Source organism: Cajanus cajan, chromosome 6, assembly GCF_000230855.2.
Source record: "Cajanus cajan strain Asha chromosome 6, NIPB_CcT2T_4, whole genome shotgun sequence".
Taxonomy (NCBI): domain Eukaryota; kingdom Viridiplantae; phylum Streptophyta; class Magnoliopsida; order Fabales; family Fabaceae; genus Cajanus; species Cajanus cajan.
Window position 1 is genome coordinate 58,173,506 of NC_138522.1, and position 144,179 is coordinate 58,317,684.

Below are 144,179 nucleotides of genomic sequence, written 5' to 3' on the forward strand. Positions count from 1 at the left end.
CATTTTTTTTTATGAAATATAACAATATATCTAAATACTTTAAAATTATGTAAACACTTGTCAACATGTATATCCAAACATAAATAGCTTATTTAATTTTAAACATGTATAAAACAAGTTTATATATAATAACAAATTATTGAATTATTTAATTTTTTTTCCAAACAAACTTTAATATTACTACTTACTATCAAAATAATAATAAAAATAATAATTAAATATAAACAAATTGTATATAAATGGCATTAATGTTAACAATTTAATTTCTTATTAAATATAATTAGGGCTACTAAATTTGGTTAGGTACAGTCAACGAAAGATATATTTCTTAATTTATAACGTTAATTATCAATTAAAATTAAATATTTTAAATTATTTTTAAATTTAATATCATATATAAAATAATTACATTTAATTATTATTTTATTATAATATATTTTCATAACTAAAAAAATAAAATAAAATACAATAATAATCATGTACATGACATTTTATCAAAAATGGTAAGCATAAGTACATATCACTTATACTTTTTAATTAAGGATCGAAATTTGATCTATGATTTAAATATGAAATTACAATTGAAAATACTACTTTATTTATTTAGAGTCAATCATGTGAAAATGAAATATAATTATAATTTTAAAGTTTAACTATAATTTAAAAAATATCATGTTTTAAAAATATTAAAAAAATATTATAAATTATTTGTGATTTGACTACATATATATCAATTCATCACTTTTAATTGTTATAATTCACAAAATATATTCTAAAATTATTTAAAGATATTTTAATTAAGTGTAAAAGTCTTTATCTATTTTTTTTAATATTCAACAGATAATATATCACCTTTAATATATTCTTTAATCTCAATCATATTTTTTCATTTACAAAACTCAAATATAGACATTTTTTTAATGGTAATAGTCTTACTTAATATCTGAATTATTCTTTAATTATAACAAATGTTTATAATTAATAGTATTAATGTAAGAAATTTAATTTGCAATTAAATATAACTAGGTCCACTAAATTTGATCTGATTTGAAGGCTATTTTAAAATTCATGTTTCAAATGTTTGTTCACTTATATATATATATATATATATATATATATATATATATATATATATATATATATATATATATATATATATATATATATATATATAAATAAATTATATTAATATTTATCTGAAAATAATTTTTTAATACATTTTTATGCTCATAACATATTATAAATCATTTTAAATTTAAATCCATATTTATAAAATAATTTTATTTAATTATTATTATTCTTAAAATATATGTTAATAGCTAAATTAAAAAAATGAAGTATAATAATATTCATAAACATAATAATTTATTTACTAAATTTATCTTTAATTTTTAATTAAAATAAAATATTTGTTAGTTATTTTAAATTGAACTTCATTCATATTTATCAAATTATATTTCAATGTAACTATTTTTAAAAAAAAATGAGCATTTTTTTTCGTAAAGAGTATTTGTTCTACCAATTTTTTGGAGAAGCAAAAAAGGAGTATTTTTTTTTATTAAATAACAACACAACATTTTCGAGTATTTGACAAATATTAAATAAGTAAAACAAAAATATGACTACTTGAATTTTTTTATATTCACAAAAATTTGAATTTTTTCTTTTTTAATTTGAATTTTCTGTATTTATAAGAATTCAGATTTGATCTCTAACTTTAAAAGATGTGAATTTCCATCAATTCAAGTTGATTAAAAAAACAAGCATAGTTACTAATATTTTTTTTAATATTACTACTCATTTTTAAAATTATTGAAATTAATATGTGATCATAAAAAAATATATAAATAATAGCATCCATTTGTTATTAAATATAATTAGGCACATTGTCATTGAAGTCGATTAGATTCAGCGGGCATCGTAAAAATTATGTTTCAAATTTTAAATGTTTGTTCGAGTTTATATATATATATAAAGAAAAAAGCTAAATCGATATTTATGTGTAAGATAATTTAACTTTTAATTTTTATCGTTGATTATTAATAAAAAAATATTATGAATTATTTTCAATTTAACATATTTATAAAATCATTACTATTCATTTTCATTGTTAGCAAATTATATTTTAAAGTAAGTAATTTTAAATAAATACATTTGAGAATAAGTTAATTATAGCAAAGTTATTACAACTAATATTTATTTATAGCAAAATTGTATACTAAATGATATTAAAGTGAGTAATTTATTTTGTTATTTAATATAATGAGCTCATTAAATTTGATTAGATTTCACGTCTATGGTAAAATTTATATTTTGATTAAGAAGTATACTTCAGTTTTACAAAATTGAATGACAAAACTAGTTAAACTTATTAAAAAATTGGTACATTAAATTTTACAAAGTGTGCATGCGTGTGTGACTCTTGATAAATTTTTTCACTTACAAACTATCGGTATGTTAAATTTTAATTATCTAGTTATTAAATTAAAAGTTTTTAACGTATATGTTAAATTTTAATGAACTAGTTATTAAGTTAAAAGTTTTTAATGTATAGATCAAAATCTACAAATTTTTAAAAAATTTAAAAATTATATAATATTTTATTATATATATATATATATATAATATTTTTATATTATTTGTTAATTTGAATTAATGAAATAAATAATTAAATAATTTTTATTTTTAAAATTTGTGAACTTTATTTATTCATTAAGAACTTTTAATTTAACTAATGGATCATGGAAATTCAACTTACATTATGATTTATTGAGTAGAATAATTTTACCAATAGTTACTTTTGAAATAATTCGATCTCTCCTTATATATATATGAGAAGGTATCCACTTACTCCAAGAATAAGTCTACCTAAAGGTACTCTACTCAATAACTTATATTTAACATTAAATTTCAATGATCCAACTATTAAATAAAAATTTAATGTATAAATTAAGTTTACAAAGTTTTAAAAATTTTGAAAACTATTTGATATTATGTTTCATTAATTCAAATTGATAAATAATCATAAAAATATTTTATACGTTAATTTGAATTAATGAAACAAAATATCAAATAATTTTCAAATTTTTAAAACTTTGTTAACTTAATCTACTTATTAAAAACTTTTAATTCAACGGTTAGATCCTTGAAATTTGATGTAAAACATAAGTTATTGATGTAAAACGAAGTGAATCCCTCCCCTATATATATAGAGAGGAGAGATTCACTTACTCTAGGACTAAATTTGCTTAGACTTACTTCGCTTAGTAAATCACATTTTACATCAATTTTTAACAATCCAACTGTTGAATTAAAGGTTCTTAATGTATAGATCAAGTTTGTAAATTTTTTAAAATTTTGAAAACTATTTGATATTCCGTTTCATTAATTTTTTTTTTTTAAAATTATAGACTTGATCTATCTGTGAGATCTTAACTTAAGAGGGGTCTCTTTCTTTTTCTCAGATTCTTAAGGAAGATCTTTGATACTTGGAGCTTGGAGCTCATTTTCTCCTCTTCCTCTTCTTCCACCTTGGAGCAGCCTGAAGTCCTTCATCGTCATCTTCTTCTTCTTCTTCTTCTTCTTCTTCGGGGAACTCATAATCGAGGTAAGGGAAGCTGGAGACTTTAGGTTTTGTTGAATTTGTTGGGTGTTGAACGAATTTAGGACTTAAAGTCAGTAGGATTTTTTGAAAATTGCAATTTTGGAGGATGGATTGGAATTGCTTGCATGTGTGTACTGAGTTTTGAAGTTCTTAATACATGTGAGGTGAATTGATGATCTTGGGGAAAATTCATGGTTGCATGTTGTTTCTGTGACTTGAGTTGAGCTATTTTTGGTGCATGGGTGTTATTTCTTTCATTGCATGTTCGAATTTTCTGAGTTTCAAGTGTGAAGAACCAAAAATACTGAAGAACAAGGATGCCCTCTATCACCAAAGGGCTAGGCTGTTTGGAAACGGTTGAGCACTTTGGGGGTCGCGTGACAAGGGGGATATCTGGAGGCAAAGGGCTGAGCCATTTGGAAATGGCTGAGTGCTTTGGGGTCGTGTGACAAAAGGGATCTTTTGAGATAAAAGGTTGAGCCGTTTGGAAACAACTGAGTGTTTTTGAAAGGGAAAATGGCTAAGCGCTTTTGGGGCCAAATGAGAGGGGATCCTTGGAGGCAAAGCATTGAGCGGTTTTGGAACAACTAAGCAGTTTGGTGCTTTCCGAATTAGAGTTTTTTGTCTTCATAAAAGTTATAGCCATAGATGTTAGCTTTCCAATTGCATTGGAACCACCTAAAAAAGAGGTCTAGAACTCCAATTACGGTCTTTTTAGTAAACAAAGGTCAAGTTGTTAACATTTAGGAAAACTGCTGCAATTTTTACAAATTTTAACATGGTAGGTGAGGGAATTAGAACCTGAGTTGTTAATGAAATTTTTAGAAAATCTTCATGTTTTTCAGATGAGATAAGGATGATCATGATAGGAGTAGTAGAACTCCCTATGCACTATTTTATGTGATGGTCATCATTTCACAATAAGTGATTTGGTTAAGTTGTATTAGTTGTTGAAAGATGATTAAGTTGCAAGTTGCCCTAGTTGCTTAAGTTGATTTATGTTGTTGATTTCTTAGGATGTAAGTGTTATAAATAACATAGCATGCTCATTCTAATTTTCAACACAACAACTCAATCAACACACAACTTTTCAACTCATATCACCATCATCAAAATCCATTTACAACACTATGATCAACATGCATCTCAACAGCATATTACTCAACCCAATTTTCAACTTCACGTCATGTTAACTTACACAACATAAACAATATGTATCTTTAAAACACTCACATCCTAAGAAATCAACAACATAAATCATGTTGTTGATTCTATATGAGCAATGTTGATATGCTGTTGAGATGCATGTTGATCATAGTGTTGTAAATGGGTTTTGATGATGGTGATGAGTTGAAAAGTTGTGTGTTGATTGAGTTGTTGTGTTGAAAATTAGAATGAGCATGCTATGTTATTTATAATACTTTTTTTTTAAAATTCACAAGTATCCATGGATATCCATGGACACCCACGAATATTTCTAAAATTCACAGGTACCCGCTTAATGAATACTCGCACAAGCATGAGACTAATACAAAGCGAATTTTTAACTAACAAGATAAGTACAAAGTACCTTATTACCCACTTTCATGGTCCCATTGTCATCTCTAATTAACAATCTTTAATTCAATTGTTGAATGAACTTACTCTAACAGCCTGATTTTTTTAAAATTATACTAATAATACGTAGTATTTATTTTAATATTTTAATATGTTTATTATAAGGATTTTTAATATTATTTAGTTATTTGATATGAGCTTTATTTTTATATAAAACATATATTATTTTTATTAAAAGGGAGAAGTATATTTTATATTATTTATCTATTTTATGTGAGCTTTATTTTAGAATAAAGCGTGATTTTTAATTAATATTTGGATTATTTTCTATTAGACTATTTTTTTTATGAAAATATGTTTTTATCAAGAATTATATTTATGTTATTTATTAAAAATGAGAAAATATGTTTAATTATTTTAATTATTTTATGAGAAGGGAAGGAAGGATGTTGTGGTCATTTGTTAATTTATTTTATTTTATTTATTTTAAGTAAAAAGGGATGGTCTTCTACGTTTTTCATTCTTGACTCTATTCATTCCCTTTGCACGCTCTTTGAAGACCAAGAAGAATCAGGAGAAAGAGACCAATTGAAGATTGCTATCGCTTTATCTTCTGCTCATCAAGGTAAGGAGGAGTTAGAAATTTCACTTGTGGTCATGAGAATATTTGTTTGGTAGCAAGATTGACCCCAAATTCCTTGCCTGATTAGCCCTGAATTCCTTGCCTGATGTATGCTTTTAAGGACAGACAAATTTTGAATGTTTTTTTGTTTTGCCTTCTAAGTTTTTTGTTGTGTTTCTTAATTATTGAGCATGAATGTATGTTTAATTTTGAGTTTAGATATGTTTTGATATGAGAAACAGAGAATTTTTAAATATTTTATGTTTTAGCTTTTGAGTTTTCTGTTGTGTTCCCTGATGATTACTGAACATAAATGTATGTTTAATTTTGAGTTTGTATATGTTTTTATATGGATTAGAGTGCTTTATGGGTTCCTACATAAACCCTATGAGAAATAGATAAATCTTGAATGTTTTCTGTTTTGGCTTTTGAGTTTTCTGTTTTGTTTCCTGATGATTACTAAGCACGAATGTATGATTAAATTTGAGTTTGGATATGTTTTGATATGAATTAGAGTGAAACCCTATGAGAAACAAAATTTTTTTGAATGTTTTCTATTTTAACTTCTGAGTTTTTTATTGTGTTCCTTGATGATTACTGAGCATGAATATATGTTTAATTTTGAGTTTAGATATGTTTTGATATGGATTATAGTGCTCTATGAGTTTCTACAAGGAACCTGGCAAATTTTGAATGTTTTCCATTTTGACTTTTGAGTTTTTTATTGTGTTTCCTCATGATTAATGAGCATGAATGTATGTTTAATTTTGAGTTTGAATATGTTTTGATATGGATTAAAGTGTTTTATGGGTTCATATGGGAAACCCTATGAGAAACAGACAAATTTTGAATGATTTCTATTTTGCCTTCTGAGTTTTCTAGTGTTTGCCCTGATGATTACTGAGCATGAATGTATGTTTAATTTTGAGTTCCTACGGGAACCCTATGAGAAAGAGATAAAATATGAATGTTTTCTATTATGATGTTTGGGTTTTCTATTATGTTCCTTGATGTTTGCCGTCTTCATGAATTTTTTCACTTTTTACAACCACTATGATGCTTTGCATGTTTTAAATTATGTTTGAAATTGCTAATAGTGTGAGAATTGTCTTATTATAGTGTTGATGCAAGTGGTGTATTTTTATGAGCATGATGAGGATGAGAATCTCTTGTAAGTGACCTTGTGACTGTAAGTGTGATAATGTGATATGAGAACAAGTGGCATGATGAAATATGACAAGTGAATTGTTGAGTCCATGAATATGTGAATATGTAACATGCATCATATGCATCTATGTGACGGGATACAATATGAAATACATCATTAGGGAAGACCCTTTGGGTGAAACATCTTGAAGGAGTCCTAGGGGATATCATGGTTTAGAAGGCCCAATTTTGCCTGTTTGTGTACATCCTTCTAGTTGAGAGTGCATGGTTGAGTTGACATGTACTCCTATACTACTTCGATATGTTGCTTCGACAGCATACCATGTGATACATGATGAGATATGTGACTAGTGCCACATGCATACATTTATGAGTCGAGTCTATGACATCATTACATGATAAGTGATTGTGCATGTGTTACTATTTTATGAACGACTTGTATGTGCGCTTTGTTTGTGTGTTATTTTATAGTTGTTTTTGCACCTAAGCCCGAGTGAGATATTTCTCACTCCCATGTTTATTTGTGTATGTTTAAAATAATGTTGCAGGTGATCATCAACAAAAGGATGTTGGTGATGAAGTTTAGACTTCGGTATTAGACGTGCTTTGATTAGAACGTGTGACGGCAGGGGGATAAAATATGATGTCTTTTATTACTTTGTAATTTGGACTACTTATGTTATTTCATTCATTAATTATTATTAAGTTGATTATTTAGTGTTTAAAATGTGAATGTGAGTCTTTTTACCCTTATCTTATTTGAGATGTCATTTTAATTACAAAGATTTCTATTTACTCTTATTATCTTATATATAACTGTATATTTATGTGTGGGGTAGAGGGTGTTACACTTCTAGAATAAGTTATTTCTCGAACACACATGCACACAAGAAGAAAAACCATGTAAATGAAAATGTCATGCACACAAAGAAGAAAAACCATGAAAATGAAAATGTGAATGATGATGATTATTAGTTTATTTTAATTTTAATTTTAAAAATCTTATTTTTTTAATTTGTTTATGAAAAAAATAATGTTGCTTATATTTTCTTATCTAGAAAGCAAGTATATGATTGAATGTTTTAAGTTAAATTACACTTTTATACTCTTATAATATTACATTTAATTTTTGTTTCCAATTTAAACTCCATAATTTTAATCTTTCAATTTTATAAAATTCACAATTCTTGTCTATTCATTGAATGTTTATTTGTTAATTATTAAAATTATAACATCAGTCACAATTTAATATTAAGTAAATAAATAATAATTAATATTTAATAATATTTATACTAAATTATTTCTTAAATATATATTTTTTATTTTATAAAAGTAACAAAATGAGATTAAAGTATATATAAATAAGAATTAAAAGTATAATTTAATTTAGTTATTATAATATTAAATATTTGATCATTCATCTGATGTGAAATTATGACAAATATTTTAATTTTAATAATTAATGAATGAAAATATAACAAAATTGTTTATAACATTGAGAAACTAAAATAATAGAATTAAAAATTAGTATTCTAAAATTATAGACGTCATATTATTTGAGAATAAAAAATTAATTTAGCTTATATTTTATAAAATACCGTATTATCATTAATGTAAATTTGAATTACTAAAGCTGGCTGCAGCAGCCAGGTGGGAGTAAGATGAGCAGTATTTTTCTAGTTTTCTTGTTTGTTTTTTCTATTTATATAATTTTATTTTATTTGTTGTAATTTTTTAATTGTAAAACTAATTTGGAAGCTCAAATTTAAGTTTAAGCTTGCTTATGATTTAAGTCATCTGTGGGAGGTGGGAGGTGGGGGACAGTACTAGTTGAAATTTATTGTTGTGTTCTGATTGACACGCTTTTAAATTAATGGCATAATAAAGAGAGAGTAGGAGACAGATAGTTTCAGAAATATGTAGTTGGGAAGCTGCCAACCTCCATCATCTTTATTCCCTCTTCATAAGGATACTTTTATATATTCAATTTTATCACGTATTTAATTATAAAATTTATTTGGATATATTAAAAAAATTTGAATTAATAAAAGTGATTAAATACAAGTCACTTGTGCTTTTTAACTGATTTGAGTGTTGAGTAGTAATATGAAATATCACTTTATCGATGACCCGATAAAAATAAATTGTATCTTATTAAAATAAAAACAAAAATAAAGAGTTAAAGAATTATAAAATTAAAATAAAAAATATTATAAAAATTATTAATTATTTTTATGGATTTTATTTTTCATAAATTATTTCAATCATTTTTAAGTTTATAAACAAAGTTTAGGTATAATTCTTTAGATATGATTAACATTTTTTTTAATTAGAATTAAAAATTTTACTTCAATAATATGTAAAAATATGTATTTTGAGATAAACATTAAATATAAATACATATTTTCATTTCTGATAAAAAAACACCATTGCACATAAGTTTTTCTTAAGTTTATTTACTTCAGTTTGGTATATTATGTAGATTTAATTTTCATTTATCTGAGCATAATTTTTTAATTTATTTAAATAAATAAAATATGATTTTATTAATTTTAAGAAATTAATAGATTTATATTTTTATTTATACTATTAATAAATGTAATATATGTTTTTTAATGCATACATTTTGTTAATGGTTTTATCAATTAAAACACTTTTTTCTCTCTTAAACTCTTTTATTATTATTTTTCCTTACTTATGGGGAAATTTAATTTTTTATATTTCTCACATCCTCTAAATAACTACTAAAAATCATTCACATCCTCTAAATACATATTTAATTTTAATTATTTTTATCATCTACGCTAATTAAAAATAACGATAACCATCGAAGTTTTGAAACAATAACTACCAAATCATATTTGTACCTGTCTAGAGGGTACACCAAGTCTTCTCGTATTCTGAAGGCCGAACGAGTACTCCGATCCAACGCGAGTGAGGGGTTGGTACCTGCAAAAGGCACTCCAACGCTCAAGTCAGGACAAGCACCAATATCGAGAGTAATTAATGAACAGTGACGTTACCTTTTGACCTGAGCTATTTATACTGACATTTATGGGCCTTAGACCTTATGGGCCGTATGATGTATTTACCATATTAGGTAATACACCTTAATTAAGTAATTATCCCTTAAGCATAGATTAACTATCGAGTGATGGACTTATTCAGGTGACCGATTGGCGATCGGCCACCTGACTCTGCCATTCGTTGGCCGATAGAGAGGTGGCCGAATGCCCCTACCTGTACACTGCCCCCCAGCCTTAATGGAAGGTGAGGCTTCCTTTGAGGGTAACAAAAGACAAGTGTTGGAGGAATGTGAACGGGTGCACCACTGTAACCGTTGGATCTGAAGGATCTAACGGTTACATATAATTTAAAACTTCGAATTTTCCCGCCTTTTTGAGCTTATAAATAGGTGGTGTGGTAGGGCCAGTCACACGCGTTGCTCTCTGCCGAATTGTGATAGCTAACGATTTCCTAAGCCGATCCAACGAACGATTGTGTTATTCCGAGCAAATTGGTAAGTTTTTTGTAGCCATGGTTACTACTTCTTTATCCTCTTCGGCAAGCAGCTCTCGGTCGTCGTCATCCGGGGGGTCCTCGTCCAGTGATTCGAGTTCTAAAGCATCGTCGTCTCCTGTGAATGCCAAAAGGCCAAATCGGAGTGGTTCTGCTTCGGGAGAGGCATCTACCAGTGGGAGTGAAGAGATTGAGAAAAAGCCAAAGCGAGTATCGAATCGCCAGCGATACGGTCCCTCCGAAATACCTGGATACGAATGGGTAAACGGGGAGGTTACTTCCTACTACTCCCGATACCGAGATACAGATATGATTACGAGACTATTGGACTACACCAACTGTCTGAACTTTGATGCTACTGAGAACCCATACCCAATTGGCGTTCGATCATGTCGGAACAATGCGTCCCCGAATCCCGACCTGGTTTGCCTTGATCAAAGCGGTGCTAGAATGGAGTCATTTTACATGTATGACTGCCTTCTTCGGGATCTTAAAGTGAAACTGCCGTTTGATGAGTTTACCATGGGAGTATTAAGGATATTGAATGTTGCACCGACGCAGTTGCATCCGAACAGTTGGGCACAGTTACAAGGTTTCAAACACTTGTGTAAGTGTGTCGGTATTAAGCTTTCTCCAATTCTTTTTCTGTATTTCTATTCGTCTCGGCCTACCATATTAGCGAAGTGGCACTCTCTGAGCCGAGTGAGTGATCGCTTATTATTGGATAGCTTCACTTCTTCATACAAAAATTTCAAGGCCGGATTTTTTCGAGTAACCATCAGGCCGAATGGGAGACGGTTTTTCTTTGATAAGGACGAAAAGCCTTTATTTCCGTTGTACTGGACGCGTACCCCTCGGCCTTATGACGTCGTTCCGAAGAAAATGCTGACAACCGAAGAGCGAACAGCTCTTAAGTTATTGCTTCGTCTACCCCGGCGTTTGCCAACTAGGTCTTTGATCAACGTGGTTGAATCCCCTCGTTGGTGGAATGACTTGATAGGTATGTTATTTGTCCGAATTAACCTGTAAACTTAATTCCTATTGATATTTTACATAATCCTTTTTGCAGGAATCATGGTTACCAGTGGTGCTAACGAGCTGGATATTCGTAGTTTGCTTGCCGCTCGGGTGAAGCAAGTTCGGCAATCCGGAGGGGTGGGGACTTCTACCGTCGCAGGCTCCCCTCGACCGGCCAATGATGACCGATTGCCTCCTCACCCTGAACGCAAAAAAAAGAAAGAAAAGAAAGGGAAAGATTCGGGTCGGGAGAATACAAAGAGGAAGAACGTCGAGGAACGTCAAGAGCAGGCTAAAAAGGCCAAATCTACGCCTATAGCTTCGCCGAACCGAACCGTGATTGTGGTGCCGCCACCTTTGATGTCTCGAGCCTTTCTGAGTGATGACACTCCGGCCGAGATGGTGATTCGGCCTGATATGGTGTCTCCATTCGGGCAGGAGTTTTTGGCCACTCTGGACACGAAGACCAAGTGGAGGCTTTTCTGCGAGGTACAATCTCGCTCGTTGGCTTTAGCGCACCATCTTGCCATGGAGCCTGTCGGCGAGATGGAGCATTTGAAGCGAAGTGTGGAGGAGGCCGAGAAGATCGCGGCCGAGGCGTTGGCGGCTAATGAACAAGTATTAGCTAAAAACCGGGAACTGGCAGCTGAACTGGATGCTTCTCGGCGAGAGATCGATACTCTGCGTCTGGACCTCCAGAAAGCAGCTAACGAGGAGCGTCGCCGTATGGAGGAAGCTCAAGCTGCCTATGACAATCTTAAAGAGCAAGCAAAAGAGAAGATTGTTGCTCAACATGAGGCTGGGTTTAAGCACGCCATTCGGCAGGCCAAACACTTCGGCCAATTTCCGGAGGATTTTGAGTTCGACATGACTCAAGATTTTTATCAAGGGTCTCTCATGTCGTTTGCTGATATGCCCGAAGGGGTGAATCCGAATGACGAGGAGCCGTTGGATGCCCCCCAAGCCACAGATGTTCATACTTCATCTGATGAGGAGGATGAAGAGGTTGCCAATCCCCGTCCCGAGGGGAAAACGGAGGCCCCGGCTCAGGATGATCCAATGAGCAACCCCGATGAGTAGTATTAGGACTATAACTTTGTAGCAAGGGGGCCGATAGAGCCTCCACTTGTGTTTCTTTTTAAATGAAGGTTTATTTTCAGATTTGAAAATGTGTCATCTTGGAATGAACTGCCTGGATGTTTAATCTTACCGAGTCGATAGATATTTTTAGGATACCGATAGGCTGTACCATTAGTAAAACTTAACTTGCGCAAATTACGATAACACTTGTGAACTTAGCTGCTTGTCGTTCGAGTAAAACAGGTTGAATTAATGCAAGAGTAAAACTTGTGCAAATTGAAAGAACATTTGTGATGTCGAGTGGTTTCGTTCGAGAATGCTTGTTTTGATAAATGCCGAACGGCATCGTTCGGGATTGCCAGCTTGTTTGAGCAATGCCGATAGAGTGCCTTCGGAATTGCTGGCTTTCTGAGTAATACCGAAAGGGTTTCTTTCGGAATTGCCTGCTTTTTGAGCAATGCCGAAAAGGTGTCTTTCGGAATTGCCTGCTTTTTGAGCCATACCGAAAGGGTCATTCGAGAATGCTTGTGTTTTGATTAATGCCGAATGGCTTTGTTCGGGATTGCCAGCTTGTTTGAGCAATGCCGATAGAGTGCCTTCGGAATTACTGGCTTTCTGAGTAATACCGAAAGGGTTTCTTTCGGAATTGCTTGCTTTTTGAGCAATGCCGAAAGGGTCGTTCGGAATTGCTCGCTTTTAGCGTAATACCGAAAGGGTCGTTCGGAATTGCTTGCGTTTTGAGCAATGCCGAAAGGGTCGTTCGGAATTGCTCGCTTTTTGAGTAATGCCGAAAGGGTCGTCAGGAATGCTTGCTGTTCAAGGCGCATCCTTAGTCGAGTTGAACAGCTCGGGAGGGAATCCTGTTGCGAAAATTTTGTAAGTCACATCCTTAGCCGAGTTGAACAACTCGGGAGGGAAGCCTGTTGCGAAATTTTGTAAGGCACATCATTAGCCGAGTTGAACAACTCGGGAGGGAAGCCTGTTGCGAAATTTTGTAAGGCACATCCTTAGCCGAGTTGAACAACTCGGGAGGGAAGCCTGTTGCGAAATTTTGTAAGGCACATCCTTGGCCGAGTTGAACAACTCGGGAGGGAAGCCTGTTGCGAAATTTTGTAAGGCACATCCTTGGCCGGGTTGAACAACTCGGGAGGGAAGCCTGTTGCGAAATTTTGTAAGGCACATCCTTGGCCGAGTTGAACAACTCGGGAGGGAAGCCTGTTGCGAAATTTTGTAAGGCACATCCTTGGCCGAGTTGAACAACTCGGGAGGGAAGCCTGTTGCGAGATCGTAGTTGTGAAGAATTGATAAATTGACACAATAGATTGTAAGAACTGAAGTAATTTCATTATTGGGTGCCTCGTTAAAAACCTTGTCGGCCAAAACCCCTTTTCACTTTTTTATAAGGGGAGAAAAGACCGATCAAGGAAAAGAGTACACCTTTTGCTCATACAAGTCTTTTACAATGTATACTAGCTATAGTATGTCTTCAAATGAGAAGCGTTCCACGTTCGGGGAATGACCTTGCCTGAGAGTTCTTCTAGTTTGTATGCCCCGTTTTCCAAATTATGTCGGATCCGAAAGGGGCCATCCCAATTGGCAGCCAACTTGCCTTCCTTGGAATTGCGTCTTGCCGGTCCTTGCACTCTCCACACCAAGTCGCCCTCTTTGAAACTTCTCTTGATAAGGTTGGAATTGAACCTACGAGCCATCCTCTGTTTGCAAGCCTCTGCTATGATTGCGGCGCGGACACGTACTTCATCGACCATATCAACTTCAGCTCGAAGAGCAATATCATTGGTGTTTTCCTGAAAATGTTGCCTCCGAAAAGATGGTTCGCCTACCTCAACCGGTATCATGGCATCCGTGCCATACGTTAGCCGAAAGGGTGTTTCTTTAGTCGTGGACTGAGGTGTACACCGGTAAGCCCATAAGACTTCTAATAACTCTTCTGCCCAAGCTCCTTTAGCATCTCCCAACCTTTTCTTTAATTCTCCAAGGATGACTTTGTTTGCAGCTTTGGCTTGTCCATTGGCTTGCGGGTGTTCGACCGAGGTAAACCTGTGCTTGATACCGAGATCCTGAATGAACCGATTAAGTTTTTGATTGGTGAACTGTAAACCATTGTCGGTAACAAGTGCATATGGAATGCCAAAGCGAGTGATGATGTTTTTCCACAAAAACTTTTGAACATTGGCTGCTGTGATACTGGCAAGTGGCTCGGCCTCGACCCATTTCGTGAAATAATCTACATCAACCAGCAAAAATTTACACTGTCCCTTGGCGATTGGGAAGGGTCCAAGAATATCCATACCCCACATGGCGAATGGCCAAGGTGAACTGATGCCATGAAGTTCTTCGGCCGAAGCGTGGATGAGGTTACCATGTCGCTGACACGATACACAATGTTGTACAAACTTTACACAATCTTCCTTGAGAGTAGGCCAATAGTATCCGGCCCGAAGCACTTTAGTTGCTAAAGTCCGTCCTCCCGAATGGAAGCCACATATCCCTTCATGCATCTCTTTCAATATATAATTGGCTTGTTCTTCATCAACGCATTTCAGCAACGGAGCCGAGAATCCTCTTCTATACAAGTCTCCTCCAACCACGACATATCTAGCGGCCTGCGTTCGGAATTTTTTAGCTGCCGTTGGGTCAGATGGTAGGGTGCCATGCTCGAGATAATCCATTATCTCAGTGATCCATGTACGAACGGACCCCTCTGCTGCAAAACATTCGGTGGCTACCACACTTGACGATTCAAGATCCAAGTGAAGTGTGGTTCGTAGCTGTCCAGGCTTTCTGGTGCTGCTTGCCAACCGAGCCAACTGGTCCGCCCTCGCATTGTGTTCTCTTGGCGTGTATTTTACCTGAACCTCTTCAAACGTATCGCGCATTTTTTGGAATAAATGATAATATTTCAACAAGTTTGCATCTTTTACCTGAAAATTATCATTCACCTGTTCGGCTACAACTTTTGAATCGGTCCAGCACTCCAGTCGGTTGACACCAATTTCTTGTGCAAGCCTTAAGCCAGCCAATAACGCTTCATACTCGGCCTGATTATTTGAAGCTTTGAACGCAAACCGTAAGGATTGTTCTAGGATTAATCCTGTTGGTCCCTCCAGAATTATACCTGCCCCACTTCCTTGATTGTTTGAGGAACCATCCACATGTATCGTCCATACATTGTTAACAAAACGACCTCTCGGCTGCAATTCATTAACAAAGTCCACCAAGCATTGGGACCGGATTGGTCCCCTAGGTTGGAAACAAATATCAAACTTTGATAGCTCAATCGACCAAGCCATCATCCTTCCTGCCAACTCGGGTTTGCGTAACACTTTGGCTATCGGGCAATCAGTCCGAACAATAATTTGGTGACTCTGAAAATATTGTCGGAGGCGCCGAGCGGTGTGAACAAGTCCTAATGCTGCTTTTTCCAAGAGCTGGTACCTTGTTTCGGCTTCTTGTAACATGCGACTGATGAAGTAAATAGGCTGCTGTCCCTCCTTTTCTTGAATTAAAACTGTGCTTATTGTATCATTTGAAACACACAAGTAGACCACAATTGGTTCTGCTGGATCGGGTTTAGAAAGGACAGGTGGGGAACCGAGACGTTCTTTCAAAGTCTGAAAAGCCTTCTCACATTCAACGGACCATTCAAACTTGTTTGCTTTTCTCAGCAACTTTACCATAGTTTTCGTTGTTTCGGCCAAACATGGGAGAAACCGGGACAACGCTGTAAGCCGTCCTGCTAGCTGTTGAACTTGTTTAAGGTTCTGAGGACTTATCATGTTGACGATTGCCATACATTTGTCAGGATTTGCTTCAATCCCCCTGGCCGAGAGCATGAAGCCAAGGAATTTTCCTCCGGACACCCCAAACACGCATTTCTCCGGGTTGAGCCTCATGTCGTACTTGCGCAACTGTTGGAAAATTTCCGAAAGATCCATTACATGCCGATCAACGTTTCTGGATTTTACAACCATGTCGTCCACATATACCTCCATGTTCTTGCCTATTTGATGTTGAAACACTTTGTTCATCAACCTTTGGTATGTTGCCCCTGCATTCTTCAATCCAAATGGCATTACCCGATAACAGTAATTGGCCGAATCGGTTATGAAGGCTGTCTTTTCCTCGTCGCGGGTATGCATGGAAATTTGGTTGTATCCCGAGTAAGCATCAAGAAAAGTCAACATCTCATGTCCTGAGGCTCCATCAACTAATCGATCTATGTTTGGAAGTGGATAGGCATCCTTGGGGCATGCCTTGTTGAGACTTGTGTAATCGGTGCACATTCTCCACTTTCCATTCGACTTCTTCACCATCACCACATTTGCCAGCCAAGTGGTGTAATGGACCTCCCGGATGAATCCAGCTTCAAGCAACTTGGCAACCTCCGTTTCAACTGCGAGTTTTCTTTCAGTCCCCATTTTCCTTTTACGCTGTGCGATTGGTTTTGCTTCGGCGCAGACCGATAACTTGTGACACATGATCTTTGGATCTACACCCGGCATGTCAGAAGGTGTCCATGCAAATAGATCTTTATTCTCCTTTATAACCTGACATAGGGCCGAGCGATCATCTTCGGAGATTTCTGCGCCGATGTACGTAACCTGTTCAGGGTATGAACCTATCTGGAACTGCACTTTTGACTCAATCGGCTCCACCCTTTCTTCATTACTCATTCTAGGATCCAGATCCCATACGGCCTCCTCTACAGTTGCCGAAGCATTCACAGCATGGATTCTGTTCGACTTGGTTTTTCTTTCTTCCAATGGCACAACTCGCAAACTAGCATAATAACATTCTCTCGCCGCCTTCTGATCAGCATGAATTGTGATTACTTTTCCTTGGTCGGATGGAAACTTCATCGCCAAATGTGGTGTTGAAACGATAGCTCCCAATGTGTTCAAAGACGGTCTACCGAGGAGGATGTTATATGAGGTGCTTGCATCCACCACAATGTATTTTACCTGGATTTCCCTGCTCTCCTTTTCGTCGAAACAAAAGCGTGTGAAGAGTTTAATGTAACCCTTGGTATTGACCCTCTCTCCTGCAAAACCAACCAACGGATCGTCATAGGGAAGCAATTCTTTTTCAGAAATTCCTAACTGTTTGAATGTGTTCCAATATATGATGTCTGCCGAGCTGCCTTGATCAATCAGTGTTTTCTTGACAATGCAGTTGTGAATTTCTACACTGATGACCATCGGATCGTCTTGCTCTGGGTCAATACCTTTGAAGTCGGCATCTGTGAAGGTTATTGCTGGCAATCGCCGAGACGACTGTCTATGAACAGCATTGACCGATCGGATAGCTCGGAGATGTCTCTTTTGGGCCGAAGAAGTTGTGCCCCCACCTGCAAAGCCACCAGCAATAGTATTGATAACCCTCCTATGCGAAGGTGCCGAATCATCTTTTCTTTCACGTGACCTGCTTCTCTCACGCCGACCTCTATCAGAGGTTTTATCAGAACGGTCTTGCCTGTGCCGATCCTGATACCTGGGTTGATATGAACGATTCTGAGACGAACCGGACCGGTCCACAAAGTTATGCAGTTTTCCTTGCTTAATCAAGTCTTCAATCTTATCTTTAAGGGCTGCACATTCATCTGTTGAGTGTCCACGATTTCGATGATACCGACAAGATTTGCTAGTATCTGCCCGTGGCGGAGTGGAAGCCCTCTTCGGGATTGTCAACACTTCAGATGCCAAAGCCTGTTCAAGGACTGCCGCGCGATTGGCATTAAGGGGAGTATACTGAGTATACTTCGGACCACGAATAGGCCGCTCCCGAAGGGATATCTCTTTGCCTCGCCCCCTGTATGATGGTTCAACCGGTTTCTCGGATTTAGTGGACTGCTCGGCTCGGGCCTGATTTCTAAATTCTGCCAACTCCTCCATCTGCATGTACTTATCCGCTCTCTTACGTAAGTCGTTCATGTCCGAAGGAGGCTTTTTACAGATGTTGTTGACGAATGGGCCCGGTTTTAAAGCTGTTGTAAGATGATGTAGCGCCACGGCTGGGTTGAGATCTCTGATTTCCAAAGTAGCCTTGTTGAACCGATCCATAAACGCCCGAAGAGACTCTTTTTTGTCCTGTCTAAGACTAACCAAGGATAAAGATGTTAGACTATGAGGGCGACTCGTCGCAAATTGGATAGTGAACTGTGATGATAATGTGTTAAAGGAATCGATTGAATTGGGTGGAAGACGAGTGAACCAGCTGAGAGCTCTGCCTTTGAGGGACGTAGGAAAAATCCGACACAACGCAGCGTCATCGGTCGTGCTCAGAGTTACCTGTGTCAGAAAAACATCTAAATGTTCATCAGGATCAGTGGTACCATCATACTTGTCGATAGGCAAAGCCTTCCAATTATCCATTAAGGGGAGTTGCATAATGGAGGGGGTAAACGGATGTCGGTGTGATCCGACAGTGGTTACATCTGCAGGGCGACCCACAGTAGGTAAGGCCGAAGGGAATCTCTCAGGGGCTACTGCTGAAGCATGAGGGACTGATGTATGGATCGCGTGAGATTGATATGACCCTTGAGTTTGTGTGTTGGTGATATGAGTAGGCTTCCAGGAAGTGTCCTGACTCTTCAGCGCTTCATTCTCAGCCCTCAAGGCCGAAAGCTCCCTCGCATCTTTTTCTCTTTGTTGTTTCATCAGCTCCATTTCTTGTTTGAGTAGTCGTACTGTTTCAGTGAGATCTGTTTCATCCACAACCTCCACATGTTCTTCAGTAGGACGGTCTTGCGTGTTCGTTCTCCTAGTTATCGGCATTGTTTTTCTCAGCAAACTTTCAACCACTTTCGTTCGGCCCCACGGTGGGCGCCAAAATGTACCTGTCTAGAGGGTACACCAAGTCTTCTCGTATTCTGAAGGCCGAACGAGTACTCCGATCCAACGCGAGTGAGGGGTTGGTACCTGCAAAAGGCACTCCAACGCTCAAGTCAGGACAAGCACCAATATCGAGAGTAATTAATGAACAGTGACGTTACCTTTTGACCTGAGCTATTTATACTGACATTTATGGGCCTTGGACCTTATGGGCCGTATGATGTATTTACCATATTAGGTAATACACCTTAATTAAGTAATTATCCCTTAAGCATAGATTAACTATCGAGTGATGGACTTATTCAGGTGACCGATTGGCGATCGGCCACCTGACTCTGCCATTCGTTGGCCGATAGAGAGGTGGCCGAATGCCCCTACCTGTACAATATTAAATAACCTTCTTTATGTACAAGAAATAAGAAAAAAATCACAAAAACAGACAGTTGAATTAGTCTCTTGTTCCATTTTTTATTTAATTAGTTTTGATCATTTTAATATTAAAATATTTAATTTATTCTTTTAATTTTTAAAAGTAATAAAATGTTATCATTTCTTTCCGATTTTGATCAATTTTACTTACATGTGATATAAAACATGTTATTCTTTTATTGTGTCGTGTATACAAGAAAGTAACATCTTTAGTTTAAATTGAATTAAAATGATAACATTGTAATATTTTTAAATTAATTGATTTTTTATAATATAAACAAACTAAAACAATTAAATAAAAATTGAGCACAAAAATAAGTTAGCTAAAACAAAACCAAGGAAAGATAAGATGAAGGTCTCTCAATAGTTTCACCTAACCTAAGTTATTATCATTAATGATATGAGGGAGGTAAAAAGAGTCTCCATTCCTCCAGAGCCATTTTCTTCCCTGATTGTTACCATTATACAAAAATAGTTATACCAGTTTATAGACTCCATTTCAAAATACTACTATCATTCTAGATAATCAGTTTTTCTTCTTCTTCTTTCTATTATTTTAAAAAATTGAAAATATATCATATTTCTTAAAAGATTTTTTTTTTTCCTTCTTGTTTCTTTCTTATCTTTCCATCTAATAAAACAATAGAATATTGAATAGTTTAATACATTATAATTAATATAATAAATGATTATATTTAATTTCATACTTAAAGTCATTTAATGCTTTTAAATTTCCATAAAACTTTATACAACACATACTTTGATGTCGATTTTAATTACCAACCGGTGTCTTGAAGTTTATTGCTTGAATATATAATAGTGAATAAAAAAATAAGATAGATTAAAAGAAATATTATGAAATATAATGAAATAAACCTAAAAGCTGGTTTCGTCCCATTAAAATTTAAAAGCTGGTTTCGTCCCATTAAAATTTAAAAGCTGGGTTAAATTAATGTATTTTACTATTTCATAGGCTTATACGAAATATATTATTTTTCATGTTAAGAAAATTAAAGTGTTTTCATTATATTTTTATTTATCGCTTGTAGTTATAATATTATGCATATTAAAAATATAATAAATTTTTTTATTAATCTTTTATATAATTTCTTATTATACTCTATCTATTCATTTGTCTTTCTTTATTCCTTTAGCATTTCCGTACAAGGATAGTTTTGTATTTGTTCACAAAACCCAAGGGAAAAACTTAGTTGACTGTCATCTTCCTCACATTCCCTTTATCATTTGTCTTTTTCTTTCTTTGTTAATGCAATGCAGTTCACTCTTCTTCGTCTCCTCCGAGAATTTGTCACCAAATTCTCAGCCACTTCGCATAATCAAAACTAGAGGTAAGTGAGTTCTCACTCTTATTGTTTTTCCTTGCATCAAATCCACTGATATAGAAAGTGTTGTTATGTCTGAAATGCTGTATAAGTGTATTTTAGGAATTAGAGTGTAAAAATAAAAAACCATGAGTAATGTGTATTAGTAATGGGAGTGTATGTAAATTAAATGTTTTATAATTTTCTTATAAATTCCTGTAAATCTCATATCTTCTATTTAAGATTTTTGTTCAACCTTTGTATTTATTCAAAGTTAATTACTTGTGGAAGTTGCACGCGATTCTTCCTCCTAATTAAGGTTCACAAATATAATCAATGAGTAAATTGAAAAATATAACATAAGATAAACAATAAGAAAGAGTTCAAAAAATTCTTACTTTTGATATGAATAAGTTGTAGTTGACAATTAACTTTGACACTAACATATGAAAGTCACAAGTCAATGTAAAATTTTATATTTTATATCGACCAGTTTGACTCCTAAACTCTATATTATGGAAAAAAAATTTTAGGTTAAATCTTTTTCTCGAGTCATCTAACTAATGAAAATAACATATCTTAACTTAATCTTGTAGGATCGACTTTACCAAACTGAATTTGATCTAACAACATATAAATCCTAAACCCTAAACATGCGACAAATCTATTGCAACATACTTTATAATAACTTGTTCATGTAAGATAACTTTTTTTTCTTTCTTATATTGCCCTTTGCTCACTATAAGTATAACTTAATGTTACTTCGCTGAAATTCTGAGTGACTTGGTGTTGAAATGTTTGTAGGTAGCTTTTACAGTCGTCCGTCATTGCTCACATGTTTGATTGCTAGAATCAACATTAGACTCATTTCAGGGCCTTTCATTCTCCTCGCTCACTACCTGACTAGATTTCCTCCTCCACTTATAGACTTCTATATTGGATTTCATTTTGTCACTTAAGTTCAACTATTGTTGTGGCAAGTTATTTTAGGAGAGAGTTATGTTGCCATTTTGTTCAATTGCTCGGATCGCAACCATGACAATCAAGATTACAAGGGTGTCGAAAAAAGTTTCAACAGAAAAACACCTAATATTTAGGCATTGGGAATAAGTCTATATATAAGATAATACCAACAAAAGGGTGACATTTATTAAGAATTTTTGACATATTCAAGAGTTAATTGGTAAGTATATAGGCTTGATTAGTCCTAATCATGTCAATTAATTGATATTTGTGAACTTAGTGTCTAGTAAGAATGAGAATAAATCAGGTTAGGACAGACTTTGAATATAAAAGTTAGACCTATTCTATAAAATTAAAGTCTAACTTATTATCTATCATGAACTTTTTTTCATAGGTCTGATCTTTTTGAAAGTCTGGCCTGACCTATTCCTATTAGTCTTTTAAAAAAAATTATTTAAATTATTAATGTTAATTAAGCTAATAAACTTAATTTTTAAAAATCAACAAAATTATTTTTAAAATATAGTTTACTCAATTATTAAAATTAAAATTTTTAAAAAAAATATAGGAGAAAAATTGAATCATTCTCTATTGAAAGAACAATTCATGACTTATGCACAAGTCATAAACTTATAAACCTATAATGAAAAAAATATTGTATAAAAAAATATTTTAAATATTAATAATCTATTTTTATTTTATAATTTTTTTTGTTTATTTATAATTTTAATATATATATATATGGTATACCAAAACAAAATTTTTTAAATTAGTTTATTTTCTTCCAATCGAAATTTAGATGACATGGTATACCAAAAATGGAGTTTTTAACTTAGTTTATTTTCTTCCAATCGAAATTTAGATGACATGGTATACCAAAAACAAAATTTTTTAACTTAGTTTATTTTCTTCCAATCGGAATTTGGATGACATGGTATACCAAAAATGGAGTTTTTAACTTAGTTTATTTTCTCCAAATCGGAATTTGGATGACATGGTATACCAAAACGAAATTTGTTAACTTAGTTTATTTTCTTCCAATCGGAATTTAGATGACATGGTATACCAAAACAAAATTTTTTAACTTAGTTTATTTTCTTCCAATCGGAATTTGGATCACATGGTATACCAAAAACAAATTTTTTTTAACTTAGTTTATTTTCTTCCAATCGGAATTTGGATGACATGGTATACCAAAATGAAATTTGTTAACTTAGTTTATTTTCTCCATTATTCATGATATCGACGAATGTCTCGGTTATTCTCTCCCACATAATGCATAATGATGATCAGTGAATCGAAATCTAGTAATACGCTTAATAAAATAATAATAATTTTGCGTCAATACAACGTAAAGTCAGGGCTTGAAGGGAGGTGTACCGTCTCGGTCAGAATTTGATATAACCTTCCCACGTAGGCATTGATCTAATATCATGGCTAGCTAAGCCCCTACGCCTTATAAGGCTCAGGACTGGAAGGCAAGTGTACCATCTCGGTATAATTCTGATACAGTCCTGGGGAGTAATTCCTTAAAGCCCTTTCACTTATAAGGCTCAGGGCTGGAAGGCAAGTGTACCATATCGGCACACCAAGGGGGGAGTCGGAAAAAGGCTGACCTGATTTTGGCCCAGGCATGGAAACAATCGGAATCTGACCTGATCCCCTCCCACGAGGGTGATCTTGGGGGAGTTCGGTCAGAATCCGATCTGGACTCGATCTCAGGAACAGTTAAGCCCTTGCACCTTATAGGCTTAGGGCTGGAAGGCAAGTGTACCGTCCTAGTCAGATCCCGATCTGATACCCTTTACAGGTTTTGATCCGATGAATCTTGAATATGGGTCTTCTCGGTCGGCAGGCGAGATCAATCAGACCGCGATCTCACCCACCCCTTGGACTAACTCGGCCTGGGTATGGTCGGCCAGGGTGCACTCGGCCATGGTGAGATCGGCCAGGCTGTGCTCGGCCATGGTGAGATCGGTCAGGGTGTGCTTGGCCATGATGAGCTCGACCAGGGTATGGTCGGCCAAAGTCCGAGTGGGTCTCACCCTTTGGACTGGTCTGAGAATCAAGGATGAAAAGCCTATCTTTGATAATCAAATATTCCCAAGGAAAATCGTTATGGAAATCCTCGCACTCACAAAGCTCAGGTGGCCCATGAACAGAAAAGTATAAAACCTAAAACCCTAGAGTTAAGACGGCAGATTACATTCTTGAATGTTCTGCCTTTGGAGGCCTGACCTAGGAGAAGAACCCTAGACGCTCCCTTGGCCAAAACAATATATATATATATATATATATATATATATATATATATATATATATATAATTTTATTATTATTATTATATAAATAAATAGATTGATCTATCAAGCTTAATAGACTTTTTTCTAAGTCTAAGTCTGACCTTTTTATATAAATATATTTTTTAAAAGTCTAAACATAACCTCTTTATTAAACAAACTAGACCATTAAAGAGAATAGATCATAGATCCCTATTTAAGACCCGACCTACTTCCATATTGATTTTATCTTTTATGTGAAATCGTTTTTTCTAGAATATTTTTTATAATTAAATATATCATTATTTTACTCATATTTATTATATTTTAAATTTTATCTTTACGTCTCATGTTTATTATTTTTAAAACTTTAATTTTGAATTCTCGTCTTCACCCCTAAAATCATTATTCTTTAAACATCAATCGTATAATACTATAATTTCTATGAAAGTCGTGAATATGTGGTTTTATTGAACTTAAATGATACTTTAGGTTTTCCTTTGCATTACATGGTACATCCAATATCCACTTATTTTACATTTAGTTTTAAGACACTAGATATTACTATTTTTATACACATTAAAAAAAAATACTAACAAGTTATAATTATTACGGTGCAAATTTTAAATGTGACCCTCAACTTAAATTTCACTTAAAAAACATCGTGCTTTGGTATATTTTTATGAATACTAAAATTACTTTCCAACATAATATATATCAATTCCATAAAATGGTTTCTAAAACTATATTTTAACAAATTACATAGTTCTATAAATTAATTTTTGTAATTGGTATATGTTGTTCTGAAAAGTAATTTTTTAAATTAAAATAATTTTAAAGAATATTTTTCAGAATATCATATACCGATTCCAAAAAAATAATTTCTTGAAAAACAGATGAAATAACTTTTAGAAGAAAGGGGAAAATTATTTGAAGAAAAAGGATAAATAAAAAATATATTATGAGAAATGTGTTAACAAATAGAGAGAAATGAAGGTGTACTTGATAAATTAGAGGTGTAAATAGTAAAAGCCCTTCCCCTTTATAGCTTAAGCCCACCATTAAGGTCTCTACTCTTACAACTCGAAGTTGGGTTTGAGAGCCTACTTTGAAAACTTTACTTCATTGTGTTGTTACTTGGTGCATTGTGTTTGTGAGTTCATTTTTCCTATTTTGCATACTCTTTTTTTCTACCTCACCGTACGAAGCACAGACTCTCTCTCTAATGGTGTATATATTTCTAAGAATACCTAATTGACATTTTCTATTTTTTTTTATTTCTTTTATTTTTGTTACATTTCATCATTAACCATATCAATTATTTATCTATAATTTCTCGTCTCTCCCTCTCAATTTCTATGGATCTTTTTCCATATTTCTAAGTGTGGCATAGTTAAATGGTTTGAAAAAATAAATATAAAAAAAAAACTAGTACAGACATCAGACTCTATATAATGGTTAGTAAAAAAGGAAAAAGAAATGTATAAACATAATAAGTAAACTGTAAAAACGATCGACAAAATAAAACGATTCAATAATGGTCAAACTGAATCTCTCAAAAATCTTTTTTTTTTTTTTTTTTGAAAAGTAATAGACCAATTTAGCTTATACCAAATGAGTTATACGGATCAATTATTTAGAGATTTAGGATTTAGAGTTTAGGATCAGTTATTTAACCTAGTATTTTATTTTTTTACAAATTAAATAAAATATTAAAAAATGAATAAATTAGGCCAACCTCGATTTATTGAAATTTTGTCTTTTATATTGGGTAGAAGGTGGGGGAAATGATGCAAGTGAGAAAGGAAGGAGTATCCCCTCTTCCACATGGCTGGCCCTTCACTACAGTGGCCTATCAGCTCGTTGTCGTTTTCCATCCTATGAAGAGGCCACCTGTGGTAATTCACTCTCTTGGCCCAGTCTACTTTTATTTTTAGTCCTTTTAAAAAATATTATTTTCTTCCTTGTTTAATTTGTTTCTTTCGTTTTTGTTTTTGTTGCCAGCATGACCATTAAATCTTATTTTCAAAGGTAGAAAAAAATATAACAACTTATCAAAATGAAAATTAAACTGAGAGGATCAAAACAAAAATAAATAAAATCAAGAGGAATAAAAAACAAATAAATAAGATTAAGAGAATTAAAATTTAAATAGTTTTATTTTAAAGAGAGTAAATTTTTATTTAGGTCAAATTTATAAACTTTAAACTTTAATTTGTAAATATATAAAGTAAAGATCTTAATATTTATTGTTTGTCTAAAAGAAATTCAACCATAAACATAAATTTTTTTAGAAGTTTGATTAAACATGAAATTAAACATTTAAAAATTATTTTTCAGCAAATTTATCCAAATAAAATTATTTTGATTATAATTGGTTATAACAATAATTAATTATACACATAATTGATTATTGAAATAATAAAATTTTTACAACTTTTTCAAACACACACTTAGCAAGTGTTTAATACACGGTAATTCTCAGAAATTATAAAATTTTGTTTGGTTGATCATTAATATTTTCTTTAATGTTTATTTAGGTAACGTGACGTTTTACTAAAATTTTATTTTTACATCGAAAAAGTTAATATCTCACCTGTGAAAATATATTTGTGGAAAACCTATGAAAAAAAAATTGTCAAAAAAACAATGAGTTTTAGGAACATTATTTTTTAAATAACAAACTAAATATGAGATTTTAACATCATGGAATCTAAGATTTTCGATGTCAGATTCTTAAGAAAATAATTTTTTTTTTGGTGCACCAAACGCTCCTTTAATGTGCTTATTTGTATTGTAGACATGTCTTGAAATACATACCAAGAACTCGCTCTGACCTATATATATATATATATATATATATATATATATATATATATATATATATATATATATATATATATATATATATATATAATCATACTAAGAAAGTTAATTAAATGCATTTAAATTTTACAATTTCACATAAAATATGCATTACATTTCTTAATCACACTAATAATAAATATTATTCTCATTTATTATCTTATAGATAGTTTTGAATTAAAAATATTAAATAAAATTAACATGACTAAAATTTACTTATATTTTAATTTAAAAATTTTAAACATTTTTTATTTATATATAGATCCAACGAAATACATGTTTGTATTATTGTTTACGTATATCTAAATCTAAAGTATTTTCTACTTGTTACTTTTATCTTAAAGTTGTGTTCGGTAAAAGAAATATGTAAAAATTAAATTATAGTGAATAAAAATAGAAAAGAGAGAAATTATAGCAATAAAAATAGATGAAAAAAAATGATTTAAGAGAAATAAAATAATAATAATAATTGCAAAAAGATAAAATCGTCTAAATCTCCTTTTTTTGGTATGCACCACAATGTTAAAACTTAAAATTTCATACAAACTATTCAAACTCCATTACTAAGCCAACTAAACTTAAAGTTTTTCTTTTGTGATCTCAAAACATACAAATAACCTGTTTGGGTATAAGACTTTTGAACCTCTCTACCATATTTTTTATATAAAAAAAAATCAGTAAAAATCTTCATAATTTTTTTTTTGTAAACTTATATCGAAATAGAATAAAAATTCCTTTCAAAATCTTTCCCTCGCAAATCAATGAAAACAGTTTTAGCGTCCCTTGGTTAGGTTTCGAAAAGTGGACCCAATATTTTCAACTTCTTTACTTTTTAATTTTCTTCTCAAATATTTAATAAAAAAATAATTTTCATTTTATCTCCTCGTCTATTTCTTTTTCCTCTTTTTTATTTATTTATATAATTTCAAACAAATTATAAGAATACAAGTGTTTGATGCTGCCACTGCAACACCAAATCGCACGTTTGCAAGCTTAAAATTGGATTTGAGACATTTTCTTAAAAGTTCGGATAACTTGGTTAGCCAATGTTATAATTTTAAACGAGAGTATTTCGTTATTCAAACAAAATATTGTAATCTTTGTAGAAAATTGTATATACAGTTTTACTATAAATCCATTTGTGAGAAAATATTTCATTCACAAATCACTTTAAATTCAGTATCGATAAAATAAAGCAGTTTCTTTTAAATACTCATTTAAGCACAAAATTATAATCCTGATTGCAAATTTAGCTAAAACAAATAACAATATGTTAATACAAGATTACTTGAACTAAGTTACCGCATAATAGACGTGCACCAGACTATCTTTAAGCCAATAGTCAGAGTTGTAGAATTCATAGAAGCGAATTTTACATCTTAACGAAGTTCTTTTCATACAAATGACAAAATATTCTAAATTGATGATAAAAACACCGATACATTTGTTTATTTGATTAAAAATGTTAAAATAAAATAAATTAATGAGATTTGAAAAGAACGATAGTGCAAGTAGACTTCCAATTCGACAATAAACTTCGTAGAAATTAATCTTATACAAATTTTTTAATAAATATTGTTTATATCAAGTATTTACCTATTTATTTCCATTGAAACCTAGAAAATGGATGTTCAAACATCCTTCAAAACAAGTAAATAGATATGAAACGTGTAAAATTTAATCCAAGTGTGGAACAAATTATTGTTGTAAAAATTGGTGAATACAACCATCTATCATTAAGAATCTCATCTTTAGACTAAAAAAGAGCAAAAAGTGAAATATCGGAAAAAGAAAGTGCACCAACTAAAAATGTAGTTTTTGTAATGCTTGTGATATGAAGTAACATGCATTAAAAGAATACCGTCATGTACATCCTACATATTTAATATTTATTGTTAAGATGGATTTTCTATAATAATCTAAATGCCCAAACTATTATCCGACAAGTATCCTCTCAAGATTTCCCTGTGTGAAATGCTTGTTTGATAAACTTTTCCATAAATATTTCCAAGAATTAAGAGAGCAAAATAAAAAATAAAAAAAAATAAACTTGTCTATAAACTAAAGTTAGTTTATAGATAAACTAATATGCAAAAACTCTCTTTTATTACTTTTTTAAAAAATTTTGTTTTTAACTCATACATAAACTAATTTTATCTTGTGAAAAAACTAATTTAATTTTCTTTCCTAGGGCTAAAAAAAAAAACTTACCCAATGGAGCCTATAGGTGATAATCAAGACTTTGGAATAAACTCAGTGACATCGTGTTGTGCACTGTTGGGTTCATGGCTATTGTTTAACCATATTTTTTTATATTTAAAAATAGAAATAAATTTTTTTTCAGATATTTGATAGACAGCAGCTGTTTAATTTGGAATTTGGTGAAACTAGGATTATTGATTATCGGTTAAATTTAATTTTTTTATCCTTTATCATATCGAATTTATAATTTTGATCCCTCTATTTTTAAATTTACAATTTATTCCTTAATTTTGTAAACTTTACAATTTTAATCACCTTTTTTAATGTTTATCGGTTAATCGTTAAAATTGTAATGTTTATTGTGCCTTAACATTATATAGATAATACAATAATTAATATTTAATAACATTTAAATTAAAATGCATTTTTAATTCTTATTTTTATCTCATTTTTGCATCGTTTTATCACTTTTATGAGATAAAAATAAGAATTAAAAGTAAGAGTTAGTCTAAATATTATTAAATATTAAATTTTATATCATCTACTAAATGTCAAATTATAACTAATATTACAATTTTAATGATTGATGGATAAACATTCAACAAGAAAACTAAAATTGTAGATCTAATAAAATTGATGTACTAAAATAGAAAATTTAAAAAATAGAGACAAATTATAAATTCCATAATATATAAAACCAAAACCAAAACCAAAAGAACAATTTAGGTTAATATGATATAACCAAGTTCTACCAACTAAGGCTAACCTTTGCAGTTTACACTATTAAATTGCTTTGCTACCTATGTATGGGCCTGACATACTTCATTGAATCAACGAAGTGTTGATAAATAAATAAATAAATGCCGTCATTTGCCAAGTTTTTAAAGAGCAAAACAGGTTGGAGGGAAAAAAGGACCCGAAAAAAAAATAATTCACCAAACGATTTTTTTACTTTCCTTTTCGCAAGTCTTTTTTTGAAAAATATGTTAACCATCCAGTATTTATTTAATAAAAATATAAGTATGTTCAATTATTGACCACCAAACCATCATAATATGGATAACCGCGCACGAGTGTCCGACCAGGTAGACAATCCATCCTTGCTTATCCGCAAGACAACCGTTATAATAATGTGAGTATATATATAATAAAAATAAATGATTACACAATGATGACAACATCTTTAAAGTAGCCAGAAAGGGCAGACAAAAACCTTGATTTTTGTTAGTTACGATGGATTGTATTCAGAAAAAATATGACTCTCGGGCATTTGAATATTATTATGTACAGAAAAATAGGCAAAAGATGAGCAAGAGAATGAAGAGCTAGAAGAACCTGGTTTAAGGTGTCACGGACTCACGGGGCAACTGGCTGCAGTATGTTGCTGGTTGAAGTTTTGGGTTTCACAATATGTGCAAGAGTGACATCAGCTTTGGCAGGGTTAGAAACTCCCTCTCGGAAGGGGACCTCAAACAGCAAAGACTGGTACAAACAAACTTCATCTTCCTTGCAATAGTAAACCTGTAGAGAGTGAATAAAATTTTATTTACATCTTCATCTTCACTTTAGAATTAAGCTTCCCAACATTAAGAGTAAGAAAGTCCCCAAGTTTCTATCGATATTTCTAATATTAATTAACATTTTATTCCTCCATTTATCACTTGATGCCGTTCAAATAAAAGACAAAAGACCTGACACTAAAAAAAAGGTTTGAAGGCTTGAAGCAAACTAGTACTTTCCAATCCAACCAACTTCTGAGTTCTATAATGAGGCATACCTTGCAATTAATTCTTCCCATTGAAGCAGAGTTAGAAGATCTCTTAAAGTGAAGAGTTGCAGATCCTTCTGGACTAAGGGATCCATCAAGGGGGTCAATATTCACAGCATCTTCAGGTTCAATATCAACACTGAATCTACTGCGTGCTTCCTGCAATGAAATTTTAGGACAACAGTCAATGAAATATACATTCCCACGTGTAAGCAAAGAATAGAATTAGTGTTTGAAAGAAAGGAGGATGACGAGGACCTTTGAAAAGTGATACTCATTTGGTAATAATATTTTAATAAACAAGTTCCCCTCATTCGATGAAATAGCATCTATGCTAATTGGCATTGTGTCGGCTGATGTTCGTCGTCTAAGACGTTTAAAAGATCTTGATTTTGGTTTAGGAGGTTGAATTCCTTTAAGCTCCAACGTACGGAGTTCAGATTCACCAGTGTATAAATCAAGATATCGAATTAAGCTGTTGTTTGTGTCGGCTATAAATAATCTCCCTGAAAACAGAAAGGGAATAAAATATTTCAAAGATTGAGCATAATTTAAAATTAATCCATTTTAGACCAAATAATTGGATCTAGTGATCAGCAACCCCAAAATGAACAAGATGTGTACTTGCACAACAAAAAGCTTGCTTAAAAATTCGACAATCATGCATAATGAGATGACATTTATGTGCATTGTAGTTCTGTATATAACGATATGGAATTGTATTGGGGATTAGAATTTTATTACAAGTAATTTGATTTGTTATCTGCTTTTCAGGTCTTAGAATTCCTAGCTAGATTAGTTTATGTTTACTTCAGTATGATTTTTGTTTTTCAATATTTTTTAGGTTGAAAAATAGGGCTGCTTGAGTTGCCTATATAAAAAGAGAAATGCTAACAATACATTCTAACATATTCTTTTGAATACACTCTAATTTTTTGAAATTTATTGAAAATCATAAAAGTTTGTAAGTTTCATGTTATTTAAAGAGACTCTCATTATTTGATAGTTTTCAATAAATTTTAACCAATAATAAAGAATGTACTAAAGCAGCACTCCTCTTATAAGAATATTAAGATTTAGCCAAAGGTAGAATTTAGCCAAACTTATTTAGAGTTTCTCTTCTACTAAAAGGAGAATTTGGATCAAATTGAGCTTTACGAAAAGTAAATGAAAAGAAACTTTTTTTTTTCAATGGAGATTTTTTATTTATTTATTAAAAAGTTAGCCTTACTGCAATTTCTGTTTAGAGTTTGGTAGAGTTGATTTTGATGGAGTTGATTTTGAACAGTCAAATGTGATTTGAGATGTGTGTCTAATTTAATCTGAATCAAACTTTTATTAGGAAGCGAGTTTAACTTTTAAACTCTATAAAATTCCAGCCAAAAACTACCCAAGTCTTGCTATGAATTTGATTTAAAACATTTATTTCGATCTAGTTCCCTAGTTCTAGTACCTGTTCTACATCACAGAGTAGCTCAAAAGGGGTAGCGCACAAGCTTAAAAATCCATAATTTTCTTGACCCATCCCAACTAATCAACTACTGTCCCCCATCAAGAAGTTTAAAAGAGCAATAACCTGGCAACAACAAAGCTAGTAGAATAAACAGCATGGTGTTTGTAGAAAAATTTATGGCCACCGAGTTACCAAAATACTTGGCTTAATCAAATGAAATTGGTGACAAGCATTGGAATTCGATAGAGGTAAAGGCAAGGCCAAATAATATAATGTATAGGTAGGAATATTTGTATGGTAGGCAAAATTAGTATTTTGGTTCTCTAACTTGTATTTCTGTCATGTTTGACCTCTTGTCAACTTCCATTGAAATGATTTTAATCTCATCACCAGTTCGTTGCAATCTCACCGAAAATCATTTCACTAGACACTATACTACTTCACCCTCCATCCTCCTCCTCCTCCATATAACCGCCTCCCTTCATCCACTGTCCACCCCCATTTTCCGGCAATACAACTCACTTTTGTAAAAGATACATATTCCTCTCATTTGATATACACCCTGACAATATACATATATGCAAAAGAAGTTTCTATTCTGTCTTAAGATTCATTAAAAGTAATATGTATGTGCAAACATTAAAAACAATGAATTAGATAGCAGTAAAAAGAGCAGAGTACCCTGGTTGCCTTCTACAATTCCTGATGGTTCAGAGAGCTGCGAGAAAAATGATAAATATGTTACACATATCTGTGGCTACTATGTAAGCAAGACTTTATATTTGTTTTACTTGGTTCTGCATGTTTGCATAGTCATTTATATCAAGAACATAAGAAACATCTTGTTTCATCTTCAAATGGACTTGTGACTTGTGAGAAGGATATTGAGAAAAAAACAAGCATTCGAATATGTGAATTATTTATACCAAATAATAGATGACAAAGCTTATGCTCAAGTTAAAATTAAGATTTTGGAGAAGTTAACATGACAAAGCTTCTCCAAATTATTTTGTGTATAAGCTAATTTTAACTCATGGATAAACTTATTTCATTTTTCCTTCCTATTTTTCTTTCCTAAAAGTGTTTCTACAGGAAGTTTATCCTAATAGGCCATAGGTCATATTAACAACATCAAGTTATCAGCTATTATAAATTTCTCCAAATTTCCCCCCATTTTTAAGGTACAAAAGAGAGAGAAATCCTTTTAGAATAAAATAATAGGCCAAATAACTAACAAAATGAGAGTAAACCACGTCAATAGAATAAATCCCAGAAAACCTGTTGTATATTTGAAGATAATATTACTATCCTTAAGCAACATCAATATATTTGTGGTGCTTCTCTTTGACATTCTTGTGGTCAATAAACAACTTGCAGAAGAATAACAGGAAGAGAGCATCTGATATTTCAAGTCCTAGAATAATTGAGAGCCATTTTTCACAAAAGTTGCCATTTATAGTGCTTCGTCAACTTGAGCTCACACAAACCTATTGTTGGAAAGCTTCCTTAATTGCGGTCACCTGCACCCCTAAGCTGGAAAGGGCTACCCACAGAGGAGCTAACTAGAAAGGCTGAGTTAAGAATTGTAAGTACAGCCACTAGATGTGGCTCTAAATCGGTTGAGATTCCATACTGATTAAAGATATGACCTATGTAGTGCTTACAAGGCTTGGGCAGTCCCTCACAAACTTATTTTTGGGGATTGAATTAGGTCCTAAGTCCAAATTCTAAGACCAATGCACTACAAGTCACCAAAATTATTTCATTAAAATCATTTTACCTTGAAACAATTGATACTTCCACACTTGTATAAACTAATGTGAAATAAAAAAGGAACTAACAGCAGAAAGTCTTGCACAGACGGGTCAACATTTTAAAACGAGGGTATAAACTGGAATTTGTATCTCAAATTGGAGATGATTTTGGAAAATAGCACATATGTTACCAACCTGAGCTTTTACAGCTGTTCCATCTTTGAAACCAGCTTTCCCAGTCCCTGCAATGGTGCTAACTCTTTTACTAGTTGGATCCAGCTTCTTGATCTGATAAGTTGAAACATAATAGACGGAAGAAAAATAGGAAATTCAGCCAATGAGGATAATGGAGCTAAAGTCTGGCCATCCAATTATGTATGTTGTCTTTCTAAGTGAGTTGTATCATGTATGATTCCAAACCTCCATGACATAAGTTTGATTACATAAATCTGACTTGCACAAGAATGTTAAGAATTAAATCAAGTATAAGACCTAAACAGGTTTGTCGAAAAAGAAAGAGCTACCTTCGCAAATTTATACATAAAATGTTTACCGTAGATATCTGATGTTTAAAGGAGTTTAAACCTGCATGACACCAAATACTTATTCCTAATAGAAACCAGCAGGATGACCAGTCAATCCTTGCCTTAATGAGGAAAGAATTGTTGGAAAATTCAGTATTGACAGAAAATTAGAAAATGCATTTAAAGACAAAAGGAACATGTAAAATATTCTAAAAATTCATTATTTTCTTAGTGTGTGCATGTACATAAAATTCAGATGGTGTTCTCTACGAGATATACTGCATCCCAGAGCCAAAACAATTCAAAAGTAAATGGGTCTGAGTTGTCTACCTTGTGATTGTAGCTATCTGCAATATAAATTTCACCATCATTTCCACACATAACCCCCAATGGATGTTGAAGAAGTACCTCAGAGCCTATTCCATCCTGATCACCAAACTGCAGAAGTTTGAGAGCATAAAGGTAGGTTACAAGGAGAAAAATTCTAAAGAGGAAGGTTATAAATATATGGTGTATCACTAACTGTAAAGATTTTTGTTGCTGTGTGTTTGAAGATTGAAGAACATTTGTATCATGAAACACCTCAGTTCATCTACTGTTATATTTTTTCCTTCTTATAAGGAAACTTAATTATTGAACAAAATATAGTGGAGCAAAATGAAGCAGGAAATATATGTAATTGGCTTCTGAAATCATATTAAAACTACCTTAAACAAATTGTCAGGGAAGAGTGGGTCACCACCAGCTAACAACCGAGATCCTCCTGTTTTCAGATCAATAGCTCGAACTGAACTACTCTCACTATCAGCGATGTAGATCTCCCTTAGATCTTATCATGCAAAATCAGGTGAAACGTTAATTATTATGAATGACAGTTGATACAAAACCAAGTTCAATCGAATTGTTGCTGCAGCTTACCTTGAGACAGTGAAAGACCAGAAGGTTGTGCAAATGATGTGCTTGTAGAACTATCTCAGTCAAAACATAATTAAATACGTATTAATCAGAAGGTTTTCAGGATTTCTAGCCAAAAATCACTCGAACAATTGGAATAAACCATAACCAATAATTTCAAAACCATGGTCCAACAAAGCACAAATACATACCTGCCCTAGAAAAAAGCTAATAATAAAGTCATCATTGGCATTAATATCAACTTCATTGTCCCTTTAAAAGATGCAAAAAAATTCAGGGATTATTTTTCATCCAATTTTTTGCAAGTTTCTGTATGACCTTAAATTGGCCAAATTGGGGAGGGGGGAGGGTGTGAACATTTCAGGAATGAGCTCTTCATACAATTCTTCACATAAAGTTTTTCCCAAAATTTCCACCTCAACTTTTAAGGGCATGCCAAATTGGCTCTTCAGACTTAAATTCAAATTGAAAAAAAATAATAATAAATAAGAACAATCAAAGGCCCATTTGTTTAAGTTTGAAAAAAAAACTTTTAAAACAAATTATTTTGTAGAGTTTTTTTTTTCCAGAAGTTACTATTTTTAGCTTATGAGAAAAGCACTACAACAACTTTTTATTTAGTTTTTGCTCTTTTTTTATAAATATTTTAATTCTTATATTTTTAAACATGTTTTCTTTTAATCAATTTTTTTTTTCTTTAAAAAACACAGAAACAGGTCCTTAGTTCACATCACTCCATGACATATTTAAAATGGTCACCACCAATTCTTAGAATGACAATGTCAACTCCCAAGTTACTGAAAGTGCATCAAGGAAAGGACACCAACATTCCCAACGGATTAAACAACAAAATCAAATGAAAATTCAGAGTAAATAACAATGACAAGCTCTCAGTTGATTCATGTTGAACATAACACAATGATAGGAAAGATCAAATAATCAGAGTGAAAATGTTGAATCAATATTTATAGCCAAGAGAAGAGGCGAATATAGAAATATTAAAAAGCAATCTAAGACAACACAAGAGGGATGCAAAAAGATTGTTTTAGAATACCATAAATTTTTATGAAATCATAATAGTATTAATATAGTGTGCAGATATGCATAATAACTGTAAAATAGTAACATATTCTGCGCATCATAGTATTCAAAGGTTATTATAATAGAATCCACAGAATAACAACTGAAATATAAAAGTTTGATGTCAGGAAAGGGTATCTGTATTTGATGTGATACCTTGATCCATTTAAATTTCTCTCATATCCATCACCACTGAATGATTTTGTAGTTGCATCCAATAAATTGTGCTCCCAAATCTGATGTTGGCCAGCCATGGCAATATAAATTTTTTCTTCAAATGGATGAAAGCAGACATCCCAAGGGGAATTGAGGAGCTGGAATAAGGGGGAAATTTAGGAGTCTAACTTTATGGTCCATTAAGGAGCCTATAAGAATCATATTTAATGAAAAGATGATAATTAAAAAAATTTATGAGCCTAACTTTGTGGCTCATCTTAGATTCACAAATGCTACTCATCCTCAATATTTACTGATCAATTTTATTACCTGAGTATCTCCTTTTCCACCTCCAACATAATCAGAGCCCTTGGTCCCATTTCCAGCAAGAGTCCACACTTTCTCATTAACAAAATCAATTTCCCTTTTAAAACAGAAATAAATGTTAGATCCAATGACAAGAAACCATTACATTGAAGATATTGAATAGAGATTATTACTGTATTTAAAATTAATAAATTGATCCATTGAACTTGCAACAGCTTGGATCATTCAATATGAATACAGAACCAAGGTTCTTTTATCAAATAAAACAAGAATATTTTCTTAAAGACTTAAACTTTCTAAGAATGAAATTATGTGCAGATCAGTTTTGATATTATGAAGCAGGCATGGCATATAGTACACAAAGAAAGAGTCTCTCAACTGTTTTCTATGATTGAGTTTACCATTAAAATATTTATAAAGCACAGATGATGTCACATATATCATAATAATGAAAATCATACTATTGATTTTCTGAATCTGACATGTACCTCAAGGCATGGTTTTCGGTGTCTGCAACATAAAGGATATTTTTCTTTGCATTATAAGCAAGGCCCTAGAGAAGAAAAAAATAGTACCTCAAACGTTGTCTAAATAAATAAGAAAGAACTAAATAAATACACTAGAATCTCAAACGTTAGCTACATTATTTTCTACCTGAGGTCGGTTAAAAGTAGCATCATCAAAGGAACCATCCTGCAAACCTTCCTCCCCACTGCTCCCAATTTGTACAATAAAATTCCCATCAAAGTCAGTAACCACCTGAATACCAAACATGACCAGATGATTTTGAATAGCTTTTCAAAATAATCAGATATTATAAAGAATCTAAAATCTGATTAAAATTGGAAGCTATTTTAAATAACTCATAAAACCAGCTTCTTCTTTTTTTTTTTTGAAAAAAGAGAGTGATTTTTATGATTGTAAACAAACATAAATTAGCTTTTTATTTTCTTTTTTTTTTGAAAAATCTCTAAAAAAAATAATCACTAAATTATTTTACATCAGAATCACTGTTTTTTAAAATCCATAACAAACAGACCCATAAAGTTTAAATTGTATTATTTGGGAGCACATGGTTTCATTATTAATATTTTGAGAATTTTAGGTTTAGTAGCTTGGTTCTTGGAATATATCTATCCATAGTTTGATTAGGAAATCTCAAGTCATTTAATTTATCTTAGGGCCTTCATCTTTATGATTGAATTTTGCCAACAATATTTCTGCGAATTGAATAGTGGTTCCAGGGCTCCAGTTCCATTATAATTAGGAGGAACGGACTTCTTTATTAATTAATTCTAAAGCAATTTATGTGTTGCCTTCAAAATATTCCTGATTCATCTTATATATTAGTAAAGGTTTTCAGAGGTAGCTGCTCAAAAGATAGTTTAACTTCTCAATAAAACTTGAGGAATTAACAACAGCAAGGAAATTCTAGAAACCAGGAAACTACCATACATTCTAGGTGGTGTTAAGATATTTCTCTGAATAGTTTGTATGAGAAGTAAGCCTAGTGACTCATCATTCTCGTACCAGGTAAACCTATACCTATACAGTTATCATGTGGTAATGGAGAGAGAGAGAGAGAGAGAAGGGGGGGGCGGGGGGGAGTGGTGGGAGGGAGAAATGTACAGCACTCACTATGCGGTTATGGTTGCTGTCAGAAATAAAAAGTCTGTTATTAAGGACATCAATTGCTAGTTTTCCAGGAAACTTGAGTGGAGATGTTGATAGGCGTGGATCATTATCTTTTTCCAAACTCAATGAAATCGGCGTATTGTCTAACATGTTCTGTTTTCCATAAAACAGAAGTGCAGCCTCCACAAAATCATCTAGATCCTTCCAAAACATAATAGCTATATTAGACAAACCAAAAATTGTATCACTGCAAATATAGTTTGAACTTTTATCTTTGTGAATAAAAATGAAAATAAGAGAACACAGTCAGCAAAAGATGTATGCACTGCTTCATCATACTTTATTTAAAACATGATATTTAAATATTTATTTAGAGCATTAGTTCTACATTCCAACCCATTAAACATTAAGCTACTTGGTAAGGCAAATGTGTTAAAATAGAAATTCCTGACACCCAAAGGTAATAGCTACACTGAATACGAATGGCTTTTATACCCTTTGAAATAATTACTACAATGAAGTGGGTTTCGAAGCCATGTAGAAAGCATTGCCACTAATTTTTTTCTGTATTGAATATTGACTGTAAGCCTCAACTAAAAATAGGATATAGCAAGAATTTTCTAGCTAAAACTTATTAGAATGAGTTGACATTGTTATTGACTTCCAGTTGAATCAGTTGTTCTGATTACACTATCAAAGTGTTGGCATAAAATAGATGTGGAAAAGTAAAAATGACCAAAGACTTTATTTATTTGATGGAGAAAACAAATTCTTCAAAAGCTTAACACTGGAAGGTTCTAAACAAGCTGAAAATAGAAAATTTCAGACTGACCGTGCACTCCACTCGTATTGATCCATGAAGGCTTTTTAAGATAAAAAAAACAAAGTGTTCATGTCTTCAGAAGATTGTTTTAACTCGTCCAAAGACAATAGCCAATTCAAAAGGATCAAAAAGTTAAAAAGGCTGCTATGTGAATGTAAACCTGCCACAAAAGGGCAGAAATACAACTTCTATATCAAAAAAAAAAAAAATCCTCCGGAATCATTTGAAAACACCTTCAATAGTCCAAAATAGTGACTAGGTAAAAAAAATGCTAAAAATAGCATTTTAGTCAAGCTAAACAGAGAACTTAGGAGAAAACATAATATTCTGCACAAAAGTGGTCCATGTTTTTATTCAAGCTTCTGAAAGTAATTCTCTCTTCTCCTACTCCCATCTTGTTCAGTTATATTGATGTAACCTTTGGGGAGTGTTGTTTAGCTTAGCTTTTCATTGGCTATACACTCCAAGACTGATTTAAGCAATTATTTCACCTACCCACCTTCCATTTTCTTGATACTTGTTTTCTCCCAGACTAGCTAGTGAGTAGTGAGAGTTAGTGTTGGTTGAGAATTTCTCAAGACTGTAGAGACTGATAAAATAATACTGGTTGTTCAATAACAAGGTTGTGTGAATCATTGAAAAATACTTGGTGTAAGCCAAACGAGGCTGTGGAAAAGAATACTTCACTTGTAAAGCTACCTTAATTGTTGTCACTCCTAGCCAGCCTTAGATATGGCCTATTTGAGGGTGCCTTAATTGCACAAGAGTGGTAGTTTAGTCTCATATTGACTAGAGATATGGCTTAAAACCTTATAAAGTTTGGACAATCCTCACTTACAGTCTTCACTTTATAAGCCAGTTTTGTGGGGTTAACTTAAGCCTTGATTCCAAATTACAAGAAGACATCAGAGCCTATCCTAGATCTATTGTTGGGTCACTTGCATTTGCCTTGTTTTAGGCTAGTATCCCTGAGCGCAAGGGGAAGCATTGGAAAGACACCTAAATTGTGGTTACCATTAGCCCACCTTAGTTGCAGCCTCTTTAGAGACTGTTTTAAGGATGTTGGTGGAAAGGAACCAAAGCACAGAAAGATACTAGTTTTTATTGATTTTGAAAAGGCTTATGACTGAGTTTCAATAGAAATGTTGTGGAAGACTTTGGAAAAGTTCTCTTACAAGACACATATGATGGGATGATTAGTAGTGTGAGAACTTTTCTATAGAGATATAGTTACATCAAAGCAAAAAAAAACTGTTTGTGGCTGTGCAATAGATAGTTACAGGCTCCTAAAGAAGTACATTTTGTTCAACCGACTGTACTACCATCTGTTGATGAAATGGTTGCGTGTGCCCAAAATCACCAGACCCAAATAACGGTTAGGTACATGCACAGCTCATTCGTAGGACAAATATAAATAATTTTCATACAGCTATCTAGCATAGTAGCATTTTCCTTTTCATCTTTACTATATCTCAAATAATCAGTCAGTTCTGGCACTACACAAACTAGTAACAGCAATGAAAAAGCAATACTACGCATGACATTAGATGCATATAATCCTAGAATTATCTTGCATTGGCATTACACAAACTAGTAACAGCAATGAAAAAGCAATACTATGCATGACATGAGATGGTTGCGTATAATCTTAGAATTATATTGCATTATTTAAAAAATGTCACAACAAAATTGAAAATGAAATACAGAGAGAGGATACTAAATGTCATCATCATCACCTTCTTGTGACCTTCTCCTGCAAGTTGTGCAAGAAGCTTACCATTGGGGCCAACAATAGCAAATGTTGGCCATGAATTTATACCCAACTCCCGCCAAAGATACATGTCTCCATCATTGACAACCTAAAAGAGGAAACAGAAAAGATATGATGGAGCATGATTTATTAAGGCAGAGTTCAAGAGCTTTAAACCATTAACAAAATTAAACATCAAAGCAAAGAACACAAAAAAATCCAGCACAATAAACCATCTGACCGAAAAAGTATTGAATTTTCATCAACTGAACATCTGGCCAATGTTCAATTTTTTAGAAAAAGAAAAACAAATACTTTGAAATATTAATTGAATTCCAAATTCAGGCTTTACCGGGTGAGAAATTCCATAGCGTAGTACTGCATTGCGAATGGCTTCAGAATCTTTCTCATTATCAAACTTTGCAGAATGAACACCCACAACAATGAACTGAGCAGACAACACAGACATCAAATAATTGATATTAACCCCTTTTGGAGGAAACAGACCCATTTTTTCAAATCAAACATTAACTGGACAACTAAACGACTTTTTATAGAGAGCAGTGTAGAATAATCAAGAACAATCTGGAAAAATTTAAGCTCATACCACAAAGTACCTTTTAATTGTATGACAAAATTGTCTTAAGCAGAGCTATACATCATGCTACATTTGATAACCAAAATATTTAGATGTGTGAAATTGATGATAAGTAATTACCGGCATATCTTTGTATTTTTTCTCCAAAACATCTAGGTCTGGCAACACGTGCATACAGTTTATACAACAATAAGTCCAGAAATCTAGCAGTACAATTTTCCCTTTCAGATCCTGCCAAGAGATATAATCGAAATCTAATGAATTATCGCAGATCTTTTCATCAGATTATAATTCAAACTTAATGAAATTACCCTGTGAAACTGAAGTGGAGCTGTATTCAGCCAATCAAGTTTAGATGGAAATTCTGGAACAATCTGAGCATTTCCCCTTGAAGAGTGAAAAGAAATTGATCATAATATATTAATAACAATTACAACTTCTACGTTGCTCATGGATGTACAAAGCTTCAATGTTCAAGCTATGTTTTTTTTTTTCCAGAGGATGTAATACTTAAATTTCTACACAAACAAAATAACTGACAATAGACAATATTCTCTTCAAGCTATATTTTGGATAATATAGGGAAAACAGCTATATATTTGTTAAGATATTGTGAAGATTTATTAGGGTTTATCATATCTTAGTTAATCATATCATATCATGTAAATCCTTATTTTTTCATTATAAATAAAAGATGTGTGGTGAAGATTTTCACACAATTCCTAAATCACAACAATATTAATAAAATAAGCATAGGGTTAAAATCATCAGAAAATAGTTATAAATAAACTTATCAAATCACCAATTACCTGCTTTCCAGTTCAGATATGTAGTTCACAAATTGCTGGATCCTATCATCTCTTGAGTTATCTGAGAACAAAAAAGAAATAATTCTATGGCTTTTACTTTATTTAGTATAACAAAAAATTGAAGAAAAAAGACTATAAAATCAATACCAGCATACTTGAGTGGAGATTTAACTTAGCACTAATCACCTGTCCTATCTAGCAGCTAAAGTTCACAGGCTGACTGTTTCTTTGACATGACCATAAAGCTTCAGTCACTTCATGGTCCAGAGTTTTAATTTAGCACCTAGAGTAGAAATGAGATATTTTATCCTTATCTAACATGCAGTTTTAAATTCAGTAGTCCTTTGTATTCATATTTATACATAGCACCAACACAAGCCATGAGATAGAAAAATTGTTGGATCGATAAAATAAGACAAAAAATAACAACTTATATAATACAAACATAATTCAATGATTGAGAGGCCTTTTGAGTGATGACCAAAAAGCAAAACCGTGAGGGCTAAGGCCCAGAGCAGACAATATCTCATCATTGTGGAGTATGTTTGTATAATAACCTTATAAAAATAACACTCATAAAATATTCCCTCAGACAAATACCATAAAAATAACCATGCACGTTGGATTCGGTGACAACCAATAACCCTTATAAAAAAATGATAATGATAATGTGATATATAAAAACAGATTTCGCTGCATGAAAGGTTAGGTCCCTTGTTTGAGAGGAGGATTGTTGGGATACAAACAAGTCCCACATCGATAAAATAAAACAAGAAATAACAACTTATATAGCACAAACATACTTCAATGATTGAGAGGCCTTTTGGGTAATGACCAAAAGCAAAACCGTGAGGACTAAAACCCAAAACGGACAATATCTCATCATTGTGGAGTATGTTTGTGTAATAACCTTATAAAAAAATAACCCTCAAAAAATACCCCCTCAGACAAATATCACAAAACATACCCCATCAAAAATAGATAAAATGGCAAAAGTCTATAACAGCACAAAATGAATTCATTACCTTCTTTCTTCTCCAAGGGTGGCTGGGTAACACCAAACAACAGATTCAAAACTGCTTTAGGGGAAGCATATTGCATTGCCTGCAGTATAGCAATTAGGTAGTTACACATGATTGAATCGCTAATTAATTGCCCATCAAAAGGATTAAAAGTTGAAAAGCTTAGATTCAACCAAATAGGTATGGTGCATACTTTACAGCAAATTTTGCACAACATCTATACATCATTGTACCTTCCAGTTGCTTAGGGTGAAGAAAAGGCAAGAGATAGCAATGCCCAGACTTCCAAATCTCAGTATTTCTCGCCGAGAACCCTGCAACCTGCCCAAAAATTATTTCTGCACCCTCATAATAATAAATCAATAAATAGTTTCATGGTAAAAAATTACACATGGGAAAGCCATTATTCATCATATAGGAGAATGACACCAACTAATGTAATATCAGAATTCCATTAATGGAATCCTCCATTGGCTTGTTCATGAATCATCCAACGTTGTATACATTGTGAATAAAGGCAAATAGATCTACATTACACTACTATTTTGGGGGAAATTGTTTCAACTTTTACAATTAGTGAACCTTAGATTCTTTACCTTTTCATATTATTTCCTTTTTTAAAATAGAAAAAAATATATAGAGAAATGCTAGTAAAACTCGCTAACACACTCTTTTGAACAACTCTACTGTTGTATGAAATTTATTGAAAATCACATTTTTTAGGGTCTCACTACTTATGTAATGAGCATCTCTCTTGATTTAATAGTTTTCAAGAAACTATAGCCAATGGTATTGTATGTGCTAGAAATAGTGTTAGAGAAAGTTCATTGCACTACTCAAATATATATTAAAAGCAAATTCCAATTCAATACATGAACTAAAATCTGAATTTGACCTAATCAATCCCTGTTATTACCATCAATGTCCATGTGAACTGAATTTTCTAATTATGCATCAAATGCAGGCATATTATTGATTTACTATTAAATGATTAAAAAGATTAAGGAATTGAAGACCCCGAAAAATATGAACTCTCAAAAAGATTAATAGAATTAGCATTAGTATTGAATTACAATCTAAATTTTGATTCTCTAGAGGTAGTAGTTATCAATTCATCATCCGCACCACAATAATTTGTTAAAAGCAATGCTAAGGCTGCATCTTACAAACTTACTTTTGGAAGAAAATCTTTAGATTTCAAAAGAGAGAATGAAAAGAAAATAAGTACAAACATAAAACTGGCTTACCCTCCAGCAAGTATAGAAGATGAAGGTTGTGCAAAATTATTTAGTGTTTCAGAGCCCTGCATCCTCTTATCTGCAATGGCATGTCTAGATAAGACCTCATGCAATATAATATCTACACTCTAGAGCACTATTCAAGAATAATTGTCAGAAAAATAACTATCGCTTGAAAAGTAAAAGAATGTTGATGTTTCTGTGTAGTTTGAATACAAGCACAAATCTCCTTTTTATAAGCTTAAGAATGTCTGACCCTATTAAGGGAAATAGGAAAAATAATGAGATATTTATCTAAATCTAATAATATCAACTATATAAACAAGATATTTACTACACTATCCTAACTAAAAGGTATACTTAAATAAAAGAAACAACTTTACAAGATAGAGTAATCAACTGAGTAAAAAAGTGTACATTTTGCAATAAGTGAGACGGATTTGCAATACAGAACAAATGTGACTTCCCCATTCTACATCAAAAGCAACATGAAAGAATTATAGGAAAAAGATTGATTTACAACAAACACCCAAGACTACATACTATATCCAACAGAGCCACCACTTAGAATATCATCAAGTGAAACACTTCCTATGTCATCTCGGATAAGTGTTGGGCCAGCAGATTCCAAAGCCTCATCTGATAATGTGGTCCTTACAGCTATGCATCTGCAAACAATGAAAACAATCATTTAAATATTTTTTTATGTCTACTGTTGAAATACACATACAAGCGGTCTTGGAGTCTAGAAATTGGTTTGGGTTGGTAAGTTCAAGAAACCATTAATAATCATCTTTCTTTTAACACAGAAAACACAAGTGAATAGTTACCTCATTTGTGCAGCTTTGGCAGCTTGCACTCCAGCTAGCGCATCTTCTACAACAATGCACTGGGAATACATATAAGGAGTTTACTTTTTCATGCTTAAGAGATAATACACATCCTTTTACCTAAGGATATCAAATTCAATGGGATACTGATCTAAGGCATGCACTAAAATTTAATAGATGCAGATAATCACGAGACTTGGTAAACTTAGTCCAGGCATTTAGTAACTCCCAATGCATCTTATTGCAGAAACAATTTTAATCTATCATGAAAGAATCTCAAGATAGTAGCAAATAATCAAGAATTTTATCACTTGAAAGATAAGTACCTGCCTCATCTTATTTGTTAAGTTACCTTAATTGTGGACACCCTCGGCCGACCTTAATTTGAGGTCTCTTGCACCTTCATTGTGATAGGTGTGAGGAGGTGGATCCATGTTGATGGGCAACCTGCATTGGCATGTTCCAAGCTGGTAGCCTTAGGCATAAAAGGGTGTTCTAAGCTACCTTATTTGCAGACACTCTAAGCCCGCCTTAGCTTTCCTCCTCATGCACCTTCATTGTGATGAGCGTGAGGGGGTGGATACAGTCCCACTCCCACATTGACTAAAGATAAGGCTTAAGTAGTGCTTATAAAGTTTGAATAATCCTTACTTTACAAATTAATTTTGTGAATTATGAGTTAGGCTGATAGAATACTAAATATGAGTGCATATGTGGCTAGGTCATAAAAGAATGTCTTAGTGGACTATAAGCAAGACAGACCCAAGAATAGAGAGGCTAGAAGCAGACCATATTAGCCTTTTGAGAAGTTTTTTTTTTTATTCTAATGTTTTCTTCACTAAAAAAATAATCCCTTTAATTTTTAAAACTCCTATAAAAGTGTGTTTGACCTTACTTTTTCTAAGGAGAAGTGGAAAACGAAGTCAAACACCACCTCAATATCATTCAATAAACAAAGCTACTTAAAGTTTACAATGAGGGTCTATGTATAGACCAACAAAACCCAAACACAATAAGACCTCAACATGATAAAACTAACCAAGTCCAAAGATAAAATAAACTAACTTTAAATTGAGACAAAATCCCAAATCAAAACCGAAGTTATGAAATCAAAAGCCTAACCAACTTACCAACTATCTGCATATTTTTGTTATCATAATAACTAACAATCATTGTAACAAAACCAACAGTCCCAAAAGCTTAACTTGCAAGGTGAAAACACGTTATAATACATCTCCTCTAGACTTAAAGGAAAAATTATTGGTGGACACCAAAATCTAGTAGACACCTACAGAGATGAAGAAAGAGAAGTGTAGGTATGTTAGGTGATATGATTTGATAGGTAGAGAGAGATGGAGCAAAACAATAGACATTGATAGAGTGTATGATATATAGGGGTGTCTATATATCATCACTCAAACTTAAAGCATTGACAAATGTTAGGAACCTTGTGCTAAAATCATGCTCCTTATTAGAAGAATGGAAGCAAGATGGATTTAACTCTAGACTATTTGATCTTAGAGGCTCTCACAAATGCTTAAGATCTTAGATGAAGACACACAATTGGTTTTATATTACATCTTTAACAATAAAACACCACTGGTCTACATAGTCAATCATCAAAAAAAAAAAAAAAAAAAAACTACTTAGGCCTCAAATGATAGCTCAATTTAATAGCATATACCTCACTGGGGGGCACATTCAATATTCTTGATGCAGCTAAGAAAATATCAGGAGCAGGTTTCAAATTCTCAAAAGCATCTGCAGACACAATCGCATCGAACCTAATAAAACAAATGCAATTGTATAATAAGAACCTTCATAAAGTGCAGGTTACAATTAAAGTCAAGCTGATGAACTCAGACATAATGTAAAAAGCAAATGTATGCTGTTTGAACCTCATTTAATTTAAGCATTCTACAGCTTAGCATATAATATGCAGTGGACTTACATTTCATCTTGGATTATGGTTTAATACCTTAAAGTGGTTATAACTAATTGAAGAAATAAAGTAGAAAAAATTCATATATATGTATATAAAATCAGAAATAGTTGGAGGTCAACATCTCCATGCACATTCAACAAACCAATTAGAATGTTGGCTTACATTGACAATGGTAAACCAGCGGCAGCTAGATTTGCATCAACCTTTATACGATCAGCACTAGATGCAACAGCCACTTTAAGCCCATTGCTTTTACACTGTTATGTGGTACCATGTCCTTTCTTAGTTAGTTGGTGAATCAGCAAAACAATCAACCCATGTTAATCATGATTAGTTTTACATACCTGAGAAATGAGTTCGAGGGCACCTGGAAATCCTATTCCAGAATCTGGTTTGGCATACTGAGATAAATGACAACACTTTAGACAATATCAAGTAGAAGAAATAAAAAGTAGCATCAAGAGAAATATAAATACCTTATCTAAATATATTTCAAAGAACCTTTTTTTTGCAGCTTCTGGGTCAAATCCTTTAACTCCCTTAACAGAAGCAACACCTCCCAAAAAGTTCGCTTCTCCTTTCATGTTAAAAATATAATAATGAATAATATAAAAGCTTAATAATCAAATAGCAACTCAACAAAACAAAATGGCGCCCATGTGCCAAAGAACATAGTCAGATCAAAGTAAAAAAGAATGCAGTAAGAGTAGGTTAGTAAAAAAGACATGTAGAATACATTCTTTGCTTCATGTTACACATAGTAGGTATGGAATTTAAAAAGGTAAAGAATTTTAAAAAAAATGACAAAATAGAAACTTATTATGCTCTTTTGTCTAGTTTTAAGATAGGAAATGGATGTTACCACATTCAACTTTTTGGAATAACAAGAATTCTAATTGTATACAATCTCAAAACTAAATTGCAATGCAATTTTTTCTTCGAAGCTATGGTGAAAGCTTTGTGGTATCCTACAACATAGACCAAATTTGACCAACAATTTCTATCCATTTAGTTCTCTTATTTATGTCACCTAAAAACTATAGATAAAATAATTAAGAAGGATTAAGAGGTCAATGATTTGTCTATAAACATGATTCACAATAACAAATTATGGCTACAATTGATCCACATGACCAAACCCACCTAGTGGAAAAAGATTTCATTGTTGTTGTTAATTGTTATTGTATTTATTTCTTAGAACCACCTAGAGGGAAAAGGCTTTAGTTGTTAAAGATGCAAGTGTTACACATCAATTGTTTAGTTTAATAAATTCTTTTTAAATGGAAAGATGATTGGGTTAAAAAAAATAAGCATCTCCACAACAATTTAACCCAATCCAACACAATCTGAATCCTTTGAGACATAGGATAAGGCCAACCAAATCTTGGTTAAATGTCCCAAGGAGAAATCTCAATCATTGAGCACTACATACTCCATCTTAGGGGTAGCAGGTTCAAATTTCATTAGGAACTTGTGGGTTGGCCCAATTGCTATACAGCCTCCCATGGATCCAAAAATACTCGACTAAGCATCTGATACTACTTGATGTGGAACTTACGCACCCCATAATACCCAAGTTCCTGTGATAGTGATGCTCCAAAGAGTTGATGTTCCGACAACCAACTTCTAACATAGCACCGCCCCTATCATAACACTATGACACTTCACTTAGCTTTTTTAGTTAGCCTCTCCACAAGTAGCCCTTTTTGAAAGACCGGCAACCAGCTCTAATACTAATTGATAAGTATCCAAGTACTTGGGGAACCCTCCCTTAAAACTAGCTGTCAAGGGGGAGAACCAAACACTTAAATACTCCACCCAACATCCAATACTACTCGATATAGAACTTAGCACAACCATAATACTCAAGTTTCTATTACATAACAAATTATAGTAGATATATTCCTTTCAACATGTAATAATTTCTTCCTTTGCACGATTTTCTTTTGGGTGTAAGTGTAACACTGAACCTTGGAAGAGTGACATACACCAAGTACTTACACCCCGAGTGAAATTCACCAAGTACTTACACCCCGACTGTATCAACAAGCATTAAGGTAACAAAGTGACTTTCCAATCAACAGCAAGATAGCTCTGAGTGCAACAGACTAACAGCATCTCAACACCAACAGAACACAAGAAGCACAGGTCAGATGGATCGCACTTTGCAAGGCACATTCAATCTTCGCCTAATTAAACCCTAAACTTGAAACACAAATCAAACCCTCCAGTAATTCCCATCCACCCAACAACACCCAAACCTTCGTCACTACATCCAGTCTATGATACTTTACTAGAGTCACAGCCTATTGCATTGGCATAATGACCTAGCATTAACACTATCACCTAGTTGATCCACGTCAAAGAAGCTCGACGAAGCTCTACATTGACCTAGCTCTAAGTTGAGACTCTAGATAAAATGAACAACGTTTCTCCATTTGTTACGTGAAGTTTGTTTTATGCGATTCTCGAAGTTACTTGAACAACTGGCCAAAAACACGTGAGAGAATTCAGCATACAAAAAGCGGAAAGCTAGAGAAGTACCGGTTCCCATGAATGGCACAAAATCGTCGACGGTGACTTGGACGCCGATTTCGGCGAACAATTCGACGGCGGCTCTTCTGGAAGGCTCTTCGCTGTTGCAGAGCACGCCGTCCATGTCGAACAACACCGCGGAAACCTTCCCCCACGCTCCTGATTTTCCGGCGACATTCTTCTCCTCGACGTTCACCGCGCAAGCTTTGACGGCGAATCTCGGCGCCAAAACGAGGCGTTTCGGTCCGCAATGGAAGAATCGAGAAGGAAGCGAAACAGGTGTGGGTCGTGTGGGATTGGAGGAGAATAAGAAGCGTGTTGAGGAAGTTGGGCGCGATAGATAAAAGCGACTCGTTTCAAATGCCATAGCCATGCCGCTTCACTCAACTGATTCTGTTTCTGAGTGGCGGGGAGGATTTTAATTCATAATTTTTTATTTTTTATTTTTAATTTATTATCAGAGTCATGCAATGTGTCACCTTTCGAGGGAACCTTATCCGCTTCCTCACCACAACATTTCTAATTTTTTTTCTTTTTATTTTCTCCATTTTGGTGGATTTTTTCTGTCCATTTATGCATGTTGTGTTTGAGCACTTTCTACTTTCTATTATTTATTAGACACTAGCTAAAATATAATTCACTTGGTATGACCTTTTTCAACTTAAGAATTACTTTTACACTGTGTTGTGTTTAGTAGGATAAAAAAAAAAAAAGGTAAAAAAATATATTGGATGAAAAATAAATGGCATATAGAGTAAAATTTAAGTGTTTAATTTAAAATAAATAATTGATTACTTTCATTGTTTAACCTGTTAAATCATAAAACCAAACGATTATTATATTGTTTTCAGAATAATGCATAAAAAAAGTAAAAAGGGAGTTGTTATATCTTTATTATGAATGTTTTTACAACATTTATTTATAAAAATTAATGTATTTCAATGTAAATCGTATCCCTATAAACATTTTTTTTTTATATTAAAGTGAGAGGAAATTGAACAACTCATTTTGTAGAAAATTTATTGGAGTGTAATTTGGTAATCCTTCGTTGTCTCGATACTGAAAATGCTAAGTTGTTCTGTCCTCAAAATTAATTGTACATGTAGTGTAGCAAAGACTTCGAGAAAGGAAACGTGAGCAAGTGTGGAGTGGGTTTTTATTATGTAAAGGGGATAGTTTAAAAAAATGTTAAAACGATTAAATTTTATTTATTTATATATTTTTAAAAAAAAAGTAAGTCGTGTTTATGAAACACTCGCGTAAAAAATAAAAAATAAAAAAGTGGTGTTTTATAACTTATTATGCAATATATTTTTTAATTTAAGTTAATTAAAGTTGTATTTATTACACGTGTTATCATTTTATTTCTTATTTTAATTATGTTTTTTTTTTGGCAAGAAAAAATAGAACAATAACAGTGAAGATCAAACTTGAGTCTTCATATATAACAGTGTCAATTTTTATTAATTATTATATTTTTATCAATAATTATATGTTGTGATATTTTGGAATGTGTTGTAAACAAATTCTAGGAGTTTAAGGACTCTTGACGAGTCTTTAGGTGTTTTAGAGGGTTTCTAATGATAAAGGTCCACTTTGACCCTAAAAGAAAAATATATAAGGTTTATTTTTAAATTTTAGTCTCATAAGCTTATTTCTCAAATAAATTTAGAAAGAGAGCTAGTGAGAGATGTTTTTGTGACAAAAGGTGACCTCTACTTCCTTCTATTTCCACAACAAACCTTTGAATCCTTCCCCAGAGATCTTTAGTTGTTGGAGTGGTGATCTGAAGCTCTTAGTTGAGGATTGGAGCAGTGCAAAGTTTTGGGGTGAACTTGAAGTATTCTTTTTCTTCTCTCGAATTGGTGAGGTAATGGAAGCTAGATTCGTGGTTTGGTTGTTGTTGGTTGATTTTGATGTTGTATGTTGTGGAATTGCATCTAATTCGTGGTTGTGTGGATGATTGAGTGATAAAATCATCGTTTTCGACGAGCTTTGGGTAGGAGATGCACACCGAGGGGATCTTTGTGATTCTAACTTGAATGTGATTGCATGTTGTTTTATTGGTGTGGATTGAGTTGTTGTTGATGTGTATAAATGTTATCTTGCTTTGCATGTTGGTGATTTTATGGATTTTAAGTGTTTTGAGCTAAATTCATGAGTTTACAGTGAAAAACTCACCATCACGTAGGGCGTGACTCAAATCAAAGATCTTTGTCTTACTTATGCTGGTAGCATGATTGATAGCATTAAGTGTGGAGAGAGAGATTAGTCATTGACTTGATCACGCTAAGCATGGTTTGAATGACACTATGCATGAGATGAAAAAATAGTCTCTACTTATATTGACGCCAGGTGTTAAAATAGTGGTGTCAGACATAAGGAAAAATAATCTTCTTTGCCTGAATTGGAGCCGGTCAAGGGACTTTACCACGCTAGACATAAGAGTTTAATGGCACCTAACCCACACCAGACACAAGTTGTATGGCATTGGAAATGGGTGAGGCAAAGATTTTCTTGCCTCAATGACATTGAGCACATGGTGGATAGTGTTAGGCATAGGTTGTTTTTATAGTAACTTGTTAATTATATGATTAATTTATTTAACATTGGTAGGTTATGTGAATCTATTGCATGTTGTATGTTGTTAAGTGTATTAGGGTCTATGCATATTGATATGGGATGATATACGTAGATGGTTATATGATTGAACGGTTGAAGTGCAATTGTGTTATACACTGATTAATATTGTTAGATCTATATTCATTGACCTAAGGTGATGGATATAGATGATATTAATATTGTTAGATCTATATTCATTGACCTAAGGTGATGGATATAGATGATAATTATTGAGGTGTGGTGTTGAGAATGCTTCAAACATGTAAGCATGGTTTGTTGACTTGTTGAGGTGTGATCGATGTTAAGAATGCTTTAGGCAATTAAGCATGATTCATTGATTTATTGACTTGTTAAGGTGTCGATGCTGAGAATTCTACAAATATCTAGCCATGTTGACTGACTTAAGACTAGAAGATAGGTTATTTTTAAAAGTTGAATATCTCATTATATGGATATTGGTGTAGTGGTCCATGAGTTCGATTATTAAAAACCTTATTCGAATAGGTGTTATTTCTTAAAGTGAATTATTGAGTCTCCTATAGATCCTTAGTTGATGTTGGAGTAAGGTATGAAATTGAATGTCACAACTCTTAACCGATTACTAAAGAGGTGCGTGGTATCGCAAGAATAATTAGTTGTGTTGTAATCCATAAGGGACTTAGTTAATGCATGTTAATATTATGGTAAGTTCATTCCCAAACCATGTTATACCCTAGTACTGTATAAAAAAATATTTTTTATTAGTAAATAAAATAAAACATATATAAGAATAGTTGGAAACCTTTAAAATCTATTTATTAACAATCTCAATGCGATGTTATATGAAATTATGACTAACAAATCTTCTAATAGTTAACAACCCTACAATGATGGTAATAGAGAGACACAAGGCAACGAGGCAAGAATGCAGGATGGTGATGCAAGCAACAATACAAGATAGAGATGTGAGGAGTGAAATGAGGCAGAGACATAAATAGCGTTGCGAGGAAGAGACACAAGCGACATATAAGACAAATAATAGAAGTGACACAAGGATATCATAAACGGTAATGATGAAAGACGATATTCGAGATAGACAAATGATTATATAATAGATGAATGAAGATGTAAAATTACAAGAAAAACAAAAATAAATAAAATTTCAATTATAATATTATAATATAATTTAAATAAATAAAATATTATTAAATAATTATATTCTTTTATATATATAAAACTGTAGGATACTAGTTACATACTATATTATCTGTGTGCATACTCACCCACTAAATTTTGTAGATTTATATCGATCCTATATCCATTCTCACATAAACGAATATCTATCTACCTCATAGGAATATTTTTATGAGTGTCCGTAAAATCAGATCCATCTTACTATCTATATCCGCACCCACGCGTTGCGACTTGCGATGCCTAGCCGTGGAAGTCCACGTATTAAAGCTAACAGACTTTTATGTAATTTAAGGTAGAACTGCAGTGAAGACTGCAGAGGAGAAAGAAGACCACAAAGACCAGTGCTACGGATCAAGGTCTTTTGCGGTTTAAAATTGATCACGAATCTCAACCATCAATATTATAGTATTTTACTTAAACAAAAAATTAATAAAAAATAGGTTAAATTATTATTTTAAACCTTTATTTAATTTTTATAATGATTATTCTCAATTTTATAATACAAATTTGAATTAATTTTTATTGATTCGACACATAAAATTTACAATATTAAATTTATTTATATGAAAATTATAAAATTTAATTGAAGTTGAAATTTAAGAGAATTATAAAATAATAAAAATTATATGAAAAGTATATTCCATAAACAGTTAAAAAATAATATAAAATAATATTTTTTATTTTTTATTACTTTTAAATTTATTTTCATATAATTGTAGTTATGTTTATAATATTTTTTAAACTTCATTTGAATTTAATTATTTTTATATAAATTAATCTAATAAAACAAATTTTAAATCTAGAATTAAACAAAAAAATATTCAAAATTATATTGCAAAATAAAAAATATTATTTTAAAATATCAAATTAACTCAAATTTAAAAATAAAAGAGTAAAGTAAAATATTACTTAAATAAAAACTAAAATAAATTTTAAAAATAAGATAAAAAATAAAAAATATAATTTAATTTAAAAATAAAATAAAATAAATTTACATGGAATATGAAACTGCACCTTCGACCGTAGAGGATCCCTATCCCCATTCCCCAGGGTCACACTGCCCCTGCCATCCCGTGTATCCTGTAAACGCCGTCGTTCAGTTTAACAGGCTTTGGAATTAGTGCTTGCGTTGCGTTACCGTCGTGAACCGGGTATCATATGAGTCAACGACACGTATCTGTCTCAGTGGGTCCATTTTCCAAGGAAACCACAAAACACTTCAAACTTCAAACTATCCTTGCATTTTTTCATCTTACTCGCTGGCTCTTACGTTAACTGCGATTACTATTGATTAAAAATAAAAATAAATATACTAATTTTTATATAATCATATTTAATTGATTCATTATTTCAATAAATGCATTATATTTTAAATATTAAATAATTTATGAAGAAATAATTTTAGAAAATAATTATTTTTAATTAAAAATTGATAATATCTTACATTTTGAAACGGATAAAAATTAGATAATGAAATTGTACTTAATTATATTCTTTGATTAGGATTATAAATTCATTCCAATATTATTTATTTATATTTAATGCAAACGTAATTAATTTAATTAATATATATTTATATTAATGCATATTATGAAAATAAAATCTCCATTCTCATTAAAGAGCAGTATTAACTATACATATAGATTTATAACTAAGCTTTGTGTTTTTGAAACATTTTTCAAGTGTTAAAAACTTAAAATAGTAGATATTGTGTAACAGAGGGAGTACATATTCTTTCAAATATTTTTTAATAATTTTTGGTTTCACAATTAGCGAAGTTTTAAGATTTAAAAAATATTTTAAAATAAATAATGTTTTTATTTTTTTAAATATAATTCATATTTTTCAATTATTAAGTATATATTATTATTTGAAACAAACAACAAATTATATTAATTTTTTATAAATTAAAACTTATGGCCAATTTATGGATAAGTTAATTTTAACATATAAAAATGTAATTAAAACAATTTATAAATTTTTTTAAGAGTATTAACGGAAAATTAAATAAATAAAATCGTATAAAAAATAATTTTAATTAGTGGGAAAAGTAGTGTGTTGGGAGGTTAGCTGATCTTACTATTTTTATAAGAGGGAGTGAGTGAGTCACGTTTCGTGTAGTCATTGTCTCAGTCTTCCAGGGTTAGATCTCAATTGAATACCTTCCCGTGTTTGTCGCGTCGCGTGTAATATACATTCTACAGTATTGTCTGAAAATACGTTGAAAAATACGAAATTAGATCTGAGATATCAAGTTTTATTTCATAATAATAACATGTATTTACGCAAGCAAAATACAATTTTGCACAACAAGAGCATCGATATTTATCTTTCTTAAATATGATTTTAATATTTTAAATTAACGTAATTTTTTTTTTAATTTTTAAATTTAAAATTATTTTTTAATTTATGTAAATTAAAAAAAAATTATTTTAATTCTTATATTCAAATTTTATAAAATTCACTTACGAATAATTTTATTAACAAAAATATTATATTAAATCGTTAATGATACATAATTATCTTAATCTATTTTTTTGAGTAATAGGATTTTTAAAAGTTATAAAAATTAAAGTTAATAACTTTTGAAAAAAAATTACTTTAAATCTCTCTCTCTCTCTGTAATCTTTTATATTTGTAATTGAGACCTGCATGCCGCAGCCATTCCATTTGGTCCTTCTGTACGAACTACGAAGGAAGTTGATGGGTTGGGAATGACATTGCTTTCGTGTGAAGTGTGATTTTGTTCCTAATGTAATTACCAAATAGGGTTACATTTGCATATTAAAAACTGTTGCACACGTACTATTCATCTTATTTCAATTTACTCGCTAGTCAATCAGTAACAACTGGGTTCCAGAGCATGAAATATTATTCATATTATTACCTTACACAGTTACACCTGCATTTACTAATTACTATGGTGTTTAGTGTATGAAAGCAGCACAGAGGGAATAAAGCTCGATCTTATTGGTTTATTTGAGATAAAAATTACATATGAGGGCTAATGTTCGGAAAATAAAGGTATAATTTTTATATATTTTTTTTCAAATATATAATCGAGTTCACCAAGGACTCGTTACTAGACTGACATATAACAGTTTTTTTTTTAAAAGGTATAATCAAATTTTAGAAGAAAAAATAAAGTTGATGATTATTAATTGATTTTTTTTTCTCTCAAATCAATCATCCTTAAAATATACTATATTTATCATTTATCATCTATTTCCATTCGCCCTATTTTCTTGACTCATTTTTGTTTATCTTATTTATTCTCCTCCCTAACAGACAGTAAATAATAGTCAAGTAGTTGTTGGTTTGTTTAATGACAATTTTAAAGAGAAAATAATTATTTAGGAAAAGAAAATCCCATTACCCGAAACTAGAAAGAATTTCCAAGGAACCAAACACCACACTTCCCCGTAAACCTTGAGAAGAGACATTTCTAAATCCCATTTTGAGACCTGGGTGACCGTGAGAGATCAGAGGAAAGGCAAGTGTTAGCCAATATTCTTCTTACTCCATGTTGGTTTAATGAAAAAAACAAATTAATTAAAAATAATCACATTTTACTAGTTTTTGTTTGCGATAAAATATTTTATAACAATTTCTAATTAAAAATTATATTTTAATTTCTTAATCAATATCTTTACCAAGACTTAAAAGATAAGAGAAAAAAGTCTTCATCTTCTATGGATTTCAATATATCATCAATCCTTTAATATTAAAAACTAACGACTATTTTATGAAATATTATTTTTAGAATTTTTTTTAACTTTTCATTTAATTTGATTTTCATTTATTATAAATATAAATTAAATTTTAATATTTTAAAATTAGTTAGCCATAAGCAAAAAATAATTTGAAATTTTCAATAAAATATGCTCAATATTTATATTATATAATCATTTATATGTCTATATTATTAATAAAAGAAATATCTCTTTTAATATATACAAATTTTAGACTAATTTATCTTTATAATTTCTTTTAAAAAATATATTTTTATTTATTTATTTTGTTTTACTGATATTAAATTTCTAAATTTCCCTTTAAATAGCTATTCATTAATTTTTTTTTATTTAAAACAAAGAGGCTTCGTGCCTCTTTTTCTCCAGCCGGCTAAAAAGTAAATTATTTCTTCAGGTATTAAATATTTTATATATGATACATGTTTTTTAATAAAACAAAATTCCTTTTAACTCATTAATTTTTGTTCGAAAGTACCCATTAGAGAAAGAAAAATATACAGGCATTTCTATCCTTTTTATTTTTTAATTCATTTATATTTTATATTTTTAAATTTTCTCTTTTTATTTATCACATTTCTTATTCCACTCGTAAGGTCTCTTATAACAAATACAAGATAAAAAAAATGTAAGGCAAAATACTGAAAACACCTACAACTACAAGCTTACACACACAAAAAAAATACAATACAATAAAAAATAAATAAAGAGAAATAATGAATAATCACATACGTATTTGGAATGTTAAAATATACATTTATAATTATTCCTTCTATTTCATTTTATTTGACATTTAATTTTTTTATAGATATTAAAAAAATGCAATTAAAGTTTTAGACTTTATACAAATTATTATTTGATTTTTTAATATACTCCTTATCTTTTATACAAATTAGATATTATATTATCTATTAATTTATATATTCTTACTTTATAATAACTAATTAAAATATAATAAAATATATTTAATACTTTTGAATAATATAATATAGTATAGTTTTTTACTAAATAGTCAAAGAATGAAAAGAGAAGAATAAGTATAAAGTAAACATTCTAAGATTGTTTGGAAGGAAGAGAAGGAGTGGCTCTCCTCTACTCTGAGCCTATGACCTACTACCTACCTAGTGGTTACTGCTACTGCTGGCAGTGTCAAACCCAAACACAACTTCCTCGTCATTTCCAACAACTCAATCCCACCACACCACTCCATCATTTTCAGTTAGACAACCATGAAAGCAAGATAAACAAAGTAGTAGTAGTAAATTTTTTACACCTCTTTTTTCTTAAAAATTAAAATTTTCCTTTCATTATTGATTCTTTTACATCAATTTATCCTTTAAATCCTTACCAGAAAAAGAGAAAAACTGGAGTATGCAGTTTTTTTTTAATTATCTTTCTTATTTTATTTTATCAAAATTTACTCTTTAGCTTTTAAAATCTTTTATATAAACTATAATTTTAACTTATATAATATACAAGGTAAATGTTTATTTTATATAATTAAATTTATAATAATAGATACTTTTGAATAACTAAATTATATTATAATTTACAATAAATAAATAAATCTAAACATATAAATATATTATTAATTTATAATAAATAGTTAGTATTATTAGTATACAAGATTATTTTTAACTATTAATAATTTGGTTTAAAAATATTAAAATTTAATTTTAAAAAATAGATAAAAAATTAAGTAAAAAATCTTAAAAATATTCACATCAAAGAAAAATTTCTAAAAGCATACTCATTCAAAAATGGTTTCTAAAAATATTATCATTCAATATAATTAATTTTAGTCTTACATATCATTTTAAATAGAAGAAAAAAAGTTGGGTCAAACATTATCTTACCCAAAAACATTTTTATAATGTGTATTCGAAGTTGATTAAAAAATAATTCATTAAAAATATTTATCACATTAAAATATAAAACTGATTTTCATAGTTGTTTTAAACAATTAAAAATATTAAATATAAATTATTTGATGTTCTTTAGTTATTGTTTAAAGAGAATATCAGAAAACTGATTTAAAAAGATAAATTCAAAGTATTCCCTAAGTAGAAGTTAATAAATTAAAATATAAAATCATATAAAAATATTTAACACATTATTTTTAGAAATATTTATTAACCAGAAAATATAATATTAAATATTTGTTAATAAGCATGATAGAATACTAATTAACCAAACCTTTTGAAATATATTCTCTCTCTCCCCAGGTCATGTTCCATGATTTTACATCACTAGTTCATGTTCTTCAAGCTTATCCAGCGAAGCAGAGCAACACCATTAAACCAATACATGTTTCTAATACGTCATCCTATCCAATAGTATGTTTATACTATGTATATGTATATATATAGTATCTTTTACTGTGTCAAATTGTCAAAATTAACGAAATATCTTCTTCTTCTTTGTTATTATTATTATTATTTTTATTGCTAAAAGTTTTATCATGCATAATGTTATTCGGTTATTCTATTCGAGTATAATTGCCTCCTGTTATACTCATAATATACACGTATACCAAAATAAAATTTTATTATTGGTTTTGTAGAGTACAATATAACATATATATAAGAAAAACTTTAATGCTTTGTGAGAGAAAGATTGTTGTTTTCACTACATCCATCACTTGCTGTTGGTTGCCACAGTGATTTGGACTTGAAAGCGCCCATCTTTTCATGTCTATTGACATTGATTGTTGATACATCACTTGGCTTGTTGATGTCCTCTTTGAATCAATCTCTCTTTCCATACGACTCTTCGTCCTCGACTCTTTCTTCATCTGTGTCAACCACTGTGCTCAACCTCAACATAAGCTTTTCTAAGTTTTAACTTACCCATCACACATTCACATTCACTCTCGCACACACAAACATGAGTTCAGTTGTACCTCAAGTTTCCAAGAACAAGGCAATGTGGCTGCATCCAAAGGTTTTGGGTTTTAATCCTTCTGAAAGATGGGGGCACTCTGCTTGCTTCTCCAATAGCCTTATGTATGTCTTTGGGGTATGACTTAACTTCAAATCCCTTTTACTCACTAAAGAAAACAACAGTTTATTTCCATGTTGTAATTAATAGTTTCTAAGTTTCTCAACCATATCTAGATTAGATATTTTTTAGACCTGCTCCTTACTGGATTGTCCTCATTAATGATGTCTCCCCACATGTTGTAATTCTTTGGTGATTTCTTTTCTGGGGAATTTTCTCATTAATTTAGCTAGTTCCAAGTATTAATTAGTACTTCTTTAGTATTTCTCAACTCTTCACTGCGTTATTGCTATCTATATAAGGCTAAGAACCAAAGCACTTTCTTCTTCTGAATTTTAGTTTTTTCCTAATCTCTTTCACCACCTATTTTTCTTGGAGACAGTTAACTGAATTCATTTTTCTTACTGTAATTAGTGGGACAATACGAGTTTGGGTGACCATCATCTTTCTGCTTTCTTAATATAGCAATATTTATATTTTCATTCTTCTCTTCTGTTTTTACTCATCCCTCCTGTCCTGTGTTATAAAACATGCACTTTAAAAGACACTGTGCTACTTCACTGTCATGGTTATCTGAGACCTCTTACTTTATTACATATTATCCATCTCCTGCCACTAGATAGATATTGCAGAAACTTAAGCACAATTGATCATTAAGAGATTGACCTAGAAAATACTGCCTGATTTTTTTGGGTTGAGATCGCTTGGTCCTTATGACCAGTGAACATTGAACTAAATTAAGAAAATGCAACATAGTGACCATTTCCTTTCTTTTGTTCTTTCATTTGCAATTCTATAAATGAAAGCAATCAAGCACGTTTTATCCTGTCACATTGCCTTGCAAAATGTGAACTAGTGGACAGTATAGAATATTTTATATATTTTTACTGATTAAGCATGTTTGGTAAGCTTTTGATGTTTTGATAAACACTTTGTGTCTACTATTTCAGGGGTGTTGTGGGGGACTGCATTTTTGCGATGTTCTCACTTTGGACCTTAACAAAATGGTTTGGAGCAAGCTTACTACCACGGGTGAAAAGCCAGGGCCTAGAGATAGCCATAGTGCTGTTCTTGTGGGGCATAAAATGATAGTGTTTGGTGGTACAAATGGCTTTAAGAAGGTGAATCATGTTCATATACTTGATCTTGTTACCAAAGAGTGGGTTAGACCTGAGGTTAAAGGGACTCCTCCATCCCCACGTGAAAGCCATACTGCCACGCTCGTTGGTGATGAGAGGATAGTGATATTTGGTGGTAGTGGAGAAGGTCATGCTAACTATTTAAATGATTTACATATTCTTGATCTTCGAACCATGAGTTGGACCTCCCCTGAGTTGAAAGGTGATTTGCCTGTCCCTAGGGACAGTCACAGTACTCTTGCAATTGGAGACAAGCTTATTGTGTATGGTGGAGACTCTGGTGATCAGTATCATGGCAATGTTCACATGCTTGATATGGCAACAATGACTTGGTCTAGAGTATGCTCTTCCCTCCTCCTCTTCGATCATTGCTTATAATTTTCTTAAAACGTTTGGAAAGGGAAAATGTTATGTTTTCTACTAGAAGGGACTTAGGGTCCTTCAGGATAAACAGTTTAATTATGTGCTTATTGAATAAATACCTATCATGTAAGCACTGATGTAGTGGTTTTATGATTGAAAAGAATAGTTAAACTCCTTTCATCTAAGTTGTAGCTACTTTCATAAGCTATCTTGGAGACTAGAGCGCATATTAAAATAAGTTAAAAATAGTTTATGACATATCATAAGCTATTTTCACATGCCCTCCCAAACATTTACACAAGCTTTTGGCTTTTTAATAACAGTTGACAATTCAAGGTTCTCCACCGGGGGTCAGGGCTGGTCATGCTGCAGTGAACATTGGAACAAAGGCAAGTTATGTTAGTGACATTCATTTTTACCAGCACTTGCTTTTTACTGAATTGATACAGAACACTTCTGAATTTTAATAGTTAAGTTTGTCAAGGAATTCATAGATTTTTTCTCATTAGATTGAGCCACATCATTTTCTAAAACTGCATGATGTACAGGTTTATATCATTGGAGGAGTTGGAGATAAACGTTACTATAATGACGTTTGGATCTTTGATATCTGCAATTTTTCGTGGACTCAACTTGATATACCTTTTCAACAGCCACAAGGGCGATTTTCTCATACAGCTGTTGTTGCAGGCATTGATATTGTAATATATGGAGGGTATGATTCTATATATTAGAAGTATTTCTAACCAATGTTGCAATGTCAATTCTCTTTCTCATGACAGTTCAATTTTTATTTTTATTTTTTTGTTAGCAGTTGTGGGGAAGATGAACGGCCTCTCAAAGAATTGTTAGTGTTGCAGCTTGGAGCAGAGCATCCAAATGGGCGTTACTATATTCACATGTGCAAACCTTTTGGAACTTATATAACTCGAGAAAATAAAATTATCCCAGGAGAAGCAGATACCAACTCGGTACAGAATTTCATGTAGCAATGCCATCATTTACCTAGTTCGATTTTACCAAAAGTGGAACTGACAATGAGTTTTGATGCAGAAACTTGTGAGGAATAATGTGGAAGCTTTCGGAAAAGGAGCTTATGAAGTTGCATCCGAAAAAGCACTCCCTTGTCTCTTTGACTCAGGTGAGTTGATAACTTTGAACAAACTTCGTAACAAGTCATTAATAAGCACTTAGAGAAGAAACTAGAAAACAAAATGAATCAAAGCCTTTTCATTTTCATACCAGCTTTTAGAAAAGATGGATGAGAAGACTTTTATAAAATTTTAAGTGCCTTGAGTTGATTTAAACTTAAGGAATTTTATTTATTTTACTTTGGTTTCATTGAGAAATTTATTCGGTGCAAGTGGAGACTCAATAAGGGTTGGTTGACTGAAACCAAATGATTATATGTAGGTGCTTCACGACAGAAGAGGAGGAGAATTGCTGCTTCAAAGGTGTGGGATGTTGAATCAGAACAAGAAGAAAAGTTTCTTTCATTGTCCCTTCATTCATCTCCATACCAATCCGATCAAGAACAGACCCCAACTCAAAAAACAAATACGTTATTTCCAACCACTTGCCAACACGACAATGACTCAGATGATAAGAGAACCCCCCTTAAAACTCCACGTGATTTTCATTTCCGAGAACATAAACTAAAGCAACAACAATCTCTTTATGTTCACGAGGATAGAAAGAGAGCTCAACATCAGGCTGCAGAGCAGAAAGCCATGGGGCGAGGACCCATTCAACACATGGTGAATCCTTTGTCTTATACTGCCACAATTTCCCCCTTTGTTAATCCTAGTTGCTCATTCTAATTCACTCTTGATTTTAAATACAAGATTGGTGCCGAAGTTCGTGGGAGAGTTAATGGAGCTTTTGACTCAGGAGCACTCTCTCCTGTGAATGGAAAGGTTTTCAGGGGAGTCATATTTGCACCTGTAAGTTCCTGAACTTTGGTGCTATAATGTGTCACATTATGATCATAATTTATGTGTTTTAACCAGTTTCGGTAACAAATAAAAAATGCATCAGGGAACAGGAATTGTCTCAAAGGTAGCCAGTGTTCAACCAAATTGTTCTCTAACAAGTTCTTTGCCTTCAACTCAAGCATTTTTGAACTCCAATCATGTGAGTAATTTAAGGGCTTCCCAACATGCACCTATTTGTTTGCATGCAGAACCATGCCACGTTTCGCGGCAAACCCCAGTGGCTTTACCATTTCCAATCATGCGTGGCTCTCCAAATGGTGTTTCAAAGGAGCATAAAATCAGGGGTGACCTTCAAGGGTTGGTTTTAACACTGGGAGGACCTACTAGTGGAAATCCTCAGGTGAAATATTGAGGAGGCTAATAAAATAAGGTTCATGTAAATTTCGGACATAACCGTACGACGTACTTGAGTGGTTATCATGAATTTCCTGAATCAATCGTTATCTGCATAATGTTATTTGTTTTTCGATTTGCGGTGTAATCCTGTCCTCTTCCCATTGCATTGGAAGATTTTTGTTTGATGATACTGATTAATAAGTTAATTTCCTCCTATTTGGTTATAAGCTAGGAGGACATGAGCGAGCATGGATTCATTGAACATGATCTCTCATGTCAAAAAGTAACGTGAAAAGACCTTATATTTTATAAAGCGACACACAGTTTTGGGGCATAAATCATAACAAGAGGAATTTGGATTGAGTAGATTTAAATTGTATTGGAAAAGGGAAGTATGTACATATATTTTAGCTTTATAATATATTCAGAGTTATTTTGTATTAGTTTTCACATATATTTAAAAATAAGAGAAATTCTATGGTACTTAGAAGGTAATAGCACAGTTTTTTATATTTATATTTTTAATAATTTATTTAAATAATATTTATGATATTTTATTCTTTCCATTTTTAAATTATTTAGTTATTTTATTTTTATTTTATATATTCTAATTTATTTGTAACAATATTATTATATATTTAAATAGTTTAATTTTAATAATTTTTAAGTATATTTTTATCTTTTCACTTAATTTTTGAATTTCTATATTTTAATTTTAATAATTTTTTAAGTATATTTTTTTGACTTTTTATCTTAAATTTTTGAATTTCTATATTATAATTTTAATAATGTTTTATTTTTATTATTTATTATTTTTTTTCTTTTTTTTAATATTTTATAATATTATTAAAATCTTATAATTTTAATTTCTATAATTTGATCTTAATTTTTATTTTATAAGTATAATTTGGATTATTTATTTTATAATTAAATTAAATTTGTTTAAATTTTTTATAAATTAACATAAAAAAATATATTAAAATTTCTCAATCTTTGAAAAGTACCCTAACAACTCCTTTAAAATAATTGAAGTTGTGCACATGTTCTTTCATACAATGTATCCGTCATATACATGAATGTATCCATCACATTTGGGTGCAGCCTGGGCACAACGTGGCTAAATAGCTTTGGAAAATACTCAAAATGGGTGCATTGTATTCCGCTACTTGTGTTTCCCTAGCCTGTAAGGTACTACAGTGGTTAAACTGTTGCTGAAGTAAAAAGATAAAGGAGTGCTCCACGTACCTACCCAACAAAAAAGTCAGTGTCAACTAAAACAGTTAAAAAAACAACACGTGGTGGCACTTAAGCTAGGGTCGAAAATATACTGAAAATTATTTTTTAATACCTATATGTGGTAACTTGCATATACGTAATGTGATATTAAAAGAATAAGGAGGATAGAAAAATGGTATAAAAAAGTAATATATAAATATCAAAACGGTATGAGGTGAGCATTAGTAGATTCTCTTTTCTTTTATAACCATTCAAATGAAATTACGGTGATAGAATAGAAAGATATTACGGATAAAGTTGGTGAGATGGTTGTAAAAGAAAGTAAGAAAGCAGTATTTATTTAGAAAATTGAAGTAATAATAGAATGTGTTAGTATAATAATGATAAAGTTAGAGAGGTTTTGCACGTGAAAAGTAAGAATTAAGGATTGTACGAAGGATTTTTGAGGGACCGGGCGGGCACAGATGAGAACAGAAAATTTCGCCCGTGCTTCCCGCGGGACGCTGTCGTTGTGTCCTCCAATTCCAATGTATTGAAATGAAACTAGGCAATAGCAGTAGCCAATGGCTTGGTCTCTGTCACTTGTCTCATCTGTCTGCCACGTCTACGGATACATACATTATACATTCATACTCATACTCATTCTGCACCTCCACCACAACACACCCTTTTTTCTTATCATTTTAATATTACTAATCTGCCACTTACTCCTTATGTAAAAATTAATAAATAGAAGCTGTAATATAACTGTATTTTAATTTTATAAAAACAAGTTTCTGTTGAAATTGGGCAACAGATTGTAAAATTAGTGGAGGTGGTAGTATTAGTAACATGAGTGGGTTTTAGAAAGAGGAAATTGGTTATAATAAGAAAATGGGTGGCAGTGAAGGAAGGAAAGAGGGGGAGTGATTGATTGATTGATTGATTGATTGAGTGATTGATTCATTGTGAGTTTTTAAGATTGAGGTTGAGTGGGTGAATGAACATCATAAACAAAAGCTGTGCTGTGCATGAGGAGTGGAGTGCTTCACTCAAACTCTCGACAAGAAAAAGAAAACATAGTTGTTGCAATCATGTTGACAAGACTCTCCTCTCCACTATTGAAATTTCAAGAAACTCCTTTCATCCACCACTCTATCGCCTCACTAGAGTAGTCATACCTACCCACTCCCGCTCCTCTTATTCTTTTTAGGCTAAACGACCTTTGTGGGAGAGTTTTAGAAACTTATTACTAAAATAGGACTGTTTTGAAATATTTAACACCTTTTGAGCTCTTTTATTATGTATCGCTATGGGTCATAGCGACACTCATGACACGTGACTTTTTTTTTTTTTGGCTTGGTTGGGCTGGACCAGTGTCGCTATAGGCTAGCCCACCACAGCTGATGGACTTAAAACAATTATGTAGCCCATAGCGACACTGGGTAAAGAAAAAAATAAAAAAAAAGAAAATAATAATAATGTAAAATAAATATAATAAAGTGAACTACTTATTATATAATTATAAAAAGAAAATTAAATTTTTAAAAAACGTAATTTTAAAATAAAAAAATGTATTTTTTTAACAAAGGCGCTGTGCCCCATAGCGCCTGAGTGGAGCTATGGGCCATAGCGCCCCAATTTTAAATTTTTTTTTTTCGTTTTTAAATTCTTTTTTACATTTTATTACTTATTTTTTAAAATTAACATTTTTCTTATTTCAATCTTTTTTTTTCCTTTTACCCGTTATTTTTTTATAAATTTGTAAAAAAATTTATATTTGAAAAAATATTAGATATATTTTTATAACTGGCGCTATGAGGCATAGCGCCTGAGTGGAGCTATGGGCCATAACTCCCCAATATTTTTTTTTTCGTTTTTAAATTATTTTTTATATTATATTACTTATTTTTTAAAATTTACATTTTTTTCTTATTTCAATCCTTTTTTTTTCCTTTTTATCCGTTATTTTTTTATAAATTTCTAAATACATTAAAAAGTGGAAAAATGAAATACATAAAAGGAAAAAAATATTTAATAATAAAAATGGAATAAAACATAAATTTAAAAAAAATTGAAAAAAGTTAATAATATAAATAAGAATAAAAGAAAATAAAATAAATAATTTATTGAAATTAAATAAATTTTTATAATAACAGAAATATAAAATTAATATTTTAAATAAATTAATAATATAAAAATTGAAAAGAAAAAAAAAAAAACAGAAGACAGGTCGCTATGGCCTATAGCGAATTTTTGGCACTATAGGCCATAGCGCCTCGTGAGAAAAGGAAATATTCCATGATTCCGTCTCTCTGCTCCGTGTTCCACACTGCACGTTTTTTTTAACTTCAAATGTATCTTCTTTTCTTATACGAAATGCTTAATTCCAATTTCATCCTTATATAAAAGTAATTTAATTATATAATAGAGTTTTACTTATCATCGTTTACATCACTGTTACAGCCAGAAAATTAGATTAAATGAAAGTACTGTACGTAATAATGCCACCAGAGGCGCTATGGGCCATAGCGTCCCAGAGGCGCTATGGGTCCTAGCGCCCCAATTTTTTTTTCTTTTTCTTTTTAAATTATTTTCATATTGTATAACTAAATTTTTAAAAATTTTATTTTTTCTTATTTTAATTCCCTTTTTCACTTTTATCCGACATTTTTTTTTTATTTTTAAACAAATATTATATTTATAAAATAATACATATTTTTTAAACTGACGCTATGGGTCATAGCGCCTCAGTGGAGGCATGGGCCATAGCGCCCCATTTTTATATTTTTCAATACTTATTTTAGTTATTATTTTTTAACAAAATTTATTTTTTTTAGCCGGATTGAGTCGCTGTAGCCTATAGCGCCTTGTTTTGAGACTCCACCAGCTACAACGACTCTACTAATATGGCTTTCATGGCTTATAATCAGACCTAGAATTGCCACGTGTCATGGGTGTCGCTATGGCCCATAGCGACACCCAAGAAAATATCCCCAAAGGTGTTAAATGTTTCAAAACAGCCCCATTTTGATAATAAGTTTCTAAAACTGCCCCACAATGGTCGTTTAGCCTTCTTTTTACTATTCATACTTCACACTGGACCAACCCTTAACCCAATCCTTTATACATAATCCAGCCCACTTCTCATTGTCATTTTTTATTTTCTTTCATCGATAAGACTCTTCTCTTGTTTTTAATTCGTTTAGGTGATGCATACTATTTTCTGGTATGAGGCTAGAGTTGCTATATATATATATATATATATATATATATATTTTGAAGAGGAAGGATTTGTTTACTTCAGGAATAAAGACTTACTCTGTTCAATAACTCATGTTTTATATCAAATTTTAATGATAATTTAAAGTTTTTAATGCATAGATCAAATATGCAAATTTTAAAAAAAATTGAAAATTATTTTATACTTCATTTCATTAATTCAAATCGACGGATAATCATAAAACTATGAGTTATTAAATGAAGTAAGTCTAGGTAGACTTAGTAAACGAATCTCTCATCTATATTGAAATAAAATGATAAGTGGAAAATGACTTCTACGAGACTATTGGACAATAAATCAATAATACGTTAGAATTCTTGGACCAAGAATTACTGTTCACTTAATGTGGAAGCGAAATTCAATAAATTGGTGTTTTTGGTTTCCTCGTAAGAAATTAATAACATTTAAACATTTAATTAATTTAAAAAGTGCATTAGCACATAGAAAAAAATCTCACTAAAAACTTAATAAATTGCTTGATTATAGTTTTCTTGGAAATATGGAGAAAAGGTCCGAGACAAACTGAACAAACAGTTTAAGTTGGTTAGTTAGACATGTTACTTCGGTTTCATGGTCACTTTCAGCAAGCAGTTTTTATTAATAGTAAGGAGATCAACAAATCAACGTTATCGTTATCACTTTTTTTTTTCTTTGGCTTCAAGTTGAAAGAAAGGCAGGTCAAATGTCTTGTTCTAGCCTTTGGAATTAAGTTTCAAGGTTCAAAGTGTTTGGCTACAAGAGAAACAATCACCAACTAACTAATACATAAATACTACATCAGTAAATATGAACTTAATTTTTTTTTCCACAAATCAATTCTTTTTGTAGCCTAGTTTTACATAATATCGCTCCACCAAAATGATAGTTTTTGTTCCGGCCAAAGGGTGGACTAGGGTTTCTTCCTAGGTTAAGCCTTAGAGTCAGAGCATTCAAAAGTGTAATCTGCCGTCTTAACTTTAGGGTTTTAGGTTTTATACTTTTCTGTTCATGGGCCACCTGGGCCTTGTGAGCGCGAAGATTTCCATAACGATTTTTCTTGGGAATATTTGATTATCAAAGATAGGCTTTTCATCCTTGATTCTCGGACCAGTCCAAAGGGTGAGACCCACTCCGACTTTGGCCGACCATACCCTGGCCGAGCTCATCATGGCCGAGCACACCCTGACCGATCTCACCATGGCCGAGCATAGCCTGGCCGATCTCACCATGGTCAAGCACAGCCTGGCCGATCTCACCATGACCGAGCGCACCCTGGCCGACCATACCCAGGCCGAGTTCGTCCAGGGGGTGGGTGAGATCGCGATCCGACTGATCTTACCCATGTGAGAGGTTAGATCGCCTGCCGACAGAGAAGACCCATATTCAAGATTCATCGGATCAAAACCTATAAAGGATATCAGATCAGGATTCGACTAGGACGGTACACTTGCCTTTTAGCCTTAAACCTATAAGGCGCAAGGGCTTAACTGTCCCTGAGATCGAGTCTAGATCGGATTCCAACCGAACTCCCCCGAGATCACCCTCGTGGGAGGGGATCAGGTCAGATTCCGATTGTTTCCATGCCTGGGCCAAAATCAGGTCGGCCCTTTTCCGACTCCTCGCTTGGTATGCCGATACGGTACACTTGCCTTCCAGCCCTGAGCCTTATAGGCGAAAGGGCTTTAAGGAATTACTCCCCGGGACCGTATCGGAATTATACCGAGATGGTACAGTTTTAAAGAAAAACTAAGAATTATAGCTGAGCCAAAACTGCACGGCGAGATGAAATTTATTTTCGTATTCGTTAGGTGATGTATAACATAATTAGTAATTTGCCTAGTAAAAATACAAAAGTATTTTATTTTTATACTTGAGCAGAGGAAACCTTTAGGCTTTAGCCAGAGTTATTTATTAGCTAGAAATTTTGGATATTGCTCATGAATTATTAAAATTATTAATCTGATGAGATAGAACACTCTTATGGTTGTAAAATCATGCTCGTTGTATCTAAATGGGTGATCGGAACCATTTGAGCAGTTCCTATGTGAACTTTTTTGTCCTAGTTAAATTCTGTTGCAAAATGAAACGGCTCAGAATGTATATAATCTCTGCTGAGTGTTAACATCATGTTCTTGACTTGGTTTTTTTTTTTTTTTTTTTTTCCTTTCGAAATTGGTCATTGGTGGCCATAGGGCAATTCCCTTGTACTGTGCTTTTGTCCTAGTTGAATTTGGCATATATTAATGTTCCCAAAAAAATAATAATTGGGTAGCTCACATGGCGTCTATAACGATGTGTGAGATATCATATTCATAGGTGACCTTTTGATTCAAAGCACCTTGAGGTCTGAACATTAGATTTTTCAATGAATAAATTAATCAGCATTTTTGTTTTTTTGTTGGTTATGCAGGATTTTCCATCAAATTGAGTGGTCGAAGTTGATACAAGTAATGAAGCTCATGTCAGTTTCTTTCCTCTTTCGATTTATTCCATACATGCCTATCATTTTTCTTAGTCTAAACATCTAACTTTTGGGCTAATCTATACTATTATTTTTCTCAAGTCCAACAATTAATTTGGGCTTGTCCAATAGCAGGAAGTTGCTCAAAAACAGTCCAAATGATAGAAATAAATTGTGACAATAAGACAATTGGTAGAATGAGACAAAGGAAAATGTAACTGATAAGTAATCTGGAACCAACCGTCTTACTAATATTTTAAGTGCCTAATAAACCCTGTAACAATTAACAAATACGTACTCTATTATTTTAAGTGTTTTAGGGTCAGTTTCACTTTCAAATAAATCCAAATTAAATGTGACCGTATCTCCTTGTAGGATGTAAATGGAGTTGGGCCCATTGCTAGTCATGAAGCTGCCAACTGCTAGCCCAATTGGCAACTTCCTCAAGGTTGCTGGGTGCTATAAGACTATAAGGTATACATCTATTATCACTAGATTAAAAAAAGGGTGATGATATATCACTTCCTAAATTTTATAAATACACCTCCAATCTTTTTATTATAAATAAAATTTCTAAAATATCTTTCTAACTAAATACAATTATATTGATGAAAACGTTAATTTTAATATTCTGGAAAATATTTTTCAGAATAGTAAAATTATTATTCCGGAAAACATTTTCCAGAAGTGTGTTTCTTATATAATTCCGGAAAGTTCTTTTCGGAACATTAAATTTAGTATTTCAGAAAATATTTTCCATAATTATGTAACAAGCACACTTCCGGATTTATTATTTTTCTAACTTATAATTTTTCAGATTCAGACCTCCCTTCTCACCGTTCTTCTTTCATCTTTGTGCACCTCGTTTCTTTTTCCTTACTTTTTTCTCCGCATCTCCATACCTCCCCTTCTTCCCTTTTCAATTTTTGCATTATCTTCTTTCCTTTTTAGTTTTGTTATAAGTTGTAAGTGGGTTCAATATTGAAGGAAAATGTGTCAAACCATATGCATTTTTTCTTCCAAGTAATTATTCTTACTATTTATTCTGGAAAGTGTTTTGCAGAATAATAAAGTTTTTGTTTTGGAAAGTATATTTAGGAATAGTAAATTTTTTATTCTGGAAAGTATTTTCCGGAAGTGTGCTTGTTACATAATTCCGGAAAATATTTTCCGGAATACTAAATTTAATATTCCGGAAAGAACTTTCCGGAATTATATAAGAAACATACTTCCGGAAAATGCTTTCCGGAATAATAATTTTACTATTCCGGAAAATACTTTCCGGAATGCCAAAATTAACATTTCCATCAACATAATCATATTTAGTTAGAAAGATATTTTAGGAATTTTATTTATAAAAAAAAAAAGAGATTAGAGGTGTATTTATAAAAAATAGGAGGTGTATATATCATCACCCTTAAAAAAAATATATATATAAGTAGCTGCAAGAGAAGAAAATAAAAAAGAAACAAAAAATGAAAATGAAAAGGGTTAGAAGTCCAAACCAAAAAAGGAACAAAATAGGACAAATCTCTCCTCATGACGATATGAAAGTTTTTTGAGGACTCCACATGAAAAATAAAAATTCAATTCCTTCTTATTTTTATGTTGCAACAAACGAGTAAAACAAAAATGTTCACTTTATGTGCATCTCTTTTATCTCTTTCTATTATGTGTCAGTTTAATTAAAAAAAAAAAAAGTGTTTTTAAAAAAAGTATTTTTACAAAGTTATTTTTTAAAAACGGATGGGATTTAGATTTTATATATATATATATATAATTATTTTTCTTATTAGAAAAACTTAGATAAGCACATTAAAAAAAATAAAAAAAAAATACTTATTTTATTTAACAAAACATTTTTTCATGAAAAAAATAAAAATAAACAAGCCTAACAAATACTTTTACCAAAACAAACAATATAAGAGAACTTGGGTTAAAAGGAGTATTTATATTCAATGTTCAATCATATCTTCGAAACAGAGTTATCTAAAATAAAAACTTGAGTAGGAAAAAAGCATATTTAGAAGAGAAATAAAGGCATACGATGATCGTAAATTCGTGATGAACTTTGTATGATATGGAAATCTTAAGTGAGCTAATCTTGGAAAGTGCGGTAAAAAAATTTATATTAAATTAATATTCTATTTTTAATTAGTTAGTCAATGATGAATCAAACGATTTTTCTAATTTATTTAATCAAGATATAATTTTTTTCATTAACATTAAGCATTATGAAATATTTATTGATTACCAATAAAATGGTCTTTTATCCACATTATATTATTTTTTAGATAGCCAAAAAAATATTTTTTTTAACAATTTTTAAACAAATTTCTATTAAATTATTCATTTATAGTTAAACATTTTACTTTATTAAAATGTACTTGTGAAACATACAAATAAATAAATAAATAAGTATATATATATATATATATATATATATATATATATATATATATATTATTTCCTTCTACATATAGGATATATGATTTTACTTACGATTCATTTTTAGTTTTTTTTTCTCACTAATTTATTTCATTTCTTTATGTTCTTTTTAATTTAGTGAAAGTATTAGTGTTAATCCTAAGCGTGTGGTTCAGCGGTAGGGGTTGATCCACGCTTAAGCAAGGTCAGGAGTTTGAATCCTGTCTTGTGTATGCAGCCGCGTTAAATCTTGGGGCCAACTATCCCACTCTTTGAGGTGCCTCCAGCTTAGCGAGGAGATTAGTCACTGCTATCGGCGGTGGATACGTCAAGGACGAACAAAAAAAAACATTAGATAGTGTTGGTATTTATTAGATAATCTTCAATGATTTCTTAACTAACGAATAAAAAATGTATCAAATGGGTCTAGTTAATTGAGAAAAGTGTGTGAATTGTGGTAAACTTTTTTAGTATTGAGTTTGATTCTCATACATAAAAAATATATAAAAACTATAATATTTTTACTTAAAATAAAAGAGGGGATGGGAGAGGAGTGTGTATTGGGAATAGGCCGAATACCCCCTCAGGACGAATACCCATCAGGCTAAGGAATGGGTCGAGTACCCTTTCAAGCTGAGTACCCATCAGGCCAATGAATGGGTCGAGCACCTAGTCGGCCAAAGAACAGGCCAAGTACTCCTTCGGCCAAAGAACAGGCCGAATACCCCTCTTGACCAATGGACATGCCGAATACCCCCTCGGCCGAAGAACATACCGAATGAGTATTCAGCTGTAACGAATTTACATGAGGTAAAGTGAAGCAAATATTAATTATGTTAAACATATCTACGTCAGTTATAATCAGTGTGCAAAACCTTGTGTACCAGCCCAATAATACAAATGCCCACCAGGCCCAGGAATGTCACTATAAATATGATATTGATGGGACTGATGAGACATGTATGATTATTTAATACAATAGTCTTTATTGCTCTATACCGAATATTCATTTGAGCGTCGGAATGCCTTTGCAGATACCCTCCTACCATTCGAAGATAGGACTTAGCCAACATTTAGAACTTAGGAGACAAATCAAGAAGGAAAAGAGAAGGAGTGTTCTCGACACGAACAATCTGATTATTTATTTTAAATTTCATTTCTCTATACACATTGGGCCATATCCAGCCCAAAATGCAATTGGAATGGAAAATAGCATAAATAATTGACTAACTCGCATTAGTGTATCACAAATCACAATTGTATTCCAAAAAAGTGGGGAACTCTCTGTCCCTTCCTTTGTTGCTACCTTTAAATTTATTAGGCGCCTCTTTAGAATCTTTAGACCCCACCATATCAAGTAACACATATAATTGAGTTTTCTGTTCACTCAATATATCTTCAAAACCATGTAATTATCTCCGAAGCCATCTCCTTCAGCTCTTAACTCAGTTAGATTAACATGTTTCTGAAAAAGGATAACTATCCTTTTCACACTGCTTTTGGACATTTCAACATATCGCTAATTATATGCAAATACGTACCTGCTGGAGAGAGAAAAAAACATTATTATTTTTAAATAACTTATTAGTTAATCACATATGGGTGGTTTTTGAAGGAGTTTCATTTTCGTCACTAGTGAGAAGAATATTCATTTGTTTTCAATTTCTTTTCTTGTTCAAATAGACTCCATTACTAACAAAAGCATCGAACAAAACCCACTCCTCTAGAGGTTTAGCAAACATTAACACATTTGGCATCAAAGAATACGTTTAAACTCTAAATAGAACATACACTGAGAAAGGCATAGACAAATAGCTAGACGCTCTAAAACCAAATGTCACCTTTCCTCGCAATGCTAAACGAAAGTACACACATTAAAAAAAAAACTGAACAACCTCAAATAAATTAACAAATAATTGGTTTGACCATATTACCAAATAAATTAATTTTTTTAATAAAAATTAATCATTGACAATATCAATAAATACATGTATGAATATTATAATTATATTAAAAAAAATAACATAAATAAAGAGAACGAGTATACCATACTATTTGATCACAATTATCTCCAAATTCAAACTTGTTTTTAAGTCTTCATCTTAAGTTGTTTCACTTTAGAGTTTATAAACCATCATCAACAAAAGAAAATATCATAAACAATAAGTTTTTACATTGTTTAAACCCACCTTGACTCATTTAAAATAATTGTTTAATTTGTTTTTTAGTTTACGAACCATGAAAACCAAGCCTTTCAAGGATTAAAAGGATAATAATAATAATAATAATAATTATTATTATTATTATTTCATGCTAATAGTCTAATTCTATCGTTACTATATTTTGATTTATTTTTCACTTGTAACATAACAATTGGTGTGATTTGTTGTAAAAGTTGTTCCTTTTAATTAATTTACTGAAATTACATTAACAATATCATAGTTTAAATTTAAAATTATGCACATACTACTTTAATTTCTATCATCAAGTTGGTCCTTATAGTTATCGCAAAAGTCACCTTTATGTTTTGGTACAATAGTCTTTTAGATAGTGCATTATTAACATTTTTTATAGTAAAATAAGTCTAAAAAGAAAAAAATATCATTAAAAGTTGTTAAATAAAAAGGACTTCATATTTATATTATTGATTACAAATAAAAGAAGGTTACGTTGCAGCGAACCATTTCTCGTGTGAGAATCTCACTCAGACGGTCCTTCTACAAATACGTACGACTTATACTGACAACTCCTAGATGATACAAATGACTTGACTTCACACTTCACCCCCTCCCCACACCTTCCTTTCCTCTCTCTCCTTTTGTTCCTTTCCCCAGGTCTTCTTGGAAAAGAAAACTCCTTCTTCCTCTGTCATTTTCATCTCTAATTTCGTACACATACCTCTTCCTCCTATTCTTCAACTTTGCTTCATATGCATATATATATTCATTTCCTTAGGTTATGCATAATTAATTTTCATTAGATATAAGATATCAATATTTTAACTTAACTCTGCTTTAAATTTGTCCTTAAACTTGCTCAATTTCTTATCCAGCTAGACCCTAGTTGAGTTAAGCAAGTGATGGAAGCAGTTTACAGGTTGAAACCTCTTTTGCCTTGTCCAGAAGACGTGTTTAGAGCTTCTGAAATGCGTCCAAGTTGTTACCTGCAGCTAGAAGCACCGCAACAGAATGCAACCGACTCTAATATGTCGGATCGGATGATGAAGATCCAGATCGCCAATCACCCTCTTTATCCAGATTTACTCTCTGCATATATAGAATGCCAAAAGGTCATATAGAGTTAATTACTAGTACTATGCCTAATTAATTCGTAAGCAAGTTAATTCATGTAATTATTTTCAAAGGTTGGAGCACCACCAGAAGTTGCATCCCTTCTTGAAGAAATAGGTCGAGAAAGCCACCGCATGAATGCTCGCCGTCAGATAGGGGATGGTCCTCAACTTGATCACTTCATGGTGTGTTTTCAAATTTCTCTTTTACTTTTATATCTTGATTGTTTCCAAATTTAGATAGATTTTAATTGTTGTTTTTGTTACCTCAAAGGAAACATACTGCGAACTTCTTCATAGATACAAGGAGGAGTTGTCGAAGCCCTTCAGTGAAGCGACTTTGTTTTTGGGAAACATGGAATCACAACTCAGCAACCTTTGTAATGGAACACTAACAATAACAAAGTCGCCGGATAATATCCGCTCCGGTAAACCCTCCATTCCTTTCCTGCTATGTTTAGTTCAACTCTAATTCTGGATATCATTATCTTTCTTTATTCTTAGTTAATAGCTATTAGATTATTAATTAAGTCTGAACATAGATGGCCCCTTTTTGTACCTTAAAGATATAGCTGGTTCAGAAGTATTTAATTTGAACGACTACCCCCGCTCCTCTCGTAGTAAAATTAAGATATAATCTTTTAATGCAGCAAATAAATTAATAGTTTAAAATGTATGTATATTGTAACATAACACTGTTTATTAATAAAATAATTTATTACTGTAATGAATTTTAAAGAAGATAGTCTAAAAGTTAATAAAATTATTGGAGTGTTTGTTTCCTGTCTAGACTTGCTACATAATTAGATGACTAGTACTGCACAAAAATCTTTTACTTATTAATACATTAATCCATATACTACAATTACTCATCAATAAAATAAAATACGCATCAAAGAGGTAAGAGAGGATAGGAAAAAAATATATATAATGAGATGATATATGATGGAAATTTTGACTTAAAAGAACGTATGGTTGAATACTCAGAGAGGTGTTAAGGAAGACTTCAGAAAAGAATTAATGTGAGAATAAAGAGTTTTTTCTTTTTTTTCTTTAAGGATTGTCTATATTAGGGCTCAACCTTAAGTCTTTCTTTAAGATAATTTTAGATGTGCTTACTTGGAACATAAAAAAATCTATAAATACATGCCTTTTGTCGAGCATATATTTTGATTGAGGATTGAAGGAAATAGTTAACTCTAAACCTAAACTTTGGACACCCATATTGGAATCAAAGGTTTTCGCTTGAATAGGAATTGACAAAGTATATACATTGCAATTTTGACAAGAAATAAGAAAAAAAATGACTTGGAAAGGTGGAATTTAGAAGATGTCGATGATATTGAATATTTATAAGATTGAGTATCTAGTCTCATTATTACAAAATAATTGTGACATTAATAAAGATGGCACACAAGATTAAAGTTGGGTGATTAAAATATAAAAACACATTAGGCAGGATTGGTACGTGAAATAATTTTATATTTTTAAAAACCTTAAAACGAGAATCTTAATTTTCTATATTTGATAATTATTTTTAAAAAAACTTAAGAATATAGTTTTCTGACAATCATTTTTATTCTATTTTTTCACAAAATATTATCATGAGATAGGTAAAAATTTAACTTTTTCGAATTAAAGAAAAAAGTTTAATATTTATAAAAAGATCTTAGTATTCATTTTTAAAATAAAATCTCTTTTTTCCTCTCTTATTTTTCTTTCTTCCTCACTTTCCCTCTCTCTCCATCTCTATCTCTCACTCTCACTCCTCTTCTCTTCCTTTCTACCACTCTTCATCTCTCCCTCTCCCTTTATCTCTATCTCTCACTCTCACTCCTCCTCTCTTTCTCTATCCCTGTCTTTCTCCTTCGATTCCTCTTTCTCCCCCTCTCTTTCTTAATTATTATTTAGCATTTTTTTTGTTATTTCTTTTGTTGAATTATGTATGTATTTAAATAATTTTAACTATAATTTTTTTAACTTTTTAAAATAGTTTAATGTCATATTTGTAATAAAATTTGAGTAAATAAATTTATCTAATGATTTTATTTAAAAAAGACTACTTTTGTAAAAAGTAATTATATACCTAAGAATATATTATTATAACCATATGTAAAAATCTTTAATTCTTAAGAATCTTGTATGAATATTTTTAAAAATCTTTATGAGTAAGTAAATATATTTTAATGAATCATAATTTTCAAAATTTTTAATTCTCAAGAATTATGATTCTTAAATATGAAAAAACTTCACCCTATTGAATGCCCTCTAAGGGTCAATTGTTACCTCAAATTACGTACCAATTTCAGAGTAATTTATATGCTAAATAATTTATATACAAAAGGAAATCGGTGTGACACTTATCAAAATAATTTATATGTAAATTTTATTTTTATGAATTTGATCGAACCATATATCAAGTTATAGAAAATCAATTCTAGTACCATGGATTGTCTGAATCAACATTTAAGAAATTGTTTTAGTTTAATTAATAATTTTGAGTTTAAAGCCATTGGATCTTGAAATGGGCAATGAGGTATATGGAAAGATTTTTTATTTTATTTTATTAATGTAAGTAAAATATATTAAATCGAAGTTCTTTTGGTGAGTGACACTTGCTGCACTTGGTTATTAAAAAAATATTTATCTTTAACACTACAAAAAAGTTACATACAATAATACACTAAAAATGTCATTATATATATAGATATAAATTTCTTTAATATATAGTTACACAAAATTTTAGTATTAATTTTATATGAAATTTGACAACATATATTTTATATTATTATAACTTATATTTACACTTTTTTTTAACAATATATCAGAGTATATATATATATATATATATATATATATATATATATATATATATATATATATATATATATATATGAGGAGGGTTCAAACGACACCGGTGTAACTTTTACTAAGTGTTACACCACTCAATAACTTTATATTAAATGTGAATTTTGAAAATCCAACCGTTAAATTGAAAGTTCATATCTCTTAGATCATATATGTCAAATTTTATATTAATCTAAGATGATTTGATGCTTCATTCTCATAAAATAAAATTGACGTAATATATACATTTCAAAATATACTAAAATATGAACACTTTGATTACCTTCAAGTTGTTGTTCAATTTTAACAAAATTTGACATACATGATCTAAGAGATATGAACTTTTAATCTAACGGTTGGATTTTCAAAATTCATATTTAATATAAAGTTATTAAGCGGTGTAACACTTAGTAAAAGTTACACCGGTGTCGTTTGAACCCTCCTCTATATATATATATATTTGTATATAGATAAAAATAATTTTTAGTAGTAAGTATTGTATGTGTGATATTATATAACAACTTTTTTTTTAGTTTAAGAGTGTACTAAATAAGAAATAAATCCTAGGAAAACTTTTGTTACCTATATAATCGAAGGATTGATATATGCCAAAAACATAAAAGAAAAGCTGTGGTATTTATATCCGAATTTAACATAACATTGCTTTTAGTTCTAATTAGTGAAACTTCTCCTTCTTTTTTTCCCCCTAATTAGTTCTAATAAAAGACCGGATCCAAGGGTATTATATAATAAATTGGGTGTGAAAAGAAAGTATTTTTATCTTACTATATATACATATGTATAGTAGTATAGGTATCCGTGAAGTGCAAGTCGCGCATTTTGCTTTCTATGAACTATTTTTAGGGTAGCTGAGTCGAGTTGTATACTAGGAAGGAGAGTCAGTCCCAAGAAAACATATAGAGAGCCTAAAATAGTTGAAAACATATATTAAGAACCATTTTATTAGTCCAGTGTCATGATATCATGAAGAAGTGATAAAAAGGAGAAAAAAGAAGAAAAATTGTTAAAGCCTGAGTTTAGCATGTAAAAATAATAGGGTTTGTATACGATCAACTACTACCGCTAAACTTTTATACATGGGTATATATATATATATAAACAAAGAAATATTTAAATTTTTAAATTAAAATATAAGTAAATTTTAACAAAATAAATCTTATTTAAAATTTTTAATCCATAAATTTGATAAATGAGAATATTATCTAAAATAAATATGTGTTCAAAGATATTTTAAGAAATGTAATATATATTAAATATGAAATCGTGAAAATTGAATGTATTTAACTAATTTTTTTTATACGTGTGAAATTAGGTTATTTTACTTTTATATAAGTTAGGAGCACCTCAAACCTTGCCTAGCAATGTGTTCTCTTCTGAACTACACGTATTCACTTATCACGATTTACATCCCTCTACTCGAGGGAGTGACATTTATCTGTATATGTATGAAATTCTCGTCCAATTAATTAAGCTCCATAATAATTAAATAATCTTGGAGCATACATGACATTAAGGAGTCCAATTAAGTTGGTTGAAGATATTGTGTGAATGTTTTAAGTCTCTTTGTATGGAGTTTGATTTTCATAAATAAGAAAGTAGAATACATGCTTCTCGACATACATATACTGAAGTTCTTGAATGTGTATTTGTCAATCAATGAATATCTAATGTTGTGTTAGTGTCCATTTTGGCATATATACCAAGAGTTCTTGTGTTTTGCTTTTTGGTCAGATGAGGTAGCAAGTGGAGCATCAGATGAAGAATTAAGTTGTGGGGAGATTGAAGCAGTTGAAGGTCATCGTGTATCTTCTTCTGTAAGTTGTCCAGGTGATCAAAAGATTAAAGAGATGCTCCTTCGCAAATATAGTGGCCATTTTAGTGGTTTGAGAAAGGAATTTCTAAAACAAAGAAAAAAGGGTAAGCTACCAAAGGATGCAAGGATAGCATTGATGGACTGGTGGAACACACATCATAGATGGCCATATCCTACGGTAATTTCAATTAACATGCATCATAAAGTACATTAATGTAACTCTATATATGTGAATGCCTTGAAACTGAAAATCAATGATATATGCATACAGGAGGAGGAGAAAGTAAAGTTATCAGAAATGACTGGATTGGATCAAAAGCAGATCAATAATTGGTTCATCAATCAGAGGAAAAGGCATTGGAAACCAACTGAGGATATGCGATTTGCCGTTAGTGGCAGCATAGGAGGACCTGTGTTACTTTAGTTATATCTCAACTTGTACCCTCTGCACGATTAATGTATACATTCCATCGTCAACATGATATACTAAATTTTGGCTTCCGCATTACTCTTTGACAAATACCTTCGGCTAATATATTTATTAAAGTTGTAGCTATGGTAGTGTAGTGCGTCATTGATGTTGTTCAGTGTCAGTATTCCTGAATCTTGGATTATTTTACAACAATGTCATGCCAAAGAAAGAAGGATCTTCCTCTTGAAAGCTGCTCTTTCATTGTAGTATATCGCAAAAAAGTACTGAGCTAAGAGTGATTATTAATTATTGGTATGAATGATGTTACATATATTACAGCAATGCTACTACTCTTGATTAAAGTTGGGTAGGCTCTTGTCTTAAATTTTACAATTTGACATGAATAGCGCCTATACCTAGATGGAACCGATAATTTATACTATATATAACAAGAGATCCGAAGTATTTCATAGTAAGCAATATGAAAAATTAATAGGCTTGTCATCCGTTTTTGGGTGTATATGTATATTAGTTTTTGTTTTAATACAATACATTCAGAATTAAATTTAGTAGTGTTCAGATATCCTGTGTTTATTGTGCAGCAGGTTCATTAAATTATTCTGCTCCATGCATTTTTATAATTTTTATTGATGTACCTGCCAAAGAAATGAAGCGAAAAGAACCTAGCAATTATCCTGTGAGTTGCAGTGTTGGAACTGGGACTTAAGCTCGCTCAATAGTTAAAACCTGGTGACTTGCCCCGTTCAATTTGTATCCCCATTTTTTTCATCACACTTTTTTTTTTTCATCTTCTTAGTTTTAAAAATAATTATTTTTCCTCTAACCCTTTTTATTTTTACATATATTTTAGGATTTAAATTAAAATTAAAATTCTCTTCCTGGGTATGGCTCTATTTTAGGAATGTATTAAATATTTAAATGCCTTAATTCATTTCATGAAGACCCACAAATTACTAAAAATATCTTAGGTCGAGATATCTACAAATTCCTTTAAAATTGTTTTTTTACAGCATTTTAAAAATGCTTTTATTGCTTAGTATTTGAAAATAATATTTTTGTCAAAAAAAAAAATACAAAAATGGCGAGAAAGTATGGAAGAAAAGATGAAGCCCAAAAGAAATACCTTTATTTCAAAATGTGGACGTGCCGGAGTGGTTATCGGGCATGACTAGAAATCATGTGGGCTCTGCCCGCGCAGGTTCGAATCCTGCCGTTCACGTTTTATTAAATAATAAAAAAAAGCCCTATTTTATAGGCTTTTAAAATTTTTAAAAACAAATAAGGCCCAAGCCCAATCTTTTTTTCACCATACAAGTCGGACAACCAAATCAACAAACAGGATGTTTCTGCCACAACTGCATCTGGATTTTTTTTTCAGTTGTTAAATTCTCTTAATTATTACAAAAAAGCATAAATCTCAAATAAAGATAGTTATATTTATCAAGAAATTTATATTCATCAAATTTTAAGTTATATATGACCAAGTGATTCAACATCCCTTTTATGTTGTTTTATGTATGTTAGTTACAAACCTTTTTTTTTATTATTATTATTTAACATTCTAGGTTATCATTTTCTACTAGCTAACCTATATACTAATATTGTTGAAACTCACTCATTGTAGTTTTAACTTATTTATTATAGTTATTGATTGAATTTTATTTGAAATCATAAATTTTGTGCGTTCTGAATTGATTTCATTTAACAAATGTCTTTTCTAATTTATTAATAAGATTTATCAAAATTTATGATTTCTATAAATTTTGATTAATAGTAGAAAAAGTGTTTTTAATTGTTGTTCATCTTTGAAGTAACATGTGAGCTTATAGTTTATTATTTTAAAATCTTAATTTTTTAATGACTTTCTTTATGTATTATACATGACATTTGAATTATTATACTATTTATATTAATTTTAATAATATTGTAAATTATATATATATAAAAAAGAGTTACCAATAATTAAAAACACTATAATATTATACTTGTCTAAAAATATTTCATGTCTTTACAAAATAAAAATAAATTTTATATTAAAAAAATCATATAAACTTATTTTTATGTTATTTTACATTTACCAATTAATTCAATAACTTTTTTTTTTTGTTAATCTGTTATAATTCAAAACCTTCAATCGTTAACTATCAACTTCTAATTATTATTTTTTCGTATTTTAACTAATTTATCAATTTTTCCATTATAATTATAGCTATCTTAATTGTATCCAAAATTTTTGTCTTTTCAAATATTGTTGCCTCACTTCATTTTTTTATTACTCAAATTTTCAAGTGACATTTAACTAGATGTACATACCTTGTTCTTTGTTTTTTTTTTGCTCCATAAATAAAAGAAATAATAATATAATTTTCATACTTAATTTCCACATATATTTCTCTTTTACAGTATTAAAAAAAATAGATGTAAAAGTGTTTTAGTCTTGAAACCAAGTGATTGATAATTTTATAATAGGAGCGTAGATGGAAATTATCCTCTCTTTATATATACACGTAAGAAAATAGACATATAACAATTAAGATCCATTTTTTCTTTGTACATAATTTTTAGAGATTTAATTAATCTGCACTTCTACACTATTGATCTTTTTGTTTTCTTTATCTATAATTCAAGGTTATATATTAATAAAATTAATTAATGTATAACTTTTTTTACAAAAATATCAACAAGATTCAAATATAGAATCTTTCACATATTATTTCAACCTTTCGTTATTAGATTGATCTTAGCGGTTATATTTAAGTTATTCATTTTTTTTCTTCATTAATTTAATTTTTTTATTTATTACCTTTATTTCATTTATTATAATAATAATAATAATAATAATAATAATAATTATTATTATTATTATTATTTTCTCTCTCTCTTTAATAAATTCATGATTAAGAATATATATATATATATACACACACGAAACTACATGTATCTTTGATATATAAGAGATAATTTTCGGTCTTTCTTGAATCTAGTAAGATGTGTAATGTGACCCATAACAAAATATTTTAGGAATTTGTAGTATAATTTGTTAGTTGGAATAATTTTCATAAAAGGAAAAAGATGAAATAAGAAAAAAAAGAGTCTATATACTGTTTTTAAAGTGCAGATAAACACTTTTAGCTAGACTTGATTAATCTCCATTGGTATATATCATAACTTGAGTGCAATATGTGTTGTTGACAAATTTCTTTCGAGATACAGTGAAGACTTTGAATATGATTAGTACTCTCAAAATTCAAGACATCATATACCATAATAATGTTTATAGGATATTAATTTTGCTTTTATTTCTTGACTTGAGTACCAGTTATACTCCTATTTTTAATACATTTCTTTTGCTTTCCCCAAAAAAAAATATCTTATGCATTAGAGGTAAAGATAAATAAATTTATGAATGTTTATGAGTTAGTTTTGTATATGAAGAATTGATGCATTACATGATAAATCATATCAGTTTAATTATTATATTACATGGATGATGAGACTTTGCAACTTTGTTGTTGTTTGTAATACAGCTTATATGGTTGGAATGAATTTTGGTTTTTTGAGGACTGCTTGTGGTAGAAGTCTTGTTTTTTTTTTGCTTATATATTATTGTGGTAATCTGAGTTTTTCTAATAAATTATCGTGCTTTATATATATATAATATTAAATGAAGAGTTTATTTTATTTTAAATGGTGTCTATTCAATGATTTGTCATATCATTAATTCCATCCGTATCTTGTAAGAGTCAATTTATTTCTTTCCTGAATACACATCATTTTCAATTTTTGTCTACTTATGGAAAAACATATTATTTGATTCACACATTTATAAATAATTTGCGTAAAATATTGTATATATATATATATATATATTAGAGTGAAATACACGGCTCTTTGATTGGAATGAAAAAAAGAAAAACAAAAATCTTCAAATTGAAGGAATTTAAATAAAACAAAATAACTCTTTTAATTTAAGTGGAACTATACAAACTGTTGGTGTTTTGAAAATATTTCATATTGACACAACCTTGTCACATGTCAAAGTCGACTATATGTGAAATAATGCAACACTAACAATAACTTAAAAGCTTATATGTGAAGTTTTTCACATATACATGTGTTCTTTTAAGCATTGACATATAAAACATTGGCATCATATGGCTTGATTTTTTTGTTAAAAAGGGGCCAACTAAGAAAAGATCATCAAGATTCACTTTTGAAGTATGCCCATATGAGCAAGTAAACGACCATAGGACTTAAGGGTCGCATATTCTAATTCTTCTAATTAATAGACCAAACACATAAAAAGGAGCTAGTTACAAAAGAATAACTTTCATAGTTGTCTTCTGATAAACTCAAAGGCCTACATGATTAGAACCCAACAAAAAACCGGTCCTTCCAATTATGTGCATATCTTTTTATTCTTCGTCAATTTTCCTTTTAATTAACATTGATCATAAGTATCAGAATAAATGTGAATGAAAGGAATGAATTATTTCACGTGAAATTTTCATTTAGATTCTCTAGCAAAAAATTTCACCATCAGAACATTATATCTTTTATTATTATTATTATTATTATTATTTTCGCTCTTTTTATTTTTTTAATTAAGGGGTAATATTTTACCAGACAAAAGTATCGTACGAGAGAATCCACGTACGTCCTTAAATGAATTGAGTAACCTATATGTTATGAATTCAACCCTCATTGAATTAATTTCCATCTTAATTGTAGAATTTATGCCTCCAGCCTCCGTAATTAATGATCAGGTACAGTGATGTGAAGATATATATGCTTATCGTTTCCTCTCTTCAGCTTTTCTGAGGTCAAAGTGGTATCCCAAAATGTCTTCATCAATATATACAAGTATTACACCAATTAAAGACAAACAGTGATTGATCAAGTAGAGGAACAAAGGCAGATAAGTTGGCATCCTTTAAAAGCAAAGTAATCTTTGATTTGATAGGCAATATCAACTAATATCAAAGAGGGAAATTAGAGGACTGTCTCTTTTTGAGTGATTGCGATTTAGTGGATGTAATGAATAGTAAAAGCGCAGCCTGGGCAGTTTTGTGATATTTTATTCAGAATATGAAAAATTAGTTAGGAATCTTGTATAATCAGGTGTTTGTTTGATTTAAAGTTATAATACTATTTTTCAACCAATGAGCGCATACATATTATTCCAATTTAACCAATAACGTCTTTAAATCTTAAAATCTTTAATATGTAGCTGTTTAACCGGAGCTTGATTATTTCTTACAAGAGAATATATGTGGTCTTAAAAAAATCACTTTCAATTGAAAAACACATGTTCTTGTATAAATATGTGATTCAAATTAATTTACATATACATTTCAATCACATTTAATGATTTAAAGTTAATTCTACTAAACTTTAAACCAAACTACGACTGAGCTGTCCTTATTGCAAGTCCATGACTATCCTTTTAATATGATTCAGATTAATTTAAAAGTACATTTCTTTTCTATTATCATAATTGGATCAGAAAACCTACTTTATTCATCACCAAAGTAGCCTTTATATACATTTTCAGTATATCAGAAAAACTAATGATATATATATACCAGAAACTCTCTTTTTACAACAAACTAAATCTGAAAAGGAAATTACTCTTACTAACTAACTTTCAGTTATTATTCTTTCTGTATTATCATTTAATAATTTCAATCACATTTAAAGATTCAACATTAAGTCAACAAAACCAACATTAACTAAGCTGCTCTCGTTGCAATTTCATGACCATCAATTCTTTTAGTTAATGCAGTTGGACATGTAGCAGCTTGCTTAATTAGAACAACAAATTAAGATGAGCAAAAAGAAGTACAGGAAAGCTTAAGTAAACACGGTATGCTATAGCATTCATGTCGCCATGGTTTGTTTGAGGGAGATACGATCTAATAAAACACGTAATCTCTTTTATACTTATTGCAAATCCAAGAACAAGATTATGTAAAACACTTAAGTTTTGCTCGATGAGATACAAAACAGTGGGACATATAGGTGGAAATATGAAGCAACTAGGTTTGGTACCACATGATCCAATAATTAATTAACCATTAACCTCCATGACACGGAGCGGATAAAAGCAATAAATTCACAAGAGTTGCTCCTCAATGGCCAATTCCTCGATGATATTCCCATGGTTGAGGGGGTTGAAGGCTTGAATCTCGGAACACTTGTTGGGTAGAATCATAGAAGCAAGGCCTTGCTGATCAAGCGAGTGCATAGGCACAGGTTGAGGATATTTACGTGCTATGACAACCGAATTGATGACCTCATCGGTGGGGTGGAACACAGAGAGAACCTCAAAGCCTCGAAGATCACAAGGCTCAACCACAGGGTAGAGAAAAGCCCTTGCCCCATGAGCACTCCTAAGCATAAGAAGTGCCCCTGGAGCCATGTTCTTTGCCAAGTGATCAATGATTCGGTTCTTCCCCTCCTTGTCCATGCCCACCAAAGCCGCCAAATAAACAACCTCGTACTCCTTCAAACCGTTCGACACATCTAATATGTCGGTGGTGTGAAAAACCATGCGCTTGGACAAGTCAGGATCCGAGGAAACCAAGCGAGTGGCGTTGGAATTGGCCAAAGGGTCCATGTCATAGTTGTGGAAAGTGGTGGAGGGTAAGTGGTTTGAGGCCAAGACAATTGAGGTAAGAGGAAGAGGTCCTGAACCCACGAAGGCGATTTTTGTAGGGACATGGGTGCAGTGTTGGCTTAGGATAGTGAACTCAAGAAGACCAAGTTTGAGGTAGTTAGAATAGTAAGGGAAAATATTAAGGTGGTCAAGGGGGTTGTCGTATGAGCCTAGGATGGTTGAGTAATGGGTCTCTAAATGTCCTTCAGCTTCACCACATAGCCTTATAAGGTGTGATCTAATCTCCTGAACGGTTTTGTCGAGTTTAGTCACATCGATTGGGCTAGGGGGTATGCATGTGAGGACTAGTTGGGTGAAAAGCATGTCGACATTTTTGGAAGGTTTCAAACTCTCGAGACTCGAGATTTGTTCATACAGCTCGCACACTTTCTCAATCAACATCTCTTCCTCGCACACCATGTCGACACTATGAGGTTATTGTATGGGCAGACTCAGTCTCAGGATAGCTCACACTTCGCAAAGCTGTGACCAAGGTTCAATATTTATGCCCCATTTGTGGGGTCCACTCGCTTCACCCTTTGGAATTGCCTGTTTTATTTTATTCTATTTTTCGGATATTGTTATGCCACCAATTAATTTACGTTGCTTCTCCTCTGCCCTATCATGTTTCTTAACATTATCATTCCGATTTTATAGGTCTTGTAAACATGTTATAAAATAACCAAGGTGATTAACACATTTTTCTTTAATTAAAGATCAATATTAATATTTGATTTGAGATGCTAACATCAACATAAAATCATGATCAAAATTACTATTTTATTTTTATAGGAATTATCTCAGTAAAAAAGAGTTATATGTTGTTAATTAGTACTATAAAAAAATTTATAGAGAACGTGAAACCTATCCAGACTGTAACCTAGTTTTTTCAGTTTTTTTTTATACTAGCTAACAATTAATTACTAGACTGTACGACAAACTATGTATTTTTTTTCTTTTAATTTCTTTAACCGATTAGAGAGAGGTTAATGTCTTGGAATATGATGAAGCAATTTATATCGATACACACAAACACACAAGATAATATGATGAAGCTTTTCGGGCACTTTTTAATTGGATTATATATTTTATTAATGCTGAGGCAGTGCCGCAACAACTTATATTCCTCTTGATGTTTCCTATAAATTAAGAATTTATGCAAAAGAACACATAAAAAAGAGAGACGATATGCAAAAGAAACTACTTTAATCGAATACAAGGATGCTGTTCTGAAATTTTCAATACGAACAGGGATATGGGCATAATGTGAAAAATACAATGTACGTTCTAAACTAAACTTTGAGGGAAAACTCTAGACTGCATAAAATTCTAAGTAAACACAGAAAATGTTGATGAGATGGAAAATCAGCATTGAAAAGGAAAATGGAAACAACACATATTGTATTTAATTATGTTAAAATCTCAAAGTTCCATAACCCCCGCCCCCCAACAAAAAAAAAAGAAGACATGTTTATAATTCAATTCATGTTTTTATTAATATATTGGTTGTGTGTCTATATAAATACACATACACTCAATGATCCTAACAAATTTTGAAATGTTATTAGAATCAATCTAATGGTGAATGAATGAGAACATACATTCGATTCACATGCATAGTTTTCATTATTGTAATTTTTTTATGTAACTTCTTTTTATTGGTTATGTTTTTATATATATAGACATACATACAGTGAACTTAATAAATTTTGAAATGGTTAACTATTAAAGTTGGATTAGTGATGGAAGTAGGAATAAATACATAAGAATTTAAGTTTTATATTCATTGTTGTTGCATTTTTTTTACCGATAAAAAAACGTAGAGTGAGTCTAATTTTGTTCAGTTTTTTCTTCCAAGAGTATGCGTTTTATCAGTTGATTTTGTTTTCTAGCTTGCATTTATCAGCACGCAAGTACAGGCCCTACACTTAAAAAGCAGCAGTAAATTAATCTATCGGGATGCAAAAGTATACCATTTCATCAATACTTGCAAAAAGGGAACACAAGATCAACACATTATCATGATGAATTGCAAGTTGCCGCTCATGCCTATTCAACCTTTTATTTATTCTTGTGTTTTTAAGGATTTTGAGACGTTTAAATTAAATTTAAGATTTCAAAAAGTAGATTTATAATTTATTATGTCATCCTTTCACAATTATGTCATTTCTCGTGAGAAATGACGTGTTAATAATTTAATAACGAACGACTCAATAATATAAATAAATAATAGATGCTCTTATAGTCTTATATGTATGTAAAAACGACTCCAAATTAAAAAGTATGGGTATGTAGCTATAGTTTCAATATTTGACTCAACCTTTGATTCCGAAATGCTTTTGGTTTCACACTGTCACGGTTGCTTTTTGGTTCATTACAGGGAGCCGAACCCGTAATCAAAGTTTGACTATATGAGTATATGGTAGTCATTTTGATTATAATCATCAAATACATGTACATACACCTGTCCATCAATTCATTATGTTACTTAAATAATTTAATTATAACTATTTGATAACTATTTATAAATGTGTAGCTAGTATTTCCGAATCAAATCGATTACACATAACAATTTTGATTTGATAAAGTTGACTATAATTTTCAAATAATTAGTTATATAACTGGTTAAAGTCGAAATTGATTTTAAAAATTAAAAAAATAAAAGATTTTAAAATTAATTTTATACCTAGTATACTTTTACAATCATTTTGATGCTTCAATAATCCTTTATTCATATAAATTGGATTACTTATCTTTAATGAGTATATTTTAGGGACCAATATTTAACTTGTTATTTTTTATTTAAGAATAACATTTTTATGAATTTTCTTATAATATCTGTATTTTATTATTAATGAATCATTTTTTTTATTTCTAAATTAATTTTTTTAAAATTATAAACAATTAAAAACAAATTTCTATCATAATATAAAAATATTTATTTATTATTATTTTCAATTATATATAATTTATATATTGAACATTATCATTTTCAGTAGGAAAGATTACAACTCATGTGTAAGACACATCTTGTAAATTGTGCTCCAATTTAGGAGGATAATAATCACTTTTCCTATCTTATTCGTGACAATCCTAATTTGGTATGCATGTGTATATGCATGACTTGGGTATTTTGGGGTCTTGCATAATAATATTTTATCTTATATTCTATATACAATTTAGTTAATTCTCTTTTTAGAATGACAAGAATGTGTCTTATTTATTATCTTGTTTGGAACGTTGTGATTTGATCTAATTGAATTGAGCATAACCAAATTGTATTTGAAGGTGTTCCTTTTAACTTCATTGATGTTTCGGAATTGAGAGAAGTCGTATTACAAACATATAAGGTAAGATGAATAATATTTAATATTTTTCTTCTAATGTCTAATCTTGTATCTTGTTTTTATTATCTATTTAAATTGGCCTCATAAAATTGCTCAATGGGTTAAACCACCTCTGATTATTTTTTTATAATAAAAGATAGCTTATATAAAAAAATAGATATATAGTAAGATTTTGGAGTGATGAATAACCTTAAAGAGGAGTCTTAACATAATATATATCACTTCATACACCTTCTTTTATTTATTTTTATTATCAAGTGAAATGTGTATTAGCTCTATTAAATAGAGATCTAGAGTAAGAGATATTAATTAATAAAGACTAAGTCTCATTATCTCCTAATATTTAATTCAAAGTGATTTTATTATGTGGTTTTAAAAGTATTAAACATGTTGTGTATACAAAATTCACTATTATAAAAATTAAAATTAGAGAAAAAATTTTATATATAATATTTTAAAAGTATTTCACTAGAATTTTGCGACACCAAAATTAGAAAGAGAAAAATATTTTTCTTTCACAAAATTTTATCGCTAATTCAGTGTCTTTTAGTAGTAATTAAAGGCTCGCGTACAAAAATTGTTAGGAGAAACAATGATTTATAACCCTCATCACTTTTGATTTGACAAACAATAAAGAGAAAGATACTTTTCATCGATAGTATTTAAAGACAACTTCCATAGTTAACAAGACACACATTATCTTTCTATCATTTAAAATAAGACATGAAACTAGTTTATGATCTTTATTTTTTAAGAGATAAATTTACTTGTAGATCCCTTTTACCCTAAACAAAACTTCTCTATTTAAAAGTTTTAGATTATCAAATGACAATACTTTAAAGTAAAATCACATCCTTATCTTTTTTTCTTTCTCCATTTTTCTGTCTTCTCTCTTTCACTCATTTCTTTAAAGTTTATTTTACCAATTAAATGTCTTATACATCTTTCTCACCCTTTAACGATGATTGAATCTGATACTGTAATTCTTCTATTCTCAATCTCCTCCCCCATTCCTCTAATAATAACAATTTTAATGCCACTATATCGATCCATCCTTTCACCAAAAATCACAACTTTTAAGGAGGTCACACGTAAGTAGGCCCTAGGCTCCAAGAACAAACCAATATTAACTACTAAAGTTTGATAACAACTTTGATTTGATTGAGATAATGATCCAATTCTCACACTATTACTAATTTTACTCTAATATATAAGCACATTAAAAACCATTTCCTATGCGACTTTTCGCTGGTCTTTTTCTCAAACTACTTATATAATATATCTATTGCAATAAACATTGTTTTTTTTTCTTACTTTCTAACAATTAAAAAAATATCTTATTGTTTACGTTCTATTGTTGTAAAGATAACATGATGATTGATTACATAATTCATTTTTGTTTAATGGCTTTTATAACATAATTCATAGGACCTCTTGTAAAACTTATGATTAATGAATATACAATTTTTATTATAAATCTGTGATGATTATTAGTGTGATATGTGAAATTGAACATTATCATTTATGTAAATTTTTTATTATTCTATATCAGTAAATCATTTTAAAATATAATATTATAAATATCTTATATAAAATATAGCTAATCTATTTATTCAATAAATTTTAAGTTTTAAAATTGGCCGTCCCAACTATATCCTCTTGCCTCCGTCCGTCTGCGAGTAAAACATGTTATCATAAGTCTATGCATGGGAATTAATTCGCAATGTACGTCGAGGTAAGAAATAAATAAACTAGTCTTTCGGTGTCAATAAAAATAAACTTTTTTTTTTCTCAAGATTTGGGTCTATTGATTTTTCCACATTAATCCATCTTGATTAATACTCCGTAATTACTTAACTTTACACGATATATAGGATGATCCTTAGAAGATATATTTAAAGAAGTTTCGAAAATTCATAATATTAATTTATCGTTTTATCTTATTAACTTTTCTTATCATTACTAAACACATATATTAAGATTGAGTAAGTAGAATTAGCCAAGTACATCCCTTGAAATTATGTATTTTTTTTTTTAAATTATACTATTTTTCTTTTAAGAAAATATTAAAGATCATTTATTTACTCCGCTAAAAAACCTATTTTTGGATTTGTTATTAGTCATTATATATCTTTGGAATATATATGTATTAAGTCGCTTAAAGAATATTTTTGAGTAACATTATTTCACTTAATAACTCATGATTTATACTGGATAAAGGCATGAATACTACCTAAATTGATACACTAACATTAATGGATTCATTCATGGGCCTAGGCTCATTAAGGTTAGTATAAATAAGTATATATAATTAGCGACGAAAATAAGTATGTTTTCATAATTACCAAGATTGATTAGCATTGATTTCTGTGACCCTGAAAACTGACTTGAACGTTAGAATGTCTTTTGTAGGTACCCCTCTCTTTTCTAGGACAGGCATATGGAAGACAAAGACTTAGGAGACACAACGTAATTATCCATGTACTCTCATGCAGGTACATAGTATATGTTAAATTTCAATGGTTCAATTTTTAAGTTAAAAATTCTTATTAAATAGATTAAATTTATAAATTTTTGCAAAATTTAAAAAATATTTAATATTTGATTGCATAAATTCAAATTAAACCATACTTCATTTATATAAGATGTACTTAGATATAATAGTGTAATTAAACATTGATTTAAAAAACATTTGGTCTAAGTGAATTATAAAATCTCAATATAAATGAGCCTTTTATTTAAATAAAAGTTAGGAGTGCAAAACATCATTATAAGATTAAAGTACTCCAACAATGTTGATATCTTAAAGTCTACCGATTATTTGTAGCTTACACAATATAATTAAAATAGTAAGATATAATAAAGATACTAGATCAAAATTCATGAAATGCCAAAAAAAATAAAACAAAGACAATCTAGAATGATTGTGAAAAAAATCATCTCTCATTTATAAGTTTCACTATAAAATCTATTGAATAAAATAAACTTATATAAAAAATTATAAATCACTTGATTGTGTAAGATCAATTCTTATTGATCATACTCCCTTACTCTTAATGAATTGGTTATGTAGTTTGTTTCTCATAAAGTTTTACAAAATTTGAATTAACTTGGGGCCCTTCCCGAATTATCTTTATAAAAGAAGCTTGGTAATTTGAATCATTCACCTGTTCCCAAGTAAGCAAATTTATTCCCGTTCTAGGAACCTTGTTTTGAGTTTATTTGTTTGTGTATGGCTTTAACTTAAGATTTTCACTTTCAGACCTAATATTGGCCCATGCCTTAAACTGGATGGCTTAGTATAATAATAAATAAATAAATAACTTTAAAAGCACCTATAATCCAACATTTGATATTCGATTTTTATGAAGTTTTTTTTTTCGGGTCAATTTTTTCCCACTGCTACAGAATATGACTTTACAGAAGCTGTAAGGACAGAGAGTATGGGCTCTAAAAGAAATTATGTGAATCTGATAATGCTGACATTCAACATATCAAGCAAAAATATTAATATATTAATTTATCGTAATCTTGATTCCTCATCTTTTTCCCCCTCCATTTGAATGGTGCGAGTGGGACGTTTTCATTCCCTTTATTTCGTGCAAGCAATTTTCATCTGACGCTTTGCCTTGTACGGTTGTAAATTTCTCTCATATTAATTGGCTTCCTTACACGAAATAAACAAATGGGAGTTTGATCATTTTTATTAAAAAAAGGATGAAGAATCATTTTTTAATCAAATATATATATATCATCCACCTATTATGTTATTGGAGAATTAATAATAACATAATTGACGACGGGGTAATTTTTCTTTTATAGATTCCATTTCCACCTACTAAATTATTGGAGTAATGTTGTGTAATAATTTGTCATATATATACATATGCATCATATATCCTTATATTCTTCCCCAACCGTCCATGGGTTATTGGGACTTATATGGCTCTTAAATTGAAAGAAGGCCTCTTTGTGAGGGAAGTGGCTCCTTAGATGTAGATGTCTAGGGTGGGAATAGAGTTTGAGAATGAATATGCATCAATTAGAATATGAATTACCAAAAGCTACTTTTTTTCACCCTATATTCTTTTTTCTTTTTTCTTTTTTGGCAGCCAAATTGGCCACTTCCACTATCAGATACCGTAAATACTGTAACAGCACCAAATGCGATTACTCGACGCTGAAACTAAAGGGGAATAGTGCAAAGGCACTTTTGCAAGAGGTGGGGTCGTAGAACATCAAAGAAAATGAAAGATACAAGAGGGGAGAAATTAGATAATTTTCAAAACTAATAAAAATTTGTTTATTTTAGAAATTTAAAAAATATAAACTATATCATGGTTCTTGTTCCTTTTTTATGTGCTTCCTGGATTCACCTAGCTTTCGGTTGTGCCATTCCAATTCTATTGCTTTAGTAAGACAAAGATTGCTTAAAATAATGATAGTCATGTTGGTTGGCTATGAATGAAGTCAAATATACTTGATAATTTGTTTTATATAGAGAGACGTGTGGCAGCCACACGAAAGCGTTATACTCATTCAATGATTCCTTTAAACGCAACCTCAAATCACACGTAACAACGACAGTCTATGAGAATGGTTTAGTCCCCCTAACAAACCAAATGATTAATTAAGTTCAAGATCATCTAAAGTCAAATTAAGACTTACGTTGTGTTGGGTTGAACATATAACCAACTTGTTTCTTTTTTTATCTAATCTGTCAATACATTTGTTTCTCTATGGAACATGGAGGGATAGGAGTTTTGGAGAAATTATAAGGTTGAATATTTAGCATCTATTAACGTGCAGGAGCTGTAGACAGTGTTGACCAATTTGATGGTGGCAGGCATTGGCATATGGTCGTAGTGAGCAGAGGATGCACGTTGGATGAAGGAGGGGCAAATCTACTTCTCTCCTTTAAACTCTGAGGATCGGATTAGTTCTTAGTTCTTAGGGCATAATTCAACCCTATTTCCAACTACTTTTTCTTTATTATCCACCGCCGTTTAATTACATCTAATACTTCTACAAATGTTTTTTTTTAATATTTACTAATTTAAATAAAAATAATTAAAAAACTAATTAATTGCAAGTATGTTAGCAACTAAATTCTCTTATTCTTACTGGAATCTCACCTTTCCACCTTTCATCATGAGAATTAAAGTACAGAAAAATATAATAAGACGACACTCTGAATCAGTAATGTTTGGAAATATTTTTTAAACACATAAATGTTACGTTCCATGTTTACATTCACAAGAAATAGTTTTAAATATGTGAAACAAACACATTCTTATATTTGATTATTAATAACAATAAAAATTAACTAGCGATTTCTTAGTCTTTTACTACAATTAAATGTTGGTTGAATTATTTATAATATATATTTTTTTTTATGTTTTTAAGCTTATTTCATTTAATTTTAAAAGATTTAAATAAATTTTTAATCTTGTAAAATAAAGTGTTCTTGTTTTAGTTCGTTTTTCAAAAAAAAAAAAATTTTCCCTGTAAATTTTGTTTGTTTCATTTTTATTTGTATCATCAAATTAACTGTTAAAGCTAATAGAAAACATTAAAAAAATTACAGGAATTAAAATAGCAAAGTGAGAAAATTAAAGGGACTAAAATAAAATATAAAAAAAAACAAAACAAAAGAAACTGAATTTAAAAGGACCAAAAAAAAAGAATAACTAAAGTTAAAGGAATTAAAATTAAAATAATTAAAATTAAGAGAATTAAAATAATCTTATTTTAAATGAATTAAATTTCTACTTAAAGTTAAATTTATAAAGTCTAAACTTTAATGTATTTATATAGAGTAAAAACCTTAAATCATAGTTATCATCTAAAATTTTAAACCTTAAACATATAAGACTTTATAGAAGTTCAATAAAATTGTAATCTCCTTCAAGCTATGAAGCAAATATAACCAATTGAGAGTAATAAAAATAAATTGTATAAATATGACAGAAATGTCAAAATATATGATAGTACACAAGCATGAAATAATAAAAAGGAATTTTTTTCTCAATGTAATCTACAAGAGATATATGTGTGATGTACAAATGATATATTAATGTAATTTTATTCATTTTCATCTATTTTCTTTATTATTTTATTCTTATGTGCTATGATTCACTTTGGTATTTCTACACCTTCTTTTTTTTTTTTAACTTATTTATTATATTTACTTCTTTTTTTTACATTGGTAAAGATGATTGCTTGTATCATTATATGAGTTTTATGAAATTGTGTTTAAATCTTACAAAAATATTTTGCTCGTCACTAATATCCATTGGTCATAGTTATTTTCTTTTTTACTTTCTATGAGGACATTTATTATATTAAGGTTTAAATTTTATAATTTTGACTTAAACAAATATTTAATCCTTATAAAATAAGGTTATTTTTTCTTTAATCATGTTAATCTTAGTTACTTTTATTTTAATCCTCTCAAGATTTTGTTGTTTTCATTTTGATCCTCCCAATTTGTTGTTGTTTTCATTTTGGTCATTTTAAATTTTAGTCCTTATATTTTTTTGGTTTTTCAATTTTAGACCCTATAATTTTATTTTTTTTACTTTTCTTTATTAGATTTAAAGGTGAATCTAACGATTAGGAAAAAAATAAAATTAGAAAATATATATATAGGGATGGAAATGAAAAAATATTAAAAAAAGATTAAAATCAAAACCTCATAATTTATATATATAGGGACTAAAAATTTGTTCAAACCATTCTAAAGTAATTAAAATTTTAATAGATTTATTTTTAATGAATAAGAAAAGAGAAATATTATTTGAACCTTATTATTAATGAATAAGAATATATATCTCTTTTCAAAAATATTATTGTTGAAAAAGGAAAGAGTTCATATATAAATATAAGAAAAAATAAAGAATTGTGGACATCACATAAATTAATAATTAAATTAATTTAGATTAAGAAAATCACCATCGAAGAAAATCTTTATCTTTTCTTAAACTCATAATTTTTCTTACTCAAAAGTTTCAAGATTAGAAGGATTTTAACAAATAAAGAAAAATAGGTAAGTTAAATTATACAACTTTATGTGTAGCTACTTTTCAGACTAAGAGATGTCATTTAAGAAAGAAAGTCTTGTCATTTCAACATCATGATACAACTTAATATTAGATTGATTAACAATTTGTTGTTACATAATTTAGGAAAATCAAGTAAATATCACAAAGCAAAAATGAAGAATAAAAAACAAAATGGAGGTAAAGGACGACATATTTTGAGTGTCACCTCATTGTATAATATTTATTGTCATATCTTAAGGAAAGGAGTAATGACATTAATTGAGCCTAGATATAATTTTATTGTCAATAAATCACATGCACATGGATTATTGTTATCCTTTTCCTGTCCTCCACTATTGATACCATGTTTTGGAATTATTAAGTTGTTAAAAGGTATAACCACCACAATAACCTTATTAGCTGCCATAACCTTTCCTGCAACTATCCCATCAAAAATTTGATCTGAATTTGAAGTAAAGGAAATACTTAAAGGACAAGAAAGTCAAGATTTGATGTTAGTGATGATGACAATGATGAAGTAGCAGCAAAAGGGTTGTTATTTATATAGGTGCCACTGAGGGAAACTAAAGTGAAAGGTCCATGAATAATGAAAGCAGGAGTTTGAGAATCAGGTTGGCGAAGAGTTACACATGAAATGGTTCCTGATGCACTTACAACTTTGAAACTAACTCGATAGCGATGAGCAAATTGGACCACTGTTTTAATTATATCTGATTTGTTAGGAACAATATTGATGTAAATTGGTCTTACACCATGCCCATTGGTTTGGTTAATCAGGATAGGCAGTATTGGTTTATTCCTAGAGCCTAATACTCTACCACGTGACTTCTTTAAAGGTTGTGATTTCTGGTGAGAGGAGGAACTAGTGATAGTATTAAAGTTGTTATCATTAGAGGAAGGATAGGAGACTAACGATAAGGAAATTACAGTACCTGATTCAACCATTGTTAAAGGTGAGAAAGATGTATGAAAGATTTAATTGATGAAACAACTTTATCAATAGTATGAGAGAAAGACAAAAATAAAGGAATGGAGAGAGAGATAAATAGATAGATAGAGAGAGGGGGGAGAGGGAGAGGGAGAGAGAAAGATAGAGAGAGAAAGTAAAAGATAAGGATTTGATTTGCTTTAAGGTTTTCTTCCTTTGATAATTTAAAAATATTTAAATAGAGAAGTTTTGTTTGCTATGAGAATTGAAGAGATAGAAAGGGTCCACAAGCAAGTTTAAGTCATAAGAGAAACAATGAGCTAAGTGCATGTCTTATTTTATAATAGTGGTTTCTAGAGAAATAAATATAGGTAATAACGGTTTGAAAGTTGTGATATCAAATAATCAATTGAAGAATGAATAGGTGTAGGATTTGGAGAATTAAGTTAAAATGCTTAAAAATTGCTAAAGGTGAGAAGGATGTGAGATTTTAAATGAAAGAAAGATATTAAAAGTGATATAGAAAGTGAAAGATGAAGACTTTGAGGAAAAAAATGATGAGAAAATGATTTTATTTTTATGTTTTCTTTGTAAGATATGTAGTTCACAATAGTGAAGGCAATTTTATACTCTAAGAGAATCAAGGAGATGTGTGGGTCCACAAGTAAAAGCAAAAAAAGAAAACAATATTCTAGTTCAGCCACATGTTTTATTTAAGGGTGGTGGTTTCTAGTTAATGGAAAATCTAATAACAGTATGAAAAATTATTTTTTTTTAAAGAAAACACATAATTTAGCTAAATTTTAAATTTGAGGGACCAAAAATAAATATTTTAAATTTAAGGGAATAAAACATATTCAAACCATTTAATATTTTAAGGTGTTATATTTTTCTTTGTGGAATTTAAATTTGTGTTTAGTCAAATGATATTAAATGTGTTTTTACGCTCTTAATTTTAACATTCTTTTTTTTATTATTTATAAATTACATTAAAGATTTTCACACAAGTTGCTAGGTGGCACTCTCTTAATTTTGATTTCTTAAAAAAAATTCTTTCATTTATACCTTCATTAATTTTTATTAACCTTTTCTTTTACTACAATTAAATGTTGGTTGACTCATTTCTAAATATCTGATTTTTTTATGTTCTTAAACTTATTTCATTAAATTTTAAACAATTAAAAATATACTACATTTATTTTAATGAATAAGAAAGGAGAAAATATTATTTAAAACTTATTTTTAACGAGTAAGAATAAATAATTTGATTTTTTTTCTTTTCAAGCACCTTTTTATTAAAAAAGGATAGAGTTTATAAATATAAGAAGAAAATAATAAGAATTATAGACATTACATAAATAAATGACGAAATTAATTTGAATTTAGAAAAAGGCAATAATCATTCTTTCATACTCTATTTCTTAAAAGTAACATGTATTAGTAATTTCTTTCTTTTCAAATTTGACCTTATGTTTTGCATTCAAGAAAGTAAAATGGACCTTCTGCTTGCATTTCTTAATCAACACACCAACACACATACATTGAACTACCATCACCTCACACAATATATATATATAATTCTTGCATTAATAAAATAAGTCTTTCACACACACAACAAGTAGGAGAGAAAAGGTGACTACTTTTACTATCACTACCATCTAAGAATTCAAAAAGATAATTTTAAATTGTGAAAAATTTTATTTCATTTTTTATATTTTTTCTATAAGTATTTATAGATAATTTTATCTAAACAAATTAAACATTAGGAATAGTTTTTAATTTAGTAGTTATTAACTTATTATTATATGTGATTTTTGTTGTTTTATTCCTTATAATTATGTAAATGTCATTTTAAAAAGTTCATCATGAAATAATTATTTTTTATATTTTATAGCGTGAATTTAATTTATTGTTTATCAAATTAAAAATAATCTTGAAAATTGTTTTAAAATATAATAAAATAAAATAATTCCAATCCAGTATAAAGTAAACCTTAAAAGATTAATTTAATTTAATATTACATTTGAATCGAACCAAAACAAATTACACTATTTAGATCTGAAAATACGCGCTACGAATATCCTAAATTTAAAAAGTAATTTTACTATGTCTTCACTAGTTGTATATAAAAACTGATAATTTTTAGAAAAATTTCAAATCCTACTGTTTTCTTCACACAAGGATCCTCTAGACCTCTGGCCTCTGTAGCATATATTTTTCTATCCAGCTCAAATCAAGTCCATACATTACATTCTTTCCATCTTAATTGTTATGTAGTGATTAATAGCTGAGATATTTTGCATGATATCGGAGAAAAAAATTTCAAAGGTCATTTTATGTTTAAAATATTGCACAACATTAAATTTAAACACCTCTTTTCTTCGTAAATTTAAATATTGATTCATCAATTATAATGGTTTGTGTTAGGTTAATCATATATTATCGATTTAGGTTGATGTAAGTAGCAAAATATTCTCATTGTTTAATCAAATGATCGAGTTTGAATCATGTTTCTTGCGTATACAGAAAAATCAAATAAAAAGGAAGTGTCTATCTATTTTATATTCTTCAAATATTTAAAAAATAATAATTCTCATGATAGAAAATACTCTTTGATAATGAATCAAAAGAATGTAATAAACTAATTACTTTATTTCATGAATTAATATTGTTTTATTATTAAAAATAATGATTAATAATTAATATATTTATTATCATTAATAATTATTTTTATTATAACATTCAATTATTTTATAGATATTATCAATTTTTAATTCAAAATAATTTATGAACCGTTGAATTATTCTCGTTTTATTAAGGTCAAATGAGAATTCTTTATATTTTTATTATAGTATGTTAGTTGGGAGAGAGAATATATACTAATTTAATAATTAATTATTAAATGGTTATGAGACTAACATAATTATGAAATATCTAATTTTATAACATAATTAAAATTTAGAAATTTAAACATTACAAAAAAAAAATATTTTAACTTATTGACTATATTATGAATCAAATAAGACGTTTACTCTTCTATATTATTTTAGTCCCACAAGTCATCAATAATATATTTAAAAGTGATAAATTAAGACGGTTATGTAATATTAACTGGATTTAATGTGATGTTTTTACTAACAGGAATATTAATAAATAGATTTTATACAATAATGTTTCTCTTTTCTATCTACTTATCAGTGAAACAAAAAATGATACTATCATTTTTCTCTTAAAATTAGGATAAGTCGTATGTTATTATTAATACCAACAATGATTTACATCGAGAAAAAAAATGCCACCATCTCTCTAACATTTTAAATGAAAAAAAATATCCACCACAAGAATTCTTTTCTTACGGTGGAAGGTTGACCAAAAAGAGAAGCAATGGCATGGCATGCAACATGTAGAAAATAATTTTTTTACATTGTGAGGAGAACATGTTTTATACACAAGAAACGTTGAATAAAATCCAATTTATAAACACTGTTGTAAATTTGCATATACATCAAATTGAAAATGTAAGAAAATATCAATATCAATGTTGTAAACTTAGGAGTAATAAAGAGGATGTGAATTCCTCTCACTAACATAATAATTAATAATTAATATTTATCAATAAAAAAATGTTGTAAACTTAACTTCTTCATATATCTCAATTGAGAATCTGCATTCTCTGTAACTCTGCCAGATATGATAGATACAAAATTTATGAATACTTGTAGTTCCTTCATAATTATTTTTGTTGAAGTTGACTTCTAGTTTAGAAAATTTCTTTAAAGTTTTTTTATAAAAAATAAAGAATTATTTTTTAATAAAAAAGTCTAAAAAACTCTTCAAGTTGTATACAAAGAGTATCATATAAGCATTTTAAACAGAATGCAACAAGAAACGGAGTCCATTGGCCACATCATATAGCATTAGTCCTATTCTAGCTCCAAACCAACTACCCATATGACTTCCAACAAGATAACCAAATCTGCCAAGCCTTTGTTCTCCAAAGAAACCTCCAGCATAAGTTCCAACCAAAGTACTACTTCCCTTGAAGAATCCCTCTGTGAAAGTTCCACCATAATACACAGCCTCAATAAAATCCCATCCTGAAGACATGATGGGACCCACAATGCGCTTGGCTTTGCGAGAAGCCAATTTTGCTGCCTTCTCACCTTCTTTCTTGGCATATTTTGCTGAAGCACTTTGTGACATTCCCTTACTCACAGCATCAACAAGAGCAGATTGCATTGCATCATTCCTTGCTCCTTCAACGTGAGCAGCCCTAAGATTGTAGAAGTAGAGCTTCACACTTTCCTTTACACTGAATGCTAAAGTTCCAGAAGTCATGTCAAAGCAATTTAGGAATGTAAACTTTCCACTCTGAGATGACCCCTTCTCCCCAACAACATGCCTGCCTTTTTCAGCTGAAAGGAAGACCAACAATGCTTGAGTAATAAACACTTTTAGCTGAAGAATTATGAGCAACAAGCTACCTTAGTAGTTAGTAATCATGTAAGAGAAAAATGAAACAAATAATGAGTTTTTTCGAATAATTTTTTTTCAAAAATAATTCTGAGAAAAATAAAATAAGTTTTTTCAATTCCCAAGTTAAAACTAATTTAAACTTAAGTTAAAAATATTTTTTTTGGAGAAGTTATACAAGAAGATTTCTACAAATTAGCTATTAGTTTATGAAAAAATTATTTTACTTTCAATTTCTTTCTATCTTTTTTTTCCTAGAAGTACTTTTGGATAAATTTATCCAAACATTCTCAATTCCACACAATTAAAGATGAAAAAACTGTACTTTTATGGAAGGAACAAGTTGCCATTTTAGGATCAGGCTGTTCTTAGTGAGGAATTTATTTTAAAGAGTAAAGTAAGTAATGGTGTTCACGAGAAAAATAACGATCGACATTACGTGTGCATGTATAACACATCGTGAATGAATGAGTTGAAATATTAATCATTAATCTTCTTATCAACAACTGATATTACTTGCTTTATCTTTACTACTTTAGAGGAGGCAATTTCAGCATATTAATGATCACAATAAAAACAAAATCATGCACAAACAAACTTATGCTAGAATCTATGCTAGAAAAAGACATATTTATGTCCTCAATCAGTTCGGAAGTTCAAGTAATATAATGTCAACTTTCCAAATTCAACACCGAGAAATATTTTAGGCAATGTAGCTTAGAAGGGAACAATCATGGTAATCCCACAATGATAACAAAACAGCGTATTTTCGGGCAGAGAACTGGTTCCTTACTTCACCTATCAATGCTTGAAAATAAATTTAGATAATGCTAAAAATAAAAAGAACATGATCATGCAAATTTTCAAATTCCCCAAAATTAACGTCATTAATTGAAAAGCCAAAACGTTCATGAAATTACAATACGAAGATAAGCAAGCAACAATTATTCACTGATGCAAGTAATTGGCATTTGAATCATAAAAAAGGATCCGAAATTTCTTTCGGGTGGTCTTTTTTCCTTATTCTCCACGCAACCAAACAGGGTTGAGAAGCAGGAGTTAAATCAGAACCCGAGTGTGTGAAACATAGGATCATGTGATGTCTGTTATATTTATGAATCACGTTAATGTCTATAATTAGATAACATTAATGCCAAATGGTACAGAAAAAGAAAAAAAAAAAAAAAAAAAAAAAAAAAAAAAAAAAAAGGAAATTCAATTGTAATCGCCTAAATAGAATACATTGAATAGGTAATGAAAGGTTAGGTACCTATGATGCTAAGAGCAATGATGACAGCGACAAAGGCTAGAAACTGAACCTTCTTCTGGAAATCCATGGCATGGCAGTAACGGTAAAACGGAATCTAACCAAATTATAAATAGATTTCTATAAAGTATAAACAATAATAAATTAAAAGAGGCCTTGAAGGCTTCGAAGGGAAGGAAGAATTTTAAGAACAGATTCTTGGTTTGAGGTTCAGGCAATCACCTATTGGAGAGAGAAGACATCTGTGAAAATTCACCACACAGATAATGGGCTGTCCAATGGGCCCAACAGGAGTGTTAAAAACGGGCTTGCTTTGGGCATGACGATTTCGAGCAACTTAAATTACAACCAACTCTCTTATGACTAATGATAAATTAAGGTTATATGCACTTCCTTATATTAATAATATATATTATACCTTTTTTAAAAATATTTTTTTTTAATTTCTCAATTTTGCAAACCTCTCTTGCCTCTTATGATCTTTTTTTTTTCTAAGTTCCGTTTTTACACACACCTTTCTCTCCTTTTATCTTAAAAGTTCAATTTTTTTTTTCAAACACTCCCCTCCCTTTCACATACATCCTCTTCCTTCATATTTTAAGATTTCAAAAGGGACTAAAATTTTATAATTATAATTTTTCTCCATAAATGTAGAATTTTCAGATTTACAACCTCACTCATTGATTCTTCTCATCCTCTTCACTAAGTCTCTTTAATTACCAACTCAAGTTTAATTTACCACTTGGCCACTCTGTAGAACTTACCAAGTTTAAAGGTAAAAAATAAATAATAAAAGGTACCTGCCGTTAACGTTGATATACGGTTACATTCATGCGTAACAGAAGAACACAAATTCATCTACACTCTTAATCGGGTTTCGATGCTATCTTTTTCTGAGTCACGATTTTGAAAATCAATTACAGAAGTTTATCCACTAATTCCTTCGGCAGATTTGGCAAGCCATCCACAAGTATTTTTGCATCGTTTATTCTCAGAAGATAAAAAAGATACACATCTCACGTACCTTTCGAACAATAATCGTTCTATATGTAAATAACGAATCTTAATGAACAGTAATCATGATCGGCTGCACCAAAGGTCATTGGGAAGCCAAATAAAATCAAACTTCTAAGCTTCATACTTCCATATTCATAATTCAATGTATGTATTCAATTATTTGTTACCGCAAAGGTACCATAGGCAGCCCAAATATGCTTCCTTTATATTCTGATAGACCTTGATGAGGAATGCCAGTAACAGAAACAGAAAGGACAGCTGACTTTGCCTCAGACGCTGAAAATGCACAAGCGTATACCCATTTCAGCACTAAATATGCAAGCTGAGAATTTAATTGATTTAAGCATCATCATCTTTATCCAGAGAAGCTGATAGATAGCTCAAGATGAAACCGTCTAGATCTCCCTCAAGGACAGAGTCAGGATCAGAAACCTCATAGTTAGTTCTAAGATCTTTCACCATACGGTAAGGCTGCATCATAGATAAAATAACAATAATTACTATTATAATTAATTAAAATGCTAAGGTCATCAAAGCCTGCCAGAAGTGGTGGGGGCATGTACAACTTCAAACTTACATGGAGAACATAACTTCGAATCTGATTGCCCCAAGTTATGTCAGTGAGAGATTGTGTATGCTGTGCATTCAACTGAGACTGGCGTGCCATCTCCAATTGGTCTAATCTTGACTGAAGCACAGCCATCGCTGAAGCCTTATTCAGATGTTGCGATCTGTTTTCAAAATAATAACCAAATTCAAAATCTAAGAACACGACACCATCAACACAATACATGAATATGTGCACATATTTCATATCATACCTTTCATTCTGACAAGTTGCAGTAACTCCTGTAGGAATATGAGTTATTCTTACAGCACTTTCAGTCGTGTTAACATGTTGGCCACCAGCACCACCAGCACGAAATCGTTCAATTCGAAGATCAGTTTCATTAATTTGTACATGAGTAGATCCCTCACCAAGGATTGGAATCACTGCCACGGCAGCGAATGAAGTGTGCCGGCGCTTACTACTGTCAAACGGTGATATGCGCACTAGCCTGTGCACTCCTATTTCTGCTTTGGCATATCCAAATGCAAACTCCCCATCTACTTTGATGGTGGCTCGCTGAAAAAACATAGATCCATATATTCAGAAACTAGTAGTTCTCTACAATAAAAAATATAACATATGGGAATAAGTGTCAAAGGAAAAAACTATGTTGAACACATGAACTAGAGGCTCCAAATGGAACCGGAATCTTAATGGTAATCTTGCTTGAACTTTAAATGCAATGCAAGTTAAGCAACTTAAAACTTCAAATCTGAAACAATAGTCACATTAGCAAGAGGAAGCCATGGGTCATGCAATCTTATATGGAGACTTGTGAGGAAAATTGCAAAATAGTTCAAAGTAACTCTTGAAGGATGGTATGAAGAAGAACCTTGATTCCTGCAATCTCACCAGGCATTTCATCGATTACAGTTACTTTATATCCACGTTGCTTTGCCCAGGACTTATACATCTGCATAACCATTGCAGCCCAGTCCATGCTCTCAGTACCCCCAGCTCCAGGTTGAACCTATATTAAATTATAAAACAGTAAGCTTCAACAGTAACACACATACAGAACCACAGTCGTTGTTCCCTGCTTTACTAACGCTGGACAAAGAAAAAAGAGAAGTTACCAGATATTCTAGTGCAGCATGCCAACATCATGCTCATAGTCCTAAATTGTTGGCTTGGGCATGAATAAGGATAAAAATACCAATGCAATAACAGAAACTTTTAAATATCTATGACAACAACCTCAATGTAACATGAACAAGAATCTTGCTCCCCAGAAAGCAATGCCTCTAGCTCTTTCTCTTTTGCATTCCTTCTCATGTTAAGCAACGCTTTCAATGATTCCTGAAAGGGGAAACACTCTATGCATGAATATATAAATAAGCATCTACTATTAAAAAATGATCCATCTAACTCTACAAATTTCAAAAGAGAAGAAACAACAGCAAAACACGATGTTGGCATTTAGGACCATGATACACATTTCCTCTAAATTAGATCTACTGTGTAATAGGTTGAGCCCTATCCATTATCTAACATTGCAATACGATGTTCAATAATACAGTATCTACTTAAATTTTATTTTTGTGACAATAAATTGACATATCCTCCTCACAGCTTAAACTTTTAGTTGTCTTAATCTCCACATTTTCACTCTACTTTGCACACCAAATCAAAGCATCACACTGTTTTGAAAGAAAAGGAAAAAAAGAAAAAGAAAAAAACAGATGAATACATGCCTAGGAGAAGATGAAGCGAGTCCCCACCGATTCCAAATCCGCATCATTCTCTTCGCGCGCAAGCTTTATCATGTCAATATGCTCAAGTAACTCTTGTTCCAATGCATTTACCACCTTCATTTTCCCTAGGAGCGAACCGTGCTCTCGGCTTATTTTACCCGCACGCACTGGATCATCCCAAAGGTCTTCCTTATTCACCTGAGCAGATAACATATCCAACCTCACCTTCAATTTCCTCCACTGCCACCACAACACAACACACATGGATCAAGTTCACTTGGAACTGTGAAAAACAAACAATCATACCAGAACAAGAAAAGAGTGGTGCAAATTTAGCATTATTAAAAAAAAAGACTCTTTTAAACTTGTATCTAAAGTACAACCGGTGCTAAGAACCACTTATTAACCAATAAACAAAGCATGGTTAATTAAGAGGAAGCAGAACATTTACCTGTAAGCGACGTTTGATCAAATGAATCGATTGAGCTACGGCGGCGGCGTGACTCTTCCAATCGCTGTCGTTTTCGTCGAGAATGGTCCAATTATGGGCCAGAATTCCTTGGACCGTGAGCCCATCGGAGGTTGAGGGTTCGGTGGCGGCGGCCTCAGAGGCCCAGAAGCGAAATTGAAGAGAGGCGTTAGAGTGGATGGCACTTGGGACCGAATTTGAAGCGAAGAAAGGAGTGGGATGGTGAGGAAGTGAGCAAAACGAGGTTGATGAAGCTAGAATGCGATGCGACTGGGACGAGTTTCCGAGGAGTTTGTGCAGAAACAGGGATAAGCCCTTAGTCCTGAGAGGTTTTCGTAGGAAAGAGGACATGGTTGTGATTGTGAGAGGGGAGAAAAGAAAAAGAACTCCACCTTCGGCTTCAGCTTCAGCTTCAGGGTTTATTTGAAGAGAAGATGCTTACCGCTAATGCTACACTACACCTGCACCAAGCAGGTTTAACTCTCCAACGGGCCTGGCCCGTTCAATACTGTTATAGTATTTAAGCAGTTACTTCATGTACCCATGGCTCGGTACAAGACTTCGCCCGTTTATGGCCCTGGCCCCACCTGAGAACCTCCAAATTTTAATGGGTTTAGTTTCTGAGATAAATACTTTTTTATTTCTATTCATCTCCTAAAATTTACCTCTAAAGTATTTATATATATACTTGTTAACTATGCAAGTTACAAGTTTCGTAGGCCAACTGTAAACTTTAACTCATATATCTACTCCTATATGTTCTTATCCATTTTTAAATCATGTAACATCATTAGTTGAAAATGCTTAAATTATCTTTCATTATGTAGTATATAACATCCATTATAGACATTTTTTAAGAATTTAATAGTTATGCACGGTTGGTATAAATTTTTTTTACACAATTAACCAATTAGAAATTATAGTTTATATAAATTTTAAGGTGATTATTACAAAAGTCAACAAACTTGTTACTTATGTGAATTGTGATTGAATAACAGTAAAAAATTACTTTACAGTGTAGTATATTACTATTAAATTCATTTAAGAATGCATATTTTCTATTTCAAAATGAGTGTTTTAGACATCTTTACTATTCCAAAATAGATGTTAGGAACACAAATAACATTTTAGATTCAATGTTCTATAATAGATATATCATCTTTTATTGAGTGTTTCAAAATATTATATCATTTTGGATTGAGTGTTTCATAATGACTTTTTTCAAATTGGATCAGATAATCTGAAATTGTAAAGCTTAAGTTCTTAAAGTTAGTTAATATTTATTACACCTCAACAAATAAATATCATAATCAAGTATCAATGACATCAAATTTTAATAGTGCATCAACTATCATTGTCCCTTTCTTCGACCTTGTTGATCACCTCTATCCTTAACCCTTTTATCCCTATTACGAACATAAACATCTATATCATTTGTGACATTATGTGTCAATACAAGTGTTTGCTCGGTATGGGTATATGTGTTTTGTGTCTAGATTCACCATCCTTATATCACTCATAGTCCCAAGTGTTGAGTAATCTTACAGCATATGACTTGTAAAGACAAATATTAACACATCAAAATAGTCTCAAATTTGACACTCTTGAAACTTAACACTGAATAATGGGTATGTTATTTGAACCTAATTTGAAATTAAAAAAAATAAATGGTTAGATTTTTTCTCTTTTCAAGCACCTTATTGTTGAAAAAGGAAAGATTTTATAAATACAACAAAAATAAATAAATAAACAAATAAATAAAAATTACATAAATTAACGATTAAATTAATTTGAATTAAGGAAAAGTATTAATCATTCTTACATACTCATTCCCTTAAAGGCAACATGTATTCATAACTTCTTTCTTTTTAATTTGTCCATGTTTTACATTCAAGGGAGTAAAACAGACCTTTTACTTGAACAAAATTGCACACCAACACACACATGTTGACACTGGCATCACCTCACACAACATAATTTTGCAATGAAATAAGTTGCATCTTCAATACACACAAAAAAAAAAAAAAAAGAGAAAGGGTGCCAACTTTTACCATACCACCATCTAAGAATTCAAAATGATAAATCTAAAAAAGCATTATGCTTTTAGAAATAACTAAATACAATTGATAGAAATAAATAACAAAAAAAACTGATAAACCACCATTGAAGAAGATTGTTCTATTTTCTTAAAATTGTAATCTTTCTTATTTATATAGGTTACCAAGAATGTGAGAATTCTTAAAAATGAAAAAAAAAATAAAGTAAGTTAAATTAGATAACTTTATGTGTAATTTCTCTACAAACTAAGAGATGTCATTAAAGAAAGAGAGTCATGTCATTTCAACATTGGGATACACCTTAATATTAGACTAATTAACAATTTATTGTTGCATAATTAAGAAAATTAAAGTAAATATCATAAAGTGGAAATGAAGAAGGAAAATCAAACATTTGGAGATCTTCACTATCATTAGTTATTAACACCTTAAGTGTCGCCCCAGTATATTTTATATTTATTGTCATATTTAATGGTAAGGGTAAAAACATCAATTGAACCTATATAATCTTTGATTACCACATGGATCACATGCACACAAGTTATCATTATCCATTTCCTCACCACCATCACTGATATCATTCTTCGTAATCTTACAGTTGTTGAAAAGGTAAAGCCACCACGATAACCTTGTTAGCTACCATAACCTTCCCTACAACTATCCCACTAAGCTTTGATCTAAATTTTAAGTAAAAGAAATTCAAAAAAGGCAACAAATCTTGAGATTGGATGATGATGAAGATGAAGTAGCATCAAAAGGGTTAATGTTTATGTAGGTACCTGTGAGGGAAACTAAAGTGAAAGGTCCATGAGCAATGAAAATAGGAGTTTGAGAACGAGGTTGGCAAAAAGTTACATAGAAAAGGTTCATGATGCACTTACAACAATGATGCTAACTTGATAGCGATGAGTGAATTGGACCATTGTTTTAATTAAATAAGAGTTGTTAGGAATATTGATGTAAATAGGTTTTAATCCATGATCGCTAGCTTGGTTAATCATGGTGGGTAGTATCAAATTGTTCTTTTAGCCTAAAGGCATATTAGGAATTCTAAATAAGATTGTACCTATAATTAATGTCCAAACTTATACCAACTTTGATGGATAATACCTTATTTGATTGGGTACGAGTAGGGTACATGTAATACCCGATTTAATAAATCGGGCATAGGGATGGAGATGAGTACATATTTACTCGTCTCATACATGCATTCATGCTCATATTTGCTTTAAACTTTATAAACTTTTTTTTTAATTTACTTGATTTATGTAATTATTGTTCTATTTTTAAATTTATGTTAAATGAAACTTAATTGATGTAATTTTGTAATTGTTACTCCATGTTAAAAAAATTATTTTTATATTTTTTGCCAGGAAAAATATTTGATTAATTTATGGCTGGTATGGAGTTGGCGAAGAGTTGCACAAAAAATGGTTCCCGATATGCTTACAACATTGAAGTGTATGTGTGTGTGTGTAAGAGTGTGTGTGTGAGAGAGAGAGAGAGAGAGAAAGAGGGAGAGGGAGAGAGAGAAAGAGGGAGAGGGAGAGATAGAAAGAAGAAAGAAATGAAGATAGACTAAAAAATAGGGACGTGATTTTGTTGAGATTTTTTTCCTATGATAGTCTAAAATTAAAATAGAGAAATTTTGTTTACTAGGAGAGTGGAGAGAGGTAAAAGGAGTCCACAAGTAAGTTTATGCCATAAAGGAATAAAGACCATGGACCAATTCCATGTCTTATTTTATGATAGCAGTACATAGGGAAAGGAATATGCAATAGTGGTATGAAAGTTATGGTCTTCAAAGGATCAAAAAAGGATGGTGTGGTGTAGTATCGAGGAATTAAGGTAAAAGATTTAACCACTTTTAAGGGCGAGAAAGATGTGTGCCATATTTGAGATGAACGAGAGATATTAAAAGTAGTAATGAAAGTGAAAAAAAGAAAAAATTGAGAGAAACAATGATAAGAAAGTGATTTTGTTTATATATATTTTTGTTGATATGTAGTTCACAATAATGAGAATAATTTTATTTACTAAGAGAATCAAGGAGATGAATAGGGCTTACACGTAAAATATAAATAAAAAAAAATTGATATAAGATTGTGAGTATATCATATTTTTTATTTGAGTGTGACAATTTCAAATTGATGGAATATCTGATACTGACATGAAAGATGTTTTTAGCAAAGGACGAAGAGAATAAAAAGGTATAGGTCGAGGGAATTAAGGTACTAGGTACAACTATTTTTAATGATGAAAAATATGTGCTTCAAATTTGATATGTACCAAGTATATTCAAAGTGATATAGAAAATGAAGGAGAAAGAAAAAGTCAAATTGTTTTGAAAGCAAATGAAGGGAATTCGTCGAGTCCACAGGAAAGGTTCAAGTCAAAATTGAAACAATATTGTGGGCTAACTTATGTATTAACTGAAGTTGGTGATTTCTAGCATATGGATGGATTCAAGTGAAAATAAACTAGTGTGTGTTGTCTTTAAAGACTATAAAATTGAATATTTTAAGGTTTTTTCCTTTGACAGAATATAAATTCGTGTTTAGTCAAATGATATTAATTATGTTTATACCTTTTATTTTTTTATAACATTCAACGTTTTATTGCTTTTAAATTATATTAAAGCTTTTCGCAAAAGTTGCAAGGTGACATTTTTTTTCTTCAAAATTTGTATTTCTTTAAAATTATTTCCATTAATAACTTCATTAACTCTTTGTTAATTTTTCTTTTAATAAAATTTAATGTTGGTTGACTTATTTATAAATATCTGATTTTTATGATTTTATACTTATTCAATTAAGTTTTTAAATATTAAAAATATACTACATTTATTTTTAATGAATACGAACAGAAAAATATTATTTGAGCTTTATTTTTAATGAATAAAAATAAATATATAATTTTTTTTCTCTTTCCCAACACCTTATTGTTGAAAAAAAATAATAAATTATAAATATATATAAGAAAAAAATAAAGAATTATGAGCATTACATAAATTAAAGATGAAATTAATTTGAATTAAGAAAAATCTAATAATCATTTTTTTTTATATTGTATTCCTTGAAAGCAACATGTACTTTTTAATTTCATTCCCTTTAATTTGTTCCTGTGTTTCTCATTCAAGTAAAATAGACCTTCTATTTGAATTTCTAAAACTACACATTAACGCACACACATTGGCACTTGCATCACCTCACACGCTGTATTTCTTAAATAAATAAATAAATAAAAAGTGTTGTACCTTCGACACACAACAAGAAAGAGAGAAAAGGTGAAAACTTTTACTATCACCACCATATAAGAATTTAAAAAGATAAATATAAAATATCACAAGCCTTCTGGAAATAATTATAATGATCCTTATCTTTTCTTAAACTCATAATCTCTTTTACGTTAAAGGTATCAATACTAAGAGAATTTTAGAAAATAAAGAAAAATGGATAAGTTAAATTAAACAACTTTATGCATAACTAAACTACAATCTAAAGAAATAGAGTTTTATCATTTCAACATCACGATACAACTTAATTTTAGACCAATTAACAATTTATTGTTTCATAATGAAGGAAAATTCAATAAATATAACAAGCAAAAATGAAGAAGGAAAATTAAAATAGAGGTAAACGAATGACACAATTGGGGATTTTTGCTTTTAGTAGTTATCAACACCTTAAGCATCACCCCCACTGTATCATATTTATTGTCATGTCTAAGGATAAGGGGTAAAAACATTAATTAAGCTTATATATAATTTAATTGCCATATGGATGACATTCACTCAAGTTATCATTATCCATTTCCTCACTGTCATCACTAATACCATTCTTGGGAATCTTAAAGTTGTTGAAAAGGTAAAATGACCACAGTAACCTTGTTAGCTGTCATAACCTTCCCTGCAACTATTCCAGCAAAGCTTTGATCTGAACTTGAAGTAAAAGAAATAGAAAAAGGGCCACGAAGGTTGAGATTGGATGATGACAAAGATGAAGTAGCAACCAAAGGGTTGTTGTTTATATAAGTACCACTGAGGGAAACTAAAGTGAAAGGTCCATGAGCAATGAAAGTAGGAATTTGAGAATGAGTTTGGTGAAGAGTCGCACAGGAAATGGTTCCTGATGCACTTACGACACTGAAGTTAACTTGATAGCGGCGAGCGAATTGGACCACTGTTTCAATCAAATCAGAGTTGTTCGGAATATTGATGTAAATAGGTTTTGGGCCATTCCCGTTGGCTTGGTTAATCATAGTGGGTAGTATCAGTTTGTTCTTGGAGCCTAGGGGCCTACCACGTGCCTTCTTCAAAGGTTGTGATTTTTGGTGAGAGGAGGAACCAATAATGGTATTAGAGTTGTTGTCATCGGAGGAAGGAGAAAAGGTAGATGATAGGGGAATTATAGTTCTTGGTTCAACCATTATTAAGTGAGAGAAGGATGTATGAGAGATTTAATCAATGGAAGAACTTTAAAAGAGATTGTGAAAGAAAGAAAGATAGAGAAATAGAGAGAGAGACATTGAGAGAGAAAAGAGTAAAAGATAAGGATGTGATTTTGCTTTGAGGTTTTCTTCTAGTGATAACCTTTAAATAGAGAAGATTTGTTTCCTATGAGAATTAAGGAGGTAATAAAGGTCCACAAGTAAGCTTATGTCATAGAGGAATAAAGACCATGGGCTAATTCCATGTCTTAATTTATTATAGCAATATGTAGAGAATAAAATAGGTAATAATTGTATGAAAGTTGTGATCTTTAAATAATAATAAAAAGGATGAGGTGGTGTAACATTAGGGAATTATGGTAAAAGGCTCAACCACTATTAAGGGTGAGAAAGATGTGTGTGGTTTGAGATGAACAGATGATATTAAAAGTGGTAAAGAAAATGGAAGACAAAAAAATAAAAAAAATAAAAAAAACAACGATGAGAAAGTGGTTTTATTTGTATGTTTTCTTTGTAAGATTTGTAGTTCGTAGCGATGAGAGTTATTTTCTAAACTAAGAGAATAAAAAAGATGAATGAGGTCACAAGTAAAGTAAAAGTTGATACAAAATTGTGGGTCAGCCGCATGTTTTATTTGAGTGTGGTGGTTTCAAGTTAATGAAAAAATTAATGGTGATATGAAAGATGTTTTTATCAGAGAATGAAGAGGAGAAAAAGCTTTAGGTTAGAAAAAATAAGGTACTAAGCACAATTATTTGTAATGATGATAAATATATGTTTAAAATTTGAGATGGGCTATGTACATTTAAAGCTATATAGATAGTGGCGGGGAAATAAAAAGTCAAATAATAATAGAAAGTAAATAAAAAATAAGCCATTTTTCATGGATTTTTAGGATAACTTATTGTATCAAATAGAATAACATTACAAGAAATATTACATATAATAATATACAAAATGTACTATAAATATAATATATGTAGGCATAAATTTATTTGATATATACCTATACACAATTTTAATGTTAATTTTAAATAAAATTTTACAATATATTCAGCGTGTCAATATAGTTTATATCTACATTTTTTTAATCACATATCAACATATATTATATTTATAGTATAAGTAAAAATAATTTTTAATAATAAGTATTTAATAACATGTGTCATTATATGATAATTTTTATAAAATATAATTTTTTTTTCAAAGCAAATTATGAAAATTCATGGGTCCACATGCTTAAAGTCTAAATTAAAACAAGATTGTGAACCAACTTATTTATTATTTAAAGGTTATGATTTCTAGAAGATGCCTATGACCTTTTGGTAAAGTTTAAGTAAAGAGAAAATAAATTATATTATATATTTTTTAAAATACTTTAAAATTGAATATTTCTAGATGTTTTGCTTTAACAGAATTTAAATTCGTAGTTAGTCAATTGATATTAAATATGTTTTTACCTTTTTTTATTCATAACATTCAATGTTTTATTATTTATAAATTGTATTAAAAAAGTTGCTAGGTGTCATTTTCATTTATAACTTCATTAATTTTTGTTAACTTTTCTTTTACTACAATTAAATGTTGGTTGACCTATTTGTAAATATCTCATTTTATGATTTTAAACTTATTCCTTTAAGTTTAAAAATAATTTAAAAAAATACTAAATTTATTTTTAATGGATAAGAAATGATAAATACTATCTGAACCTTAATTTTCAATGAATAAGAATAAATAGTTAGTCTCTCTCTCTTTTTCCTATCTTTTCAAATACTTTACTATTGAAAAATGAAAGAGTTTGTAAATATAAGAAAAATAATAATTATAGGCATTACATCAATTAATGATGAAATTAGTTTGAATTAAGAAAATTGTAATAGTCATTCTTCCTTACTCTTTTCCTTAAAAGCAGCTTGTACTACAATTTCTTTCTCTTTGATTTTTCCATGTGTTTCTCATTCAAGAAAGTTAAATAGACCTTCTATTTGGAATTCCAAAAATTGCATCACGCACATCGGCAGTGACATCACCTCACACACATGATTCTTGCAATAAAATAAGTTGCACCATCCGCACACACAAAACAAGAGTGAAAGGACAACAACTTTTACCTTAGGCACCATTTAAGGATTCAAAAAGATTTATGTAAAAAAAAAAATCATGCTTAAAAATAACTAAAATACATTCCATAAAATTAAATAACAAAAGTAACTGATAAACTCTCATTACACAGTATCTTTGTCTTTTCATAAACTCAAAATCTTTCTTACTTTTTATGAACATAATTAGGCAAAATAAAATATATAAATTTATGTATAATTATTCTATGAATTAAAAAAAGTCATTAAAGAAATAAATTCTTACCATTTGAATATCTTGATACAACTTAATATTTGACTAATTAATTATTTCTTGTTACATAATTTAGGAAAATCAAGTAAATATCACAATGAAAAAAATAAAGAAGAAAAATCAAAGTGGAGGTAAAGGATGACACATTTGGAGATCTTCACTTTTTAGTAATTATCATCACTTTATGTATTGACCCATTGTATTATAATTATTGTCATATCTTAGGGTAACCAGTAACAATATTATTTGGACCTAGATATGCTTTGATTGTTACATGGATCACATGCACTTGAGTTACGTTGTCCTTTCTCTCATCACCATCATTGATACCATGCTTAAGAATCTTGAAGTTGTTGAAAGGTATAACCACTATCATAACCTTATTAGTTTCCATAAAATTTTCCTACAACTATCCTAGCAAAACTTTGATTTGAATTTGAAAAAAAAAAATATTAAAAGGATAACAAAGGTTCGTTTTTTATGACGATGATGATGACAAAGATGAAGTAACAACAAAAGATTGTTATTTATATAAGTTCCAACGAGGGAAACTAAAGTGAAAGGTCTATGAACAATGAAAGTAGGAGTTTGAGAAAGTGGTTGGTAAAGAGTCACACAAGAAGTGGTTCATAGCGTGCTTACAACATTGAAGCTAACTCATCAACGACGAACGAACTGGATCATTGTCTCAATCAAGCAAGAGTTGTTAGAAACTTTGATCAAAATAGGTTTTATGTCATGCTCATTGTCTTGGCTAATCATGGGAGATAACAATGGTTTGTTCTTTGAGCCTAGATGCCTACCACATGACCTCTTTAAAGGTTGCAGTTTCTAATGAGAAGAGGAACCAATAGAAGTATTAAAGTTGTTATCATAAAAGGAAGGAGAAGAGGTTGAGGATAGGAGAATTACAGTCTCCTGTTCAACCTTTGTTAAGCTTCTTTTTTGACATTTAAAATAGGCTAAAAACCTATTTTAGTCTCTTATAATAATTGTTTGTTTCAATTTAGTCCCACTTTTATTTTTGGTCTCAATTTGGTCCCTAATAAATTAATTGGTTGCAATGTCGGACTTTCGTCCAAATTATTTAAACGGAGTTAACTGTTGACCACGTGGATGCCACGTAGATGCATAGGTGGATGCCACCTGACATCCACGTGGATGCCAAATTTCTTGAATACACCTGGAACCAGAACGGTCTGTTCTGAAACCAGAATAGCCCGTTCTGGTTTCACTCTTAGTGTGTTAATTTTTCACTTGGAACGGGCCGTTCCAGATGCACAATTAACACACCAAAAGTGCAACCAGAACGACCCGTTCTGGTTCCAGGTGCCAAACACAAATGACCGATATTATAATTCACGTTGTGAATCGTGGAAGGAAAAAGACCCAAGGTATAAAGCATTTCAAACACTGGATTTGGTAATATTGTCAATGAAAATTGATAACTTTAATTGCTAAACAGTTGGGCTATACAATGTATCATTAAGGACAATGTAGTGCATCACTAAGGACAATGGTAACAGATTTTATTTCATTGTTAGTCAAACTGGAGTGAACCACTTACTACCAAATTGACACTATACAGTAAAGAATGAAATGACATGATATTTTTCCTTGAAGTCATTAACGATGTACCCCAACAACAACAACCTATTCTTGAGGAGGTACAACCTGAAGTAAAGGAAGAGAATACACAGGACTAACATTTCACCACACAACCACATGTACAGGTAGATAATGTTGATATTCTATTGTCATTCAGTGTTATATGGTGGATAAGATATATTATTGGCACCTTCAACGTTATCTAGATGATTTTTCTTCTCAGTAATTTTTTTGAACTTTTTTAGTATATGTTATGTTCTGAATTTTTATTTTAAGTCTCTAAACCATATTTTTGTTTTTGAATTTATTATATGTTATGAATTTTTATTTTCAATTTTTGAATTACATTGCGGCATTTTGGTCAACGCAGACATGAAGTTGGCGTTCTAGAACGGACCGTTCTGAAACCAGAACGGCCTGTTCTGGTTTCAGAACGGACTGTTTTGTTGTACTCGTGGTGTGTTAATTTTGCACTGGAACGGCCCGTTCTAGATGCAAAATTAACACACCAAAAGTGCACCCAGAATGGCCCGTTCTAGATTCAGAACGGGCCGTTCTGGATTCAGAACGGGCCGTTCTGGATTCAGAACGGGCCGTTCTGGTTCCAGGTGTATTCAATAAATTTGACATCCACGTGGCATCCACCTATGCATCTACGTGGCATCCACCTATGCATCTACGTGGCATCCACGTGGCCAATAGTTAACTCCGTTTAAATAATTTGGACGAAAGTCTTACATTGCAACCAATTAATTTATTAGGGACCAAATTGAGACAAAAAATAAAAGTGGGGACTAAATTGAAATAAATAATTATTATAAAGGACCAAAATAGATTTTTAACCTTTAAAATATAACTAGTCTTAATTCATAACAATTTAAAAAAGTTAGGAAGAAGGCGTAACAAAGTTTTAATGGGTGAATTTGCAACATGATCATTATAAATGTTTTAAACAATCAATTCAACTAGTGAATTTATTTATCTACCTAGAGTTGATTTGTAGTTTCCAATAACAATTTTCCCTTTTGTGTTGGGAGGGAGGTGAGCATATTTTGTTTGGTTGACTTTCTCTCAACAAAACAAGTTCCTAGTTGTTCTTATGTTAAGGAAAGAAATGTAACAAAAAAAATATCATTGGTCCATATTAAAAAATAAAGAAAGAAAATAATAAACATAATAATACTTTCACATGATAGTATTAAAAGTGAAAATAAGTTATAAATTATTAAGGGTATGCAAATCTTTTCTCTTTGTTCTCTCAACAAAACATGTACCCTAATTGTTTTTGTGTTAAGGAAAGAAATGTAACCAAAAAAATATCACCGGTCCATATAAAGAAATAAAGAACGAAAATAATAAACATAATAATACTTTCATATGTTAGTATTAAATGTGAAAATAAGCTATAGTTTGTTAAAGGTATGCAATCTTGCCTCTTAGAGATTTGGACAAACCTATTTATTAAAAAGTCGAGCTTGAACTTTTTAAAAAGCCCTTTTAATTAAAAATATTAAGTTTTAGACTTTAAAAAAAAATCTATTAGACCCTGCAAGCCGATTTTCTATAAATATAAAATAATATTATATTATATATTTAATTTATAATTAATATTTTTAATATATTAATATTATATTTAATACTTAAATCTAGGTATTATATAAAAAAAGGCCACGGCAACAGATTTTGAAAGTAGGTCAAACTTTAAAATAAGTTATATATAACATTTAAAAAAAAGTTATAACAAATAAACAGTCTAGATTTGAACTTAATAATTTTATTGTAGGATAAATTCAAATCCATCAAAGTTTGATTTGACATATTTTTACGTAATTAGTATATTTTTGATTTATTTATATCATAGATTGCAATCGAAAATTATTAAAAAAAAAATTGACAACAAGAAAACTTTTAAATTTAGGTCGATTTATTTCTCACAGTATTATTAAATATAGAATCCAGCAATAAAATATATCCAATATAAAATGTATTAAAAATCATACTCATTATGATTTCTAATTGATTGCTAGTATACTGCTTTTTTCACCGGCAGTGTATTAAAAATTAAAATTAAAAAATAATTTTTTTAAGTTCCTATTTATTAACCATTAAGTTTTGATTATTTTTTTAAATTTCCCAAATATATTTTTAAGACCAGATCTAGAAATTGCAATTTTACGCTAATACTATATAATAAACCATGCAGTAGAAGAGTTGCATTATATTTGCTTTTTTCTAAAATAATGCTTTATAATTAGAAAAGAAAAGAAAATATATATGCATCATTGCCGTGTTAGCACAAAACACGTACTTGACAAATAATTAAACAAGTGAGCATTATTTTTATTTATTTATTGTCTAACAGTGTTTGTTGTTGACAACATTGGAAACCATTTGATTAAAAGATTACTAATTGGGAAAATTAATTGGACGAAACTTGTAAAAAGGGGGAGGGGGAGTTAAGATAGATGCCCAATTATTTAAAATTAATAGTTTGAAAATCTAATTATGTCAGTAAATACCTAAAACACGAGTTAAAAATTTTCTTATTAGGCTTCGTTTAACTAACTCCCTAAGCATTAGCATTTCTTAAAGATTTTATCCAATAACGAAAAGAAAGCCTCTATTTAACTCATTAACATCAACCATATAGTTTCTAGAAGCAGTGACTGGTCTAAAGGGGAGAAGATGAACAAGACATACCCAAAACCAAAATGGAGAGCAAGAAAAAAGTACATAAAAGAGCAAAAGTAGGAGATGATTATCCAGTACTGGCAGATGGTTTTGGCTTCTTGACGATCAAAACTGGGCACTTGACGTTCTGTGAGCAATAATTGCTCACACTTCCAAGAAAAGCCCTATAATTCAGGTCCCCATACAACGACTTACTGTACTATATATTAATAATATATTATCAAATTAAACATAAAAAGAAAGGACTCTAGAAGCTGAACCAAGTTGGTACCTCTTGAGGATTCCAAAGCCGTGACTACCCATCACCAGCAAATCAGCACCCAATTTCTGAGACATGTCACAGATCACGTCCCTCGGGTCTCCACTCTCGACCCTTGTTTCCAACTTCACCTATTCAACAAACAGAGAAAGGGTGTGTGATACGTGATAAAAAAAAATGTTAAATTAATATGGAAGGAACATAATTAACATACGTTTTGGAGATCTTTACACAATTTCTTGGCTTTCTGTAAGACGCAATCGGCGACTTCTTGGCTATACTTCTCGATGGCTGCGGTTATTTGCGGCGAATACGAATGCCCTGAAATTATACATAGAAACGTAGGGCAGCGCTTAATTGGGTGATACTGTTTTTTAATTATAAAAGAAAGAAGAAAAAAAAAAACTGGAATTTGAGGTTCATCGAGTATGCCTGTGGCATCTAAGGCGGAATAAACCCCATGATGGGGTTTCACGTACAGAAGGATAAGGGTATCTTTGGAATTTTGGAAAACTACGTTCTTCAGGCTCCAAGAAAGAGCGTACATGCTCTCATCTCCTTCGTCCACCGCCACCAGGACTCGCCGTTCGTTCTTTGCTTCTTCACTCATTTTTTTCAACTCGCCAAGAAAGTACAAGTTTGCCTTTGATTTTCTAAGGGAAAAAAGAAACAGACAAACAGATATATTGAGTTACTCACGCCACTTGCTCTTTCACCAATGTAATGTCACCAAATAACTCTATTTAATGAGTTAAAAATCATTTATTGCTGCATATTTATATTTTTATTTTTAATCAATTAAAACTTACTGTCACTTTGAACTTTGAACATAACTATTATAAAAATAATTTAATTTTAATGTGTATTTAAAGTTTTTTATATAATATATATTTTTATTTCTTACTCACAGTATTCGTTTTATTTATTTATATTAATATATAAAATAAATATTTTTTTAATAATCATTTTATCTCCATATTTTATTCATCATTATATTTTTTATTTTAAAAAATTAAAAAAATAACATTTATTAATTATTTTTTTTTAATAAAGATACGAAGTATCACTATCCTACTAATTTTATATAATATATTTTCTCATCATAGGAATTGGATGTGGTTTGTGTCCAACTTGAGCAGTGAAATGGAGGGGTTATTCGGTGAATCTGTTGGCGGTGAAGATTTGGGCTTCTGGTTTTCATATTTATTTCAACACAGTGGGCCTTACAATACTACCAGTACCAGATCAAAAGAGGACAAAAGATATTGTATTGCTTTTATACTATAATAAGAGTTAATCACTTATATATTGGTGGTAGTATAATTTTTTTTTATATTGACAATTAATTATATTTTTTAATTATATTATGTCATTATAAATATATTTATTTTTAATAGTGACATGATACAATTAAAAGATATAATTAATTATCAGTGTAAAAATTTTATACTAACAATGTATAAATGATTTATTCTTGTAATAATGTGAATTAGTCTTTACAGCCAGTTTGGTGCATGAAAAGAGGGAGGAAAGATGAAAGAAGTACGTGATAGAAATGTGTTTGGTGGGGTGGAAGAGTGTAAGTAAAAAAAAAGATGGGTCCCCCTCTCACATTGAAAATCATCAACTTATAAATAAACCAATTATCGTAAAAGTGTTACAAATGTTTTACGAACATAATCAATTATATTTAACGATTATTGAACTAGGTAGCATAATTTTCTTATACTCTATTTCCTCTTCTTTCTCTTATAATATCAACATGTACTCCATTCTTTCACTAAATGATCCTATAAATAAAATATTAAAATAAAATATTTTTCTTTTCATTTATTTTTATTTTTATTTCTTTATATTTCTCCTTCTTCCTTGTTATCTACAACACTTTTAATATATTTCTATTTAATATGTCAAACACATTTTTCTCACCCTTGATAATGGTTAAACTATGAATTGTACTTCCTCTACTCACTTTTTTTTTTTCATCCTCTAATGATAATTAACACCTTTTATATCGTTATTAATTTTTTCTTTCACTGTAATTTAACACTCTCAAAAAATATACTATAGTTTCCAAGAATAAGTCAAAACTACTCACTTGCGATTAATTAAGCTAACAAGAATATCTTGAAACTTATTTTCAATGCATATCTTAACGACTTTAATATGATTAATACAATGATCCAATTCATTTATCACTATCAAGTTAACATCATAATTTTAAGGACACTCTTTAAACTTTATTTTTTAGCACACCCTTCGACATACTCTTTCTCATATATCTATTTTTATTATTCGTTGATCTTTTGTTATAATTTTCCTCACTCATACTTACATAAATAACAATCTTTTTGTTGTTTTTCCATCATTCAATTTCCACCTCTATCATTCTTTTACAATTTTCTTTTCCTTAATTTCAAGTCAAATCTTTTATGAGGATTATTGAAGTGAATGTTATAAAAACTAATGATGTTACTTTCAAGAATTTTGAGCATAATGTTGTATCAATAGTGATGGTAAGGAAAGGAATAACAATAACTCAAATACATGTGATTTAAGACGTAATCAAACCTTATGCAGGTTCAGTAATATTATTACCATGTATCTCAATGTTATATAATTAAGTTAACGACTTCTTGGTTTTTTTTTTTTTTTTTACAATTAAAATAGTATATAGAAGAACATATTATGAGTATCAAATAAGGAATCAATAAATTATTGATTTGTATATTATAAATGGTTATATTTTACTTATTACATTTTTTCCCCTATTTTTCTCCAAAATTTCCAAAAAAATTTTACAATCTTATACCATAAAAAAAATTGTAGCACCGTAATATTTTGCCAAGTAACTGTAATGTCAAACTAATAGTTCATGTGACTGTGACATCAATATTGTTTAATAATAATACTCGACAGAAATTACTACAATCATTGATGAATAATAACATATGAATTAAAAACGGTGAAAAAAATGTCGAAAGATTAAAAATGATTTTTGTAAAAAAAAATTCAGACTAAAAACGTAGTTCATACACATAGTTATTAATTAAACCTGTAATATATGTGACGTGTCACATGACTCCCATGCACATTATCACTGAATGATAATATTTGATGATAAGAACTAAAAGTTTTAATGGAAAAAGTACAAGAAATAAAACTTATCAGAATTTTGTTTATGGGTTAAAAGTGATCCAAATTTATCCCTTATAATTTATTATTTTAGTTTTATTTATAAATTAGATAATGTTATTGTAAAATAAAAATTTAAATATATTTTTATTTTCTTATATATATATATATATATCATAAAATTTATATTTTTAGTTCTTAAAATATATAAAAAAATATTATTTTAATCTCTTTTAATTTGTTACTATACTAATGACTAAAACATTTTTTTTTTGAAATGATAAAGATTAAAAAGATAAATTTAAATTTCAAAGACTAAAATATTTTTTTTATATTATTTTAGAGACTAAAAACACAAGTTTAAGATTTAGAGAATAAAAAAAAATATAAGACAAATTTGGAAGATTAAAAAATAATTAAATTAAAAAGATATTAATAATTTAAAATAATTTAATATCACAATATAAATTATTTATTATAAATATATAATATAATATAATATAATTATTTATTTAATTATATAAAATCATTAAATCAACATTATATTTGTACATATTAAAACAGCCGTGACAAATAACAATATAACATTATAAGATGAGAAAAAAAATGATTGAATAGTAATTTGGAAGCGGGTTAGCCCGTGAGCGATCCAAGAACCGCATTTTAATATTTGGAATTTTCCAAATAAACGAGTCGGATGCGAATGAAACGAACCAACCCCTTTTCTCTCTCTCTGCTTTTGGGGTTAGGTCTTTCTTTCTACAATTCTCTTTCATTTCAATCGTAGATACAAACAAAAGGCAATGTTTTTGGTCGATTGGTTTTATGGGATTCTAGCGTCGCTTGGGCTGTGGCAGAAGGAGGCCAAGATCTTATTCTTAGGCCTCGATAACGCCGGCAAAACCACCTTGCTTCACATGCTCAAAGATGAGGTTCCTCTTCAATTTCCTTTTCCATATATATATTCTTTACTTTTCATTTTTTTATGTCTATTCGTCTATAGTGGAGGATCTCTCACCTTATTCACTTTAACGGTTTTAATATTTACTAAATTAGAGAAAAGGACTCATGTTTTTTAGGTCTTTCTGAAAGAAATCCAGCAGTTTTACTTGGATACTTATTTGATATTACCTTTCCTTGTTTTACCAAGAGATGTTGACATAAAATTCTTGTTAAAGTTTTTATTTTTTATTTTTTTTATTTTTATATTGACATGTTTTGGTCTATGTCTATCTATTGCCCTTTCTCATTGGCGTCAAACATTTGATTAAATTTTATTGGATTTTGCTGTTATTGCACCGCCAATTAGTTTATGGTCTTGGTAAGCAAGGGATTTTAACAGCAAGTGTGTACTTCTCAGTCTGTCGCTTTTCGAAATTGCCATGGTCTTGGTGTGATTTTTTATTTATTTTAAGAGTTGGTTTTGCAGAGACTAGTCCAGCATCAGCCTACCCAGTATCCAACCTCGGAGGAGTTGAGTATTGGGAAGATCAAATTTAAAGCTTTTGATCTAGGGGGCCATCAGATTGCTCGAAGAGTTTGGAAGGATTACTATGCCCAGGTCTCAGAGATTATCTTACTCACTCACATTATATTAAAACATGTGATTGGGTGCCACTAGGTCTTCTCTAGATATATTAAGATCTTAGTCTTGCTCCGCTATGCAATTTCTTTTTTTTCTTGTTTAGATGGCTAGGCATGATTTGGTCTTTACAACAACAACTAAGTCTTGTCTCACTTAGTGAGGTCGACTACATGGATCACATGATGCAATTTAGTTACATGAATTACGTAATTTGGCCTTTAACCAAGTTAAATGGTATTGTGTGATTCATGTGGCCAATATCACCTAATGAGATAAGCTGATAAGGATTTTTCTGTTGACTGTTGTTGTTTACGTGGCTAGACATGCTAATATGTGTTGATAGAGATTTCAGGTATAGAGATGTACAAGGAGTTTCACTTAGAATATTTGAATTCTTCTAGCTGTTAGCTAGGATAAAATTTTCTTGTGTTCAGTACTGTAATTGGCAGATCAGTGATTAATTGTAAAGTAAAAACTGCTCTTTTGGTGCAGTATGTTCTAAAAGATTAATATGTAATTCATTGTATAACTACAGCTAAACCAACGAGTTTATGCCTTCATATTTTATCTTACATATAAAAAACATTACTTAATTTGATTCATGGGTGGCAGAAATCATGGTAATAGCTTGCCGAGAGTGCCTTTTCCACTTTTAAAGGGTGTGGTAAAGTATCTGACCAAACATATATGTTTCTGAAGCAGTTTCTGGTTTAGTATTATGTGATATTTTAACTACGAACCAATTTTTCTTGCCTGAGATCTATTATATTGTGCTTGCTAATTGCTATTGGCAGAATAGTGATTAATTGTAAAATGTAAAGTAAAAATTACTCTCCTGTTGCAGAATGTTCTAAAAGACTTGTATGCAATTCATCATATGACCACAGCTAAACAAATGAATTTATGCCTTATTTTATTTTTAAAAAATGTTCATTACTTCATTTGATTCATCTGTGGCAGAAATCATGGTTATTGCTTGCTGATAGCTCTTTTTTCACTTTAGAGGGTGTGCTAAAGTATCTGATCAAACATATGCTTCTGAAGCATGATTTAGTATTATGTGATATTTGAACTAAAATAACTTTTTTCTTACTCGAGATCTATTATTTTCTTGTGCATGTTATTTATTTACTTTGTATGTTCCTGAGTAAGTTACATCCTTCTTTGATTCAGGTAGATGCAGTGGTCTACTTGGTTGATGCATATGACAAGGAAAGATTTGCTGAATCAAAAAAGGAGTTGGATGCTCTACTATCTGATGAATCTTTAGCCAATGTCCCTTTCCTTATCCTTGGGAACAAAATAGATATTCCATATGCTGCCTCAGAAGAAGAGTTGCGCTACCATTTGGGCCTGACTAACTTCACCACTGGCAAGGGTAAGGTAAATTTGGCCGATTCAAATGTTCGTCCCATGGAGGTATTCATGTGCAGTATTGTGAAGAAAATGGGTTACGGGGATGGCTTCAAATGGCTTTCTCAGTACATCAAATAGTCTTTTAGCAAGAGTTGGTATCTCATTTCTAGAAGTTTGTTTATGTAGTTATGATTTGGAGGTGTTGATGGTACGAAATTGCTGTTAAAAGAAATTGCATTATATTTCAATTTTATTTATATAAAATGACTGGAACCTCCTGTTTTCCCCACCCACACTGCGAAATGTACTCAGCAAATTTCAGTTGATTTGTGGTGATTGATGAATTTTTATATGCAACATTGAGGTGACCAAATCATCACGCTAGATGAAACTTATTTCTACATTTACGTCTGCGAAAAGAAAACACAGCTTTTCCTTGCTTAGCTAGTTGTTTGAGATTTGAGACAAATTATCAAATCAATGAAGAGCTGAATGCGTAAAATAAATGTCGAAATATTGAAAACCTCGTGAAGACTTGAGCTTGACTAATAAATTTTATATGAATATTTGTAATTGAAAATTACTCATTGCCACAAGATTTTTAATTTGGCAATAATTAGTTAGCGAATAATTTATTCATTTGGATTTCCTTGATATTTTTAGTTGACTTGAAATTATTACAGGAGGAAACACTAGTTCTACAATGATTTTCAATTTTTTAAGTTTATTACGGAATATGTAGATCATTTGACATGAAATTGTTTTAGTAACTAGTAATTTCATGTTTGATAATTGGTATGTAATTGTGTTAAATTTTTTAAGAGAGTTTTGTTGTCATAGTTTTATCATGTTCAAACAATATTTTTCTAATAAAGAATGATATATATATATATATATATATATATATATATATATATATATATATATATTATAGAGAGAGAGAGATTATGCGTCAATTTGTATATCACCGAGTGGATATATTTGAAGACAACATCAATACGAGTGTAAGGAAAAAAAATTGATATAATTTTATTTACAAAATAAATTTATATAATCTATAATAATCATACACTCAATTTTTCTTTCACGCATTATTTTATCTTCTAAATTTAACTTATATTTAATACATATATTTTTCGTATACTTTTTATCTCTTATGTCTCTCTTTATCCCAAAATGGGATGGACGAATATCACTACTCTATAATCTATTACTGAAATTTATTTGTACGATTGTTATCACCCTAAATATATTATGCAGCAAAAACATATGTAACTCCCAGCTAAAAAACCAAAAACCGATGGTTATATCACATGAAAATGCGAACTTGTCAAACAAGTATTTAGGAAAATAAACAAGTAAATGAATACTGGACTTGTTTTTGAGCGTTAGGTTTTTTGTAAGTCTTGAATTTCTTATACTTATGAAGTACAGAGAATGTGTTCTCATAACAAAGCATGGGGATGTAGCTCAGATGGTAGAGCGCTCGCTTAGCATGCGAGAAGTACGGGGATCGATACCCCGCATCTCCATTTAATATAGTTTTTATTCCTCTACAATTCTCTCTCTCTTTTTTAGATTGTCACAAGTCTTAGCAATTTATTTCAATTAATTTTTAAATAATTACAAGAAGAATATATGGGGATGTAGCTCAGATGGTAGAGCGCTCGCTTAGCATGCGAGAGGTACGGGGATCGATACCCCGCATCTCCATTTTTATGATACACTTTGTATTTTCCCTTCATAACTTTTGGGTTTACCTACTTTATAAATTCCATTTACCAATTTGCACAACCATGTCTTACATAAAAAAATGGACAAATTAGAGAGAATGTGATGCACAATCTAGATTTCCCTTCATAAGAGGTAGGACAGGAATTGAGCTCCATTCCACCTAAATCCTGCAAGATCTTAACCGTTGATTGGTCCTTTTGCACAACAATGAGGAAGAAGAGAAAATATGATACACAATTTATTTTTGTTTAGCAATCATCCTACAATATCTTAGTAATTGAATTCAGTCGCAGATCCTCTCCTATGGTTTCGTCCAGCAATCATATTACAAGATCTCAATTGTTTATTGGTTACTGCATATTAACGATCATAAAAGAGATAATGTAATGCACAATCAAAATTTTAGTTACATATAGGAGTGTGATTTTCGTAATGTTATTTGCAAAACGGATTGCCAAAATGCAATTTATGAAGCTGCTGGAGTTGTTTCGGTATGTCCACAGTGGAGTGGTACGAGATATTTTTCTGTCCTGCTGCCATGTTCCACGGCAGGTTGGGGGAGCCTCCTGTTGGACTTCTTAGATAGAAGATGGAATAATCATCCAAATTGTGTCATGGAATTTGTAATTTGTATTTTGTATTTTCTTTCAATATTGAATCAAAAAATCTTTTCTATTTCAACTAATTTAATAAAAAAAAAATTTCCTTTAACTAACAAATTCACTAAAATTTCTTTATCGCCTCCAATGTCCATGTCGGGGGAGAAAATCCCTTTATAGTTGCCCCTAATATCCTCATCCCATCTATGAATTCAGCTTCTATACTGGCATATTTTAGAAAATAGCTCCATTATTTGAAAGTCAGATAATTAATACCATATTTGATACCGTATATTATTATCTATTTTACATTTTTACTTTTTTGTATACCATGTTTACAAAAAAAAAAAAAAAAAAAGGTTTTGATACACTTATTAAAAAAAAGAGGGAATGAGAAGGCATAAAATGAGCTACAAAAAGCTACAGCCCAATAGCATCGTATCGACTGTTCATGGTTGGATTCTATGAGCTAGGCAAGTTGTCAATCCCCACTATAGAAAGTAGTAGAATAAAAGTGTCACGCTTGTATAATACACCAGGTTAGCTATCAGTAGAAATATACATGAATCAACCGTATCACATTTGAATATAACGCAATGAACCAGCCCGCATACTACTGTTTGAACCCCCACTATTTAACCATTCACCACAGAATCATCTTTAAGCCACCCAAAATCATGTTGGAAGATACCAGATTCAGCTTTAAATTGCGGAATAATTGTTCCAACTTTCATACACAGTTGATTCTGCATTCAGAATGCCATCATTTCTTGGTTGACCGGAAACCCCCAAACCCCATCATGGCTGCAACATCAGGATCAATTTCAGGTTCTTCCACTGCCTTCTCCTTCTGAATCCAAAATTGAACACGAGTTACTTACAAAGTAGTGAAAAAATAAAAATATTTATTAAAGTAATATTAGAAAACCATTTTTAGAAAAATGGATGCAATGACTAACAGTTAAAATAAGTTAATAACATCAAAAATTAATTTTACTTGATGGCAGTCTTAAAGTAAAATAAAAATAGACAAGAAACTTGATGTATATATTTTTTTATTAATGGGAAAGACAAAAACAGAAGATGAAAGAAAAACTAACTATCCTTAGGATACAAGGTTCCTATAGCATCCACAAGGACAAAAAGACATAATTGTCTCGAACATTCAAACAAACCAAAAAACTAATCTGAAGAATTAGCTCCTAATTTTGTCAACCAATCAGCGCATTTGTTCCAACCTATTGCCTATTTCAAACTAAAAATAAGCAGTTATACACACTCTTACCTTTTCCTTTTTCTTTTCCCGACGCAGTCGCTTTCTTTCTTCCTCTTCTTGCTGCTGTTTTAAAATCCGCTCATCAAGATCTGTGGAAAAAATGCAAGTTAATTTCCATATTCAAGAACAAAATCCATCTTAAACAGTGGTGTCGACAGACTGCCAAAAAATTTAAAGTTTCACATGAATAGTTAAAAAAATATTTACTCTAAAAAGCAATCAAAAATATTACATGGCCATAATTTTTGTTATGTTTTTTCTTGAGCATACACACGGACATATTCCCCAAAAATTTTAGTTCAAGACCCACCACTGAAATGAAAGATCACTTGAACTTTAACAATTTCAGGCCAAGGAGAAAAAATAATATACAGACTTTAAAGTTTTATGTTTCTATGAAAAACAACAGCCAACCCCTTCTCTTATCCAAGGAAGGCTTTACCTTGCTCCGTGAAGCTTCCAACATCTTTTCGTTTCTTTAGAACTTCAAATCGTTCCTGAACCTGTGCTTCATCAAAAGATTTACAATAGTCATGCAATGACACATATAAAACTAAGGAAACTAAATGACACACAAAGGCACACTCATGCGAGCATGCCAAAGGTAATGGATTTGTTATTTGACTTCATAGCACAATCTTAAGCTTCACCTGTTTGAGAGAAGCACGTTCTACTCGCATAGACATGCCCAAAGCTCTTTGATCTAAGGGACAATATAAGAAAAAAATATGAGCAAGGCAAAGGCAATTAAAACAGCTACACAGAAAAATCAGAGGAAACATAAAAGGACTACATACGTTTCTTTCCATTAATATGATCCAAGTAGTTTGCAGAGTCCTTTACCACACACTCACAAACTGAGCAGTAGTATCCAGCCTGCAGTGTACATAATTGAATTAAAAAATTGTACATGATCTGTGTAAAGAAAGCAAAAACAAAAACTCTGAAATCATTTAATAACTCCTATTCCTTGCACTCCTTGGTGCTTCTATACGCCTGACACACCAACAAGGCTGAAAATTTCCCCAAGGAAGCGGCAGCAAGATGATAATCCCAGGTCTCCAACTCTTCCATCTTATTTCATTTGTCACATAGTTTATAGATAAACTCTCACTACAATCAGGTATTAATAAGCCCAATTGGGTTCTCAAACCTACCTAAAGCCATAATTCAACTGAACCTGGGAACCATATGCAAACTGTGCACCAAAAGGCATTCTCATGGGTCACAGAAAAAAGAGAGCTGATAAAGCTTATGGGTATTGACAATGGCATACATTTCTAACAGTGCTACTATAAAATGCCAGACTTCACTAAGGAGAGTTCGACAATGTCTTGGGTCTCCTGGCAATTAACAACCAGAATTGTGGATATGGTTAATTTTTAGAGACACATGTTAAATCAATCCACAAAATTCATACACAATTAGACATGAATGAAACAGAAATTTTATTAACTGCATCACTCAGGGTTCAAAATGAATCTGGAAAACTTTTGAAATTCATTAAAAGAAGTGCTCCTATGCGTAACCACTAAAGTCTATTACTCATTCTAAACACTTAATCACCCATAACACATCCCCCAGACAAATGAAATTAAGGTCATCAAGAGGAATTTAAAATTTGACAAGTCAAAAAGAGAAAAGAACAATTTATCTAAATCTAAAAGTTCCTGAATACAATAATCAGCAATATCCAGAAATCTAAAACAAATATAAAAAAGTTAAAAAAAGGTACCTGCTGACTAAGTGGTGCAACCGGTGTAACAACCTGCAAAAGATTGCATGTCATCAGTACAGCAGAATCATGTGATAGAATTTCAGTACGAGTAGTTGTGACCCCTCAAAATCTACAACATACACTGCTTACAAATTTCCAAGAACCCAATAGCTGTTTACTATCCATTTAGAACTACTAGAGCATTGAAGTTAGTGTCTACAGTAGCATACCTGAGTCTTCCCCAAGCGGGATTCAAGGTCCACTTCATAATCTCTATGTTTCAAGGGCTTCCTCTGCACGGGAGGACCTTTAGCTGCACCAATAAGATGACATTAGTTGCTACTCAAACTCAAAGCAAACATAACTCCAACCCCATCACAAATTGGGCGACTTACCTTTAGGTTTAGCTCGACCCTCCTCCTCCTGTTCAAAATCAAATTACAAACAAGCTCAATTAACCAACCAAAATTATGCAAAAAAGTAATAATAACAAATAATAATCGGAAGCAGAAATTGGCATCGCAGGAACACCAAAAACGCACCTGTCTCTCGCGCTCCCGAGCACGTTCCAGATACTCCTCCCGATCAAATTTTCTTCTGAATGTGTTGTCAACTCCAACGACCTGGTTCAAGTCAATGATGTTAATAATTAGGAAAGCCATCGACATATCGTGGAGATGAAAGAGAAGTAGATTTCAAGTTCAGAACTTACATTGTTGCTGGTGTTAGCCATGGTGACAAGCAAAAGAATGATAAGAGAACAAATCAAGAAGATGTTACAATGATAGCTGAAGTTGTTTGAATGATGAATGAAACGAAGGACCCATTCACAGGCTGGTATGAAACCCTAGTTTAAATTCAGAGATTAATAAATTAACAAATTAATAACAATATATAAATAAACAAAATTACATTAACAAGTTGGGTGTTTGGTCTAGTGGTATGATTCTCGCTTCGGGTGCGAGAGGTCGCGAGTTCGATTCTCGCAACACCCCTGTTTTTCTTAAAAACTCTAATTATGATTAGATAACGAGTTATTATAATTCTGATACTTAGTATAATAGCTTTATATATTTAACTTTATTAATTGTTTAATTTTCAAAAATTTAATGTATTTTGATATGTTCTTTTTTCATGTCATACATTAGACTCCAGTAATTTAATGTAATTTTATAAATTTAATCTTTTTTTTTATAATTAAAACATGTTAAAGTCTTTTACTGTAATTTTTTTAACAAAAAAAAAATGCCTTTCAAAATTTTCATATTTAAACAAGTTTAAAAACACTTTTATTTAGCAAAGCTTTTTTTTATTTTTTATGATCGTAGTTAAATACGAAATAGCTTATGCTAACATAAAATCTTTATATATATATATATATATAACTCACTTTTAAAATATGTTTTTTTTTTCAAGCACGAACTAATAGGCCATATTAATAACGTCCTTTTTTTTTCTCATTCAACTTTGAGCAAGGATAATTTATTTGCAAAACCAACTAATTTTGTTTACTGTACCAACTAATGTTATTCAATGAAATATATTATTTTAGTCCTATTATAATGTCAATCAATTTAAAAACATGAACGTAACTCGTGCCAATGCATGTATGTAATACTAGTTTGAAATTACTCAAATTTAAAACAAGTCATTGTCACCATAAGAAACGTTTGAATTAAAATCGAAAGGTTGGTGTTAGATGCATGCAACCTTTTGAATTTATTGTTTTTCAATTTTTTTACATTAAAATATATAACATGGATTTATTGTTTTTCAATTTTAATTTTTTTTTATAAAAAAAACAACTCCTATTAACTTCTTCAAGAATTATTTTTTAAAAAACACTTATTTATAAACATTTATTTTTAAGTTTAAATAATCAAGCTCTATATATTTTACCAAGTTTTCACATTGTATTTGTATGATGACACATTAATATATCATATCATTTCAATAATTTACCATTTTATAAAATAAATCTCAAACAAAAAAGTGAATGTATTTAATATCTTGAAAATACAAAATATATTTATTTATTATTTATTTAATAATTTATTTGACATGTAATTATTTATATTTTCATATATTGTGTTTCATATAGAAATTACTCAAAATTATATAAACTCTACGTATGGTTAAAAAAATAGAATCATAGTTTTGTATTTTTAATATATTTTAATTAGCAAAAAGAGTGAGTTAAAATTAAAAAAGGTGTTAATGTTTATTAAAAAAACAGTGTTATTTATTTTATGTTTTTTGACGGTTTGATTTAATGGGTACAAAAATGATTTAACTGCATTTAAGTTGAAGAGAAGAAATACATAAATAAAAAAGAAAAAACAGAGGAAGGAGAGACCAAATCGAACAAGAGAAGAGAAGAGGGGAAAAGTGAGAGATCGACGACAATGTGGAGCTCCACAACCACCACCATGCTCGCCGTAATAGCTCTCACGACGTTTCTCTCACCGGCTTCAGCCGACGACGTCGTTGCGCTCACAGAGGACACCTTCGAAACCCAGGTTGGCAAGGATCGCTTCGCTCTCGTCGAGTTTTACGCTCCCTGGTACGCACGCACTTCCCTTTCATCATTTTCCATCCAAATTAAATGCAAATGCAAATGCAAATGCAAATGCAAATGCAAATGCAAATTATCTTTTCATTGTTAGGTGCGGACACTGTAAAAGGCTTGCCCCTGAGTACGAACAACTCGGAGCCAGTTTTAAGAAAGCCAAGTCCGTTTTGATTGCCAAGGTTCGTCACTGTTAAGTCTTAATCGGATTTAGCTTTTTTGTTGAAAATTGAAAATGTAATTTGTTTTTATTTTTGCACGGAAAGTGTATTTATATTGTGAGGATCTTTGGATAGGTGGATTGTGATGAACATAAAAGCGTTTGCAGTAAATATGGGGTTTCTGGTTACCCTACGATTAAATGGTTTCCTAAGGGATCTCTTGAACCAAAGAAGTGAGCATTTCCTATATAAAAACACATAAATATTATTGTTCTTAACTTGTCGCTATTCATTGCATTGCATCTGATATCCACATCTGAATGAATTGTCTAGGTATGAAGGAGCACGTACTGCAGAAGCCCTTGCTGCGTTTGTGAACTTGGAAGCAGGTATTTATCTTGTAGAGCCTATTCGCATCATGTCAATATTGATTTATATGCTAATTTTGAATTATATTTTTAAGTTGGCAAGGAGATTTAAATGGTATCGATAAACATGCATGCTCTGGAACTATGAAACACGGATACGTATCCAAATTTTAAAAATTATCATGAAAATCTTATCCAATTTCGATAATACTTTCAAATCCTTTAAAAAATATGAAGTATCTATTCCAGCTAAATAATTCATATAAATATATTTAATATTGAAACATTATCCCTTGGAAATTTTCTTTATGGATGATTTAAAGGAAGAAATGAGATTGATAGTATTATTTCTATTTGTAAATAATACAGAGTAATTTATGATGAAATGATTTGTAATTTATTTGTTTTTAGTAATGTATAAGAATTATTTTTTTAATTTAAATTTGCAAAATTGTAATTATATATTTATTATGTTTATAAATTTTGATCAAAATTACAATAACACATTTATTATATTTTATGAATATTAATAGTTTGTTATCCATTCTTTGATCTGCATGGCATGTTGAGAAATGTTAACAATACACTTTCTTGAACACTCTTTATTATTGATTGAAATATATTGAAATCACAAAATGTTGACAACATACTTATTTTTTAGTGAGCCTAACTTATGATTTATAATTTTTAATAACTTTTAACTAGTGGTAGGGTTTATGAGATTGAGTGTAATAAAGAGTGTGTTGTTTGTATTTCTTTGGCATTTTTAGTGTTTCTCAATTCTTGTAACATTTCTTTGCGTAGTATTAAGTTGATTTGGGATTGATATCAAATATATGTTGTTAATGCAGGCACCAATGTGAAGATAGCTTCTGTTCCATCTAGTGTGGTAGTTCTCTCTCCGGATAACTTTAATGAGGTTGTCTTGGATGAAACTAAAGATGTTCTGGTGGAATTCTATGCACCATGGTGAGTGTAGATTAACGATAGATGATATGCCAAAACTTTGTGATATGGTTTTGATTTTTTTCATTTTCAATTTTCAGTTCGAGTATTTTTCTTGATAAATTTAATTATGTCTTCCAGGTGTGGTCATTGCAAGGCCCTTGCCCCTGTAAGGATATTCTTCAATCCTTAGACTTCTACCATAGCTTATGGTTATTGTATCTTAATGATTTTCACCTACCTGTGACTATGTCAAGGTCTATTCTGATAAAGTTTTTACTATTTCTTCAGACTTATGAAAAGGTTGCTGCAGTATTTAAACTGGACGAAGAAGTAGTTCTAGCCAATGTTGATGCTGACAAGTATAAGGATTTGGCTGAGAAGTGAGTAGTGACATATTTTGATTTTTCTATTTAAACTAGGTAGATATCATATTTAAGAAGTTCACGTGCCTAATATGGAAAATTTGTCATTATAGATATGGTGTTAGTGGCTATCCTACACTAAAGTTTTTCCCAAAGAACAATAAAGCTGGTGAAGATTATGGCGGTGGCCGTGATTTGGATGATTTTGTAGCTTTCATCAATGAGAGATGTGGCACCTACCGTGATGGGAAGGGTCAACTTACTTCTAAAGTTAGTTAAACGACATATGTTTACGAATAAAAGAGACCAAAATGATACACTTTATATCTGAATGGCTAAATTATTCTTGCTGTAGGCTGGTATAATATCGTCTCTGGATGGCTTGGTGAAGGAGTTTGTGAGTGCTGATGAGAATGAGAAGAAGGCAGTATATTCCCGGCTTGAGGAAGAAGTTAAGAAGCTTAAAGGTCATGCTGCAAGGTTTGAACAATTTTATGGTTCTGTTATGTTTTGCTCAGGTTTTATTTTGAATTGTGATTATTGTAAAGCGCTAACCGTTTACCCACATGTCTTTCTTTAATGATAAAGATTTATTAGTTTAAATTTCTGAGATATTTCCTTTTTGTTTGTGCCAGATATGGCAACCTCTACTTAAAACTTGCTAAGAAGGGTATGGAAAAGGGTGCAGACTATGCAAAGAATGAAATTCAACGTCTTGACCGTATGCTTGAGAAGGTAATTTATCACGTTTTCATGTTTAATATCATAAATGTATTTGAGAGTTGTGATCAAAATATTATAAGCACGAAACGTGCATATATCATCATGTCAGATTCATTGGGCGTGGTTCCACTTAATGGGATAGGAACTCCCGTGTCCGATGACATAAAAAATGAAGCTACCACCTACAGTTGTGTTAAATTCACTATTTATTTTTTCTATAGAAGAACATGCAAAATCGTTTATTACAGATCAAACATTATGATGATTATGAGTTTCTAGCCATGTCCGTTTGTATGTATCTCTTTAATTCTGTTGAACAGACAATAAATTATATTCTGCATATAGCAACAAAATAATTAACTTTTGTTTGAAATTTCTACAAAATATATAATTTTCAAATAAGATGCTTGGGACCAAAACCGTTCCTTATGAATTATGAATATCAATCAGATTAAAGATCCATAGTTTTGCTTTAAGGAACTTGATATGGTGGAATTCTCTCAAGTGCCGTGCTGGTCTCTTTTAACAGAACTCAATTATTTAAATGCTCATTGCATTTTCAATTTAATATCCTTTCATTGTATGGCGCTACTTGTGATGATGTATGTAAATGATGGCACTGTGCTCGTAATTTTGTTAATTGAAGATTAATTACTCTAGGGTCTGATGGTATGATATGCCTAATATTCTAAGCAATTTCATTTTTAAATTTAATTAGTAATTTGGATTACTCGTCTGAACCATGTTTGATTTTTTCTGTCTTTTGATGCAGTCAATCAGCCCAGCAAAAGCAGATGAATTCACTCTCAAGAAGAACATCTTATCTACCTTTGCTTGATCTTACAGTGATAGAATAGTTATTTCTTTCAATTCCGTGGGGAGATATGATTCGTAATTCCTGAGCTTCTAGGTCTTATCACACCCAAGTTTTCTTGATGATCATTCCATCTAAATATGCAGTCTTACGCTCATTTTTGGACTGTTCATGTACCAAGTCGTAAAATTAAAGCAAATGTAGACTCTTTTTTTTCTTTTTTTCTGAGAAATCATTTTCTAAACCTGTATTGACTTCAGGTTAGTCTTTTCTTTTCCTTTTTCTTTTTTGCCTTTTCTCGTCAATTATCTTGGAGACTGAGTAGCCTTGCTGGCCTACAACTACAATCCCACATAAAAACTCTTTGGTTTACCGTTACATGTAACCCTCTGGGCCCTATAGCTGTACAAATAATTGATAAGGTTTACCTGGAAGAAGACAGGGTTTAAGGGTGTGATAGCACCATAGCCTTTGGAACTAAATCCCAAGCACCCAAGCAAACCCTGTCTGTAATGCACTTGGGCTCTGTTGCCTTGGGCTTCCCATCGGCCTTCTGGTGGTGTTGGGCCTTCCTCTCTTTACTACTTCCCTGGCCCTTGCTTCTCTTTACTCGTGGGCAGAGAAGTCGAAGTCGAAGTCGAAGTCGCAGGATGAGGCGGTTATGGAAGTGCATTGGGCTGCTGTAGAAGAAACCACTGGCATAGGGTGCTATCCATGTCTTCCATTGTCCCGAGAGAGAGAGAGAGAGAGACTATCATTGCTCCCTTCCCGCTCTTCTTTTATATCCTTCAATGCCATTCCTTTCTTTTTTTCTAAAACCATTTTTTTAATACTCGCCCTATAAATTTATTATTTTATATTTTATTTTTAAAATAAAATATTTACTTCATTCATTATTTTTTATCTTCTAAGTGGAGGTTACCGGAGTGTATCTTAATAAATACCTCTCTAAAAATATGAGCATTTTGAATTACCACTTTTAATATAATGTTTTTTTTTTAAAATTACTATAATGAGAACCAAATCAAGTAATACTGATTAAAAATGTTTAATATAGAATCATATAGAAACAAGGCCAAATTATATGTTTATAAAGTGATCAACGGAATAAAATATAAGATTGGGTGCCATAAAATATATATATATATATATATATTATTCCTTTTTTAATTAATTTAATATATTTTAAAATTAATAATTTAAAATTATATTATAGTATCAATTATTTATAATAAATCTAAAATCTATTTTACTTGTTAAAAAATATTTAAAATTTATAAAAATTTTAAGTATAACAATTTATATATTCAAAGTATGTATTATTATAAATTTTAATTATATAAATAAATTGTTACTTTAAGTATTGTAAAAGCTAAAATATTCTTTTGTTATTAAAAGATACTCTAATATTATAATTTAAGTATGTATCTAATTTGTGAATTTGTTTGGATAAATTTTCTCATAAGTACTTTAAGACTATATATATATAAAAGTTAAAATTAACTTATACATGAATATAAAATATTTAAAAAAAATTAATATGAGAGATATTCTATGAATCTTATAAAAACTTATTCAAACAATTTAAGATCCAAAAATTAATTCTAAAATGTTAATTAGAATTACCCATATGACTATTAAATGTGAAACTCCAATAATATGATTATAAAAGAAATGTGAATATCCAATACAATTTTCACTACATATTTAGTATTCTTATTTTTTCGCATTAGTGTGAAGTACTCATTGATTTAGTTGATTATTAATTTTTATCAAAATTAAATAATCATCTTTAATACGGCATGTCTTCTCATTTCTATTTTTTCATTAATAAGATTTAAGCCTTCAACTTTACATAACAATACCTGGTCAGTCTTGTTTTTATGAATTTTTTTACAAGACTCTTGTGTTTTTGTTAAGTGTTTATTTTTATAAAATATAAAATTTATTTTTCATTCAATCAGTTCATTTAAATAATCACTTACGACTAGAAGTGTCAATTTGATCCGTAATTTTGGGCCTAACCCACCCCACCTTGTATAATAGCGTAAAGTGAAGTGAAATTTTTTAGGTATGTATCCTCTTTGGAATTATAATTTTTCATTAGAAGTGAGACGCCCAAGACAAAGTTGATGGTTAAATTCTTTTTTAACTATTTTCCAACTTTGTATGTATCTGTCTCCTACCGAAAATTTTCGGTATCGATGTTGACTTTGACGTTGATATATCTCTTCTGTTATAATTTGTTTAATGTGGATTGAAGTAACATATATCATAACTAATTATTTATATAATTAAAATTTATAATAATATATAAATTTGAGATAATGTCCACTCTGCGATCTTATCCTCCTTTGCGTTCATAAGTGAGGAACTATGTATTGTTTTATCAGAATTTTGTAAAATTCAATTATCAAATTAGTTATTCAAAACCTTAAAGTATTATTTAGTTACTAGAAGATAATTTATCAGTAAATTATTTTTTTAAAATTTACAATTTTATTATATTAATTTCAACAGAAATTAAAATTATGACACCAAATCTGATTCATTTTTTTACAGTTTTTGTTAAAAGTAAAGAAATTTAGGTAATTTTTTTCCATAATTGAGCACTTTTTGGAGTAATTTTTTTATAAAGTTATTTTTTTTATTCTTTCTCAAGATAATGACAATTAGATAATTTAGCCAATTCCTTAAAGTTAAGCAATTTTAGTTTATTTATTAATTGATTATTTGATAACTATTAGTCAACTTTAGTGTAGCATATTGAGTTTAAAAACCAAATTTATTGCTTAATTGTATTTTTTGTTTCCCTATAAAATCTAATGTGATTTTTTTAATTCTATATTTTTAGTTCTTAAATTTGTAATAATAAGCAATTTTATTCCATTATTCCATTGTTTAGTAAACTTGATAAGTACATTTATCATTTATCATTATCCCTCCCTCTCTCTATTACATGGGTTGGTTGCATTTTTAATTCATACTATTGTGTAAATTTAAATTTTTTTTTGATATAGAATCTTAATTATCGTAATTTAAAAAATAATAAATTTATTGAATAAAATATATTAAATAGTAAGTTATATAATTTGCTTATTAAGTTT

General features: G+C 30.7%; 13 protein-coding genes, 1 long non-coding RNA gene and 4 other non-coding genes across 29 annotated transcripts; 9 read left to right on the forward strand and 9 right to left on the reverse strand.

Moving 5' to 3' along the window:
- Positions 1-12,156: 12,156 nt before the first annotated feature.
- On the reverse strand, positions 12,157-20,478 carry LOC145949363 (uncharacterized). The gene is made up of 2 exons (XM_083059093.1): positions 19,579-20,478; positions 12,157-19,504 (listed from the first exon to the last, which is right to left on the reverse strand). Exon 2 carries the CDS (start codon positions 19,358-19,360, stop codon positions 14,036-14,038), a length of 5,325 nt encoding a protein of 1,774 aa, XP_082915219.1. The 5' UTR covers positions 19,361-19,504; positions 19,579-20,478; the 3' UTR covers positions 12,157-14,035.
- Positions 20,479-21,038: 560 nt separating this feature from the next.
- Positions 21,039-26,307, forward strand: LOC109796772 (uncharacterized). 2 transcript variants are annotated; one of them, XR_003803883.2, is made up of 2 exons: positions 21,039-21,195; positions 26,185-26,307. It is a non-coding gene; the product is annotated as an uncharacterized LOC109796772 (long non-coding RNA). The 2 variants fall into 2 exon arrangements; XR_014427558.1 differs by having other exon boundaries at positions 26,188-26,307.
- A 4,291-nt stretch (positions 26,308-30,598) lies between these two features.
- On the reverse strand, positions 30,599-51,060 carry LOC109796771 (haloacid dehalogenase-like hydrolase family protein). 3 transcript variants are annotated; one of them, XM_020356558.3, is made up of 28 exons: positions 50,648-51,056; positions 48,580-48,680; positions 48,448-48,504; positions 48,266-48,360; positions 47,843-47,942; positions 46,159-46,217; positions 45,872-45,996; positions 45,338-45,407; positions 44,324-44,411; positions 44,094-44,172; positions 43,069-43,129; positions 42,571-42,646; positions 42,380-42,490; positions 42,014-42,109; positions 41,689-41,770; positions 39,092-39,282; positions 38,108-38,212; positions 37,942-38,006; positions 37,457-37,550; positions 37,127-37,284; positions 35,894-35,943; positions 35,683-35,804; positions 35,306-35,413; positions 34,647-34,739; positions 33,379-33,415; positions 31,503-31,750; positions 31,254-31,403; positions 30,599-30,997 (listed from the first exon to the last, which is right to left on the reverse strand). In XM_020356558.3, the coding sequence occupies exons 1-28, from the start codon at positions 51,009-51,011 to the stop codon at positions 30,833-30,835; spliced, it is 3,150 nt and encodes a 1,049-aa protein (XP_020212147.1). In that variant the 5' UTR covers positions 51,012-51,056; the 3' UTR covers positions 30,599-30,832. The 3 variants fall into 3 exon arrangements, with proteins under 3 accessions (XP_020212147.1, XP_020212145.1, XP_029126907.1); XM_020356556.3 differs by having other exon boundaries at positions 39,092-39,289; positions 41,648-41,770; XM_029271074.2 differs by lacking the exons at positions 30,599-30,997; positions 31,254-31,403; positions 33,379-33,415 and having other exon boundaries at positions 31,502-31,750; positions 39,092-39,289; positions 41,648-41,770; positions 50,648-51,060.
- A 9,736-nt stretch (positions 51,061-60,796) lies between these two features.
- Positions 60,797-65,241, forward strand: LOC109797459 (uncharacterized). 3 transcript variants are annotated; one of them, XM_020357505.3, is made up of 10 exons: positions 60,797-61,200; positions 62,133-62,660; positions 63,008-63,073; positions 63,233-63,399; positions 63,499-63,655; positions 63,738-63,825; positions 64,098-64,441; positions 64,529-64,627; positions 64,722-64,742; positions 64,867-65,241. In XM_020357505.3, exons 1-10 carry the CDS (start codon positions 61,069-61,071, stop codon positions 64,984-64,986), a joined length of 1,722 nt encoding a protein of 573 aa, XP_020213094.1. In that variant the 5' UTR covers positions 60,797-61,068; the 3' UTR covers positions 64,987-65,241. The 3 variants fall into 3 exon arrangements, with proteins under 3 accessions (XP_020213094.1, XP_020213093.1, XP_082915220.1); XM_020357504.3 differs by having other exon boundaries at positions 64,722-65,241; XM_083059094.1 differs by lacking the exon at positions 64,722-64,742.
- An 11,837-nt stretch (positions 65,242-77,078) lies between these two features.
- Positions 77,079-83,010, forward strand: LOC109795751 (homeobox protein knotted-1-like 10). Of its 4 annotated transcripts, none has more exons than XM_020355286.3 (6): positions 77,079-77,213; positions 77,432-77,668; positions 77,744-77,854; positions 77,943-78,096; positions 82,268-82,527; positions 82,621-83,010. In XM_020355286.3, exons 2-6 carry the CDS (start codon positions 77,459-77,461, stop codon positions 82,771-82,773), a joined length of 888 nt encoding a protein of 295 aa, XP_020210875.1. In that variant the 5' UTR covers positions 77,079-77,213; positions 77,432-77,458; the 3' UTR covers positions 82,774-83,010. The 4 variants fall into 4 exon arrangements, with proteins under 4 accessions (XP_020210875.1, XP_020210874.1, XP_020210872.1 ...); XM_020355285.3 differs by having other exon boundaries at positions 77,128-77,267; XM_020355283.3 differs by having other exon boundaries at positions 77,133-77,334.
- A 909-nt stretch (positions 83,011-83,919) lies between these two features.
- On the forward strand, positions 83,920-84,001 carry TRNAS-AGA (transfer RNA serine (anticodon AGA)). The gene has a single exon. It is a non-coding gene; the product is annotated as a tRNA-Ser (tRNA).
- Positions 84,002-88,698: 4,697 nt separating this feature from the next.
- On the reverse strand, positions 88,699-89,924 carry NAS4 (nicotianamine synthase 4). Its single transcript, XM_020358041.3, has one exon. It carries the CDS (start codon positions 89,858-89,860, stop codon positions 88,898-88,900), a length of 963 nt encoding a protein of 320 aa, XP_020213630.1. The 5' UTR covers positions 89,861-89,924; the 3' UTR covers positions 88,699-88,897.
- Positions 89,925-100,316: 10,392 nt separating this feature from the next.
- Positions 100,317-100,796, reverse strand: LOC145958790 (AT-hook motif nuclear-localized protein 17-like). Its single transcript, XM_083076333.1, has one exon. It carries the CDS (start codon positions 100,794-100,796, stop codon positions 100,317-100,319), a length of 480 nt encoding a protein of 159 aa, XP_082932459.1.
- A 3,545-nt stretch (positions 100,797-104,341) lies between these two features.
- On the reverse strand, positions 104,342-107,186 carry LOC109796442 (uncharacterized). Its single transcript, XM_020356118.3, has 2 exons — positions 106,523-107,186; positions 104,342-105,194 (listed from the first exon to the last, which is right to left on the reverse strand). The coding sequence occupies exons 1-2, from the start codon at positions 106,587-106,589 to the stop codon at positions 104,647-104,649; spliced, it is 615 nt and encodes a 204-aa protein (XP_020211707.2). The 5' UTR covers positions 106,590-107,186; the 3' UTR covers positions 104,342-104,646.
- Positions 107,187-107,378: 192 nt separating this feature from the next.
- Positions 107,379-110,850, reverse strand: LOC109797020 (Peptide chain release factor 2). The gene is made up of 7 exons (XM_020356901.3): positions 110,292-110,850; positions 109,868-110,080; positions 109,344-109,445; positions 108,979-109,116; positions 108,358-108,662; positions 108,114-108,267; positions 107,379-108,007 (listed from the first exon to the last, which is right to left on the reverse strand). Exons 1-7 carry the CDS (start codon positions 110,658-110,660, stop codon positions 107,876-107,878), a joined length of 1,413 nt encoding a protein of 470 aa, XP_020212490.1. The 5' UTR covers positions 110,661-110,850; the 3' UTR covers positions 107,379-107,875.
- Positions 110,851-116,215: 5,365 nt separating this feature from the next.
- Positions 116,216-116,794, reverse strand: LOC109795680 (AT-hook motif nuclear-localized protein 17). The gene has a single exon (XM_020355170.3). The coding sequence runs from the start codon at positions 116,792-116,794 to the stop codon at positions 116,216-116,218; it is 579 nt and encodes a 192-aa protein (XP_020210759.2).
- Positions 116,795-123,378: 6,584 nt separating this feature from the next.
- Positions 123,379-124,443, reverse strand: LOC109797644 (universal stress protein A-like protein). Of its 4 annotated transcripts, none has more exons than XM_083059096.1 (4): positions 124,158-124,443; positions 123,940-124,046; positions 123,738-123,856; positions 123,379-123,660 (listed from the first exon to the last, which is right to left on the reverse strand). In XM_083059096.1, the coding sequence occupies exons 1-4, from the start codon at positions 124,333-124,335 to the stop codon at positions 123,534-123,536; spliced, it is 531 nt and encodes a 176-aa protein (XP_082915222.1). In that variant the 5' UTR covers positions 124,336-124,443; the 3' UTR covers positions 123,379-123,533. The 4 variants fall into 4 exon arrangements, with proteins under 4 accessions (XP_082915222.1, XP_020213335.1, XP_082915223.1 ...); XM_020357746.3 differs by having other exon boundaries at positions 124,131-124,443; XM_083059097.1 differs by having other exon boundaries at positions 123,379-123,630; positions 124,158-124,440.
- A 3,095-nt stretch (positions 124,444-127,538) lies between these two features.
- Positions 127,539-130,127, forward strand: LOC109797481 (small COPII coat GTPase SAR1A). Its single transcript, XM_020357532.3, has 3 exons — positions 127,539-127,792; positions 128,290-128,421; positions 129,619-130,127. Exons 1-3 carry the CDS (start codon positions 127,664-127,666, stop codon positions 129,937-129,939), a joined length of 582 nt encoding a protein of 193 aa, XP_020213121.1. The 5' UTR covers positions 127,539-127,663; the 3' UTR covers positions 129,940-130,127.
- Positions 130,128-131,260: 1,133 nt separating this feature from the next.
- TRNAA-AGC (transfer RNA alanine (anticodon AGC)) lies at positions 131,261-131,333 on the forward strand. Its single transcript has one exon. It is a non-coding gene; the product is annotated as a tRNA-Ala (tRNA).
- Positions 131,334-131,441: 108 nt separating this feature from the next.
- On the forward strand, positions 131,442-131,514 carry TRNAA-AGC (transfer RNA alanine (anticodon AGC)). Its single transcript has one exon. It is a non-coding gene; the product is annotated as a tRNA-Ala (tRNA).
- A 1,124-nt stretch (positions 131,515-132,638) lies between these two features.
- LOC109797056 (C2H2 and C2HC zinc fingers superfamily protein) lies at positions 132,639-135,996 on the reverse strand. The gene is made up of 10 exons (XM_020356954.3): positions 135,840-135,996; positions 135,670-135,750; positions 135,523-135,550; positions 135,358-135,440; positions 135,146-135,178; positions 134,208-134,286; positions 134,061-134,113; positions 133,853-133,913; positions 133,420-133,499; positions 132,639-132,984 (listed from the first exon to the last, which is right to left on the reverse strand). Exons 1-10 carry the CDS (start codon positions 135,858-135,860, stop codon positions 132,898-132,900), a joined length of 606 nt encoding a protein of 201 aa, XP_020212543.1. The 5' UTR covers positions 135,861-135,996; the 3' UTR covers positions 132,639-132,897.
- Positions 135,997-136,050: 54 nt separating this feature from the next.
- Positions 136,051-136,122, forward strand: TRNAP-CGG (transfer RNA proline (anticodon CGG)). The gene has a single exon. It is a non-coding gene; the product is annotated as a tRNA-Pro (tRNA).
- Positions 136,123-137,450: 1,328 nt separating this feature from the next.
- UNE5 (thioredoxin family protein) lies at positions 137,451-141,331 on the forward strand. The gene is made up of 11 exons (XM_020356806.3): positions 137,451-137,690; positions 137,794-137,878; positions 137,993-138,090; positions 138,191-138,246; positions 139,077-139,194; positions 139,312-139,339; positions 139,462-139,553; positions 139,649-139,805; positions 139,891-140,015; positions 140,171-140,270; positions 141,031-141,331. The coding sequence occupies exons 1-11, from the start codon at positions 137,533-137,535 to the stop codon at positions 141,094-141,096; spliced, it is 1,083 nt and encodes a 360-aa protein (XP_020212395.1). The 5' UTR covers positions 137,451-137,532; the 3' UTR covers positions 141,097-141,331.
- The last annotated feature ends 2,848 nt before the right edge of the window (positions 141,332-144,179 follow it).

What these genes read in the sequence shown, in the direction of transcription:
- LOC145949363 (XM_083059093.1), bottom strand. Translation starts at nt 19,360, where the DNA reads ATGCCGATAACTAGGAGAACGAACACGCAAGACCGTCCTACTGAAGAA.
- LOC109796771 (XM_020356556.3), bottom strand. Translation starts at nt 51,011, where the DNA reads ATGGCTATGGCATTTGAAACGAGTCGCTTTTATCTATCGCGCCCAACT. An exon ending in TGGTGGCTCTGTTGGATATA is followed by an intron (nt 45,408 to 45,871) that starts GTATGTAGTCTT and finishes ATGCCATTGCAG; the next exon opens with ATAAGAGGATGCAGGGCTCT. An exon ending in ACCCTTGGAGAAGAAAGAAG is followed by an intron (nt 43,130 to 44,093) that starts GTAATGAATTCA and finishes TTTTGTTCTCAG; the next exon opens with ATAACTCAAGAGATGATAGG.
- LOC109797459 (XM_020357504.3), top strand. Translation starts at nt 61,069, where the DNA reads ATGAGTTCAGTTGTACCTCAAGTTTCCAAGAACAAGGCAATGTGGCTG. An exon ending in CAACAATGACTTGGTCTAGA is followed by an intron (nt 62,661 to 63,007) that starts GTATGCTCTTCC and finishes TTTTAATAACAG; the next exon opens with TTGACAATTCAAGGTTCTCC. An exon ending in CCCTTGTCTCTTTGACTCAG is followed by an intron (nt 63,826 to 64,097) that starts GTGAGTTGATAA and finishes GATTATATGTAG; the next exon opens with GTGCTTCACGACAGAAGAGG.
- LOC109795751 (XM_020355286.3), top strand. Translation starts at nt 77,459, where the DNA reads ATGGAAGCAGTTTACAGGTTGAAACCTCTTTTGCCTTGTCCAGAAGAC. An exon ending in GCCGGATAATATCCGCTCCG is followed by an intron (nt 78,097 to 82,267) that starts GTAAACCCTCCA and finishes CTTTTTGGTCAG; the next exon opens with ATGAGGTAGCAAGTGGAGCA. An exon ending in ATAGATGGCCATATCCTACG is followed by an intron (nt 82,528 to 82,620) that starts GTAATTTCAATT and finishes ATATGCATACAG; the next exon opens with GAGGAGGAGAAAGTAAAGTT.
- NAS4 (XM_020358041.3), bottom strand. Translation starts at nt 89,860, where the DNA reads ATGGTGTGCGAGGAAGAGATGTTGATTGAGAAAGTGTGCGAGCTGTAT.
- LOC145958790 (XM_083076333.1), bottom strand. Translation starts at nt 100,796, where the DNA reads ATGGTTGAATCAGGTACTGTAATTTCCTTATCGTTAGTCTCCTATCCT.
- LOC109796442 (XM_020356118.3), bottom strand. Translation starts at nt 106,589, where the DNA reads ATGGATTTCCAGAAGAAGGTTCAGTTTCTAGCCTTTGTCGCTGTCATC. An exon ending in CATTGCTCTTAGCATCATAG is followed by an intron (nt 105,195 to 106,522) that starts GTACCTAACCTT and finishes TCTTCCTTTCAG; the next exon opens with CTGAAAAAGGCAGGCATGTT.
- LOC109797020 (XM_020356901.3), bottom strand. Translation starts at nt 110,660, where the DNA reads ATGTCCTCTTTCCTACGAAAACCTCTCAGGACTAAGGGCTTATCCCTG. An exon ending in CTTGTTCATGTTACATTGAG is followed by an intron (nt 109,117 to 109,343) that starts GTTGTTGTCATA and finishes AATTTAATATAG; the next exon opens with GTTCAACCTGGAGCTGGGGG. An exon ending in TTCGAAGTTATGTTCTCCAT is followed by an intron (nt 108,008 to 108,113) that starts GTAAGTTTGAAG and finishes TCTATGATGCAG; the next exon opens with CCTTACCGTATGGTGAAAGA.
- LOC109795680 (XM_020355170.3), bottom strand. Translation starts at nt 116,794, where the DNA reads ATGGTTGAACCAAGAACTATAATTCCCCTATCATCTACCTTTTCTCCT.
- LOC109797644 (XM_020357746.3), bottom strand. Translation starts at nt 124,335, where the DNA reads ATGAGTGAAGAAGCAAAGAACGAACGGCGAGTCCTGGTGGCGGTGGAC. An exon ending in TGTGTAAAGATCTCCAAAAC is followed by an intron (nt 123,857 to 123,939) that starts GTATGTTAATTA and finishes TTTGTTGAATAG; the next exon opens with GTGAAGTTGGAAACAAGGGT. An exon ending in GGCTTTGGAATCCTCAAGAG is followed by an intron (nt 123,661 to 123,737) that starts GTACCAACTTGG and finishes TATATAGTACAG; the next exon opens with TAAGTCGTTGTATGGGGACC.
- LOC109797481 (XM_020357532.3), top strand. Translation starts at nt 127,664, where the DNA reads ATGTTTTTGGTCGATTGGTTTTATGGGATTCTAGCGTCGCTTGGGCTG. An exon ending in TTCACATGCTCAAAGATGAG is followed by an intron (nt 127,793 to 128,289) that starts GTTCCTCTTCAA and finishes TTGGTTTTGCAG; the next exon opens with AGACTAGTCCAGCATCAGCC. An exon ending in GGAAGGATTACTATGCCCAG is followed by an intron (nt 128,422 to 129,618) that starts GTCTCAGAGATT and finishes TCTTTGATTCAG; the next exon opens with GTAGATGCAGTGGTCTACTT.
- LOC109797056 (XM_020356954.3), bottom strand. Translation starts at nt 135,860, where the DNA reads ATGGCTAACACCAGCAACAAT. An exon ending in GGGTCGAGCTAAACCTAAAG is followed by an intron (nt 135,441 to 135,522) that starts GTAAGTCGCCCA and finishes TTATTGGTGCAG; the next exon opens with CTAAAGGTCCTCCCGTGCAG. An exon ending in CCCGCTTGGGGAAGACTCAG is followed by an intron (nt 135,179 to 135,357) that starts GTATGCTACTGT and finishes AATCTTTTGCAG; the next exon opens with GTTGTTACACCGGTTGCACC.
- UNE5 (XM_020356806.3), top strand. Translation starts at nt 137,533, where the DNA reads ATGTGGAGCTCCACAACCACCACCATGCTCGCCGTAATAGCTCTCACG. An exon ending in GTGGAATTCTATGCACCATG is followed by an intron (nt 139,195 to 139,311) that starts GTGAGTGTAGAT and finishes TATGTCTTCCAG; the next exon opens with GTGTGGTCATTGCAAGGCCC. An exon ending in CTTAAAGGTCATGCTGCAAG is followed by an intron (nt 140,016 to 140,170) that starts GTTTGAACAATT and finishes TGTTTGTGCCAG; the next exon opens with ATATGGCAACCTCTACTTAA.